General features: G+C 37.9%; 2 protein-coding genes and 1 pseudogene across 3 annotated transcripts; 1 reads left to right on the top strand and 2 right to left on the bottom strand.

Moving 5' to 3' along the window:
* Positions 1-17,786: 17,786 nt before the first annotated feature.
* On the bottom strand, positions 17,787-117,290 carry EIF3H (eukaryotic translation initiation factor 3 subunit H). 2 transcript variants are annotated; one of them, XM_007075570.3, is made up of 8 exons: positions 117,125-117,290; positions 94,114-94,270; positions 32,452-32,619; positions 30,797-30,896; positions 29,431-29,580; positions 21,839-21,959; positions 19,663-19,795; positions 17,787-18,006 (listed from the first exon to the last, which is right to left on the bottom strand). In XM_007075570.3, the coding sequence occupies exons 1-8, from the start codon at positions 117,254-117,256 to the stop codon at positions 17,909-17,911; spliced, it is 1,059 nt and encodes a 352-aa protein (XP_007075632.1). In that variant the 5' UTR covers positions 117,257-117,290; the 3' UTR covers positions 17,787-17,908. The 2 variants fall into 2 exon arrangements, with proteins under 2 accessions (XP_007075632.1, XP_042828576.1); XM_042972642.1 differs by lacking the exon at positions 117,125-117,290 and adding an exon at positions 110,001-110,190.
* Positions 117,291-128,478: 11,188 nt separating this feature from the next.
* On the top strand, positions 128,479-134,056 carry UTP23 (UTP23 small subunit processome component). The gene is made up of 3 exons (XM_007075571.3): positions 128,479-128,739; positions 132,496-132,670; positions 133,584-134,056. The coding sequence occupies exons 1-3, from the start codon at positions 128,552-128,554 to the stop codon at positions 133,962-133,964; spliced, it is 744 nt and encodes a 247-aa protein (XP_007075633.1). The 5' UTR covers positions 128,479-128,551; the 3' UTR covers positions 133,965-134,056.
* Positions 134,057-139,819: 5,763 nt separating this feature from the next.
* LOC102968030 lies at positions 139,820-141,023 on the bottom strand (annotated as a pseudogene).
* Between the last annotated feature and the right edge of the window lie 3,156 nt (positions 141,024-144,179).

The following is a 144,179-nucleotide window of genomic DNA, read 5'->3' on the forward strand; positions in this document are numbered from 1 at the left end:
CCCCCATCACTGTTAACGGGCGACCCTCACTAATAAATACCCTCACACAAAGAACAGGCCTGTGACCACGTCATCGATGACGAGGGAAGCCATGTCATTACCTCGGCTCAGTACTCTCAAACCCATGAGGACAGTCAGTCTTTGTACCCCATCATGTATCTTTCTTTGCCCAGTCCACAATCCAGATGACAGTGGGTACATAAATACCCAAGAAACCACTCTACAGGCCATCATGTGGTCCCATGGGTTTGTACACACAGATAGAATTTCCTGAAGAGTCTTCAACTTCTAAAATAAAGCATTTTTTTTTAAGTATTCACTTTGTGCCAGCACTGGGGACAAAGCAATGAAAAACTCTAGGTCCCTGTTTTCAAGGGGTTTATAGTCAGAGGGGGAGAAACACAAAGCAACCAGCAATTTTAATAGTGAGGTAAGGCCTGGGTGTTGGGAGAGTGGAGAGGCAAAAAGTGCTGATCATAAGATAGAATCAACATACCAGGAACCTCCTACCAGAGGACACTTGTACCTGCTGCCCCTCTGTCTGGAACATTCTTCCCATACCTGTGTATGGGCTTCCCACTGTTGCTTTACCAACTCCTAGAAGGGCCACCTATATGCCCATCCTCACATCACTGCAACGTCTTACTTTGGTCATAATATCTCCTACTACTGACTCTGACCTTTTTATCTCCCTCTTATAAGCATCCTTGTGATGCCTTGGGCCCACTAAGAGAATCCAAAGTAATTTGCCCATTGCAAATCTTTAATATAATCACACCTGCAAAGTCCCTTTATCATGTAAGGAAATAGTCACAGATTGCAGAAATTAGGATGTAGACATATCTGGGGGGCGGGGCATTATTAGGTATATAGCAACCCTCAGGACTCCTGTCCTTAAATTCTTTGCTTAGACACTACTTATTTCTCAGGACTTCTTGGCCAATGTAGCATAAAATACAGGTACACCACCGATTCGTCTGGCATTCCCAGTCTTCCCCACCTTGATTTATTTTTCTCCACTCTTATATCCCCATCTGAAGTACTATTATTTGCTCATTTCTTTATTTTCGCCCCTCACTTCCCCCCAACCAGATTGTAAGTTCCATGAAGGTGGACACTGGACTGGCTTTATGTTACCAGAGCCTAGAACAGTGCCTGGCATTTAAGAACATAACCTACAGATGTAATGGCATTGGTGAGAAGTCAGCTGGGCAAAGTGGTTGTAAAGCAAAAAAGGGGATGGGGAGGGTTCCAGGCAGAGAAAACATGAACATGCAAGAAACACAGTTCCAGAAACTGAGATTCAGTATCACTCTGAGGTTGGACACTTTTGGTTGCCCAACCACCATCCATTTCTCCACTCCCCTTCTACTCGAAGCCCAATTTTGAGCACATGAACACCACTCACGTACACACACACCCAATGCAACTCAACCCAACACTGACCTTGTGCTTTGTCTTTATCACACAGGCCCTGACCCCTGGAGGCTGCATTTCCCAGGTTCCCACATCAACCACCGCTTTGACCAATGGGAGGTCCTGGTAGGGGATAGGAAGTGTTATGGACTGAAGTGTTTCCCATCAAAATTCAGATATTGAAGCCCTAACCCCCAGTGTGATTGTATCCGGAGACAGAGCCTTTAAAAGGTAATTAAGGTTAACTGAGATCAAAAGGGCAGGACCTTAATTTGAAAGAACTGGTGATCTCATAGGAGGAAGAGACACCAAGAGCGCGTGCTTGCTCTCTCTCTCTCTCTCTCTCTCTCTCTCCATGCATAGGGGAAAGGCCAGGTGATCTTGGACATCCAGCCTCCGGGACTGTGAGAAATAAATGTCTGTTGTTTAAGCTACCCAGTCTGTGGTATTGTTATGGCAGCCTGAGCTAACCAAAACAGGAAAGAAGGAGAAAGAAAAATCCAGAATATTTCTCTCTCTCATTCTCTGACTTAGGCAGCTCTGTCTCATCAATGACTTCTGCAGGGAAGGCCTACATGATCCCTGCCTCTGCCAGGTGACCAAGGCCCCATTTGTGGCCTTTGTCTCTACACCTATGCCTTTCTGTTTGCTAATCTGACAGCCACATCAACACCTGTTGTCTTCTCAGCCCCCCTTTACCTGGCTAATTCCCTGCATTCAATCCCTTCTGTTGTGAGCACTCACAGAGTTACTATTTTCCTGATTGGACCCTGCTTGCTACCTCATATGGTGCAGAAGGTGTGCCTGAGGGAAGCGGCACAAGATGTTGAAGGGTATCTCAGGGGCCAGTTCTCAAAGTTCCTTGCCTACCAAATTGCAGGGGGGCAAAGTCAGAGCTCAAAGTGGGGCATATCCAGAGGGCAGTAGGGAGTTGACAGAACATCTTCAGCAGTGGGAGGGTTATTTTGAGGGCTCCATTTCAGAAAGATCATGTCATAAAAGGCATCTACCTGCACCACCTAGAGAATTATTCTGTGGGGCTTACATTTTCCATATGGTTTCTCTATTGGTTCAGAGACACTACCTAAGACTTGTCTTCCAGAAGGAATGGTAGTAGGAAGGGGAAAAGAGACAACAAAGTGAACGGAGGTAAGAGCTGGCCCACCTATCCTCTCTGGATCGAGACTCTATCTAAACCACCATTTACATGGTGGGGTGAGCCACAGAAACCACGATGGCCCCACACTCACCCTCCTTCCCCTTACAAACCCCGGACTTTTGTTCTTCTAAGCCAAGTAGGCGCTGAGAAAATGCAAGCCAGAAACACCCCAGTCAGCACTTTAAATACAGAATTTATCTGTTCCAAATAAGGGTGTCATATGGGTGATGCAGCGAGTGCCAGCTGGTAGCTGTAACTCAAAAGGCCAGCATCTTGGTCTGCACAATCAATCATATACAGCAAGAGGAGGCCTATTTGTTCTTTGTCATTCTTCAGCAAACTTCTCTCTTTCTCTCCCTCTCTCTCTTACTTGGTTTGCTTTTCTTCCTTTCTTCCCTCTTCCCTTTCATTCCTTTTTCTTTTTAAAATATTCTTGGAAACCCTTTTCTGCCAATCACTGTCAGCGGCTACTCAGGCCTGGGTAAAGCAAGAGCAGATGCACAGTGAAATGCACAGACTTGGAAACAAGCTATGGAGGGAGTGTGGGAGGGAGTATTCCTCTCATGAGAGAGAGCAGATAAAACACTAGACGTTAATACAGCCTAAGACAGATTGTAATCTAATAAGAATCATTCTTCAGGTGCACAGACTGGCAGAAAACCGAATTGAACGCTTCATCACACAGAGCCGATTTAAGTAATATTAAAAATGTTATTCTCCCATGAGAAGGGTGCTGAGAGTTATACATGGTGGTAATATATTTAAGGCAGAGGTGGAAAAGACAAAGTCTCCAACAGGGGCACGGAAGCTAAATGGAAACAATGTCAGCACTCAAGATACGTCTCCTGTCCTGAAAAGCCTGGAATCATCAGAGACACTCTTATGACAGGTGTCCTTGATTATCCAGGTCAGAGGGTCCAGCTGGGGCAGTCAGGTGAAGGGAAACAGGTTTTAAGGACACTAGCCTATTTTAGAAGTCAGTTAAGGTTTCTAGTGTTTAAGAAAAGTGATGGATTTCAGGGAGAGGCTCATAGAAAAGTCAGGAGATCTAGATCTCTCCTGGCCCCTCTCACTCAACATCGACCTGCATGAATCTGTGTTGGTGCACACAAGCCATCCTCTGTCATCTCCATGACCTGCACAGAGCCACCCACACACAGAAATTTCAGTAGAGCCTATGGCTAGGAGGCAGTGTGGGGTGTCCCATCAACCTCATGTTTAGACTCTTGCTGTCCATCTCCAAACATTCAAGTGACATATTGTGCACTTGAGATGCACTCACAGGACTAATTTTATAACCTGTTTTAGCATTTCACCATTTTCCAATACAGTGGAGATGACTGGGACCTCTCCTCAACATTGAGATGTCCTTGGTATCAGTGGCCTGATAAATTCTTTATCAATAAAGCCAGTATTCCCAATCCTCCAAGAAGTAGATAAACCCTGACTTCTTTGAAACTTGATGTAAAAAGTCTCAGTTGGGTCTTCTTAAGAACGTATGCATGGTGGGGAAGGGGCCAGTTCTTCGTCCCAGAAAAAAATACAACCATTGAATCCCAAAGGAAAGAACATCAGGAAAGACTATAAATGATCCTTTTTTAAGGCCCCAGATTTTTTTAATGTTTATTTTAGATAGAAAAAGAGAGAGAGAGAGAGAGAGAGAGAGAGAGAGCGAGCAGGGGAAGAATAGAGAGGAAGACAGAGAATCCCAAGCAGGCTCTGTACTGTAAGCACAGAGGCCAAAGTGGGGCTTGATCTCACGAACCGTGTGATCATGACCCGAGCCAAGATCAAGAGTTGGATGCTTAACCAACTGAGCCACCCAGGTGTCCCAATCCCCCAGAATTTCTATGACAATTTGCTAGACATCAACTCTACGATCTCTCTGTTTCTCCCTGGAATGCTCCTGCCTCTCATTCTGTCTGGAATATGCCTCCAGCCTCTCTGCACCTGGCCCAACCCTGCTTGTCTTTCTAACATCAGCCCCAAGAAATCCCTTCCTCCAGGATGGCTTCCCAACCTTTCATAATGGCAGGCTCTATGTGATACCATCCTGTGGCCTCCTGTAGTTCCCTTCCATGGCTCTAATCACAACTGCAAGTCATTCATTGTTTACGTGATTATTTAATACCTATCTCCCGCTCCAAACTGTAAACTCCGTGAAGGCAGTGTGGTGGCCCTAAAAATTTGCCACTCAGGTCTCCTGCTGCCCAGGGCGGGGCCTGGGTGTAAGTGACAACTGGTGCCAGCTCCTGTGCCCTTAACCCACCAAAGTGATGTGCTAAGTCCTTGCTTCCCATAGGCTATTCCCAGCCACTAACCTAGGATAAGCACTGAATGCAGATCATTCCTGCCAGATGTGGGGCTCCTCCCACATCTAAGAAAGGCCAAAACTTTCTTAGAACAGGGCTGCTGTCTGAGACTCTCGCTACCTATGTTCCTCCCTACTCTCTCTCCTTCGCGGGGCCATCTGAAGGTTCTCTCCGCCTCCCTCTGCCCCAGGTCCCTCCGCTTTTTCTCCCAAAGGGCATCTGCTTCCCTGAGGACCCAGAGGACTCAGGCTGATGTGGGCAGTAATTCCCACTTATTCCCCACTGCTTCTCCTGGGCCTGTCACAAGGCCTGGTGTGTAAGAGGTACTCAATTAATATGCATAAAATGAATATATGCTTGCAGACATGCAAGAGAGTGTGGATGAAGCAGAGCAAATCTAACTCAACTTCTGGAAAATCAACTCTGAGAACATACCCTACAGAATCAGTATCAATGTCCCATTCCTCAGAGCCTTTGTATTTTAAGTAACCATGCCAATGGCTGAAGGAAAAACTGTTCTCAACACTGCAACATCAGTATCAACATGGCTACTTTTTATGGAGTACCTTGTACATGTAAGGCATTGGCTATATAATTTATAAGCATTAATTTATTGAATTCTCACAATAGCTGTATGAGGTTAATCTTACTCCACTCTAAGATGAGGATATTGAAGCTTAGTAAGTCAGGACAGTTTAAGTTTTGCTCTGGTGACAAAAAACCCTAAGTCTTGGTGGCTTAAAACTATTGTATGTAAATAGGAGTTTTGCACCTCCTTCTAACCTTTCAAAGAAAGTCAAAACAACCTTTGAACAGCGCCAGATGCTAAGTGTGACCTTGACATGTAGAGCTGGTGAGGCCCTGCCTCTTGGACCTCACACCACCCAGGAACATCTATGACTTATTTACTTGCTGGAGTTAAGCTTCAGGGACCTTAGGTCCCAGCAGCAGGTCTGCTCTGACATTTCCAGCTCTCACCAGGTCTGGCCAACCCAAGTCAGTTGGCTTTCCAAGCACAATGCAAAGCCTACTCACTAACCAGTCTTGTCACTGATGAAAGCTGGGACGGTCCCCTTTCAAAGACACAGCACTTTATTATTTTCAGTCTTCACATTATTGCTGTGACTATGTCCAGAATCCCCAGCTCTGGGCTGGTCGTCTCAGCCAGGCAACTAGAAAAGAGTCTATTTTTGTCTCCTTCTTTTTCCTTAATAAACATTAAAATCTCCCAGTCTTCCCAACAATTTTTAGAATGACTGCTTACCCCAAGTGGCCAAGAAAATGTGAATGAGCTTCCCTTTTGGTAGTTCACTTAGACAAATGCCAAGATGGGCAAACTACAAAACCAACAGATTCTCTTTTTATCACATCCAAGGTATAAAAGTAAACTCTAGTATTAAATAAGCTCATTCAAACGATGCCTAACACTCCCAACCTCCCAACCCCCAGGGCCACTTTGGGAGGTTCTAGTTCGCCCTCAGGCTTGACCACCACCACGACTGGGTGAAAGAGTGAGACATCTTGCTCCACCTCTGCACGTGCTCAGTAAAACTGAAAGTGGCAGATGACATCACAACCATCTAGGCAGGAATCCACTTTGCTTCCAGGATAGGTCTCCACCGAGAGGCAACCTCGATATGGGCCACTCAGGGGACATTAGAAAGCAGCTAGCGAAAGGAAGAAGAGAGCCCCTGTTTGCACATGTCCTGCACGTACGTCCCTGACAGACTGCAGCCTAGGACTCACAGCTTGGATGCTGCCAGAGCTCTCTGGCCCTGAAGCCACATCTGGTTTCCTGATTCAAGCCTCTCCTTTGTCAAAACAGGTTCTCTCCCGGCAGGGTCTCCACTTGAGCCCCTCTAATATTTCGTAAGCCTAATTGGAGATGGGGGTCTGAGAAGCCTCAGCCATTCTTGAAAGTCAGGGAGTCCCAGGGAGGGAGACCTTGGTCTCATTCCTAGGACCTGCCAGTTGTGTTGGCCAGAGTCCTACATCCAGCTAGTTGTGATCTGAGCCAACCCCATAACCAATTTCAGTACCTCAGTTTCCCCACCCATAAAACTTAGCTCTGGGACTTGGGAGCCTTAATGAGCATTGGCCTTTCCTGGATAAATTAACCAGGTGCCGGAAACATCTGTGGCTAGAGGCAGAGTCTGCTGTATAAACAGAATATAGTATTCGTATACACAAGACTGTAGCTAAAGCTCAAATACCAACTAAGCCTGACTTCATCCTAAGTCCTATTCAGTTAGTATCTTGGGAAAAGTCAATCTCTTCTCTGGACTAACATTATATTTGAAGAACTCACCTTCTCATTTACCTTGCTCTATTCTTCTCAGGGCAAAGGGTTTTCCGTAAAAGGTGAATAATCAACAATTCTTATAGCACTTAAATCCTAACAATGTTCCAAAAATAAATACCCGAGAAGAATATATGCTTCACATGGACACGGGCAATATCTGTCTTATTCACAAACATGTAAGTACTGATCCACAGAGGATACTAAAAAAGAGCTTATTGAACAGATGAATAAATGAACAGATAATAGCCTTAGAAAAATGCTATATGGTTGCATAAGTTTCAAACTGCCTTTATGGCATCTCCTTCCATGCTATTCTTAGTTTATAACTCTATCAGAGCACAAAATACAAAGCCACTTGATAAACCAGGTAAGACTCAAAAAAGTCAACTTCACAGGCAGTAGCAGATCTGGAAACAAAACCTAGGTCTCCAAATACCCAAGTCAGTCTTATCTTTACAACTCACTGTTTTCCTTCGTCTAAAGTAAGTCAGAAAACTACAGCCCATGGGCCAAATACAGACCTTCGCCAGAGTCTTATAAATAAAGTTTTAGTGGAACACAAGCCACACCCATTTACTTACATACTGTCTGTGGCTGTTTTTCCACTGGAACAGCAGAGCGGAATAGTTGCTAGAGACCTTATGGTCCACAAAGCCGTAAGTATTTACTATGTGGCTCTTTGTAGAAAAAAGCTTGCTGACCCCAGCTCTTTAGCCACACTCCCTGGAATCCCATAACCGTCCAGGAGCTACTGCTAGAGACAAGGGCTTGTTGGTCATTGTTTGGGTCACATAGTCTACACAACCACCAGCTTGCTACTTGGAGTGCAGAAAGTTTTACACACGTCACCTTATTAAATTCTCCCCACAATCATATAAGGTGGACATTACTATACACACATGGTGTGCTAATGGAATTAGGCTGAACCATATAAAATTGCCATTTATTGTAGGTCAAATCCTAGAAATTTCTATTTTAAAGATATGAAAACATCAACACAGTTAAGTGAAGGTACACAGATGCTACCCAGCTGTAGCTGTAGGGCAGCCACTGCTGCTTAAAACTTTATACTTCGCTTTAGGTATTAAAGGTTGTGCAAATCTTGAGGAACCCAATCTAATGCTGTTAAAGCAAACTTTTCCCGAGGTTATGTGGTCAGGAAAGTTTTTGGGGTTCTTCCCCACCCCAAGTAGCACCTATAAATATCCCACAAAACTAGTCTTCCTTGGGACCCATTTGGGAAACACTTCAGTCCCTCCATCCCCACCTGAGAGGTTGCAACACTTCACAGGCACTGCAGTCCCCCGTTTCCCTGACTGCCACCATCTCCTGCCCCCTCCAAACGGCCACACAACTGCCCTGGGCATGCCCAATTTGAGACTCACTGTACCTTGCTCCACGGGCAAATGAAACTCCATTTTCGCTAAAATAACCTGAATAGTCCATGCTGCTGCTGCAGGCTAATTCCATTTACAGGAATAATGAAACTCCATCCTTACATGGCACTGGATGTTCATTTAATACACGTTAACCATCCCATACCTCCCATTTGTAATGCAAATAAACTGCGTCTCCCATCAGAACTGCTCACTCTCCCTCTAAGTCAAAGTTCTTAGGATTTATGTGCCGAATCAGTCGCAGGCTCTTTTCCAATAGTAGTATCCAAAATATGAGGCTGACTTTTTTTTTTTTTTTTTTTAAGTCCAGGTCAATTAAGCAATGTGCTTGGCTGTTTTCCCTCCCTGCACCGCCCCCCTCCCCCCCCTTTAAAGAGAATAATTGCTAGTATATGTAAAGTTTACAGTCAGGGCCTCATTTATTACAAATTTTCTCCAGGAATAATATTTAAGTCCACAACTTGTCATAAGCATCCTCCCCTAGCCCCTCCTAAAATATTAACTTGGTAGGGAGGTTAGAAATCTATCATAACCAATGACAGACATCCATGCACAAAAATAGCAAGTCTCAAGTTTAATATTTTATTGCCATATTTTGAAACAACTGGTTAGGCAGCTGCTACTGTTATCTTCCAATTATTTCTCATTTTTCCAGAGTTTTAAATGCAAGCTGTAACAAATTAAATCTAAATTTCTATATGCTTCTTAAAAAAAAAAAAAAAAAGCATTTCAGAAAACACTACCAAAAAAAAAATTGAAGTAGAGAGGAAGAAAGGGAATATTGGCAGTAAGAAAGAGAACTCTATTTTTAATGTCTCCAATGATTTGTTTCGATTGCCTCCAGGTATGCGGATATGGCTTCCCCCAGGCGGTCCATGCAGCCTCTACTCTGAATCTCAGGCTGAGATCCTGCAGTTTGCTAAAAATGCACTTCTCCCTGCCAATTTTGTAAAGGTGCTCAAGAAACCCCTTCTCTGAATGCCGAACATTTTGCATGCTCTGGTCTAACACTACCAATGGTGCTCAATGCACAAGAAACTTCTCCAAAGATTAAATGGGTCCTACTTTGGAGATATCAGTTCAAACAGAATTGCATGTGATTTCGATTGAATACAAAGGCAGAGAACAGTGTGGTGATTTTATTCCAACATCAATATACTTTTCGCCATAAATTACAGGTCTTGTGTTTAACAATTACATTTTTGCTAAAGAAGAAATAATAACAATACATATTTGAACCTTTTCTTTTTTTCCTTTTTAAAAAATCCGGCTCCTTGACCCTAGTTAGGGGAAGCTGAGGGTGAAGGTAGGAGGCAGATTGTCACAATTCCTCTCCATCCTGCTGCCGAGATTCAACACAGATTTCATGTCACTAAGGCTTTGTTTGGTGCAACGCTGTGAAGTGGCTCACTCTTGCTGTCCTTTCTGTTGTAGTACATGACACCGCGGCTTGCAGGTGGCTGCTGCAATCACAGTTGGGTAAACAAAGCCCCGCTATTGAATCAGGCTCCCTGCACACCTGGTCTGCCCTGCTGGGAGCCAGAGACTCCCTCTCACCCCCCACCGCCCCGACATGGCACACAAGTCCCTGGACCTGTGGCTCCATCCAGTCTTTGCTTCCTCCTCGGCAAGCCTGGGTTCTCTTGGCTCTGTTGGAATGCCTTTCCTTCTCCACGACCTATTACTCCTAATTTCTAATAAAAGTGGTCACTTGATTACGCCGCCTTCCCAAAATCATCTCTGGCAACTTAAAAAACAAACAAAAACAGAAAAACAAAAGATTCCCGGGCCTTATTTCACGATCTAACTTTTCAAAAACTCTCCAGGCATTAATGACACAGAGCCAGATCCAGGAACCACTATTCCAGAACAAACCAGCAAGCACAGGAATCACCCAGGGTGGCTGTTAAAGCGCAGGTTGTGAGGCACCAACCAAGAAGCTCCTAATTTGGTGTGTCTGGGTCGAGGCCTGAGAATCTGCATTTCCAACAAGCTCAGGGTGATTCTACCCCAGGGGCCACACTTAGAGAACCACTGCCCTTGGGTAAGCCCCTTGAGGGCCAGGGCTTAGTGCACTTTCATTCCCAGTATTGAACACGGTATTTGGCACATTTATCTGCTGAATGAACACCCTTTCGAAAGTGTTAAGTTTATGTTCTACTTTCATCCCACAATGATTCTCCATTTGCAGAGCTAAAACCCAGTTGCCGACTTCGACACAGAGACTCAAAAGTGCTAAACCAACAGGGTAAGTAGCACTCAGTTCTCTTTAAGGAAAAATGCCACTCTTACTGGTTGGCTGGTAGGTTGATTGACTTTTCTTCTGAAAGGTAATGAGAGGCAAGCATCTAGTACTAGAGAACCTCAGGAGAAAATCATCTTTTTGTCCAAGTGCACTTTCAATCGGGAGCAATGATTTACTGCTAACACTGAATTTATTCAGAATCCGTGGAGGATTTGCATGGCCAAGCTCTAATCACTTTCAGAAGAGCGCCCCACGGTTGCCACAGTCCGTTGAAACAAGATGAGAGATTGTCATCTGAGATTTGCCACATCAGGGCTTCGTCAAAAAACAAAATCAACACCTTCCCTTTCTTCCTCTCCTACCAGAGATGATTTCTGAATTTCTGTACATTTGTGAATTCACAGAAGCATGAACAGGATGACGTGAACATCACAGATGCAAATGTCTTTGTTCTTAACAAATTGCTCTTGCTTCCCTCCTTCTCTAAGTTTGGGAGTGGGAGGGAATGGACTCTACACAGCATTCTATCTCAAGTTTAGAAGGCAGAGGCAAAGGTGAGTTATACTTTTCCAAAGTGTTCTGTTAAGAGTAGCTGTTAAAAACACATACACACACACACCCTCAACTATTTTTTTTTTTTGCAATGCTGCTTTATACTTTAATAAAACTGACATCTGCATCTCTAAAGAAGTAACTTTACTGTCAAAAGAATCTAGCTTAGTTTCACTTGCCTGAAATGTTTTCATCTCGGACCAAATTTAGAATACCCCACCACCTGCTGACACCACCAATGTCCAGCAAAGAAGCAAAAACTCACCTCTTCCATCCACTTCCCAGATGGAACAGTCAAGATGACCCAGGTATCCAAGAGGTTTTTAATTAGCCTTTAACTCCTTGTTCCTTCTTGAGAACGTGCAACCTTTGTGCTCCAAATGTTGTAGAAAACACACCTCAACTCCATGGTGTCATCAGAGAGCATCTCCCTACCAGAAAGATTCAGTGTATACTGGGCGGCATTTGAGCTCTTTAAGAAATGCTGACGGGGGTTGCAGGGTGAGCAAAAATGGGTATAAGAAATCCTAAAGTTATAAACTTCCAGTTATTAGTCATGGGGATGTAATGTGCAGCGGGGTAGCTATCGTTCAGACTATATTGCATATTCCAAAGATGCTGAAGAGTGGATCTTCAAAGTCTTCATCACAAGAAAAAGATTCTGTTAACTAGACTTACTGTGGTGATCATTTTGCAACACATACAAATATCAAATCAAGAAAGAAAAAATACTGACACATAGAATAACACTAAAAAGGAGTCAACAATCTAGGCTATTTTGGAAACAATAGTGAAAGCTCTTGGAGCCTGTTCCCACATCTCTGGATGGGAGGTTTATGGTAGCCGTGACATCAGGCTAGGTGCCCTCCTGCTCTAAAATTCTATTAATGTATTTGCCAAGTTACTTTTATTCTCCTGTTACCTCTTAAGTTTGTGTCTTCTCAAATCGGTTAGGCCTAATAGCAAACAAGCCTTGGCATATACATGACTTGGGTTAGGTATTTTTGAGGTTGAAAGCAACAGAAACCAACTCTAAGGTGCTGAAGAAACAAAAAGGCAGTGTTAGTAAGATTCAAATATGCTTTTCGAGACCCAAGGGCAGGAATGCAAACAGGGACAGAAAGGGACTGCAAACAGAAAACCCAAGTGTTAAGGACATGGAAGCATGCTTTCATTTTTGCTCCTCTCGGCTTCTTCCCCTACACTCTGCTCTGCTACTCAGCCTTATAACACAAATGGTTACAAGAGGTTAGATATGCTCTACTCGAGAAATGAGCCTGAATGGACACTGGAACCCCTGATTCTCATTGTCTTGTACATAATCAGAAAGGGTTCAATTACAAACATGGACACTGGGAGCCTATAAATTTAGGGGGTGTGGTGAATTACCGCAGTAGAGGGTGAAACAGTTCCCTGAAAGTGGTGAGGGGAGGGAGGGGAGTGGTTCACCACAGAGGGGAACCCATGTTGAAATGAGAACTACTTTCCTTGAGCTGTGTTGAGAAGGCAAGTTATACCAAGCACTTGCCACCTAGGAGCTGGTCTGCTTTAGTCAGTCACCTTTTCGGTTTGGTTTTATCATCTTTAAGCAGGAATTATATTATGTTTCTCAGTCCCTCAGTATTTTCAGATTCTCAGTACCAAGTACATTGGCTTCATAATGCGTCCTCCTTTCCCATGCTAAATGAGAAAATATACAAGTACTTTGTGGACTGTAAAATAATATATTAATGTAAGAGATCATCCTTAAAAGCTATTTCAAATGCAGTGTAATTAGTCTATTCACTTTCTTCAAGTATCTGAGTCTTTTGCCTCCATAATAAAGGTCCCCCTCGGCAAATATGGACTAAACACCAAAACAATACCACCCGTCCATTAAGACCAGACTAGATATTCTACGTAGGCAGCACATGCATTTTGTATTTCTTTGGCCCATTGCCTCCTGAGAGTGCATTTCTGTTATAGTACAGTGGGCTAGAAGTGGAAATCATCAGCTGCAATTCCTCTCTGTATCTCATTAGAGGTCTAGTTTCCCCTTAATGCACATGAAGACCTTTCATTACCAATAATGGGAGCTGCACGCATCAAAGAGAAAAATAGACCCTCACCACTGTGATGTAGGAGATGAGGTTACAGGGACACTTGCCTGCCTGATTGGAGGATTATAACATTCAGAGATACATGATCAGATCAAGGAAAAATTAAAATCTTTGTGACTATTTTAAAAAATAAAATGCAATTTAAAAACCTCAAACTGGAGAAGGGCAAGAATCAAAACTAACAAATCATAGGCAGATTGAATCTAGGAATGAGTTAAGCAAGTGAAAGCCAAATGACAAGATAAACAAAGGTGGGGAAAGATTACTCGGGGGATCTGACAAAATAAGAGCTGTTTCCAATACATACAAAGTAAAACATTGGCAACAGAGACTACAGTCCAAGAAGAAAAGGCAAGGACCATTTACCGTCAGAAGCGGTAAACACTGCTGAAAAGTTAAACAAATCCTTTGCCTCCATGTTCACAAAGGAAGATGGAAGGTGCCAGAAATGGCTGTGCCCTGGAAAGGGGTCAATGAAAAAAAAATATTACTGAAGGAAATAGAAGTGACACCTGAGTTTATGTCTTGCGGTTGACACAGATGCCAGAAGCAGTATTTTCCTACTGCAATCAACTAAACTTTAAATAGGGAGAAACAGGCCACCCTGTATTGTTACGAGTCTGATGAACAAGTGCTAGAGTCCTTCACTTTTGTCCAAATGTAGAAACAGTAATTTGGGGATTAAAAGAGAACATCATTTTTTACCTTTTTTATAGTAGAACACCAGTGGATGAGAATTTTCTTATAGTTTTTTTTTTTTTTTTCTCCCTGAAGGGGAAGATACACTTAGAAAGAAAACTAAGTATGTATCTGCAACCTACTGAAAAGGGCTTCCAGCAAACCCTACTGTAAGGATGGATTCAGTACCCCATCTACTATCCCCTCAATTCACGAATGTTCCAGGAGATATTTAAGTTAGTAAGACTCTGAGGCTACATCCTATCTTTAGTAGACTGCTTGCCATCAATTCAATCAAAGAATTGAAAATGGGTTGCCTAACCCACAGTTGTAAGAAAATCCAAATATTAACATCAGTCGTACTGAATCAAATTGTGACGCTAATAAACTGATCATGTGACAGCAGATGTGAGGGCTTAACAGCCTCTGAGAATAAGAATACAGGTAATCAAAGAATTGTCTAGGACAGCTCAAACCCCTATGGATTGGCCCAAACTCCCCAAACTGGTAGCGGTGGCTCTTGGAAACCATTTCTGCTTGCAGGATTTTTATCCCTAAAATCACTACTGAACTTTTGGTATAGCCATTATGTATGTATTCTACTGTAAGGCCAACCAGGCTTTTTTTTTTTTTTTTTTCCTATGTAAAAAGAAAGCTCAAGTCAACGGGTATCAGGCCACAGCTGTCTGCTCCAGCAAACTGTAATTTCCCGGTAGCTCTGGCTCCCCAGTCTCTCCCTCCCTGTCTCAAGAATCTGGAATATCCCTGTTCCAATCCATGCAAAGAGGTTCAGATTCTAATTTGGAAGTCACCACACAGTAAGCCACTTCTAACTTTCCCACTGCGCAGTCTTAGACTACGGGATGCAGAAACCACCCACTGCTTTTCTCTCATCTTTGTAAACATTAATTTAAGAGGCTCAGGATCTTCATTCTTCCCCTACTTATCTACTAACCACTATCACAACAGAAGGAATCCTCTGTTGAGAAGGACCAAAGCACTGTCCAAGGCACTGACGACTTGATCATGCTTTCTACAGATGGGCACTTGAGTCATTTGCTAAAATAAGCCCTACAACTATCTGGCTTGACCCCAGTTTAGTATTTTCTCTTTAAACACCCTTGCCCCATTTCTATGATAGATCATAGAAAAAGAGGCCCAATGAGATTAAGGGAAAAAATTAATAAATGGTATACATCTAATATGAATGAGAAAATGTTTACTATAAAATGGAGTTTAAAATTCAAATAATTCTCTCACAACACTCCAATATCCACTCCAGCATTCAGTGCCAGTATGGTTTGAAATGAAGGTTTCAATTAGGTTTTCCAAAGACTGTGTTACAAAAACACAGTGTGAACAACGTAGAAACATTTTAGAAAACATTAAAATTTGAAATTAAAACAAAAATAATTAAGTTAACATTAGATAACCACATCCGAATTTCCAAGTTTCCAAAAATGGAGGAAAGGTTATTTTCGTTTACCTCGGTATTTTAAAAAACAAGGTATCTGGGGTAGGCTAAAGACTCATTCTCTCAGGTATTTTCAATTAAAAATAGTCCTACATCTACTTGAACCTTACAAAGCATTATCAATGATTATGGGGTCAAATTCAGGTATATTTTACTTTTTTGATTTGTCACATTTAATTTTCCATTAGATTAACATGCTAGCTTTTTCTGTCTTTTTGTTCTTGGGTAAGTGAGTGATTTATTAGACCCGGTACTCAGTTTATGAGCTTTTCTCATTTCAACGTGAAGAAACTGCAAATATTTATAGAAGATGAACCATACGTATTTGTTCCTGAAAAATGTCAGAATATAGCACTCAAATCAAACACCGAACAGAAGCTCTTCCTTAACACTACATACTGTGCAGATTTAATTTCCATTGACATGTTTCCCTAAACAGTTTTTCCCAATACAGTAATTCCTAACCCGAAAACCACTGAAATCTTCCATTAAGTGTGTTACTCTGAGTTATGTGTTACTCTCAGTTATGTGTATCGAAATAATCATATGGAATGTAAGAAATAACCACACCTTTAAAGAATATAATTGAATCATGTTACATTAATCTTACACCATGAAGAAAACAGTAATTAAGTTTACGTTTGAAAGGACTTTCCTTTTAGTTTGCTCTTTGATACTTCAAGGGTGCTTTGTTTAACTCACAATAGAATTCCAAATCTAGGCAACTCGAATGCAAGGAAATAAACCAACAGAGTATACAATCCACAAGGACGGAGACCAGGACCAGTTTTGTTTATCAATACCTCTCCTCTACCTAATATGACCACACTCAAATACGGGTTGACTCCAATCATCAGGCAGCAGCATGGGCAGGAGTGCAAACTGCTTGAAGGTAATTTGGCAATACAGTTAAAAAGCCTTAGAATTTTTATATAATCTTTGACCAGCAGGTCCACTTCTAGGAATTTATCCTAGAAAAATTAATTCATGTGAGCAAGTACCTGAATTCGAGAATGTTCAAGGGCCACAGCTTTTTAAAAGCAAGAGCTTGCTAACAACCCAACATCCCAGAGAACTTGAGAGTACGTCCGTCATCACAGTCCATACTGAGCCTCCACTACGTACCAACCACTGAACATTCTGTGCACTTCACCCGAATCTTCGATAAATTTCTTCAATATTCACACCCGCCCACAGGGCAATATGCCTGTCCCCTTTTCACATCTTGTTTGGATGAGGAAAGTGAAGCACATGGAGGTTAAGCAACTTGTTTAAGTACACCCCAGAGGGAAAAAGGTCAGGTTTCCATCCAGCTGCCTGCTCCCAGAGCCTCAGCAGTACCTCCAGAACAATGCTGCCAGGGGAAAAAAAAAAGACTTCTCAACTCTCCTTATCCCTAACCCATTCTCTCTGATCATCTTCCGATGGGCCATGTCTTCAAGATGAAAATCACTAAATAGAGTCTCACAGGCACACTTATGCCAGTTGTACCCCTCATGGATTTTGGTGTTACACACAGCAGGATTTCTGATTATCTTTCAAATCTGAGATTAAAAGCCCCCCTCCCCCATGGAGTACTGTTCTTCCAATTCTTCTTTCCCCACTTATAAAACACCATGTCAGCAGAATTATACTTCATGGTATGGAAAGATAAACATGAAGTCCTAAATAAAAAATAAATACACAGAATGAATTTCTTTTTCATACCAAATACGGTTCCTTTGGTGATTTTTTTTTCCCTTAATTCTAGTGGCCAATTAATGACCTGGCATTAATGGTACTGGCAGACCATCACCTGTGGAAACGAAACAACAGACCAATAAGAAGCACGCCCAGCAGTTTGAGGCTTGGGGATGCGGGCTGCCTGGGCAAGCACACAAGGCCTGGCCTTCCAGGGGCACCAATTTGGTAGAACGAAGCACAAGAATTCACAGTGTGCCAGGGCCTCTGGGTCAGGAGTTGGGACAAGCAGCACTGGACTCTATGTTGAAATGTGGCACCTCAGAGGTAGTAGAAAAGGTGACGGAGGCTGCAGGTCTGAGCCTGATGAAGCTTCTGATCAAATCTGTTTTATCTTTTGGAGACAAACAGCATAAACAAAACAAAAATAAAAGGCTAGATGTGTCTAAAATCAAATGAGCAGGCAGTCAAGGTTGTTTTATTATTTTATTATTAGCTGGAAAGACTTCAATATGCAAGTGTATTTCTTCCAAGAAGTGGCCCAATGTGATCTCAAGAGTCCAGGTTAACTCCTTTTCTGGAAACTTCCTTTTCTCAGTTGTTGTATTCCTGAAGAGCCTGGGCCATGAAGAGTTTGCCTAAATTTTGGGCAGTGAACTCCTTGATGTTCTGGCAGTAAGTGTTAATCTGGCCTGTGCATTTGGGAAAGTGAGAAAGAGAGTCACAATGTTCCATAAATTATAATGACCTAAAACACTAGTCAAGCAAGAAAATCAGAATGCAGGATCATCAGAGTTTTGTTTTGTTTTGTTCTGAATCAAGAGTTTATAAGAATCAATTCCATTTGTCCATATCCTTATAATGAAGAATGTAAGTTCTTTTGAATATAGGCTATCTTCCACTCCTGGTTGCACGGAGAATGAAGAAAAACAGCAGTTAAGTACATATTAGCTATCAATCAAAAGGTATTGACTATGTTGATCAGACGCACGTTGTACTAAGACAAGTGAGAAAACAGCACTGGCTCTTCTTAGCCAGGCACAAAAGAGATCCAGATACCAAATCACAGAACTGCAAACTAAATGGACCTACCTGACCCAGATATGAACAAGTACAGTAGTTTTCAGTCTGTGCTCTAGAAATACTAAGGGTTTCTTCCTCTTCTAACCCAAGATAGAGCAGAAGCAGAGAGTCCATGTGAAGAAAGAAATACATCACTGCTCTTTAAGTCTTAGAATTAATGATCTAATCTAATGCAACATTTGTGCAATGTGCTTTGAAAATATAATAAATACAACTCTGCTTGAATTGGACCTTAAGTAAGGAAAACGTGTCCCAGTTTCCCAAATTTAACTTATATGTATTCTAGAAAATCTTAAGGAATTTGGAATTCTCCCCCCACACTGAAAATGTACCAACAGAATTAATAAATTGTGGAAGATCATCTTTTGAGTAGGATTTTTACTCAAATATATCTCACAGGCAACTAGCTGATCGAATCAAACAGTATTTAACAGCATTTACACAGAAATCAGGTTATCATGGCTAAATAAGAGCACAATCAAGTCCTAGCAAAGGACACAAGACTCCACCAACCACTGAAAGGCAGTGTTAAATGGTAAGTACATCCACACAAAGTACATCCAGAATTGCATTCATGTTGCTACAACAGAAGTCAAAGTTAAGGGAAATCCTTTTCTTTTTTTTTTTTTAATTTTTTTTTTCAACGTTTTTTATTTATTTTTGGGACAGAGAGAGACAGAGCATGAACGGGGGAGGGGCAGAGAGAGAGGGAGACACAGAATCAGAAACAGGCTCCAGGCTCCGAGCCATCAGCCCAGAGCCTGACGCGGGGCTCGAACTCACGGACCGCGAGATCGTGACCTGGCTGAAGTCGGACGCTTAACCGACTGCGCCACCCAGGCGCCCCAAGGGAAATCCTTTTCAATTCAAACACCCACAGACAGACATGGGCTCAGTGCTGGACTGGAACATGAAAAGTAAGCAGCTCGAGTTAAATGATCTTCTGCATTATGAGAAGGTAAACATTTTTTTCTTGGTTTCTATGAAAGATGACTCAAATAAAACCTTTCCACTTTAGAAAGTTTATAATGCCATCTCAAAAAATGCTTAAACAAGGAGTGAAGTGCAGAAAGAAACTTAGAAATAACAAAGACTGACATGTTCATAAGTTTCAGAGAGTATATGTGCTAGATTCAAATTCATCATTCAACCATTTTAAATACACTAGCTTTTATGATGTATTTTTCTGTTGATAGATCTTTCCTTGTCTCCTGCTTCCTAAGGAAGAGAGAAGAGTAGCCATGTTTTGCACCAGCTGACAGTACCTGCAATGAGCAGAGAATCCATCCTGGCTGGCGGCTGGGGTGGCTTAAAGAGCTTGGACAGATCCTCCTCAGGCAGTGGGGGCTCCCCTCGACTCTGGCGCTGCATGTTCTCCTGCTGGCGACGCTGCTGATACTAAAATTCAGAGGAGAAATTATTTGGTTATTTGTCCCTACCTGAGGAGAAAAACAGACCCATTGTCAATTACGCGATCAGCAAAACTCCATTGCTCTGAATTCAAACTTCAGTTTTAAAAATGGTAACCCATGGTAACTCCTGCTTCTAAGAAGCTAATGAATATGGCAATAAAGAAAATGCCTTTGTTGGAAACTCAAGTGTCGCTCTGAGAGTCTATAATGATATGCAAAAAGCAAACTGGTTATGTAGGAAACCGGGGGCTTAAAAGATAAAGAAGTTCATAATTGGTGAGTGAAGGGGAGTGATTTTACCATTTATGACAATAGGGTAAATGACGGCGTTACAAGTAACATTTATCTTAACTGTAGTAAGTAAAGGAATCAACGATCACATTGGGGAATTTTTTCAACTTTACCCCTACTGACCAAAACAACAATAATGCTGATGATGTTAATACTGTAACATCATCACTGCTATTATTACAGTAGTAAGCACTTCTCCTGATCAGCTGTGCTTTTAGCCCTATAGCTAAGAATGAATATTAGCTTAGATAACGCTTCAGAAACTTTCCAAACGAAGATTCCCGTGATTCTCTGAAGAGAAGGTGAAGATACATCTAAAGGTATGGCTTGACTACAAACTCACAGAGCAAATTATAATCAAGAGGTAACACTTGTGGGTTGCTTACAACAGCAGAGCGAAAATATCCCACACGTAGCCCTTAAAATGTCAGGTAATGAGAAACCAAGGTGGGCCAGTAAAAAGTTTAGGTCGTCGGATTCTTAAAAAGGGGGAGTACCTTCCTTTGCAAAGATTTCTATACTCATTAGGGGATTTGAGAGAAGTCAGACAAATCTAAAAAGGGTTACGAATGGTGGTGGTGGTACAAATAAGCATCATGTGCAAAGTTTTAAGACATATTAGAATTGTAAAAAATATCTGTAAGACTGGTTTCCAGAATCAACGGTCTCACAATTTGATACTCCAGGCTGCAACCTTCACCTACAGGAAGCAGCAGCAGGAGGACAGAATCATGCTTGGTCTTTTCTGCTGTCGTCGTTCCCTGCTACCCTTTATAAGTGTTTTCACCATCGCCACTTTTACTACCCATCATCTTTTCTTTTAAAAGGTATATACTTTATAGATTTATATGTGTTTTTAAAATTCTAAGTACAATAGAAACACAAAGTACTTAAATTTCACTATATACGAACAACTGACATTAAAAAAAAGTTTTGAGTGTAATATTCTCAGAACCCCTTAGTTATACTTGTGCTGAGAATTATACAGTTAACAACACCTAGTTTCAAGTGCATTTTAATGAAAACACAGTAGTCACATACAAACACTTTCACAGATGAACATTCTGGAATCAACTTATCCATGAATCTATAATTCTATAATCTTATAATTATCTATAAGAACTCCTCAGAACAATACAGTCCTAAAAACAATATTCCAGGAACTGTGAGAATCATGTGGCCTTCAAGCAACACTAATAAAGAAAAGGTTAAATGGCCATAGCAGTGTGTATGTGCATGTGAGAATATTCAGGTAGTTCTAGGGTTTTTATCTGTATTATACTATCTATTTCACAGCGGTTGGTCTATTATTTCCTATCAAAATTGCTTGCTCTTAATCACAATTGCTCAGTTTTTCAAATGAACTGAAGATTGCTAACTATGCTGCAATGAGCCACTACCAAACCAATTACAGTTAGTAAAGAAATGAGCTGTGACACTCCAGAATCTCTTCTGCCTCTGATTTTCTCAATAAATGTATCTCTTATTTGCATAACGCTGTCATCACAATCTGAGCTTAATACACCAGCATTCTTTAAGACAGGTATTTTAAAGTACAACTTAGAAATAATATGTGAGGAACATACTATATAAAGAATAACCTTTTTAAATATGATATAGTTACCAGCTAATAGTCAATGCGTTATCAAATATAATTTCGATAGTTTTGAATATAACTCTTAAAGCACCATACTTAGGAATGAATTCCATGTCTGTTGAATTTTTCCATAACACCAACCTGATGTTTCTGCTGCTGCTGTTTACTCGTGTTCCTCATGTATGTGTTATATTTAACTATATCTTGGCTCATTTCATCCACTCTGTCCATCAGCAACTGTAGATTCTTCCCCAAATGATTGCTGAAATGTAAAGTAAATATACTGGCATGTCATACTTTAAAGTTATAGCTCTGCCACTACTCTAAACACTTCTGAGATATTAAACTGAGCTGCTATTTGCTAAAAGAATGAGAGCACACATACACATACAAAGGGTCCAGGAAAGAATGTGAATCAGATTGTTATTAAACTTTTCATATTGAACTCACACTGTAACCACCAGAGCACCTGAAATAGCTCAGTTTCTTACTGTCAGAGCATACATACATCAGAGTAGAAGCTGTTAAACATATCTAGCAGGATATCTATAATGTTTATTTCCTGAACAACCAAGTTTAACCTAAGCTCAGCACTCCTGCACCTTTTCCCTTAGCACCACCCCCTTCCCAACTGTGTTCCAGAGCATTTAAATCAGGACGCATGGAAAGGAAGAACCATGCAAACACACTAAGACTTCTGGTACACGATTTCTCTATCCAGCAGGTTCTAAAAGAACAACAGCATTTATTCTGTAAAGCTACATGAGGAAAGGAAGAGGGCTCCTTTCCCCTTGCCCTCCCTAGAATGTGTAGTACAGTCATTCACACTTCTTTTCCTCTCCAGAAATTTCTACTGCAGCTAATTTACCAAAATCATCTTAGAAAATGATGCTCATGATTTGTAAAATGACCACCATATTCATTGATTTCTGCCTGCAACTAACTCCTACCATGGTAAAGCCTACTACTGCATACACGTACTCTAAAAATAACTAGTTAACAAATAGTATTCACTCATTCATTTCAAACAAGTATTTACTAAACATCTATTATGTTCCGACTTCAGTGTTAGCAAATAGAGACAATGATGAATGAGACATTCACGGTCTCTATCTTCACTGAGCCTACAAATGATTAGGTGTGGAGAAGCGGGGAAGGGAAGGTAGAGACACTTTGGACAGTATGGTTGCACTATCCCTCTGAGGAGATGACAGGCTGAAAGCAAACGATCAGAAGGAATCAGCCAAACAAAAGTCTTCCTGGAGAAGACAGCATCAGTGCTGAATGCCTGTGATGCACAAGAACGAGGCCAACAAAAAGAGGAAGTCTCGGCCATGGCTGGAACACAGAGGTCAGACAAGCCCACATGGGAAGTCATCGGCTGCACCACAAAACACTAATGACAGTTAAAGTGAATGAGACCCCTCAACACCAATTAAATGATGCCCTTGAGTTGTTCATGTTTGTGGTATATTTTGCCTTAAATCTTAAAATGACCACTCTGGCTGCTATGCAGAGAACAGACTGGAGGGTACAAACCAGGAGATTAGTTAAAGAGTCTATTTTGGTGTGTTGACAAAGATGTAGAGAAACTAGAACACCCATAGACTGTGGTGGGAAGGTAAAGTGGTACAGCTGCTATGGGAAACAGTTTGGTGGTTCCTCAAAGAGTTAAAAGTTACCATATGACCCAGCAATTCCACTCATATTTATTCAAGAGAACTAAAAACATAGGCTCACACGAAGACTGTGCACGTATGTTAATAGTTGTATTATTCATAAAAGCCAAAAGGTGGGAAAAAACCCAAATGTCTATCAAAACATGAATGGATAAGTTGTGGTATGTCCATACAATGGAATAGTATTGAGCCATAAAATGAATGAAGTCCAGATACATGCATAAACCTTAAAAACAATATACCATGTAAAAGAACCTAGATACAAAAGGCCTCTCGCTATATGGTTCCATTTATATGAAATGTACAGAATAAAGAAATCCATAGAGACAGAAAATAATGAGTGGCTGCCAGAGCATGGGAAAAGGAGGGATGACATGACTGCTTAATGGATACTATTTGGGGTGATGAAAATGATTTGGAATTAGTAGTAAATGTTTGCACAACATGGCGAATATAGCAAAAGCCATGATATATTGAATTCTTTTTACCAAGTTTTGGCTCTTTCCTAAATGAAAGAACACAGAACTGGTGTGTGTGTGTGTGTGTGTGTGTGTGTGTGTGTGTGTAAATAAATTTACCTTCTAATCTCAGGTCTGGAACTACCTACATAACCTCAGCCCAGTTGACCTAATGACGCTTTTTCAAAACATTCAAATGTTTCGCTTTTTTGCAAAAGTGTTTTTATCAAATTAAATTTTATTTCATATTTATCTTAGCCCATTTTAATTTCGTGAATCATTTTTAACTTTAAAATATTTCTTATTCTTTGGAAACAAGATAAGTATTTGTTTCTGTTTTCTTCTAATTACTTAACAGCTTGATTCTAAGTCACCTCTAATTAAATGTCTAGGCCAATGGTCAAGGTGAGTAATTAATTCATTTTTTCCTCTGAGTACTTAGTCCACATCCACTGATTATACAGTCACACTGTGTTCCAAATACAGTCAAGATTAAAATTTAACAATACTCTGTCATCTAAATGTACTCTTTCAATACACACTATTGAGTACATACATATTTTGCCAGTCACCCTGTCAGATGCTGTGTATTGAACTGTAAAAGACATTGTTGCTCTCCACCCATCCTAGTGAGAAGACAGGAATGTAAACAGATAAACACAACACAGGGATGTAACAGAAGCATACAAGATAGTCTGGTAGGAGGAGATGAGACTTTCCAGATAATGTGACAATTGAATTTTGAATTTTGAATTTTTGAAGAGGAGTTGGAGACAAGGAAGGCAGGAAGGGACATTGAAGATACTGGGCACAGGCAACATGTTCAGACACTCTGGCATGAAAAGCATGATGCCTTTGAAGAACTGCACTGAGGGCAAGATTGGGAAAAGAGAGCAGTGAAACTAAGAGGCAGACAAGGGTCACAGCACAGTCTTGGAAGCAAGGACTGTATGTTTGGATTCTATTCTAAGGCCAGTGGGGAACCAGCCAGAAAGTTAAGCAAAGGAGTAATACGAAAGTACAATTTGCATTTAGCAAGATTACTACAATGAAAGAGGAATAGGAAGTTTTGCAGGAAGTTAAGAGACTGCGAAAGTAATCAGGAATAGAAATAATGAGGCCCTGGCCTAAGGTAGCAAAAGACGCAGAAATAAAATGAAATCACCCCAGGAGTGCACAAAGGGGACCCTGAAGAACACTGAAATTAAGGGACGAGCAAAGAGGGCTCACTGTGGAGAATGAGAAGTAACCAAAACAGTTGTAGTTTTAGAGGCTCCAAAGAAAGTATTTCAGGAAGAAGGGGGGACATCAACATACAAAAGACTTAAGTGTCCACAACCTCCAGTAATACAGTGATGAAGTCCTCTGTGACTTCAGTGAGAGCTCTGACAACAAAGAACAGATGGAACACTAAGTATGACTACAGAAACAAGTCAGTATGAAGCAACAGGTGAAAGGAAATGGATAATAGTGGTATGACGTCAAAAAGCATTCTTTTTGTAATTTTGTTTCTTAAGATAATGGAGACTTAGGGGCACCTGGGTGGCTCAGTCGGTTAAGCGTCCAACTTCGGCTCAGGTCATGATCTCACAGTTTGTGGGTTCCAGCCTGGAGTTGGGCTCTGTGCTGACAGCTCAGAGACTGGAGCCTGCTTCAGATTCTGCGTCTCCCTCTCTGTCTGTCCCTGCCCCGCTCATACTCTCTGTCTTTCAAAAATGAATAAATGTTAAAAAAAAAATTTTTTTTTTAATTAAAAAAAAAAAAGATGATGGAGACTTAAACAAGTTTAAACGTCCTTTTTAGGAGATGTATGTTCAAATATTTAGGGGTTAAAAGTCATGCCAGCAATTCTTTATTTAAAAAAATTTTTTAATGTTTATTTATTTTTTTTGAGAGAGACAGACAGAGTGTGAGCAGGGGAGGGGCAGAGAGAGAGAGGGAGACACAGAATCTGAAGCAGACTCCAGGCTCTGAGCTGTGAGCACAGAGCCCGATGTGGGGCTCAAACCCACAAGCTGTGAGATCATGGCCTGAGCCAAAGTCCGATGCTCAGCTGACTGAGCCACCCAGGTGCCCTGCCAGCAATTCTTTCAAATGGTTCAGGAAAACAAAAAAACAAACAACAAACAACAAGCCATGCATTTATGTACATAGATAAAAAGAGAGCAGGTGCAAATGTGGGAGGATATACCACTGGTAAATCCAGGTGAAAAGTTTATGTGTGTTCATCAGATTTAACTCTTTCCATTTTTCTGAGGACTTGAACATCGTCAATTTTTTTTTTTTAATGGGAAAAACAAGTCAATAAATAAATAAATAACAGAAAACAACACACAGAGCAACTGAAGAATGGAGTCAGATCCCCCAGAAGGCAGGAGGGACAGGGATGGGACAGCCCTCAGGAAGGGGGCACTGACACTTCCATTTTCACCAATGAAAGAACTGAGGCCCAAAGAGCTAGAACAAATACAAGAAATGCTACAATCAACTATGCAAATAGTTGTTTAAAAAAAAAAAAAAGTCATTTATACGCTAAGTGCAAAAGGAATTCAGAGAAGAGAAAGATCACCACAAACCCTATTAACTGGGTGATGGTGGGAAGGGTAATGACACTGGAGAAAACCATAAGGGAGAGTTATTGCCATATGAAGAGAGATCTATTATTTGTTCCCACACCTTGAATCTTGAAGAATGACTACACTGATTTGAGCAATTCTACTGGAATAGACTCGCCCTCTCTACCCCAAAAGGTCTTTAATATAAAGCACTAATGTTACGTATTGTTAAGTATATGTAATTCGTGAAAGAACACAAGCACAGATCTGTGGCCTCTAAACATTTGATATCATTTATATTACTACAATGTTCTTCAGAAATATATCCAATAAGAAATACTCAAAAATCTGCACAACAGGTCTTGAAGGGCAAAAGGAATTAAAATAATATCTAACTATTTCACAGATAACATTCACAGGAAATCAGGTCCATTACCAAGAGCAACTGTACAGGGATTTCTTCAGTACCAGTTCAACTAGAATACTGAACCAGGGAGGTATTATTAGGAAATTCAATAATATAGCCTTTTCTTTTATTGTCAAGGTAAACAAAGAACTGAAAACAGCTCACTTAAACAGATGTGAACCAACACATGCAGAGATATGCTGTAGTCTGCTCTGGCTGTAGTATCAATTTATCTTTATCCTTAATGTATAATGCCCACCTTAGTTTACTTTTTTAAAGAGGAAATAACATAATTACCTTTTCAAGAGTGAAAAGCTGAAGGCTTGTGTAACACATTTTTAAAAATTAATGAAGGCTGTTATGAAGCAGCTACTACCAGAACTTCCATCCAATAAAATTAAAATTAAAAATCAGAATTGTTTTAAATGAAAGGAAATGCAGTATGTTTTATTCACAGCCTAGAACCAATTTATCAGGTAACCCAAAGAAGTGGTCTCCACATATGGGTTGTGAAAAGCAAGACCACGCAAAATGTTTGAGGAGCTGCTACAGCAAAATTTCATGGCGACTGACCTGATTATCATCAGCATGCTATTAATGTTAGAAATTAAAATCTGAGGGGCGCCTGGGTGGCTCAGTCGGTTAAGCGTCCGACTTCAGCTCAGGTCATGATCCCGTGGTTCATGATTCCGAGCCCCGCATCAGGCTCTGTGCTAATAGCTAGGAGCCTGGAGCCTGCTTTGGATTCTGAGTCTCCTTCTCTGTCTGCCCCTCCCCTGCTCATGCTCTGTCTCTCTCTGTCTCAAAAATAAATAAAAACATTAAAAAAAAAAAAAAAAAAAAAAAAAGAAAAGAAATTAAAATTTGAGATGTACAAAGGTTATAGTTCAGTCTGTTAAAATAGTATTATCAGTTTGGGTGAATATAACAGTCCATTAGTACAGGTACTGCTCAGGGTTGCTTCATTTTTTTCCCTTCCAACAGGAACACAAATTTACCTTTTAAATAATTTCACATTTAAAGAAAAGGACCTCTCTTTCTATTTCACATAAAATACAGAAGATAAAACTATAATAAAATATTTGTCTGGAACTTACTTGCTATGGCAAACTGGGAGCATTTTCTTGGCTATTATAAATGCTGTTCTGGATAAATAAGCATTACAGACCAACTCACTGGTAATGCTAAAGCACAAAAGGGCTATATTTGTTTTGTATGCTCAATAAGCTTGAGAAAGGGTGAAGGCATAAATTATATGAGCAAACGCTTTCACATAATAAATTTAAAATTACTGTGTAACTACATATATACTTAATGTATCAAATTGTAACCTTGCATGCTAAAGAATGTTCTTGGCGCAATGCTTTAAATACAGGTGTGCTGAATGTGTTTGTAAAAGTAATAAAGAAAAGTATGACCTTCTAAAAGAGACAAATTAAAGGACTATTATGAATATATGTTTGCAGTCCACAGTAACTCTTTAGTGCCAAATTAGCCTTGTAAGCTGGCTATACACTCCGTTTACCATGCAGTTTCCATCTCCTTCCTCTGTACAGGCTTTCTAGTGGCCTCTATGATGGATTCATCCAATAGAAGTGGCCGTTCAACCACAGTCCTATCCATTCCAGAGCATGGAGAATACTGGGCTCTCTGGTCCTCCCGGGTTTATCCCACTCGTCTTATAACAAAGAAGTACAAGGTCTGTATGTTCTTTTGTGCAAGCTTCTACTGGAGGTTATAGAAATATGACAAATAACTGAGCTTCGATTCCAAACTGTGTGCTTAAGAAAACACACTTCGTGGTCATTCAACAAATACATACTGATTGAGTACCTACTCGGCCTATTTAATTTCTACAGGTCTGCTGCTAGCACCCTCCCACCACAAAACAATCACCAACATCAAGCTTAAAGGGCATTTAAGAGGAGCTACATAGACGATTCCGCTTATATTTCTGTTAAGAGCAATAAATGACAGGAAAAGAAACATTAATTCCATAAAGGAAATAATGTGTTTGGAACACCTCAGTGAGTACTTTACCAACACAATAAATACCTAGCAACTAGATAGCTAAAGGAGTCACAATGGAGGAGATGATGTCACCACTGTCTAAGACAGCAAAAGCCAGGGTCATGTTTGGAAAATTCTAATTTTAGTTGAAAATCCACACTGGAAATTCACTAATACAGTCTGTATCTGAACAAGGGCAAGTGCCACCAGTAAAACAAATACGCATTTTTGTTTTTCTCCTGAGTATTATTAAATATCCAGACATAATACCATAAGCCTCTAAGGACAGTGTACAATAAATAAAGCTAAGCCCCAAAAGAAACAAACAGACAAACAAACTCCTCTCTCATGGGCATTTACCATATCAAAGCAAAAATGATACAGCAAAGGCATCAGAGCATTCTTATAATAGGAATTATTAGTATTCAAACATTTTCATTTGATCAGTTTGGCCTTTTTCCTGGGATCTTAGCAGGGCTGGATAAATACTACATGTTGTTATGTCTTAAGAACCTCAAAGTGTGCTTGGGTAATTTTTTTCTTGATTCATGGATTTAATTCAGAGTGAAAGAATCTTTTGCAGAAAGTGATAAAAAGGGACTTTTCATGAGACAGGGCCACTTACCTGCTAGCAAGACTGAGCAATTCATGTTTATCTGCTACAGCTGACTTCTTCTCAAGCTCCCACATTAGGACGTTGATCAGATGTGAATTTTTAATTACAATCGGCACTTCTTCAAACATGTGCTCAAAGGTGATATTTCCCTTTTTCAATCTGTGAAGCATGTTAAAAATACTTTAATCTGGTGGTCAGAAGTAAGTGTTAAATTGACTATTTCATACATTTTCCCTAATTACAGGCCCTCTCCAGGATCTCTGTTTCATTAGCACTCTTTTAAAAAAGGAGAGAAACGAGTTTCACAGAGTCCAGCATAAGTCGAATGATTTGAATAACACTGAAAACGATCCAAGTTTGAGTTATAAAGCTCAGAAAACAAGATTCATGGCAAAATAAACTATTCTTTCTCCGTAATCAAGTATCTTCAAAATTTCATTGATACTAAAATGTAAATGCCATAGGAAGTAAAGCTATATAATCTATATCTAAAACAATTCCCTAGAAAAGGGAAATACTCTAGTTGCTGGAAAGTTCATTTTAAAAGCCGACTGAACAACTAAATTCACCACCAGCAGAACACTCACAGGATATCCTATATACAATGGTTCAGAACACAGCAAAAATGCCATTTCTCATAATTTAGTTATAACCACCACTCCCAGGAATTGTTCATGAGTTAGCTTTGAACATTTTTTGCCTTAATTTCTTTAGAAGCTATTAGGAAACCAGCAAAAAAAAACCTACCTGTGCTAAATGAAGTTAAAGCTACTAACTTTAATAAGAAATCAAAATTCCCATAATTAATAGGAAATGAAAGAATTCTGAATTTTTTTAATTTTAATGTAAATATTCCAATGCCATTATGTAAGATCATAAAACAGCTGTACTAATTAATTCTGTTCATACCATCAACCATAAAATTTCCAAAAACCCACATTCCTTATGGATACCTTAAACTGTTTGTATCTTCCCCACCCCCAAACCCCAGCCCCACAAAACAGGAGTTCAGAAAGTAAGACCTACATCTCACAGTCCGCCTGACACAGAGCTCATACTCTGACAGCCGCTGGTCACTCATCTAACCTCCCTTTATTAATCATTTATTTCCTCAAATCCAGTAGCTAATTAATTCCCACTCCAAATGAATTCACCCATAGTGAGAACAGACGAGACATTCCATACAGAACAGTTTAAACATGGAAAGGGAGAGATCAAGTGGCACTCGGCCATGCAAAAGACGTCTACCGTCCACACGGCAGAAGCATTACCACGCCACCACCACCATGGATTCAATAAATGTGGCAAACTAAAACCTTAAAAGAAAAAACAGCCAATGCTTTACCATATGCCTCACAGGCCCCCAAACACTTACGCTTCAGGAGAAAAATCCTTCTCTTTACAAACTTCCATCAGTTTAGGAGTCAGTCGGTATGCTTTCAGCGAGAGAGACCCTTGGGCAGTTTTTATGGGATCTCAAATAAGGAAAAGAGAAAGAAATTTACTAGAAATTTTGTTACTACCAGTGCTGGAATGACACTGGTTCTAGGCACACTGTCACTTATCATACAATCTTTGCAAAATGAAGATCAAAATAAATGATCAGAACGCAACATGAAGCAGATTGGAACCAGCAAATAGTTAAGTGAAAATGTAGGAACCCTATCGTCCTACTTGTAATTGGTAGAGGAACTTCCTCCCTGAAGTAAAAATAAAGGATTCAAAATGAAGCGATTCTCATATCTATTCCTCAGCTTGAACAAATATTCTTGATGAAAAGTTGAACTTTTCAAGAAGAATACTTGAACAAGTATTCTTGATGAAAACATCTCATATGTTCTAAACCTTACATTCATCCCGTATGACAAGAAAAATACTAATGAATATTAAATATGAAAATACACTGCATGCACTTGTGCAGTTCAGTCGACTAATTTAAATGAATAACCCTGCAAACGAAATGTATCCATCCTAAGAATCATTGCCCAAGTTTAGTAAAACAGATTCTAAAAACAAAACAACAAGAAAGTGCTATCACAAAAGTGTCTTTTTAGTTTCAGAGAAACTAATTTTGTCAAAAACTAGCTGCTTAAATACCCCCTGAGTAAGGGAGCTTAGCACTTGCTGCATGATAACGGCTCCGGCACGCCAATATTCGCCTAAAACCTGTGTTAACATTCATGTTGTCTGAAACTTAACACAGTGAAACTTTTAGCAATAGGTGATAAAATGAAAACCAAAATAGATTGAAACAAGTGGAAAATTCATCAAGGTCTGATGATGCAATGTTTCCAGCCAATATAAGTACACTTTAACAACTTGTTCTTTACTGTAATCCAATTGTTAACATACTGAAACAATTTTGGGGCAGCTCATAAGATTGATCGTATTCATTAGTATTTTTTCTGACAGATACTCAGGACGTTACATTTACTTCTCAGCTGGAAACTATATGCAAGTCTGCCAGATATGGCAAACTGTGAGTGTTTGGGGAGGGGGAAGGCTATAAAGCTGTTAAATTGCCTACAGTTCTGATACAGCACAGAACATCTGGTCTGGAGAGCTTGAGGAAACACCATTAAATAGGCCGAAAAGAAAAAAATCTTTGTGCTAAGAAACAGTCCAGGTTTTGTATGCTGCTGTCAGAGGTATAAAAAAAAACTTGGCACACTGTGTTAGGATTGGTCAGTCACGTACAGAGCCAGACACTCTAGCAATTGGGGTTTGTTAGACATCTGGTCGAGTTCCACCAGCCCCTTCAAATGAGGGAGGGGAGATGGAGGAATAAAAATGAAGCAGCTACTCCAGCATTCCAAAATGTACACATCAGGGCTCTGATAGCAAGAAAAATAAACAGAGAGAAGGAAACCCTGTCTAGACTTAGCTGCTGCTGAGGCTGCTGCAGAAACAGGGTTGGTATTTACTTGAGAAGGCCTGCCAGGCTGCTCTTAGAGGCAAAAAGACAGAAAGCAAAAATAGTAGTAATAACATTAAGGGAAGAAAAGAATAATAAAGGAAACTCCTACTAACCGTAAATGAGAACGACAGATTCCTCAATGGCATGCTGGTAACTGAACTGAGAATCCAGGAGTGCTCGGGTGACGAACGAGCCATAGTATGTGGACTGATACCAGCCCACGTGGAGATGATCGATGTTGACATGGCGAAGGCTGCGCATCATTTCCATCTGATATTGGACTAGACGATACAGAGAGGAGGGGGTAAAAGAAAATCTATTTAATGACGCCACAAATATTAAAAACAAGCCTTTTTGGAAATGAGTTGTTACACAACAACTTATTAGCTACAGGGAACAGGTTTCCAGATTTAAAATTCATTCAGTTCACATATAAAGAAAATGAATTTAAGCTTTCAAATCATTTCAAATCCCCGAAGCTTTCTTTTTTTTCATTGATGAAATAACATGTTGTAGAAAAGTTACTAAAAACACAATAATAATGCCTTGTTATAAAAACGAAATTATTTATTAAATGTGGTTTCCACTCCCTTCTCAAAACTCTTAAAAATAGTCAATGTTTAAGAAAACAATTTGTGTATTTGCTATACTGGTTGGTTTTAAGAAATTTCATTTGAATTAGTAAGTGAGAATAGTTATCAATGTCTTCTTCAACACAGATTTTAGAACTGAGAAGTTAAGATCATCAGGAAAATGAATGGGGAAACAATTAACTACCACATTATTTAAATACGAACAGAATACAAGCTGTAGCTGATTTAAAATATAAGAATTCATTTTTGCCTTCATTTGGTGCCCCCTGCTGCATATGCTAAATTTTAAAAAGAACTCTTTTCTTGTGTGTTCTTTTGTGTTAACTAATAGATATTAATTTTTCATTAGAGTTATAAGTTAATCACCATGTGTAGAATGAAAAGGTTGAAAGACTTTTACTCCCTTCAAATTAATAACTATAATGTGCATTATTAACTTAAAGCAGTATTATTAGAAAAATAGGTGCAAACTGAGAATATAATAAATAAAAGATTAAAACCTTTAAAAGCAATATAGCCCAAAAATGAGTAGCAAATAGGTAATACAGGAGAAAATTTTATAGTCAACCTACTATCCAGTCTATTTCTATTATAATGAATGCACAACTATGTGGAATAAATATATTTGCTTAACTCAGAATCTAGTCATTTCATTTTTAAAACTCTTAATCAGGTTTTAGCAAATGTAAAGTTATATGTTTGTCATTTCCTTGGTTATAGCACTATGGTTTTATAAAGCAAACAGGATTCAGGATCATAAAATACAAAAGAACCTTCCTCAGATGGGCACAATCTTACTTTTCAACATTTGTTACTAGGCAAAGAAATTACAAATCTGCTTAATTTCAAAGAAAGTCCTATTTCTCATGATAAAATATGGCTGTCAACTTGTAATTATTCAAGAATTATATGTTTTTTAGTTTTTCTTTTTACATACAATATGATGGCCTCAAGAAGAAGTATGAGATAAATATGACAATCTTATATCAATTTATCTTTTATCTTAAATTTTTGTATCTCTGGCACATAACAGACTTCCTTCCCAGCTAGTTTAACAGATTCGTATCAAACACATAAATATGGCATAGAATCACTGCGATGGTCTCTCTCTGCTTTAAAATTCCCTCTTTTAAATTAAAATAAAATCACTAACTTGGCAAATGAGATTTAATCACAGTTAAAAGTTCTAATATCACAAACAAAATAGGAGTCAGACTAAATTTACCATTCATTTTAAAGGGACAAGCAGAAGATGGGGAGAGTAACAAGCAATTGACAATTGTCAACACATGACTGGATAGGATGATTTCTTTAAGTCAGTACTTCCAAAATATCGGTCAATGTACAATTTAGCTATAATATAAGGAGAAATTAGATTCAATTGGCAACAATAGAAAAAAAGAAAAGACTTGGAATCTTGAGATCTACGTTCTCATACCAGTGCTTCGCTTTTTCCCATGGGGAGTCCTGCCATCCAGGTAATGACTTTTTTCTGATGCTTAACTTTCCCATCTCCAGAAAGATCTAAGAGCTCATCACAGTGAAAATGTTGTGACTCCACATTGTTCACTGAATATGCTAATTATAAGTAATAATTTTTCTATAGACTAAAGCATAGCCTCCAGCATGCATTAATACTTAAAAATGAATTTCTCTGAAAAGCAGTCTGTAATCTTACTAAGTCTCTCCCCAAATAGCCTGAATACAATAGCTTTTATAATAGTATTTTCAGGATGCAGGAGGTTAAAAAAAAAAAAAAAAAAAAAAAAAAAACCTCTATGAACAGTAGCGAGCCTGCAAATTCCTTCTTCATCCGGAATCTTACCCACTTTAAGCCCCTTGGACAAAAATGAAAATAAGTGTTCCTTTTAGCTAGGAAGAGACTGAGGAATAGGCGGCTTGTAGCCCTATAGAGTTAACACTGCTCCAATGTATTTAATTCTGAGAACTGAGAAGTGGAGAGACAGCTTCTGTGCTGGTAGAACTTGGGGCAGGGGGAGAGCTGGTGGGTGAGGAGACCACTTCCACTTTGCCATTCTATAGCTTAGAAAATCATGACACACAAGATTTTGCAAAGCTCTAATAAAAACTTATTTCTTTACAAGTATTTATTTATTTTGAGACTGAGAAAGAGTGCACGCATTGAAGGGGCAGATAGAAACGGAGAGAGAATCACAAGCTGACTTCGCACCATCAGCGTGGATCCCAATGAGGGGCTCAAACTCACGAACCCTGAGATCGTGACCTGGACCAAAATCAAGAGTTGTATACTTAATCAACTGAGCCACCCAGGCGCCCCTAATAAAAACGTATTTTTAAAGTCATAAGTGTTTTCACATGACCTAAATATGGCAAATAAATATTAAAATGTAAGGGGTATGAACAAGACAGGTAAGTTGATAAAATTGCTGTTCAAAATCTACAAGGCACCGGAATTTCACTATTATACAAAAAATATATCCTGGGCCTATTCTGTGTGAAATTTCTGGATAGTCTCTATTTTGGTTTGGACTTACTACCCCAACTTTAAAAATTAAAAACCACAACTTAAAGAATGTCCTCCCGGAGGCGTCACACCCAGAAAGAAAGATCTAAAACGACTGCAAGGGATCCGTGAAAAGAGGAGCACAGGGGTGGTGCTGGGGCTTCCAAGTAAAGCTGGGTACACTGAGGCCTAGTCCTCACCAGGACTACTCACATGAGCCTGCAGTACACAAAGAGGTACATTGGATTCAATAGAAAGAATGTTTAAGTGACATTTTTTCTATTATATACAAGCTGAGGAACAAGAAAAAACTCACAGCCAAGTGAATTGCTTTCTCTGCAGACTTTTAGATCTGTGTCCTCCCTCTAATGTTGACACAGACGCGTGACTCTTATCTCCCTTCACCCACGCAGTGTTTCCTTTCCTCTTCCTCCCACCCACATTTTTAAAAAGCACAAAACCAAACCCTGCAGAAGTACCCTGGTAAACTTAAGTAGGGATAAGAAATGCAAGCAGACCGTCCTTTAAATGGTCTCAAAACCATGCTCCTGGCAGCTACCACCACTCAACTGATCTGAGCTGCCACACCAGCTCACACCTTTCACCCCTCTGGACTACAAAAGACACGAGGGAAAAAATCGTGAAAAGGTGACGTGCGAGGGAATTCTACACAGGAAATAAAGAATGGTCCCGGCAGATGCTCACCTTCCAGGTGAATGCCATCATTGCTTTTGTGGCTATGCTAGTTTCTCTAGGGAGTCATAACAAGGTGGGTGCTTAAGGCACACGCAAGAGACCCAATGTAGCTACAACACAAAGGTAACAGGGAAGGGGAGGAAGCTCATGCTTTCGGGAAGTGGCTGTGATGATGCCTTGTTCCAGCCCACAGACTCTGGGTGAGTGGGAGGTAGAACTATGTTTGCCTTCTTATGCCCAGCTGGACTCACTTTACTGGGCTGGAGTTTTAACAGGAGAGCATACAAGATATGCCCAGGCAGAGATAAAGTTCACTCCTATTTAAGGAGTGCCTCACACCTCAGAACAAAGAGAATCACAACAAAAGAAACAAAAGGAAAAAAAGAGAAGGAAAAGAAAAAAAATAAGGCTCCTTGATACCACAAACTCCTTACTGCAGAGTTAATGCAGTTCAATGAAATAAGAAACAAGCATTTAAAGGCATCTTTGTAGAATTGGTCCAGGGTTAGGCACGCTCTCACTTTTGTTCTAAAATTCTCTTATTTAACAGAAAGAAGCCCAAGTAGCAATTTGATCCAATGATACTCACTTCTGAGTTAATATAACCAAATATTCCTCGTGTAGTTCCCAAAGATGAATAGAAAGAGGAAAACTGTTTTGGAGGCGGGGACTATTTTTAAATCATGGTAATATCCAACAGAAAGCTCAGAATTGTATAGTGAAAAGTTTAAGAAAGAACTTTTTAAAGCATTCTTAGCTTAAAAAGCAAACACTTTACAGAATGAGGAGATACAGAGCACAGCAAATGAATTTCAAAAACAAACTGATAGCTACCATTAAGCCAACTCCCATTACTAATACAAAAGCTATACGTAAAATGCAGTTGAGGTAGTGCTACAAAATTTGGAAGGATTATCAAAATGAGCTGAAGTTTTATAGTCTCTTCAATCTTTACAATTGTCTTAATTGGTTAAGCCTCTCCCAAGCAAAGGAGAGCCTGGTTTACAATACTGAATAACTGTTCAAAGTCTGGCACCAGGATATTCATATTCACTTTTTCCAGATATCCTCTTTGCAAAACAGTCGATTTTAAATTGCCTAGAGCTAAAACTATCTTAACTGAGGCAGGCTGCCCAATAACTATTCCTTTCAAAAATCCACCACATTTGCTAGGCTTTCTCTTGTTTTTATCTCCAAGTATGAAAACACTGAAAATAATATGTTGTTTTATATTTAAACGCTATATCTGGAGTTATGCCGGCAAACAACAAACAAGCTTGAGATATGAGTTCTCCTGAAGATCACTGAGAAGGACAATGAATGGATTAGAAGCTTTTTAGTTCAGTAGAATAAGTAGCCAGCATTCTTTCCCCTTCAATTCCTCACCCCTGTCTTTAAAATCACCTTTTTTATTTTATTATTTGAAGTGAACCCTATTAAAAGATAACTTCTCGGTGAAAAACAAGAACAAAGAACTACCACAGTTGGCTAGTTGGGATGACTAAAAGCAGAAAGTTAAATCTGTAGCATAGTTTAATGTCTGTCAGATTAAGGGGAAAAAAAGTGTTTTATAGATGTCTTATTAACTTTGAAAAGACAAAACAACCTAATTTAAACTTTAGAAATTAAAGACAACTTAATGGACGTACTGTCTCGTTTAGTGACTTAATACTATATCGAATGAATCCAAATTATTTTAAAATATATTGTCATAGAATTATATTAAAAATATCCACATATATAGGCTGGAGGGAAAGGGCAGAGCTAAACCCCAGGAGAGAAACTAGCACTTAGTGAGCACTTATTATGTCAGACTTCCCACTAAGTGGTCCACATATGTTCTCTGACCATATTCCTCACAGGAACTCTAATGAGCTAATCACCATTACTGAAATCCTCTTAGAAAAACTATAAAGTGGCAGGACTCAATCTGACTTCAGACTCTGCGACTCCAAAGCCCAGGCAACCACCCACTTACAGAATTTCATCTCCTCTTATTCATAAAGTGTAAATTATTTCTGAGCCAATAAAGCACAACACACAAAACACAACAGAAATACTCAATTTCTAGGTTTTGAGAAAACACAGTTCATACATGTCTGACCACTAAATCAACCAATAATTTAGCAATACCAGTAAGATGTTAAGTGATAAAACTACCTTCAAAGGTTTTTAAATGTCAAAGTCTGTAGTTACCACAAATACATAATCAAACTCCTAAAAACACTGCATTCTATGTCACTATTTGAAACTTATGCCAATGCTACTTTGTAACTAAGAGGTGGCTTGGATCAAAGATGACTCACACAGCACAAGTAGGGGGACACAGACCAGATGCAGCACATGCTCTTGGCAGCAAAGAAAACTACTAAGCTCAATCAAGAGATACAAATGGCTTTAAAGCAAGCAAGCAAACAAAAGCCCACAGCTCTGTACAGCAGAGCTCAATGATTTCAACAAACATGACAGGGAAGTGGAATACATCAAAACTTCCTGTTTTAGCATGAGGGCTAACCTAAGTAGGACTTTTAAGAAAATAATTATAAGTCTCTTTCCCAGCAGCACCATGGGACACCAGTAAGCACCGACAAGCTATGAACTCTGAAGGTATTTACCTCAGTATTTAATAAGACCAACTACTCTGTGCTTTCCTCTGCATATCAGACTTTCTGCCAAGCTGCACATACGTTGCAGGAAGTGTTCGAAGCCAGTAGCAGATGCAGATTTAAGCAAACAGAATGTGCATTTGAAAAAAGACTTAAATAAGAGTCGACTTTGGGTGGAGAGAACTATGGGGTACATGTGTCTTAAAACTTCCATATTCTCTTCACCCAAGTCTGTATCATATATTAATTCTTTTTTTTTTTTTTTTTTTTCAGTTAAAACATCTGTTATTAAGGCCACCCCTGTGAATGCTTAAGGATTTTGGTAACAGTTCGTTTTTCACATTAAGTGCCTGATATATATTCTACTCTACTTAAAAACTAATCTGTTTTATTTTTAAAAGAAATAAGAAAAATACTGCCTTTCTTTATAATCTTACAGAAATGTTTTTTAAATAGTTCATTTGCCTTGGGTGGTTTAATTTCTTCTTTAGAGTATTTATGAATTCTGACCAAGAATTCCTTCTAAATGCCAACCTGAAGATAAGGGAAGTGGTGGGCAGGGGGTGACTCTTTTAAAACTAGTAAGAGCTTTGAAAATTAGGGGAAATCAGGTTTTTTGAGGTTTTAATATGTCTCAAAAAGTCTTTTATGAAATAAACTGGACTCTTTACAGAAAATAACGTGTACATCCTGTAACAATTTCATATAGTTACCCTCCTAACCAAATCATGAAACACAGCCAAGAGATCCTATTTCTTTGAGGTTATGAGAATTTATATATATACATACATATATATATATACACACATATACATATACATGCATAGATACACATACATGTATGCATGGAAATATATATATATACACACATACACACACACGTATGCATGGAAATATATATATGCATGCCCTTGGTCATGAAAACACATGCAGGTAAGCAGGTAATAGAGAGCACAAGTTCACTGTATGTCATCTAAGATCTATTTATACCAAGTGAATTCACCTCGACAGGACCAAAGGCTATAGACCTTCTCATCTAACACCATGAAGAATTCTCTCTTGAAGAACAGCCTATTGGCCAATGCTACCTCTTCTACAATTAAGAGCATGATATGTTAGAAGATCAAAGGAGATTTAGAAAATCATGTATTTCATTCTAGGTTACAGGCTTTTTCATAAGGACAGGGAACACCTTTGTCATATTTACAGCAATACATCAGGCACTACTTTAATGCCAGCCCAAAGTTAAGTCCTCACTCAACGTATTCAGGGGGAAAAAATGGAATATTTCAAAAACATGATTGCTGTTAATGTACTAGAAAGGTCACAATTATTAGGAAATTATAGATATATATCTTACTATGGATCACAAAGGACAGGAAGTAGCCTGCTTTAAAACACAAAAAATCATCAGTAAATCGGGACTAGGCAAAGTATAAATTGGAATATAGAAAGAAGAAATTGCAGGTGAGGCAGAGACCTGAACAAAATAAAGCAAGCCATAGATATTTTTATTAAAATACACAAATTTGGCTCTGAGAATCCTGACAATCAAAGCAACAAGGCAAACATGGTTATTTATATTATCCAAAGGGAGAAAAACATCAGATCTCATAGTAGGTTAAGACTTTCTCTAGTACTTAACCCTAATATAAAGTTTTCATGTAAGGTTTCAAAGCAAAATTCCTATGTAATTTTTTGAGAAACAGGAGACATTTCCATAATAGAATAATCACACTTGATTTACCTTTCCTATAAATCTACATTTTTAAGGTAAAACAAAGAAAGAATGGCCTCATGAGTGTTTTTTATAACACACAAAATAGTCTGTACAAGTTATCAAAAAAAAGAAGGGCTGCCAAAATGAATTAAAAATTTCATCCCCTATCAATTCAAACTCCAGTTGTTCAAAAATTAGAATGAGATGCATTAGCAGTAGGCAGTAAATATTCAAAATAGAGAACAAATTTGGGGAGGTACTATTTGCAGTGTACAAACAAAACTGTTCGTTCTGAAACCATTTGCTGAGAACCACCTGTGCTGGGAGCCGCAACAAGTTATAGTGACACCATCTTCTAAAAAGTGGCCTCTTCAATATGGCTGCCCAACAAGCTGGTGGTAGTTAATACATTCATCTCTCTGAGCTTTAATTTCCCCAGCTGGAAAATGGTGATTTCCACTTCCAACCATATGATGATGGCAATTTAAAAAATTTACCTTCCATCCACATGGCTCTGTGCTTACTGAGCATTTTCAGGGGAAAGGCCCATAGATACTACACACTATAAAGGTATACACTGGCTTTATCCATCCCGCCCTCAAACCCTACTACTTGTATGTTTCCTCCCTATATGGGGCACTTTGAGTCATCTTCCACACTCAACTCACAGTCATCTATCTACGTTCTGAACTGGTCTCAAATTTATTTTCCCCAAGGCATTTAGAATGCTTCTAAAAAATCTCTAAATGGCATGGGAAAATGCTCATGAGATGCTACTAAAAAAAGCAGATATATAAAACTATAAACCATATAAACGCCAATATGTAAACAACCTGGGTTGCTTCCTCTTTGTAAGGAGAAAGACTAGAAAGAAATATGCTAAAATGGTAATGGCAACAGTTCTCCAGGGAGTGATACTGTGTATGACTTGTTTTCTTACCTATGCTTGCCCTTGTTTTCCATGATTTTTGGCAAAAGAAGTGTGCAATAAATATAATCTTAAAGAAGTGTGTACATACATATCAATAGAATGTTCTACTGATACTAACTTGCCGGCATTTGCCATGGTCACCAAATAACGTAGATACCAGCACTCCTGGGAGCAGGGAACAGAACACGGTACCAGGCTATCAGAATCTGAACTAGCCAATCTGGTCTGAATACCATTTGCTATAGACTGATTATGACCCACCCCAGTTCTTATGTTAAAGCCCTAACTCCAAATGTTACGGTATTTAGAGATGAGGCCTTTGGAAAGTAATTAGATTCAGTTGAGGCCATGAGAGTAGGGTCTTCACGATGACATTAGTGCCCTTTAGACACCACATAAGAAGAGATATCGCAGAGCCTGCTTCTATGTGCTCACGCGCACTCTCACTCTTTCTCTCTCTCCATCCACAGGCAGTACTGAGTACTTTGGGCCATGTAAAGACACAGTGAAAAGTGCCAACCCTGCTGGTACCTTAATCTTGGACTTCTAGTCTCCAAAACTGTGAGAAATAAATTCCTGTTGTTTAAACCACCCAGTCTACTGTGTTTTGTTACGGCAGCCCAAGCCAAGATACCATCTTTTATCACATTATTAGTTGTGTAATCTACAGCAAAATTATTTTGGCCTAGGTCTCCTCTGTTATAAAATGAGAAGAAAAACACTACCTACTTCAGAAAGTAGTTAAAAGAGGATTAAATGAACTCATTTACAGCAAGAGCTCTGTGTACTAAATAATCTCAAGAAAAACTCAATAGGTCTTTACCATCACCTGTTCTTCAGAAATGCAATTTAGAATCCAGAAGTCATGTATGGCATTTATCTCGATCAATGTCCAAGTTTTTGGAAAACTGCATTTGATTAACTTGGTCACCAAGTGTTGTATAAACTCTCCGTGCCCATCTCCATATGGGAGTAGGGGGGAATCAGAACAGAGAAGGGGATTAGAGGTTGTAGGACTACAAAAAAGAAAGTCTATGAATCTGTAACATCCATTTCATGAAACCGAATTCTTATGTCCAAATATGAATATGATCAAAAACCAATCTAGCATGAAAAAGGATGACAAAATAAAAAAAAAAATACTTCTTACATACTATAACTATAAGCTAATTATATTCAGTACAATAAAGAACAGATTCAATAAAGAAAGAGACAAGCTACAGAAATTAGATTTCAAGAAAAGGTAATCTTGGGTGTCCTATTATTACTATGCATGTAACACTATAATTGCATTGTACTACAGAAGTTTCTTTCTCCTGATTCCATTTATAACTCTTCCAAAGAAAGGAAATCAGCTCCCTGTCCCCTCCCAACGGGTGACTTTAAAAACAACACTGAGGATGAGGGTCAGGATGGGGAGGAGTGAGCAGTAATGCCAGCTTATATGGAGACTAGATAAAGGTTACTGGGAAAACTGCCACCCCAAAGGAAAATAGCTGAATTCAATCAGATACAGCGAACAGCTTTACAACATGCCCCTACTGGATCCACTCTAGCAGCCTCATCTGTCCAAAGACAGTTTCCTTTACCTTCAAACATCAGGACAATTTAGATGAGAAAATAGTATTAAAGGTGCTGTAAGAAGAAAGTCAAAGAGACACGATCTTTTAAGAATAACTATAAACTAAAGACGGGACAGCTGGCAAGAATGGCAAATGACCAGACTTAAAGGAAAGGTTAGGAAGGGAAAATAATTTCCTATATATTACTTAGAGAAACAGAAGTACTTATAACCATACTGTCCATTCACCCCCTTTTTTGTCCCCCGCCTCTTACCCTACTTGCTCTGCTTTGTCCAAACTTATTTTTATAGGATAAGGAATACAGAGTTCTATGCTGAGAAAGTCATCAAGCAGAAATCCTTATAGCAGCCACAATAAATCTGGGGTTTAGAAAACCTGTGGCTTGTTTTTAACAAGGCCATGCATGTTACCTTTCCCCTTAAAATCTCCTTATCCCAAAACCACATGCATCTGCACTTTTGGGCAGAGACGGTCTAAAGCCTTCACCAAATTCTCAAAGGGGATCAAGAGCGAAAAGAGAGTAACAAGTACTGAGACGCAGTAGAGAACAAGCCAATGTGGTCCCATTTAGGGATTCATTCCTCTGTATGTATATGGGGAGAGGGGAGAGGGGAGAGGGGAGAGGGGAGGGGGAGAGGAGGAGAGACAAGGTGTGAAGCAATAATCAATTCACTTCAGGGATAGCCAAAGAGTAGCAGGACAGCACTGAGATCACTAAAGGTAACAACACTATCAGGAAGAGTAAGAATGACAGGCCCAAGGACCAGCGAGGAAAGCCCAGCTTTCACTAAGATACACAACAGAATGTCACTCTTACCCTATCCTACCAAGACCAGGAAGTCCGTCATGAGGAAAGCTGGATGGAGGCTTCACCTAAACTACTCTGTGTCCAAGACTAGTAATCCCCAAAGCGGGTAGGAGAAAACATATGCCCTTATCCACAAGGTGATAATGAATGGGGATTGTAAGCTAAGACTGTTGTAAAGGCAAGGAGGGAGTTGTGATTCTAATAGAGAGAGATCCCTTCTCTATTTGAGAAGAATACACATTTTGGGGAAAGGCTGGTCTTTACCAAAACTATAAAAATACACTTAGCACAAGTCGTATTCTGCTATGTTACAAATGCACCTTGGAGGTACACAGCTCTAAAGACACAGAGTAACACCATCCTCAAGCAACTCAGTAACCCTGTTATCTTTTACAGTTTTTACAGAGATCTCTAGAAGCCATTACTGAGACATGTCTAATCAGCTGTCACTATGTAATCTGAAGCTCCTAAAGATGTGTTCCTATGGACAGCCTCTTGGATTAGAAAGAAAGATGAAATACCATGTGTAGGGGGGAGTAAAAAGTCATTGAAAGGCAAGAAAATTACTACAGAAAGATACTGGAAGGCTACAAAGCAGACCAAATAATTCTCTTCTGCCATTGGCAGGAAGGATCCTGCCAGATGTCTGAAATAGAATTAACCTCTGTGGGCTACACTGATAGAAATAAACTGCCTAACTATATATAAATAAATATCTAGGGAAGCATAAATAACTATCTAGGGAAGGGCTATCTTTGTTTTACTTTCCCTGAACTTATTTCAGATTATTTCTCCCACCCCATAAAAAAAAAAAAAAAAAAAAAAAAGGTTGTCCCTCACAGCAATGTCCATAGATACTGAGCCAGCAGCTGATGCCAAGGCTTTTGAAATTGTGCCAAAAGCAAACCAAACAGTATCTGCTTTAAAAGCTGAGTTTAATCAGAGTATTTGCAATGTTTGAAAGCATTTTCAAAACAGGTAGCATCACCTTAACAACAACAACAACAAACTCTCCTTTATCCCCAAAGGATGTATGTATTTCCCCCCACCTCACAGAGAAGATTACAATACTCCGTTAGATAAAGGCATTACAAATGGCTTACAGATGCTTCCTCCTCATATTTTGGGGGAGAAAAATCTTAAACCGTGAATTCATGCATTCATTCTTTCACAGAGTCACACAATTTATTCCAATCTATAATATGCCAGACTTTTAGGTGCTGTCCAGCACTGGGAGAGGAAGACAGAAAGAGGTTCTTGCAGCTGACATTCTAGTGGAGAAGAGCGGGTAAGACACACAGGATGACAGTCGGCGTTCCTGAGCATACACAAATGCTGAAATGATCCCTAAAGGAAGAATCTGGGCAATCCTATACAGTTCTCTGCATTTTTTAAATGAACAAACTATCTCTGTTAATAACAACCAGGAAATCAAGTTTGGGAGTCAAAGACCTGGCTTCCTACCTTGCCAAAGAATGCAGTGCAAAAGAATAGTCACTGGCTGAGAAAACAGGAGACCTGAATTGCTATTTTGGCTCTGCCATTAAATATAATAATATAAAGCAGAGGAAAGCATCCAAACAACCAAACTGCCCTTAAAAATAGTTTTAAAATCATCTAGACTTTATCTCAAATGAAAAAATGATTTGGTTTAATGCTTATAACATGGTAATTATAATAAAGAGTTTTAGTGAGGACCAGATAAAAATCTTCCACGAATAAAATTTTACATGTTTCTTTGCTAAGTTTTGAAATTGGAATCATTAATCTCTATTGTGCTTGTAGGTACGAATATTCTACAGAGATAAATGAAAAACGTCAGTTTCACTAAAAATTATGGACTAGAAACCTAACAACAAGTGTGGTCAGAGAGTAAGGGCAGTAACAAGGATCACAGCTCAAGAAGGGACAAGAGTTCTAGACTAATGAGTCTATGTGGGTTCCCCACACAGAAAAAAGGCCTCAGACTAACCCCGAAGAAGGAGGAGGTTTGAAAAGTCATGAGATTTTCTCCCCCAAACCTTATTTTACTTCAGACAATGAAGTGTGTCTCTCAAATTTGTATCATCTGCAGATCATTTAACAGACATCTGGCACTCACGGACACCACCCATTTCAAGTTTTAAAAAAGCTGTCATCCTACTTTTAATTATACAAATAAAAGTTTAATAAAATTAAAATTAAAACCATAATAAAACTGCTATGTATCTATGACACAGATGATGTACATGATCTCCAGGGCTTTAACACACAATGTACAGATGGAGGGTGACGTGGGTCATAGGCTGTGTTCTAAGGGGCTGCTTTTCTTGTTCTAGTTCTACTAAATTAGAAGCTCCCTATGCAGACCCTATGCAGGGTCATAAGGTAAAGCAACAAGCATTTTGTTACTGTCAGATGATCCTGCATCTAGGCCTGCATTTATTCATACATATATAAACCTCTGTCCGAGGAACACATTACACCTAAAAATTACTACTTCAACTAGGGAAATTCTGGGAACTAGATTCTAACCCTTGATGTTACTAAAAGCTCTGCAGCTATTTATAACCTACTGCCATATTTAGACTCAGTTTTTAAAATATGCACAGCAATCTCATCAACTTCTTCCTCAAACAAATTACAATTATCAAGGCTTAGTAAAGTGGGAACACTTTACTCATCCCACTATCACAATCTCAATGTTAAAAATTGTGATTTTACTCACAACTACCACTGTAAAGCTACTTGGAATACTATATGTTTAGCTAAAACATGCCACTTTAGCAAATTATTTGAAGGAATGGCAATAGCTTTCATTGGCATTGACTGTGTCATAAAGAAGGCATAAAAATGTAATCTCTTCTCTAATGTCAAAGATTCATGCAGACATCTTTCTCCTCATAGGCAGTACTAGAAAAGCATGGTGAGATTTTTTCATTCAGCATATTCTGAAGGCAAACACTCAGATTGAAATTTTAATTTTATTATTTTCACTATTTTCCTCTGTACCAAATTAAAATTAGAAAGGAAGTAACATTATTTCATGAAGTCTAAAATTCTGAGTATAAAAAAAGAAGGAAAGAGGGCTGGCAATTTTAATAATAAGACACCATGGAGTCAAAAACTGCAACCCACTTTCATAGATGTTCAGGTACCAAAAAAGGAGGGCATGGAAGAAAAACTCTAAAACCAATGAAGCATCTTCCTGTAAACAAAGAAGTGTGTGGGTGGGCACTGTGGTAGCAACACCCTTTTCCTGCTGAAAACACAACTATACTCTACTAGTACTGATCCTAACACACTTTTTCCTGTCTATATTACAGTTCACAAAATAACTGTTAAATAAAAACTCTCTCCTGTTCAACCATGGGTTTTCCATAATGAAGAAGAAAATTACCTACCACTTCCCTTTTATATAAGAACAGTATACAAGCTAAGAAGGAATGCTTCTTTGCACATCAATTGCAATCAATTGTGAAGCTGAATATATAGTTGCATGCACATTTAACAGTAAATGCCTAATCGATATTAGGCAGTATTATTTAACAGTCATTTTGTAAAAGAAACAACATAGGTACCCTGCATTCTCCCCAAACACAGTGTTTACCATTACCTTTGCAGCTGTTTTACAAGGTTCCCTTAATAGTGTGACATCTGCTTGGTTGTGCTTTAAAAAGAGTAAGAAAGTGGGGTGCCTGGGTGGCTTAGCCAGTTAAACATCTGACTCTAGATTTCAGCTCAGGTCATGATCTCATGGTTTGTGAGTTTGAGCTCCATGTCGCTGACCTCATAAGCCCACTTTGGAGTCTCTGTCTCCCTCTCTCTGTGTCCCTCCTCCACTTGCTCTCAAAAAAGTAAAAAAATAAACATTAAAAAACAAAAAGCAGTACTATCAATGATGCTCTGGCAGTTGGGAATTGCCCATTTTTAGTTACAAAATACATTATTTTTGGAAATAATTCTTTGGAAGGTATTATTTCAAATCTGTCCTGGAAAAACTATCGATTTACCAAAAAAAAAAAAAAAAAAAAGTCACCATATATTTTTATACACACTAATGTTTTGATGACATGATGCCACCACTTGAAAAAGTTTTATGAATGACCAAAAACTTCGAGGAAAAGGGGAAAATGACACAAGAAGTCAGTAAGGGGCACCTGGGTGGCTCACGTGGTTGAGCATCGGACTCTTGATTTCAGACTCTTGATTTCAGCTCAGGTCATGATTCCAGGGTTGTGGGATCAAGCCCCATCTTGGCCTCTGCACTGAGTGGGGAGCCTGCTTAGGATTCTCTCTATCCCTCCCTCTGCCCTCTCTCCCACTTGCACGCTCCCTTTCTCTAATTAAAAAAAAAAGAAGTCAATAAAACCTACTTTCAGGCAGTCACAGTAATAATAGTTGTCTCATGGTAATTCCTAATTACTTACTGAGCACCTGTTAACTTTCAATGATTAAATCAGATACTCCCCATATTTGATATTAAGGTAGGTATTAGTGTTTCCATTTGTCCCATGAGTAACTTGTTCATAAAAAAGGTAACCACCAGGACTCAAAGGTGCCTTTCCCAGGTAACAAACTCACATTCTTTTCAATTTGCCATAAAAATATTTACGCCCTGTAACTGATTCCTCTGCTAGAAATCAGTGGTAAGATAATTCAAATTTTGAAAAACAAAAAAAGTTACGCTATTAAGTGGCCATCAAAAATTAGAAACTACTTAATATTTCTGGTGACAGAAGATTTAACTGTGATACCTTCATGCCTTTAAGAGTTTTCACAGTACAGCTTTAACAACAATGAAGATCATTCAAGATCACTATATGTGCTATAATATAAAACAGACACAAAAGGTAAAAATGCTAAAATTAAAATTTTTAAGCTTTAAATTTTAAAAAACATTCTAAGTTGAAGGAAATATACCATATCATTAACAATCACTATTAGAGACACAAGAAGAATACCTTTTCCTGTTTTCCAAATTCTCTAAAAAATTATTCCATAAATTTTATAATTCAAAAAAACATTTAAAAAAGAAAAACATTAGCAAGAGCTAAAAGTTCAAACAGAGTACATTCTGTTCTTCAATTCATAACAAAATTCACATGCTCACAAAAGTGATAGTTAAGTTTAAAGATACAGATAAGATAGGGAGAGAAAAAGCAAAAGAGATACAAGAATTTGAGGAGTTCAGTAACAGAAGCATTTCAAGAGGTAAACCAGATGTTCCTATGGAACTGCAGCAGAGAATCCAGAAGACAGAAATTCATAATGTCAAAGGCTATATTCAGATCAAAGAGCATTAAGTAGGGTCCATTTACTACAGAATTGTCCATTACACTGAAGGGATCAAGCTACACCAAGCTCTCAGCAAAATGCAAAATTAAAATCAGTCAAAGGTTGTTGAGTAAGAAAGTACTGGAAAGATGAGAAGAGTGCTTCTCAAGCGTTTCACTGGGAAAAGGAAGTTTAGCAATCAGGTTGAAACACAGAGGTCAAAAGCATAATTTAAGTGAACAGTGTCTCATTTGAAGCTGTAAAAAGTTAGTAACGATAATTAGCAAATAGCCACTTTATTTGATTTCAATACCACCATGTCTTTCTTTCCAAGCATCTCTCTCCTGCTTTACTTTTATAGATTAGGCAATGTTTGAGACACTTTCTCCAAGGACTTCTCAAAACCAGACAACAAAAACTCCTTAAAAAGATGAATTCCTGTTGGGACACCTGGGTGGTTCAGTCAGTTGAGCATCTGACTTCAGCTCAGGTCATGATCTCACAGTTTGTGGGTTCAAGCCCCACATCAAGCTCCGTGCTAACAGCTCAGAGCCTGGAGCCTGCTTGAGATTCTGTGTCTCCCTCTCTCTCTGTTCCTCCCCTACTCATGCTCTGTCTCTGTCTCTGTCTCTCTCTCTCAAAAATAAACATTAAAAAAAATTAAAAAATATATATTCTTGTCTCCAGAGGCAGCACACGTCAAATGCCCTCACAAAACATTTCGCTGGTCACATTTCAAGAAAGTAGAAGGTACATACTCTGGTTAAATTACTCACAATATGTAAAAGGTAAAAAATATTCTAAGTGTTTGTACCTAATAAATTTACCTTCCCTACAAAATTAAAATGGAATCTACTAATGATTTGCAGAGTGGTATGAAGCCACTTGAGCAGGAGATATTTGATTTCTTGGGAAGAAAATCTTAACCTTCCAATCGCCTATTACTTCTATTCAACAACCTGATCAAGGATCTACAAAAATGAAATGATAGGATATGTTGTTTGCTATAGGTGTGATGCATGAACTTTTCCAAAGAGACCTGTTCAGATGATAATCATGTGACACTGAATTATGACTAGTACATTAAATGCTTGTCCAGAGAAATTAAACTTGCATGAATATTTAAGGTCAAAAGATCTCACAGTACCTATCATCTACTAAACAATAACTTTTACAGATGGCATCATAAAACAAAAACATCAGTAGACATCTGCTCTATCAGAAATAAAAGCAGATAGAGCTATACCCCAAACAGTAAACAGAATGCCCTTTCATTGTCCCAATGCCCTTTCTATCCCTTAGGATGAGAGATTACCCTACTTCATACCTGTTTACTCCAATTTTGAGCTTCACTTCTTTATATATTATTTTGCTTGGGCACCCATAACAACATACCACACACCAGACGGCTTAAACAATAGAAATTTATTTTCTCACAGATCTGGAGGCTGAGAAGTCCAAGGATCAAAGTGTCAGCTCTTTCAGTTCCCGGTAAGAGCCTTCTTCCTGGCTTGCCCTACTCCTCCCTGTGTCCTCACATGGTGGAGAGAATGAGTGCACAAGTTCTCCAATATCTCTTCTTGTAAGGACTTGAATCATATCAGACTGTGATCCTAGCCTCAGGATTTCATTTGACTCTAGTTACCTCCCAAAGCTCGTATCTCCAAATACCATCAGGTTGGGGGTTAGGGCTTCAACAAATAAAATTTAGAGGACACAAACAACATATAAAATTTGTTAGCCCGTAACAATTTCTACTTAACTTTCTCAATTTGGCAATGGTGTGGACAGGAATGGAAGACATAATCTAAAAATGTTTATTTAAATCATACAATTTTTTAATTAGAAAATGACTGACATCAATATTCACAGAAAAGGATAAAAGAAAAACAATACCAAAAATTGGACAAAAGCAGAAACATAATCTCTGGCTATAGTGAAGTTGCTGTTTTATAAATGCTAAGATCATACCTGCACTGAGTGATTTATATAACCATGCAGGTTACATATGCTGGACTGTTTCTAATTTTAGCTATCTGTATTTATTTTTTTTAAGCCACAAGATGACTAGTAATAGCCCGTATTTTTTGGTAGCTTACATACTTCACATATATTTGTAATAATCCTCCCAACAGTTCTATGACGTGGATACTGTTATTATTCCCATTTTATAGACAAGGAAAGTATAAGCAATTGTCCACTAGTGTAAGTACAACTGTAAAATAGAGTTTAAACATGTAAAGTATGACTAGTCTCTAATAACTTCCTATCTGGACAAAGAACTAATCACAAATCTATAAACTTTCATTTGATTATTAACAAAAAGCCTACCTTTGTTCTGTTTTAATCTCAAAGAGAAGCTCTTATGCTACAACCACTGGAGAGAGCCAAGATAAAACTGGGAGGAAAGGATCAAGTTCTCACCAGATGGAAGTCTTGCAGCCATGAGGGCTTTTTCCAAAATATTTGATTCCAAGTGAAAGAACAGAGTGTGTATCTTCTGAAATAATACATCTACTTTAAAACTATTCTTGCTGAATTTCCCCCTAAAGTGAAGATGTACAATGAACACAAATAAAGCAAAATTTCCAAAAGAAAAGACAGTGTGGTTCTTCCCTTTTCTCAATTAATACACATTTTAAAATTACTCTGCGGCTATTTTATTCCTATCTTTCCAAACAAGATGATACGTTTCTCCTTAGATGCTACTGCTATTTTTATAAAACAGCACTCCTTAATGTTACATAAAACTGCTAGACCATTATTGATGGGAAGGAAAAACACAGAAATGTGGAATATCACAAAATCTTTTCTAGACTCAAAATTATGACTAGTGCTAAAATTCAAAGATTGAAGGAAATAGATAAGAAAATAATTCTTTTGAACTGTAAGCATACACTACAGGAAGTATGCATAGCATGAAAACAACACAGCATTTTACAGTGTTTATAAATCAACATCCTGCAGATGTTATGATTAAGAATATCCACAATTTGTTCAATTATAAATTGTTTAAATTGTCAAATTAGCAAGAACTCCTATCTGCTTCAAATGTTCTTTTGAAGGAATATGCAAATCATAAATACATGCAGCACAATCAACAAAGAATACTAATTTACTATTTGTTTCACAAGAGGTACTTCCTGAAATATACATATTTCCCAAACTTTTCCATGAAGAAAGCAGACGCAATATCAACTAGAAAAATAGTTACAAAATGTAGCTCCAGCACAACTTACTTGATGTTATGCAAATCACCCAGTCTTTCAGGTTATAAAAGACTGTGCCTTTTGTTTCTCTTATTTATAAACAACCAGAGTATGTCTAAAATAAACTTTAAATTCTGATTCCTTACAGTGTTTTTGATACAAGAAACTAACCAGAAGTTTGCCCTAAAGAGAAATGGAACATCTGGTAAAATGTATAACGTGCTTCAGGATCACATCTGTTGCTAAGGTTAGTATTCCGATGTGATAGCTCTAATCTCCATGTTAAGTAGTAAAGGCATAAATGAGAATAAAAAGGTACTAAATAAAGAAGCACCTTCTTCAGCCACAGTGCTTTCTTTTTCTCAGCAATGTGCTAACAACCAGGCCTCGCAGAGTACGTGGAGAAATATTTCTGTAATAAGTACACACTTCAGTTCAAAACACATACCTATTCAATACACTCCTTCTACTGTGCGAATGCTGATTACATCCTCCCCCAGTACATTAACCTAGGCATTAATCAAGACAGGATGTGTGCTAATTCTTGTCTGTGATTCATCAATCTATCCTGCGTTTATTTTCAATTCACCAATAAGAGAATCTGGAGTAGAAGAAACAGGAAAGGAAAACTAAAAAGTCCAGATAATCAGAAGAGATGACATTATTAACTCAAAAAAGGCTGCTTTCACAAGCACACCATGCTCAGCAGCTTTCTCCTCCATTTACTTTTAACTTTCAATTTTCTGCCATAAAAAGCAACAACAAAATTCTATGCTTACTACAGTATAAATTGTCTTACATTTGTGACGCTTTTAAAAGCCCCTACTGTGCCATCAAAGGTTCCCAAACAAGGAAAGATCTGCACAGCAGGAGAGGAACCCACTTACATTTTCTAACAGCTGTGAAGGATCAGTCCCCTAGAGTAATAGAAATCAACTGCAAACTGAAAAGTGTTTAGAAATAAAATGTTTCCATCACCTCACACTATCAGCTACTTCCATTAGTACCCATGAAAGAGACACTGCATTTTACCCAGCATTTTAATATAATAAACTTTACCGACAGTAGAAAAGAGAATACAATTACAGACTAATCCTACTATTAAACACAGGAAGTCATCAATGAAGGGAATGAATACTTATCCATTTCTGACGCTTAACTACTGGACTAAAGAACTAATCACAAAAGCCTTAGGGGATAGTTTACAAGTGTGACTTATGAAACTTATTTTGGGTTCCATATTCTGGATTAATACCACATTACTTAAAATATAAAACATTTACCATGACATCAGGAAGTGATTTTACACCAAGTTCAAAGTCAATGATAAGCCCTGTGGAATGAATTTTGTTTATGGTGTGGTGGTTCTGTGCACATCTTGACTACCTACTAATCAGAAAGAATAATCTACATATCCTAGAAAATAAAAGATGAGTGACCAAATGGGCTCAAATCACCCGTGCTACATTAAAAACAGGAGAATGTGAAAAAGATAATCAAAATCATTACAGTGAGTTCCAACTCCAATTCCAGATGATTTCCACCAGTATTTTCTGAGCACCCATCTCTATTTCTAGGCATTATGGTAAAAGCTGACAGCCAGCCTTGAGCTGAGACACAGGCCTTGCCTTCAAGCAGTTCACAGTAGGTAAGAAAGCCACATCAATGACACCCCGTGACAAATTCAATAGAAACACAGGATGCAGAATTAATGCACAAGAGACTATGGGAAGATGGGCATTAGAAAAGGCTTTACAGAGGTTCAAAACCTGTGCTGGTTTCTGAAGGATGGGCAAGAGCTTCACAGGCAGAAAAAGTGAAAGCAATATTCTGGCCTGAAAAAACCACTACACAAAGGGAGAGAAGTGTGAAAAATACAGAATTTGGGGGGAACTCTATAAACAATCTCATAGCATCTAATGTGCAGAGAAGAAAGTACAGAAAATAAGGCAGAAACATAGGCCTGAGACGAATCTCAAAGGGCCACAGGCCAGGGAGAGACTTGGACTTTATTGCCGTGCAGGCAAGAAGGTGCCAGAGAAGGGTTTTAAGGGGGGGGGGGGGGGGCAGGGGATAGTGACACTCTCGGACTTCTGTTTTAAAACATCATTTTGGAGTGGAAGATGGACTAAAAAGGAAAAGAAAAAGCCTTGGACAAAGAAATCTATTATGAGGCTACTGCAATAATTCAGGCCAGACATGATAAGGAAGGCCTGAAGTTAGGTATGTGGACAGACTGAGCAGTTAACATGAAAAATGGAATATATTCAACAACTTCACATGTTACCTTTAAGGGGGGCTCATGCAAAAAGTAAGTGTGCCACTGACAAAATATCAATTCCAAAAAGCATTTTAGGTTGTATACTGTATTAAAGAATTATCCCAAAATAATTTTAATTAGTAAGAATCAGCGTTTACATACAATAAAAGAACTACAAATCAACATCCTGCCTGCCCTAACCTTGGAGCTCTAGCAAGAGACACAAATCACTAACTGGTATCATAAAATCCACAAATCAACAGTGCAATCAGCAAGTTTTCAAATACACAACTGCTACAATTTACAATTACATTATTTTGTTATTATATCATCTAAAGACAAATAGAGGAATTCAAGAAAAATTAATACAGCCATTTAACAGGCTTTATGAAGTGTTTTCTACTTGGCTCTTATTTATTTATTTTTTTTCACATTAGGAGGGCCAGGAGACATTTGTTTAATCTGGAGTACTTTTATAGGGTTTTAAAACTACATCATTTCCAAACTGTTTTTCCCATGGCTGCTTTCATTTCTGGAATAACTTTCAAATCTATTGAAAACCACCTAAATTTTTAAAAACTTCTAACAATGAGGGTCACTAAGTTATTTATGTAGTTCATGATTCCATTTAAAGTTATAATAGAAATTTGGTCACAAAAGCAATCATTCATTCAAATAAGAAACCTACACTGCCCAAGACACTAATCTACAGTGAATCAGGTCTAACTACTACCCACATACTCTTACAAGTTAAGGATAGTTAAAAATAAAGTACTTCAAAAGGCCAAGAGACACATCCTGACCACAGCTTAAATGCAACACAACAAAATGTTACTGTCCGTGCAGAGCAATAAAAAATAAAGATAAATACCATATTTAGCCAGTCCAATGTAACTCCCTATTTCCCTCACTTTTATCTCTATGATATTCATATCATTGGGAAAAACTAAAGAAACATTTGAATAATGGGGGGAAGTTCCAAAAACTTTATAACAAGCAACTACTGTCAAACTCACCACAAACATATTAGACATAGTAGTGAGATACTTCTGAATATGCTCAAGTACTAGCTCTGACAACATACGATAAAAGACAGCAGTGGAAAATGAATAAACTGCAGAGGATGAACCTCACAAACATAATGCTGAGTAAAAGAGGACAAAGAAAATGCACACTGTCATTACATTTATAAAGTTCAAAATCAAACAAAACTGAATGCATAATGCATATAAACATAGTTGGCAAAACTATTAGTCAGAATACTAGTTACTTAGGGGAAAACACAAGGAAGATGTAATCAGGCCATAACACTAAGGGAGATCTGGTGTGCAATCCATGTTCTATTTCTTGTCCAAGGTCGTGGTTATGTGAATGATGGCTCTATAATCATTCATCAAACCACATTTGTTTTATGTCCTTCTGTAAATATATTATCCAATAAACATGCTGTTAAATAGGATATGGGAAGTAATATTATTTTAATGATGCAAATAGCTCAAAATTAACAAATACCTTGATTTAAAAATAATAATGTGTAAATGGTCCAGTCACTTTAGAAAAGTCTGATACTTCCTCAATTGATTACATATGGTTACCATACAACCCAGCAATTCCCTCCTAAGTATATACCCAACAGAAATTACTACATAATGTCCACACAGAAACTTGTATACAAATTTTTATAGCAGCATAACAGCCCAATGTGCATCCACTAATAATTAAACAAATGTGGAATATTACTCAGCCATAACAAAGAATGAAGTTCTGATATAGGCTACAATATGAACATGAAAAAATGCTGAAGATGCTGAAAGCCAGACACAAATGGACAAATACTGTATGATTCTACTTATATAGAAGGTGGCCAGAAAAGTCAAATTCATATAGACAGAAAGTAGATTAAAGGTTATCAGGGGCTGCAGGGAAAAGGAATGAGAAGTTATTGCTTAGTAGGTAGAGTTTCTGTCTGGAGTGATGACAAAGTTTTATAAATAGTGGTAATGGCCATACAATATAATGACTATAATTAATGTCACTTAATTGTACATTTAAAAATTGTTTAAATGTACAGGCCACCCAGGGGCACCTGGGTGGTTCAGTGGGTTAAGCATCAGACTCCAGCTCAGGTCACTATCTCACAGCTCCTGGGTTTGAGCCCAGCATCAGGCTCTGTGCTGACAGCTGAGAGCCTGGAGGCTGCTTCAGATTCTGTGTCTCCCTCTCTCTCTGCTCCTCCCTCACTCGCGCTGTGTGTCTCTCTCTCTCAAAAATAAACATTAAAAAATTTAAAAATGGTTTAAATGACAAGTTCTGTCATAGGTACATTTTACAATTTAAAAATATGTATACCAAAAAAAAACACAAAAGACTGAAGTACTAATACATGATACAATGGGGATGAACCCTGAAAACATGCTAAGTGAAAGAAGTCAATCACAAAAGACCACACAAAATATGATTCCATTCATATGAAATGTACAAAACAGGGACATATGTAGAAACAGAAAGTAGATGAATGTTTGCTTAAGGCTAGAGATGAAAGGTTGGGGATAGGGAGGTGACAGCTAATGGTACAAGGTTTCTTTGTGAGGTGATGAAAATGTTCTAAAATTGACTGTCGTGATGGCTGCACGCATCTGTGGATATACTAAAAAACCAATGAACTGTACACTTCAAATAGGTGAATGGTATGGTACAGGAATCATACTCCAAAAAGTTTTTAAAAATGAGTAAAATCCGGGGCGCCTGGGTGGCGCAGTCGGTTAAGCGTCCGACTTCAGCCAGGTCACGGTCTCACGGTCCGTGAGTTCGAGCCCCGTGTCAGGCTCTGGGCTGATGGCTCAGAGCCTGGAGCCTGTTTCCGATTCTGTGTCTCCCTCTCTCTCTGTCCCTCCCCCGTTCATGCTCTGTCTCTCTCTGTCCCAAAAATAAATAAACGTTGAAAAAAAAAAAAATGAGTAAAATCCATTAATATAGACGAAAACAATTTTTCTAGCCTCATCTGTTTAGAGGTAATAATGCAGATGATGGAATAACCCTAATTATATTTTTAAATTACTATAAATTTCTGAATTAAACAATCAAAAAGAAAAACAGCTCCTCTCTTCCTTCATCCCTCAACCTCACCAATAATAGCACTTGTTGGAAATATGTGGGGGGGTGGGGGGGGGTGCACACAAGAATTTTGAAAAGAAGTTCTAAGCTGAAGTAACTTATTGAAGGTTGTGTAGCAGACATTTAATAAGCCCAGGAAAGGAAGTACTAGATTTATTAACTCTTCCAGACTGCTGAAACATTACTCTCATCCTAACTACCATTATCTAGACTGATTTACATTGGGATTTAATCATTACCTACTTTTCTTCAAATTTTCAATGTATAGAAGAAAACTGTCTAATATAATTAGATAAGCAAATACTCAAAGATTAGTTCTGCTCTCTGCATTCATCTTAAAGAATGTGAAAACACAGGTAGAAAATGTTTTAAGTATATTTGTTACATGAAGCAAGTGAATGCAAAATCCATTATTCTCAACACATTAAAGGCTCTGAGAAGCAAATAAATGTGAGAACAATATGAATATGTATCACGGCTAAGTCCATAGCAGGTTTCATCAAAATTAATGATAGTGTTGTGTCTCTGAGAATATATTCAACCCCAATGCATATTATTCAGGTAAACTTTTTGTTTCCCAGCATTCTTTTTTTTTTTTTTTAAGTTTATTTATTTAGAGAGAGAGAAAGAAGGAAAGCCTGTGAGCAAGAGCACAAGTGGGGAAGGGTCAGAGAGGGAGGAAGAAAGAGAGAATCCCAAGCAGGCTCCGTGCTGTCAAGTACAGACCCTGATGCAGGGCTCAATCTCACGAACCAAGAGATCATGACCTGAGCCGAAATCAAGAATCAATGCTTAACTGACTGAGCCATCCAGGCAGCCCATTTCCCAGCATTGTTAGATCAAAGAAAAACAGCCCTGATGCAAACAAAGTTAACTACATTAAGAAGTTTGATGGGACACTCCTAATGAGTTCAAACGTTTGGTTAAACTAATTCAGGATAAGAACTTTCATTTTCCATTTATAAATAACAACCCATCTGCACATTTTATCCATGATATACATACATACTATACATTTAATGAAATGCCACTAATATGGACTCCGGTTCAAGACCAAATGTCACCTTTCAGTTCTGACTCACTCCCCATTCTCTGCCAACCTGGTTTTCAGTAGGGGGAAGGTGTGTTTAAAACACCTGAGGATACTCCAAGTGTATGTACTCTCTTACATTACTTTCTTTTGGTTGCTCTACATGTACTAAACTTTCATTTCCTGACTACCACATTATATTCTTCAACTGTTTAAATTTTCCCTCAAAACACTACTACTAGGAGGCCCTACCTACTAAAACTTTTTTTTTTTAATTTTTTAATGTTGATTTTTTTTTTTTTTTTTTTTTTTTTTTTTAGAGAGAGAGTGCAAGCAGGGAAGAGGCAGAGACAGAGGGGGCAGAGGGGGACAGAGAATCTGAAGCAGGCTCTGGGCTGACAGCAGCAAGCCTGATATGGGGCTCAACTCACAAACCTCACAAAACGTGAGATCACAACCTGTGGCAAAGTCAGATGCTCAACCAACTGAGCCACCCAGGCTCCCCGAAACATAAAACGTAATAAATCAAAAGATTACAAAAGAAATACCCATCTTAAAAGTGGGAAGGTGTATACAGTTTCTATTTTGAAATTTATGGTTCAATAGATTAGGCCCAGTACATTTTTTTCTTTTATTTTAAATCCGGTACAGTTAACATACAGTGTTATATTAGCTTCAGGTGCACAATACAGTGATTCAATAATTTTATACATTACTCTGCTCATTAAGTAAGTATACTCTTAATCTCCACCTATTTCACCCATCCCCCATCCACCTCCCCTCTCTCTGGTAACCAGCAGTCTGTTCTCTATAATTAAGAGTCTGTTTTTTGGTTTGTATCTTTTTTTTTTTTTTAATCTTTTTTCTTCAGTTGTTCTTCTTAAATTCCAGGAGTAAAAGCTTGTGGTATTTGTCTTACTCTGACTGCCTTATTTTATTTAACATTATACAATCTAGATCCATCCATGTTGTTGCAAATGGCAAGAGTTCATTCATCTATATGGCTCAGTAACGTATACATATACATACACACACACACACACACACACACACACACACATATGTATATAAAACACCCCTTCTTTATTTATTCATCTATTATTGATGGACACTGGGCTGCTTCAGAATTTGTCTATTGTAAATAATGCTGCAATAAATATAGGGGTGTATGTATCTCTTTGAATTAATTTTTGTATTTTGTTGGTACATACCCAGTAGTGCAATTACTGGATTACAGGGTAGTACTATTTTTAACTTTTTGAGGAATCTCCATACTGTTTTCCACAGTGGCTGTACCAGCTTGCATTCCCACCAACAGTGCTCAAGGAAGGGTTCCTTTTCCTCCATGTCCTCATCAACCCTTGTTTCTTTTGTTTTTTAATTTTAGCCATTCTGAAAGGTGTTAGGTAATAGCTCAATGTGGTTTTGATTTGCATTTCTCTGATGATTACTGATGCTGAGCATCTTTCCATGTGTCTGTTGAGCATCTGGATGTTTTCTTTGGAGAAATGTCTGCTCATGTCTTCTGCCCATTTTTCAACTGAATTATTTGCTTTTTTTGGGTGTCAAGTTGTTTAAGTTCTTTATATATTTGGGATGCTAACCCTTTATCAGATATGTCATTTGCAAATATCTTCTCCATTCTGTAGGCTTTTAGTTTTACTGAAAGTTTCCTTCACTGTATAAAAGTTATTTATTTTGATGTAGTCCATAGTTGATTTTTGCTTGTTTCCCTTGCCTTAAGAGACATATCTAGAAAAAATGCCGCTATGGCCAATGTCAGAGAAATTACTGCCTGTGCTCTCTTCCAGGATTTTGATGATTCCAAGTCTCATATTTAGGTCCCTAATCCATTTTGAGTGTATTTTTGTGTATGGTGTAATAAAGTGGTCCAGTTTCATTCTTTTGCATGTAGTCCAGTTTTCCCAACACCTTTTGTTGAAGAAACTGTCTTTTCCAGATTGCATATTGTTTTCTGCTTTGTTGAAGATTAATTGGCCATATATCTGTGGGTTTATTTCTGGGCTCTCTATTCCGTTCCATAGATCTATGTGTCTATTTTTGTACCAGTATCATACTGTTTTGACTTCTGCAGTTTTGTAGTATAACTTCAAACCTGTGATTATGACACATCCACTTTTGTTCTTTTTTTACAAGACTGCTTTGGCTATTTGGGGTCTTTCGTGGGTCGACACAAAGTGTAATTAAGATTGTTCTAGTTCTGTGAAAAACGCTACTGGTATTTTGATAGGGATTGCATTAAATCTGTAGACTGCTTTGATAGGGGCAGTATAGACATTTTAACAACATTAATTCTTCCAATCCATGTGTGTCTTTCCATTTATTTGTATCTTCAATTTCCTTCATCAATGTTTTATACTTTTCAGAGTACAGGTCTTTTCACCTCCTTGGTGCAGTTTATTCCTCCGTATTTTATTATTTTGGGTGCAATTGTTAATGGGATGGTTTTCCTAATTTCTTTCTGATGTTTCATTATTAGTGTATAGAAAGTCAATGGATTTCTGTGTATTGATTTTGTAGCCTGCAAACTTACTGAAGAAGAGTGATCTTTGTCTTGTTCTTGAGCTTTTCCCCATCGAGTATGATGTCAGCTATGCGTTTTTCCTATGTTAGCCTTTTTATGTTGAAGGATGTTCCCTCTAAACCTACTTTGTTGAGGGTTTTTATCACGAGTGGATGTTGTACTTCTGTCAAATGCTTTTTCTGCATCTCTTGAAATGATCATATGGTTTTTTTTATCCTTTCTCCTGTTGATGTGATGTGTAACATTCACTGATTTGCAAATATTGAACCACCTTGCATCCCAGGAAGAAATCCCACTTGATCAAGGTGAATAATGTTTTTAATGTATTGCTGGATTCAGATTGCTAATATTTTATTGAGGATTTTTGCATATATGTTCATCAGAGAGATGGACCTGTAGTTCTCCTTTTTGTGTAGTGTCAGATTCTGTCAGATTTATCATTTGTGTAGTATCATTTGTGTATTATTATTTGTGTAGTGTCAGATTATCAGATTCTGGTATCAAGGTAATATTGGCCTCACAGAATAAATTTGGAAGGTTTCTTTCCTCTTCCATTTTCTGGAATTGTTTGAGAATAATAGGTATTAACTCTTCTTCAAATCTTTAGAATTTATCTAAGAAGTTGTCTGGTCCTGGACTTCTGTTGGGGTTTTTTGATTATTGATTCAAGTTCATTGCTGGTAACTGAACCATTCAAATTTTCTATTTCTTCCTCCTTCAGTTTTGGGAGGTTATAGGTTTCTAGGAATTTATCCATTTCTTCTTGGTTGTCCAATTTGCTGCCATGTAAATTTTTCATAATATTTTCTATAAACCTTTGTATTTCTTTGGTGTTGTTATTTCTCTTCTTTCATTTCTAGTTTGGTTTGAGTCTCTTTTTTTTTCTTTTTTTTTTATGTTTATTATTAAAAAACAGAGAGACAAAGCATGAGCATGGGAGGGGCAGAGAGAGGAAGAGACACAGAATTCAAAGCAGGCTCCAGGCTCTAAGCTGTCAGCACAGAGCCCAACACAGGGCTCGAACTCACAAAACGCGAGATCATGACATGAGCCAAAGTAGGATGCTTAACTGACTGAGCCACCCAGGCACCCTGATTTTTTTTTTTTTTTTTTTGAGTCTGGCTAAAAGTTTATCAATTTTGTTGATCTTTCCCCAGTAACATCTCCTGGTTTCATTGATCTATATTTTTAAAGTTTCTATTTCATTTATTTCTGCTTGAATCTTTATTATTTCCTTCCTTCTCCTGGTTTGGGATTTTGTTTGTTCTTCTCTTTCTAGCTCCTTTAGGTGTAAGGTTAGATTCTTTATTTGAGATTTTTCTTGCTTTTCGAGGTAGGCCTGTATTGTATGAACTTCCCTCTTAGAACCACTTTTGCTGCATCCCACAGATTTTGGACCATTGTTTTTCATTTTCACTTGTCTGCATATATTTGATAGCCACTCTGATTTCTTGGTTGGCCCATTCACTGTTTAATAGCATGTTATTTAACTCCACACATTTGTGATCTTCCAGATTTTTTCTTGTGGTTGATTTCTAGTTTCATAGTGTTCCAGTCAAATGTTGAGACTAATTCTGTGGCCTAATAAGTGGTCTATTCTGGAGAATGTTCCATGTGCACTTGAAAAGAGGGAGTATTCTACTATTTTAGGAGGGAATGTTCTGCTAGATCATCTGCTCCATGTGTCATTCAAAGCCACTGTTTCCTGATTTTCTGATTGGATGTTCTACCCACGGATGTAAGTGAGGTCTTAAAGTCCCCTACCAGCATTGTATTACTGTCAATTATTTCATGTTTGTTACTAACTGCCTTTTTGTACCTGTGTGCTCCCATGTTGGGAGCATAATTATTTATAACTATTATATTCTTTTTGTTATTATTATTTATTGTTTAATTTACATCCAAGTTAGCATATGGTGCAACAATGATTTCAGGAGTAGATTCCTTAATGCCCCTTACCCATTTAGACCATCCCCCCTCCCAAACCTCTCCAATAACCCTCAGTTTGTTCTCTATATTTAAGAGTCTTTTATGTTTTGTCCTCCTCCCTGTTTTATATTATTTTTTGCTTCCTTTCCCTTTTGTTCATCTGTTTTGCATCTTAAACTCCTCATATGAGTGAAGTCATATGATATTTGTCTTTCTCTGACTAATTTCGTTTAGCATAGTTCCATCCACGTAGTTGCAAATGGCAAGATTTCATTCTTTTTGATTGCCAAATAATACTCCATTGTGTATATATATATGTGTGTGTGTGTATATATATATGTCACATCTTCTTTATCCATTCATCCATCAACAGACAACTGGGCTCTTTCCAAACTTTGGGTATTGTTGACAGTGTTGCTATAAACATTGGGGTGCATGTGCCCCTTCGAAACAGCACACCTATATCCCTTGGATAAATACCTAGTAGTGCAATTGCTGGGTCATAGGATAGTTCTATTTTTAATTTTTTGAGGAACCTCCATACTGTTTTCCAGAGTGGCTGCACCAGCTTGCATTCCCACCAACAATGCAAAAGAGATCCTCTTTCTCTGCATCCTCACCCACATCTGTTGTTGCCTGAGTTATTAATGTCAGCCATTCTGACAGGTGTGAAGTGGTATCTCATTGTGGTTTTGATTTGTATTTCCCTGATTATGAGTGATGTTAAGCATTTTTTTGTGTGTCTGTTCACCATCTGGATGTCTTCTTTGGAGAAGTGTCTATTCATGTCTTTTGCCCATTTCCTCACTGGATTATTTGTTTTTTGGGTGTTGAGTTTGATAAGTTCTTTATAGATTTTGGATACTAACCCTTTATCCTGTATGTCATTTGCGAATATCTTCTCCCATTTCGTTGGCTGCCTTTTAGTTTTGCTGATTGTTTCCTTCACTGCGCAGAAGCTTTTATTTTGATGAAGACCCAATAGTTCATTTTTGCTTTTGTTTCCCTTGCCTCTGGAGACATGTTGAGTTAGAAGTTGCTGCAGCCAAGATCAAAGAGATTTTTGCCTGCTTTCTCCTCGAGGATTTTGATAGCGTCCTGTCTTATGTTTAAGTCTTTCATCCATTTTGAGTTTATTTTTGTGCTTGATGTAAGAAAGTGGTCCCGGTTAATTTTTCCGTATGTCACTGTCCAGTTTCCCCAGCACCATTTGCTGAAGGACTCTATTCCATTGGATATTCTTTCCTGCTTTGTCAAAGATTAGTTGACCATACTTTTGTGGGTCCATTTCTGGGTTCTCTATTCTGTTCCATTGATCTGAGTATCTGTTTTTGTGCCCGTACCATAACTGTCTTGATGATTACAACTTTGTAATATGTCTTCAAGTCCGGGAGTGTGATGCCTCCAGCTTCAGTTTTCTTTTTCAAGATTGCTTTGGCTGTTCGGGGTCTTTTCTGGTTCCATGCAAATTTTGGGATTGTTTGTTCTAGCTCTGTGAAGAATGCTGGTTTTATTTTTTTTTTTTTAATTTTTTTTTCAACATTTATTTTTGGGACAGAGAGAGAGAGACAGAGCATGAACGGGGGAGGGGCAGAGAGAGAGGGAGACACAGAATCGGAAACAGGCTCCAGGCTCTGAGCCATCAGCCCAGAGCCTGACGCGGGGCTCAAACTCACAGACCGCGAGATCGTGACCTGGCTGAAGTCGGACGCCCAACCGACTGTGCCATCCAGGCGCCCCTGGTTTTATTTTGATAGATGTTGCAATGAATATGTAGATTGCTTTGGGTAATATTGACATTTTAACAGTGTTTGTTCTTCCAATCCAGGAGCACGGAATATTTTTCCATTTCTTTGTGTCTTCTTCAATTTCTTTCATAAGCTTTCTATAGTTTTCAGTGTATACATTTTTCACCTCTTTAGTTATGTTTATTCCTAAGTATTTTATGGGTTTTGGTGTAATTGTAAATGAGATCGATTCCTTGATTTCTCTTTCTGTTGCTTCATTACTAGTGAATAGGAACGCAACCGATTTCTTTGCATTGATTTTACACCCTTTGACTTTGCTGAATTCATGGATCAGTTCTAGAAGTTTTTTGGTGGAATCTTTTGGGTTTTCCATATAGAGTATCATGCCATCTGCAAAGAGTTAAAGTTTGACTTCCTCCTGGCTGATCTGGATTTATTCCTTTGTTACAACTGTTATCTTCTGGTTGGAATGTTCCCTTTGTGATTATTTAGTGTCCTTCTTTTATTACAGTATTAAAGTCTATTTCGTCTGATATAAGAACAAACAATAATTTCTATATTATTCCTCTTGGATGAGAAGTTTATTCATAACTAGTGAAATCACAAATATGAATTTCCTCTTCCCAGTGCTCACTGTTTTACACTGGTGGATAAGATCTTGCTTTCTAGACTAACAACCTCCTATGAATCCTCCCTGGGATCCCACTCTAGCACCACGTATTTTACCTACTGGAGTAAACTATATCTAACAGACTACAATGATAAGAATAGAAACATTTACACACAATTTTGCAAGCACTCTGAAAGTCTCCTTAAATCTAATAAAAGTTAAAAAAAATCTAATTAAAGTTCAACTGATTTCAATAACATGAAATAAACTAAGAAACTGAGGGAAACGAATCATTCACTTCATAAAGACCTACCCGAGATTCCTTATCAGCAAATTCTCAGTACATTTTAAAATACCATGAAATTTACAAAAGTACAAATATATATTTTAAGACCACACACACACACACACACACACACATATATATATATTTTTTAAACCATCAGTAAAGACCAATTTAATGATTCATACAAAAGACCACCTAGCTTATTACCTTTGACCAAAAAATATATTGTTTTAAAATTTAGCCTAACTCCAACTTAGGCAAAATATTTATAGAATGTTTCAGTACAACAGTAAGAATTAAACACAATTAAGGAGCACTCAGGAAAAAATACAATCTGTTCTTCAGAAAAGAAACCTTTTTCCTGACACTCTCACTGCATTTTCATTTTATATTGTGATGGACATTTATTTAGAAATACTGTTTATAATAATGTATTTAATAAATTTATTCTGAGGTAAAGTATTAAAATAAAGTAGTTCAATATCAAATTTAAGAGACACTGAGAGAGTAGCAAGTCTTCAACTGGTTTCTACCATCTCTTTTTAATAAATACCAAATTCTTCTATCTGGTATAAAGCTTAAATTAATTTTATCCTTACGTCAACACCTTAATTCCTTCTTACCTCTTTCTACTTGGGAATAAAGTGAAATTAATGTATATGCCAACGTAACCAACTTTGTAAAGAAGATTCCTTAAGGCCCAAATCTTTAAATATTCAAAGTTCATGCCCAGAAAAGCATGCAATTAAACCAAAATGTTATGTATCCTGAAAGCTAGGTAAGTTTTTGGCATCAGTAACAATGATCCAAGAATTTATTGGGAAGTCAAAATAACAAATTTGGTTATGGTACATAACCAAATAGAGGTAAAGTATATCTAAAAATATAGTGAATGTTTAGTTTGTGGAAAACTAAATGTAAATACATTAACATCATTTATATCAGCAAACTTCAGTAACTGTTCATAATTATAAGTGATGGCTTAATAGAACAGGCTCCCTAAAGCGTAAGGGGTGACTATTTTAGAGCCATTTTTCTAGAAAGAAACAAAGTTGTAATGCTTTTCAAATGGTATCACCCACAACATGATAATGAGCAGAGAATCACATTGCAGCATTGGTAAGTGGATGCTGAATACTAAACTGGGCAGCCTGCTATGAGAATTCACTAAATCACCTTGAACCCATGATGGAAGAATTATTTATTTTTTACATAAATTTGTTTTATCTATTAAAACTCCTCCCAAGACACAGATTCAAAAAAATAAAGAGGTTCAACCAACAAATGCAAAGTCATCTACACTTAAGATAGACACTAGGCAATAACTTACCAAGGAAACAGCATGCAAGCATCAACATCAGAGTAAGTCAACGTAAAATTATTTGCCCACTATATTAATTCTGTAGTTTTCCCCTAAATAACACATGCCTATCTTTCAAAATTCAGTACGTACAAAGTGAAAAATTAGGTCCTCCTCATGCTCCTATGCCCCTCATTTGAACTTCACCTTCTTTCCAGTGTATATATCCTTAAAGGGGCAGTCTATGTTTATACAAGCCTATTACTCATAAGGATACTAAATTCATATATTTTCAATACAAATGGTGGCATACCACCAAAAAGTGCCTTCCAAACTGTTCCTTTAAAAATATGTCTCAGGGTGGCTCAGTTTATGGTTAAGTGTCCAACTCTTGGTTTCAGCTCAGGTCACATTCTGACAGTCATGAGATCAAGCCCTCTCCCTCTACCCCCTTTCTCCCACACTCCTGCATGCACACACGCTTTCTGTCTCTCTTAAAAAAAAAAAAGTCTCAGAGATTTTCTACACCTGTTCATAAAGCTTTTCCTACTTCTGTACATCCCACTGAATGGATGTCAAATATTTTAACTAATATTTTTAAATATTCTCCTACTGGTGGACACAAAGTATTTTTCAGTCTTTTGATATTACACATTTCTATGATGAAATATTCTTTTATGTAATCATTTCACATATGTGTAAGGGAATAGGTAAACCAAATTCCTTTCAGGGAAATTTCAAGGTAAAGAACTGTGAGCAAATATTTCCATTTTTGACACTGGTATTCCCCACTTTTCAAAAGTTCATGTTATACCACTTCACTTTTACAAAAGACCTACTAAAAGAAATTTGAAGAAGACTGTCACTTCTACAGAAAAAAGGCAAAAAGTAAAAACCGCTCAGAATTTGTTTTGCAGCAAGCACTCCAAGCAGCAGGAGTGGGACCTCCAAGCTCCTTCCTCAGGACCTATATGGAGCATCTCAGCATCAAGCTGCCCTAGCTCTAAACTGTGTGAGCATCTAGGCTGTATCATGATTTTATGCATCCAATGGCAAGATGTGTCCTAAGGTATCAAAACAGCCTAAGAGATTACTTTTCGGTATGGGAACACTCAGAGGTTTTTCCATATAAATTAATGGTAATTACTTTTTCCCTTCATATCATTTAGGCTTACAAAAGGTTTCATATAACACTCTACTTTGAGACGAGGGAAAAACTTGTACCGCCAAATTTCTCTTCATACAGTCAATTTACACCCACATCGGCAATGTAAGTGTGCCTGTTTTCCTACACAGTCTTGTCAAACTCAGTGTGCTACAAAACTTTTTAATCTTTGCAAATCTGAAGGGTAAACAATGGTATTTCGCTGTAATTTTAAATTGCATCTCTTACATTACAAATAAGGTTAAGCTATTTGCAATCTTTTCTTGTGAACTGTCTGAACCATCCTTGGCCCATTGTTTCCAGGGATCTACATGTTTTCTTTCTCCCCACCCATCTGATTTGTAAAAGTGATTTATACTTAATTTAGAAATTAGCTTTTTGTCAGTGCTGAACTATAAATATTTTTACTTTGCCACACAGATGTTTTAATTTTTACTTTTTTGAATTATCAATTTTATGCCTTCTGGGTTCTGTGCCATACACAGGAAGACCTTATCTAATCTTAGAATGCATATTAAATAATTCACTCATGTTTTCCTTAGTTCTTTCATGATTTTATTTTTTGTTTTATTATACTGAAATCTTTGGCCTATATGTAAATTATTCTTGAGAAGTAGTTCTATTACCTCTCCCTAAAAGTTTTCTTTAAACTATGTTCAGATGAAATATACTATGTGATGCAGACAGCTTAGTCATTCAAATAAAGAAGTATGAGCTAAAACTAACTCATGGAGGTGTATTCCAACACAGTAACAGGGAATGAGAAAATAAAAGTTTCTCTCCATACTTCCTCTATTCATCCCGCGATCATGGCCACACTATCTTTAAACACTAAGAAAATCCCATCTAATGCAAAGGCCTTAAAAGGTAGGATCAACCTCATAAATTTTTGTGCTTACCTGTGCATAGTACATTTTTTCTAAATAAAAAGTCCACACCTTGGGGGCAGAGGGGTGTGCAATAGCCCTAGGCAGAGTGTTACAGCCCAAGCAGGTGAAGAGGGTGTCCAAGCCTAAACAGGGTAAAAAAAGCAGCCCCACAAGAGGATGGCTGACATGGAGTGTGAGGGACTCAGTAAAATGAGGAGGGTAGAAAATGGTAGAAAACACAGCATAAAAAGTCAACTTTTGAGCAGGGAAAGGAAGGGCAAGGCAACTCATAGATGGTACAGAGGCCACTTTTAGGCAACCAACTTGAACAATGGAAACCTGAGTAAGGTAGAGGGTCCACGGTGACACCCCCCCAACACCCCTGCTGAATACAAACAGGCAATAAGTGACCCACCTCAAAATATCCACAAGCCCTAGCCGAGGAATGGGTTACCCCCACCCAGACACAGGTACCAAAAAAGAAAAATTCTATACGTCCCCATACCTCCTCACCTTCCCCCTTTAGCTAGAGCCCCCCACCACCGCTTTGTGGCAGACAGTTTTTGCTTTGCTATCCTGCCCATGGTCTCCTGACAGTGTGTTCAATAAATTTCTATCTTCTTTGCTCTGCTTTGAGTGAATTCTTTCACAGCCCGCACTGCCGGCCTCTACCCAACTGGGTCACCCCACGTTTGGTGGCCCCATCCGATCAGGAAACCCCACAGATGGGTGATCTAGCATACAGTATCAGAGCCCAATGGAGGTGAGGAAGGTGTCATGAGTGTGGGGGATGGAGATGGTGTGTGCAGTGAGAGTCTGAGCAAGGTGAGGACATCTGCACAGGAAAAGGTATGACAACAGAGATAGATTAGTTACATAAAGAAGAAATTAACCAGGTAAGTAAATGTATTAAGAATAACATAGGCCAATTTTTTACTATCAGAGAAGGGATTACAAATATGGAAAGGGAGAAAACGAGTATAAATTAGTACACTAGAGTTGGGCCATTTCAGTGTGAACTCATAGTTTTCAATATAGATAAATAACAGAAGTATAGATCTAAATGTGTTGATCTGTACATTACTTGTGTACGTAAATACATACATTCCCTAACTCCATCAGCATAAAAGTAGTGATACTCCAGCAGCAACGAGCACACTCAGGGCCCCGTTCTCACCTAAATACCATTCTTCTCAAGGAGAATAAAGACTGACTGAATTCAAAGTTGTGACAGGGAAAGTACAAAATGAGTCTGGAATACCATGTTATATCATAGAGCAAGGGAATGATGCTCAAATAATTGATGGAGACATTGCAAAAGGCCACAGCTACCTTGAGCGGGATCCTGCTGATCAAACTGGTGATAAAATGAACATCAAAATAAATAATGATAGTAACATCTAATAACCCACTGAATAAAAAAGGAAGCCATGAGTACACATGATTAAATTGAAAAGTTTTTAAATAGGATGCTGACAAAGTGTCCAAATATCCCTCCTTACCTTCAGCCAAATACTAGTAAATGGTTCTTGCCTGACACTATTCAAAGTTTGCTAGTTCTACTATAATTGATAATTAGGAATACTGATTAAGATTTAACAGAAAATAAGCACAGTTCATGACATCACGGATTAGATTCCAAAGCACTACAGAAATTATTTCTGAAATAATTTGTTACTGCTGTCTCAAATACAGGGTTCCAAAACTAGGGCTTCAGAATATTTACAATTCAGTGTATTGTTGTTGTTTGAATGATATTGAATTACTATTATATACTCAAATATTTAATCCCTGTATCATGTTTAGTCTTCTTGAGAAACAAAAATCAAAGTAATTTGTGAGGTATGTAAATCTTACTAAAATACATATAGAAAGAACAGCCTCTCTTTAAAAACAGAATGAAAAGCACAGAGACCAAAAAAATTTTTTAAAGAATCAAACAAAACAAAATAGTTAAGACTGTACACGCAGTCCAACAAAAAAGGCTAGGACACCAACCCTCCCTATATTATTACACATTCAAATAGTAAGGGCACAGAAGTAGTAGTCTCACTATGGCTTTTCCAACAGGTTGTAGATCACCCCAAGGGAAATACTGGGCCTAGATTAAACTTTTTTAAAAGAAAGGAGAGATTTTTAGAAAAGTTTATTTTTTTAAAATGCAGGCCTCTTTGCATATATACAGAATACCGAAGACTTGTTGCCTTCACCAGCCATCCCCAATGCTGACAGATTTGCTCCCCGTTCTCTTTTGTTCTACTACCAATAAATATCTTCCCACACACTGGGAACAAAGTGGAGCTCACTCCACCAGTGAGCCTGTGAATTAAACTGGCACAACCTTCCCCATCTGTACTCAAGCCAATGTCCCTATTAAAAAGCCACTACAAAAGGTGTAAAGCCACTACAAAGGTACACATTGCATTATGTTACAAACTTTTTTACCCCCCTTTACCAGAAACCTCTAGGGAAGCCTGTCCTCCTCGCACTGAATTAGTAATAGTTATGTTTCTTCCCTTAGGGCCTAAGCCTTTATTTGTTCCTATTAAATATCATACTGTTTAAAAATCTAAATTTCAACTTGCCCTGGTTACTTTGTATTATATATTATACAATACAAATTAGTCTACTCAATAAGGTTTGATCTTAAAATTCGATAAGCAGAATCTCAACTGATTAAATTAAATTATGGTGGAAGACAAATACTACGTATTTCATACAGTGAACCCAAAATCATGCCCCAAATGTACCCACAATTGTGAAAAGTAACAGCAATATCTACGGCTCATTGACTGTTTACCAGGAACCAAGTACCGCACCTTAACGTTTTACATGCATCCTTTTTCTTTAAATTTTGTTATTTAAGTAATCTCCACATCCCATGTCGGGCTCCAACTCACGAACCCTGAGATCAAGAGTCACATGTTCTTCTGACTGAGCCAGCCAGGTGCCCCTCACACATTCTCACTTAATCCCCAGAACAACCATGAATGGCACACGGTATCACACTCGATCCGATCAGATTCAAATGCAGTCTAACAGGAGAGCCTATTTCTCGACCTCTCCACCAGAGGGCCACTATATCATGTCTACCTAGGCAGCTATGATTTCACACACCAAATAACTGTAACAGCAACTATTTTTACCACAGCTTTAATACACTGATCACTCTGATATAAAATAAACTTGACAAGGCTGATTATTCAAAGAACTATACACATTTCATTCAAAATAAGTTTAAGCCACAATATACCAGATCCTCATAAGCCTAGCCTGTAAATCAAGTTAGCTATTACTCACTAATACAAACTACCCCTTTTTACTCAGAAGACATCCAATTTCTCATATCTATCCCTTCTCTTCATTCTCATTACCAATACTCTGACTGATCTTCCTGTACTCTAATATTTTTTCTTAAAACAGATACGAACATTGTCATAATACTCAAAAGCCTTCATAGTTGCCCACTCTTAATGTTATAAAGGCCAAAGTGTTGAACAAAATGATCACAACTAATAGGTATCGACTGTCTTCCTTTTACGAATGAAGAAACTGAAGCACTAACTTGTACATATCCTGCATCACTTAGTGCCTTTGTTCATCCAACAGCCTCTATTTCCAAAAGGCTTCCCACCACCTACCTCTTCCCCCTCCCCAATTTTGAGAAATCCTAATCTCTCATGTTAATTCCTACCTCTTTAATGCTGTTTTCCCCTAAATGTCATTGTTTTAAGATTTTTTGCACTGAGTGATACAAGACATTTTTGTTATCAGTAACAGAGATATGGCTATTAAGAATTTAGATATAAATTTTACATACACACATTTATATGTTATATAAATGAGTTATAGGTCCCCCATTCTTAAGTCATCCAACTGTATCATTTTATGGATTACAAAAATCATAATGATTTGATGACACCGATTTACATTTCCACCCACTTCACAGTTCTATTTCCCAACTTTTGTCATCGGTCACATTGATATTTGATGCCTCTAAATTCCACTAACTTTTCCTTATTTTTCACAAAAATTGCTAATTTAAATGAACACACAGGTGCTGATTATTCATTCTCTTTTAAAGGTAAGGACCTTGAGTCAATTGCAAATGACATGTAGATTTTTTTTCTAATGGCAATAATGAAGTAGAAGAATTTTTTTTTTAATTTTAGAAAAAGAGAGTGCACACACGTGCCAAGCAGGGAAGAGGATCTTAAACAGGCTCCATATGCTCAGCGTGGAGTCCGAGGTGGGGCTCCATCCCAGAACCCTGGAATCTTGACCTGAGCCCAAATCAAGAGTCCTCACTTAATGCTCATCCAACTGAGCCACCAAGGCTCAGATTTTAACAATCTTAAACAGCCATTGATAATCTGGCCCTGGAGCAAGAACTGCTTAACTTCCTAGAGAAAAGAGAACACTCATCCCGGTGGGATAGTGGCTACAGCAGCTGAAACAAAAGATTAAAGCCAACTGTCAATCTCCTAACGCTTTCAAGTTACTCTTAAAGAATCCTCTTCATTCTTTAGCTACCATTTAGCAAAAACGCCAATGGTCAAATGCAAGCATGGCTTACTGTTCTGGTTTCTAGTGGATGGACCAACATTCTTTTTAAAACCAGAAGGAAAAAAAACACACAAAGATTTAGACAGTTTGAAAGGAACCTAGAAAGGCATCCATAAGTAAAACTGCCATCCAATATGGAAGTTAAATTTAGCATGTTTAGGGTTCAGAGTCCATTTTGAATGCAAAAGCTAGGTTAAACATAACATTGGTACTTCTAAACACCTTTTTTGAGAAATGGGAAGGGATTTTTCTATCACTGCTAATTTACTTAGAATTATATGCTTTCCCAAGTTAAGTCCACCCTTCTAAACATAGGGTATGGTGAAAACATTCAACTGGTACCTTTAATCATAAAATAAGACTTCTGGTCTAAATTTATTTTGTTAAATTGCTTTACTCTAATCAGTATTCCTTCAAAGCTAAGAAGAAAAAATACCTTTTTCTAAATACGTTAAAATTAGGGAAGAATACATTCCCTAATCACAAACAAAATTAAAATAAAGGAAATGAGAACGAATTTTTTTATCACATCATTCAAACACTGTTAAACTGCTCCGCTCACTACTTACATGATCAAGCTTAACTACTTCAGCTTTGTAAGCAATTCACAAACTCCCTGTTTCAGTTCTAGCCATCCAACAAAGATTTTACTATTTACCACATGCCACTGTTCTACCTTCAAGGGAAACAATACATCAATGAGCAGCCAGATCGGTAAAAATAATAGTAACTGAAAAGATAATTAAGATATAGTGTGACAGTCCTCATAATATTTGTTAATTACTGGGGTACTTTTCACATACTCCAGAAATTCTCTGATACTCCTCCGATTGAGGGGTGGAACTCCCCTCCTCTTGAGTATGGACTGGACTTAGGATTCATTCTAGGGGAAACACTCACTATTGTCAGTGGAGAAACCTGACAGTCACCACCTAAACCAAATAACCAAGGTTAATATCATCAGTACTGAGACATGTGGAGTTAATGTACCCCCTATTATAAGATGAAAAAGGAACTTCACATGTATTCTTCCTCAAAATTCAAAATCTTAATCTGATCGTGAGAAAACATCAGACAAACTCAAAATGACAGACAACAGACGTAACAGCTAAGAGTACTTTTCAAAAATGTCAGAGTCAGGAGAAACAAGGAAAAGATACAGATTGGAGGAGACTAAAGAGACAGGACAACTATAGCACATGGTATCCTGGGTCGAATCCTAGAACAGAAAACACGAGGAGGAAAACTGAAGAAATCTAAATAAAATCTGTATCAATCTTTAGTTGTGATAAATACACCATGGTTATATAAGATGTTAATATTAAGGGAAACTGATGAAGGGTATACAAGAACCCTTTGCAATTGAAATCATTTCAAAGTAAGAGGCTTAAATACACCAAAGTCTAATAAGTTTTACAGGGAATAAGCATATGACCTATGAGAATATGCAGCCAGGTTCTGTCTCAGGGATATGTATGGGATCTGAGGAAAATGTCTAAACTGAGTCCTGAAATACAAGAAGTTAATCAGCTAAGGTGGTAAAGACAATGGACAAAACAGGATAATGGATTATCTGGCAACAAGATAGATATTTGGTTTGGGTGGGAAACGAGTGGTTTAATACAGCTGGCTTAACGGGGGGGGGGGGGGGGGGGGGGGGGGGGAGGGCAAAAGGTAGTGCCAGGAAATAAGGTCAGAGAGAGAAGCAGAAGTCACCTATCTTCAAGAACGAGCTTCAATCCCACTGTTCAAACTAGTGCTGAGGACTCTTCCTCTCCTGAAATCTTTCCCTATACCAGCCACCATGTATTGCCTGGGAACAACTGCACAGTACTTACTTCATAAAGCAGCCACAGGGATTAAATGAAGGAATGCCAAGTGCCCGACACAATGCTTAGCACATGACAAGTGCTCAATAAATGTGAGGAATTACAATGTGGCTGACATGTACAATAATGGTAATGATGACGACGATGACAACATTCAAAGATTACTGTCTCCCCACCGCCACCTTTCAAGCCTGTTACTTTCCCAGTTAAAAAGAGGGAAAAGAAAGTTCCTTACTGTTATGTTCTTACTGATAGCTAGTAAAAAATTTCTGCTTTACTAACAAATAAAATTTGGATGTACAGTTGCTGTCTTATTCCATACATTGAAGAGTAAGGTTAGTCAACAAATATGAAGAGAGACCAAATAAAAGTTTTAAGAACTGCATAAAAGGAAACCAAAGGATGTCCCTAAAATTTCAATATATCCTTTCCTATTTTTTTAACTTTAAGAATTTAAAAAGTTGAAATGTTTCAAACATCCAAGAAAGAAACATGAAGCTATTTAAGGCTATTTTTAAGCAAACTATTTCAAGCATTTTTTTCTTCATCTCTTACTTTCTCATATTGTATGCCAGTGCGTACCTCTCACATTGGTAGTATACTCTAGGACAGCGTCTAGGTATATTTACCCCAAATGCAAACCTCCGGAGAGTCCGTTTGTATAAAAGGCAGCGTACAGTGGAAACAAACTATGCCAATAACACTCTGTAGCATGAGAAATGGGAACTGTTAATTGCTGCTATCAACTATTCCTGATATGGAAGTGCTGACAAGATACAAGGAATGTTCTCCAACATCTAATTCAGATTCAGTCAGAGAAAGATCCTAACCCACCTGTACGAAGTTAGATACCCAACAGTATGTCCAAGATGGTATAGTATACAAGCAAAATTTTCATCTGATCCATGTGAAAAATTACATAGTAAGGCACATAATACACAACATTCACCCATGTTGTTTAAATATTAAACTATTAGCAATACACTATAAGGAGGAAAATTATTCAAGCTATTTCTTCCAAGAGAGAAACTCTGATTTTTCAACCAAAACATTTGTGTTTTAATTATTCCTTAAGTTATACAGATTTCCAAGACAGTATAATTCAAAAAAGATGTCAAATACCACCTTACCACGAGATCAAAGTTAGCATCACCAGTGGTGTCGGGTGGGTATCCTTCTACCCTCTAACAGAATGTAATGAGAAGGGCACGTGATCGCTGTGGGGTTTTCCCTCAAAACCTGTAACTCTAGTCTAACCATAAAAACATATGCAACAAACTCAAACTGAGGGACGTTCTACAGAACACTTACAGGGTATGCCTCAAAGCTACCCAGATCATGAAAAACAAAGAAAGATTGAGAAATGGTCACAGACCAGAGGGTACTAACGGGACGTGACTAAAGGGAAAAAACTGGTGAAATCTGGATAAAATCTGGATAAAATCTGGAGTTTAGTTAACAGTAATGTATCTTACGTATCTTGGTTTCTTAATTAGATTAATGTGCCACAGTAATGTAAGATGATAACCTTAGGGAAGCCTGGTTGAGGGCTACAGAGGAGCTCTTTGCACTATCTTTGAAACTTTCTAGTATATTGAAAACTATTCCAAAATGCAAATTTTAATAAAACATATAGACTGCAGACTAACTTTGTATTTTATGTTTGTGAAGGTTATCTAGTAGCCATGGATAAACTTTCTTGAAATAAACACTATCACTAATGAATCCAATCACAAAGCTATGTTTCCACAAATATTTCAAACGCAATACTGAAAGTCTTGATTAGGTCACAGAATTACAAAGAATATGATAATCATCAATTCAACTAGATTGCTGCATATACTTAAGAATCTTCAATTCAATAGCCTCTTGCTGCTTAATTAATAAAACCCAAACTCCTAAAAGGCTCTCAATGACATAGCCCCTTGCTTCTCATTTAGCAGGATTTATTCAGGCACACTAGCTTTTGGAGAGTTGCTGGACAATGCTAAGCTCATTCCCACCTCAGGTGTGGCCTTTGCACTTGGCTTTCCTCTACTCCAGGCTCTTCACCCGGCTAGCTCCTTCTTATCCTTCACCTCAACTGAATATACTTTATCCTTCAGTTGAATTTACCTCCATATCAGAGACTCTTTGCAGAGGCCTGTTTAAGGTGGGACACCACCCATTAAAGCATCTGTTTATTCCTTCCATGGTACTTAGCACAACTTGTAATTATTTGTAATTAGACTGTCTAATGTCTTTCTCCTCCACTTGTTCATTTTTCTATTCCTCAATATCTGGCAAAGCTCCTGAGATAGCTAGCACCCAGTAAATATCTGTTAAATGAATGAATCCAACAAGTTACAAAGCTATCATTAAGTCAGAGCACAACTGTCTAAGGAATCCCATACCATGAATGAACTGTTCTGTTTAAAGAGTGAAGTAGATTTACTTTATTTCTATTTTTAGTTGATCTTAGTAGATCTTAGTTGTCCAATGGATCTTTATAATAAAAAAGATTAATCCTCTCAATGTCACCAGCTAGACTCCTAGACCTGACCTTTACTGCCCACCTGCTTTAATGAAGTGACCTTTGTCCCACATTTTTCCTTAAGCTTTTCTTTCCAGCTAATTTCTTAATTCAGACAAATGGAAACCAAACCCACACCTCAAGTGATAGCAACTGCCCTAAAACGACCTCCCACCAGTTGGCCCAGACCACCCAGACCAGTCTGAGGGTAAAACCCTAATTTACACCTGCAGAGATGGACTATGAAGTGACTTCTAGAATGACAGACAACTACCTTTACCTCATCTAATACTCAAATCTCTGCCTAAGGAGGAGCACAAGCCTTTCCTACATAACACACAATATATGCATAGGCACGTTTCCTTATGGCGCAGGCGCAGCCTTATGCCCATCTCTACATATGATGACAAGACTTCTCTATCTAAATATTCATCCTAATCCTAAATAAAACGAACCCATTCACCCTTGCTCAGGGAGTCATGACTTTGAAAGTTATTCCCCGTGATCTCCTTATTTGACGCAAATAACGTTTCCTTTGTGCGACAACTCCACCTGGTGTAGTTTTTACCTGTGTGTGACTCACTAAAGAGCAAACTCATATTGGTTAAGGTTACATTAAGACAGAACTAAAAATATCATTTCACATTTATCTCACACTGACTACTCCAAACAATGTATGTACTTTCAAAATGGACCAAACAACTCTCTCAATTGAAAAATCTTATTTAATATTTTAGTAATGTTAAATATAGTAATAATAATTATAATAAGAGCAGAAATCCCCCTGCTGGCTAACAACGGCTTACATTTACTATACCGATCTGCTCTGTCAAACGTACCATTATCACAGAACTAGTGCTTTTTACAAACTATGCAAGAAGGAAAGGGATGACAATAAGAAATTTAGTTCTAGAATATGTCAGATATTAAAGTTATTTGGTACCTGAAGTCAAATCCTCAAAATGTGTGTATACCCTTGACCTCAATTGTTTGCCATTTCTTCCATCTCTTTAGTATTCACTTTTCCATTCTTACTGCTACTGCCCATATTTCATTCAAACCCTCATTATCCATCTGTTTTTCCTGCCTCTAGCCATAAAATATTGATTTTATACTATCATACCTCTGCTGGGGAACCTAGAATGAGTAACAGCTGCTTCATGTCTATGCTTCTTTTTCAAGCATTCAGTCTTTCATAATCTGACCCTATCTATTATTTCATACTATTGCCCTGAAATAAGTTTTTGCTCTAATTGACAGACCTTCTCATTTTTCTAAGCCTGTTATCACATGCCTGTTCCTGCCTCTCTGCTTCTTATATGAGTTCACCTTTCCCAAATCAATGAGTCACATATCCTTAAAACTTACAAGTACCTCCCTTATTTTCCAAAAATAAGAATGTTATAAACTCCTGGTAAGCAACTCTTCCTACGTTCACATCTTTTTCCTATTTTTAATACTTTACTCCTTTGTCTTATCAAGGAAAAGAAAAAGGCTGTTAATTGCCACTTCCATATACTCCTTTCACTGCCAAAGGCAAATCAGATATATTAAAAGAAGACCACTATATTCTTAAGTGCCCTTAGCCAGGCTTAAAAGTTACACTGGGACATGGAAACTTCAAGCCAAATTACAACAGTTTTAAGAGTATTCAAAAAGCAAACAGTGAAAATTAATGAATACACGTATAAAGCATTTTAAATGTAAATTTCCAAAATGGTACTTAATAATGATTATTCTATATGAAGCTAAGAACAACAGTATCTTAAATTACTGTATCATCCCTGTCCTCTCCCTTTACTAGTCAAAATAAGTATTTATTTTCCCAAGCCAAAATATTTGCTTAAATACAAAAGAAAAATACCACTAAATACCTATGAAAGACTATTTCTATGGTAAAGAAAATTAGTAGATGGAAAGTCTGTTGATTGTGATGATGAAAAATTTCTTTCATCTGTATCAGACTATAAAGTTTAAAATTTCAAGTTCAAAGACAAAACAAGATAATTTATCAAACAAATTAAATTCTGTGATTATTATATAATTCATTCATTTGGGTGAAGTAGTTAAAATCTTTCCATAAATTCTCAAAGATGTTCATCAAAACCACTTACTATCATCTAAGGAAAACCGATAGCAGTACCACAATCTCAAAGCATGAAACATGTATTTTAAATGCACATATTTATATCAAACAATTAATTGAATTATGCCAAATGTCCTTATAATACTCCACTACCATATATGATAAACAAAAGTGTAATTATGATCCAAGCAAAAAGCTAAAGAAAAGCAAGGTCAGATGAATCTGATATTCAACTGCTATACTTTTAAGCTTTTAATCTTATGTTTAACAGGTTTTCGCATTCTATAGCTTGCTTAGCTGTTGAACTTGCACTTCCCTACAATTTTGGCTTGAGTAGTCTTTCTTTAAAAAAAAAAAAAAAATCTCTTCACAGTGAAAGAAATTATGGTCTAAATCACAAAGATGACAAGAAACCTTAGCAATTTAAATAGACAAGCCTTGAAATAATATTGTGATCAAAGTATCAAGCAGCCTAATAAAACCCAGGTGGCTCAGGCTTATCATATATGGTACTCATTACCACAACTGCACTATTTAATCTACTTCCTGGTGTCAACAAAAACTTTGTTATTAATCACCCCCAGTTATGGATCTGCTTAAGTTACTGCAGTTTTCTGATAAGACAACTCTTTGTCCAAAAAAATTTAAAAAGAGACAGCAGTCTCATTTTAAATGTTTTAGAACTGGAACCATGGTTGGTTCCACAGAACCACAGAAACCACGGTGGCTTTGTATTATTAGTCATCTATATAAGTATATGTTAATTCCTAAGTAGGTACCAGATGACTCATAACTAACTATAAGAGCTCACATGTTTACATCAAAAAGGTAACCATACAGACATAAAAAGAACTGTTTACAAGTTATAAACCTCAGATTCAAATGAGAGATTTATCCACTTACATAGGCACACAGGTTAGATTCTACCAGTCAGTTCCTCTCACCCATACAAAACCTCTCCATCATTCACATGGTTCTCTGTTGCTTATAACTTGTAAGATTTTGAAGCTGTTTTCTTATCTATAGGTCTTACTTTTTTCAAAAGTACTTAAATGTTTCTCAGGAAACATGTCTTATAGCATAATTTGTTTCTAAAAAAATTCCATTTAGGTACAGTAAACATTCTAGGATTATTACCTCTACCTCAACAGTGGTACCAAACACCAAAGCAGCAAAAAGATTACATCCAAAGATAAAGAATAAGAAACGGGTAGCATGAGCACAGTTACAGTCCCTGGATTTCCTAGTTGCTCTCAACCACAGGTGCACACCAGGACATCCAAAAGATGAACTGTGAGAGCTGCACGTGGTGCACAACTCCAGTTTACAGACAGCTAGTTGCACTGGTTACAAAGGAAAACCACTAACTGCTCAGTGTTTCATGAGTGGCACCCAGCGTTCACACAGATTCCTTACAACTAACTGATCCATTTCCTTTCCATGTTCTCTTGTCTTTCATTCCGCTTGTGCAGATGGCAGTTACAGCAGATTGGAAACATCGCACAATATACCACTTAACAATGCTGTGTACTCAGTAAAGAAGGAAATTCACATGACAGTCTTTATCACTCCTGTCTGTTTAAGTCATCTGCAAAGAAGCAATGTATTCTAGAAAGTTTTCCTGTGTCAGTCAACACTGATTTCCTAAGTCAAATTAAACTATCTATTCAACCTATTGTTTGTAACTGCATTCAGTGGCATTTCATAAGAACACATTTGCGTCTCTTAATCTACCCAGATTAATCTATACTTACTTTCTTCATTCCATGTAACAAAATATTAGAAGTTGTACTTTCAGTATTTAAATGGGTTTCCAGTATCCGAGCTGAATGGATATATCAAACCACCATTAACTTTCTGTTGACCTGAAGATTAGAATTGCCCTTTATTTTTATTTAATACCGAGTATACGAACACAAACTTGGGAAACTCTGATGTTTAGTGTTAAATTCAACAATCATTTGATTCCAGTAGTGTTAACATTAACTGATAACACCAAGAAGTAAACTTTTAAGTAAATACATCATGCTTACAAGTCACAATTGCAGTCACCCATATCATTCATTCATAGTGATTTCGACAAAATACTCAGATTACTGACAACACTCCCAAATTGCAGTGGATTACACATTTCATTTTGGGGTTTCTAGTTCTGAATTTGCCCCTAATTTTAAAGTTGGGTCTGAGTCTCGGTTTCTCATCTGTTAAAAGAATTACAAAAGTTCCTGTTGTGATCCACTCTGCAAATGGGAAAACTGAGGCTAGAGAGACCCATGACTTCAATTAGTAGTAAGCCAGAACTTTACCAAAACTTCAGCCAGAACTCAGTCTAAATGTCCTTCCTTTTATCCCCTTCAGAAAAGTTTGCAAGATCTGTCTATAAATGATTTTAGGAATTCTCTCAACTAAGACTTATAATGGTATTTATGTGTGCACACATCATTTCCGTATATGTGAAATTGGCTACATAATTTTTTACCAGGCTCCCCACAGGACAAACAGACAATTCGAAAGAAATTCAAGCCTGGATTCTGACAAAACAACATAGTCTCACTGTTAGTTATGTCAAATATCTCCTAAAGGAGCACAGAAACAACCCAGATACGGCTTACAGCGATCTTAATATTTCACATTATGTCCACACCATCCCATTCCTCCTGTGATCATCACAGAAAATGGTTAATTCTCTTCATAAAGCCTTTCACTCTCTTCTAGTACTAAATTTTTTTAGTGTTTTGTCTTGACTTACTATATTTTCAGGACAGGGGTGGTGATGGGAGTGGTAGGAGAAGAAGAAATTTTAAAACTAAGGAGAAGTAACTCACATTACCAAAAGAGTCTCGGTAACAGACTTTTAAAACCACGTACATTTATTTATAGATTAAAATTATTGACAGAAAAACTTTCATCTAAAATCCTGGCAGTCACTGAGATTTAAAATGTATATATATATATATATATATATATATATATATATATATATATACACATGTATATGTATGTATGTATATATATATATATTTCCACTATGAAAGTAAAAAATACATGATGACTTATACATTTTTAGGAACAAAATTACTGTAACAAAGCAACAGAATCTCTGAGTTGCAAACTTGGAGATGTACAGATTTGTAGATACATACTTGTAAACCCAAGTCATTCTCCAACTACACAAAAATATCTTCTGGATACTTTCACCTGAATAGTAACATAATCTAGACTTTATACTAATAATCCCATTCCCTAAAATAACGTGCTAACAAATCTTCCCATGCTTCAAGTCAAACATACTGCTTAGAATAGTTAAATTCTTTAAACAATGATCACTTCAGAAAACATCCTTAGCAGAAGTACACAACAGCCAGCGGACATGCCTGGCACATAGTTCCCAACGCAATACTGATTTGATGAATGAATAACAAAGGGATAAAGACATATAAAGGAGAAGGTAAAGTGAGAGCAGAGGAGCCTGGAAGCCCCAGGGGCTTGCGGACACGGCTGCTGCTGCCTGCTGGGTTCTCCTCGGCAGGCTGCTGCAAGCCCAAAGAGCTCCACCTACGCCTCTGTGCTGCCGGACTCCCACAGCCACTGCTGCTAGTGGAGGGGTCCTGCCATCAAAAACTTCCTCTTTGAGGTCAGCACTGTCCAATTCTACAAAACAGGCATTTGACAGATATATTTCTGCAAAGACCACTGGAATAATTTTGTGATCTTCTCACCAATCAAGCAGGGAAGAACGGTTGTCTATACGGTATAATAAAATGTCTGTAGGTTCGACATTAGAGAAAACAAAGGGCGAATGTGTCTGGGAGTGAGGGTAGTGGGGAAATGTAGGGTTGCATTATAAACTTATACTATTATGGTTACTTACGCCAAAATAAAGATTACCTTTGTTTTCAAATATATCAGAAAGCATCTAAAATGCACTCAGTGAAAATTACTACTTTAAAAAAAAAAAGCAGCAGCAAATAACCCTCAAGGTGGGAATAGATAAAGGTAGGAAAACACCACTCTGAAAGTGGTAATAACGTAAGTCATGAAGAGTAAAAGTTTCAAGGTGTATGAAAATTTCACCTACACAGATAAACGTAAAACAGAGCACGGCATGATGACGATACCACTCTTCTAATATAAAGGGCAGTTTGGAAAACTCAGCATTAGCACCAAAACATCAAATCTAATTATAATTAATCTATCATTCTATAAAACTTGCAAATCAGGGGCGCCTGGGTGGCGCAGTCGGTTAAGCGTCCGACTTCAGCCAGGTCACGATCTCGCGGTCTGTGAGTTCGAGCCCCGCGTCAGGCTCTGGGCTGATGGCTCAGAGCCTGGAGCCTGTTTCCAATTCTGTGTCTCCCTCTCTCTCTGCCCCTCCCCCGTTCATGCTCTGTCTCTCTCTGTCTCAAAAATAAATAAACGTTAAAAAAAATTTAAAAAAAAAAAAAAAAAAAAACTTGCAAATCAGGCATAATATAGTTAATTGGGGCCGGAAGCTAGTTAGCACTTCTGGGCAAGATAGGAAGCAAACCTGAACTGTGTTGCTTAGGATAATTTTTGGAAAAATAGGAAGAGCAAGGATCTTTGGTTACACACTGTAACTGTAGATTTTTGACATTTTAATTAGTGCCCAAACAGTTCATTTTTAATGGTTATTACCTTAAAGTTCAGTAATAAATTCAAATATCTATACCTAAAGTTGCTGGGTTCAAAAGTAAGACAATTCTTATTTAATTAAAATGTAAACCACTGGGAATAGTAATTTAAGGATTACACTTTTAGACTTGGGAAACTTAGGAATTTTAAATACTATTTAAGTACTGTATCCACCTGTAATTTTCAAATCTTAAAGTATTACTTTAAGTCTGCACAAAATTTGAACACGTTTTACTTGGCTCCTTTCCAAACCATAGCACTTACACTTTAGGGACCAAGGGAGGGTATAGTGTAAAGCACTTTAATTTCTTTAAGCAGAAAAATCTTTTACCTTGACCACATTTTCAATAGTATATATCCTTCCATACGTAAGAGTTCCTCAACTCATTTAAAAGGGAAAAAAACCTAAATTTTGAAACATTAAACAAATGAACAAAATTTCGTCAAACTTTTAAAATGAAGCTAGACTTTATCCTCTTATATTTAATATCTTGAAATATCCAAATGAAAAGAACAAAAAGGGCATAAAAACACTGGGATTGAGGCTTCATATCTGGATTGTATGGCTCATATTCTAATCACTTTAGTAAACCAAAGACTAAACCTATAAAGTAAGATTCTCAAGTTAGTTTCAAATCACAAACCATAGGCTTTCTGAGCAATCAAAATAATTTAAGTAAGCAATAACCTAAAGTTCATTGCCCTGAAGATTCAGTGATAAGCCGTTAAATGTGAATGGTTTAACATTTTCAAAATACTACCATGAATAACAACAAAGAGATGAGTACCCAGGAGAATTATATCATAATTCATTGTATAGATTCTCTCTAGTTACCTACCTATACCTAGTTTCATTTAAAATGAAACATACATGAAATGTTTTTATTAAATATTTAAAATTCATTAAATAGCACATTTAAACATTTATTATTTTAAATAGAGCTAAGTGCAGCATGGGTCCCAGATTTCTATAAACATGGCACTAAATTATCATCAGGCATCCTTTATGTATCAGAAGAGTCTAGATGTCAAAAACAGCTTCTATACCTGGATATAGAATCAGCAACAAAATTTGAAAAATACTGTCAAGCAACATAACTGTCACTGAACAATAAAGATGCCAAGCTGAATACCTACTAAATAATTTGTTCTTTATTTCTAGAGATGCTTGTGTTATTTATGAGGGCCCAGAAATGTCAATAATTAGAACAAATTCACAAGACATTAACTTCCTTAAAAATTACTTAAAATACAAGCAACACCCGTCTACAAAATCAAACTTCACCTCTCCTGTTAAGTCATCCCCCAAAAGGAATTAGTAGCTCATATCTGAGTGTTCCCATCACTTTTTGTCGTTCCTCACTCTAGACTCATCAATTCTGTTTCACAATTCTTTACATATTTCTCTCCCACTTAAAATCTTTCAAAGCAGTAACCAGGATTTCCTATCTTTGGATCTTTTCCACCAACCATTCAATGTAATTTGCTCAATAAATGCTGAAATGAATTATTAAGAACTAATTTTTTTCCTGAGATATTTGAAACATTTTATGATACCTCTTAATGATTTGAGGTCACGAAGTAAACATGCTCCTACTTCTCCAATAAGTTTCAAAACACCCTCCAAAACTGTCTGTATATATTTCCCAGATCTGCACCAAGGAAAGCTCCTTAGGAAAAATGCAGTAAAAGAAATAGGGTTTCTTAAAAAATGAATCTGTCGAACAGATCACAATGATCACTGATTATTCACACAGACAGAAGATAATACAAAATAATAAATATCAGTCTTGTCACACAATGTCCCCAGCTTATTTAAAAAAAAAAAAAAGATGAAAGTTTTTTTCTACCCTGACTCAACTCTTCCCTGAACTCAAAAGCAATACAAAGCCAAAACAGTAATTATGGAGGACGTTTCAAGCAGTTTTACCCTGGGTGTGGGCTGCAGGCAAACTAAGAAGAAAGAGAAGGAAGGTGAGAGTTCAGGAAGCAAGTGATTAAACAGAGATTTTCTCCAATGCAAACTATGGTTTAGTTATGTGGAAAGTGTTGCAAATAATGTAGTTAGACAAAACCTACTCTCTCTGAACCCAGTGGTACAAAAATATTACCTATGCAGTGAAAAATTATTCCCAATGCATTTTACTGTAATTACATTTTTGCCAATTCCTATTTAGCCTTTGAAAAGTCTGTTTAATACTCTACACCACTGCTTTTCTTTTGGAGGCTAATGATAACAAAATAATTATGTGTAACAGTCTAAAGCAATATTTCTTGCTTTAACACCAAACATGAGTAATAAAAAATAATTTTCAAGTACCTGAAAATGAACAAAAAAGCCATAAGCTATCTGTGTGTATATAATATCACGTCAATGTGTGGAATTACCTCAGAAATTATGCAGGCTGCACATGTTTATACTATCTGAGTAAATTAGGCATCATTTCATTCCCCTAACTGCATTTTAGTAGTACAACACAGTCTTCATGCTTCGTTTTTGAAAGAAACTTATTTGAAGTCCAAGGATCATCCTTTGGACTTAAAGAGAGCAAAATAAAAAATTTGTCCACTCCAAATATGAAAATTATGGATTTGGCTCTGAAGCAGAAAAAAAGTAAGCTTCTTATATCACCTGCAATATTAAACTGATTTAGTCGGCTGAAAAACAAGACAGTGAGTTATTGGATCTGTGTTTAATTCAGTGCACTTTATAACATATTTAAGGAATTCGGTTGTATAAAACAGTATCTGAATCTTATCAGATGAAAATATTTTTCCCTTTTAGCAAGCCTCGGGTTGCATGTCTAAGAAAACAAATTAGTCTCCAGTTCTCCTAAGCTTGATAATAGTGCCCCCTAATGGGAATTTTAATATGAGCCTTTCCACTCAATTTTTAAAAAGCTTATGTTCTCTGGTGAGAGTGAGTTACCTCACTTTTAACTAGAAAGTTAATCCTGCAATACAAAAGTATATCAAGATTTAAGCCACTTAAAGGAAAAGTTATCACATGTGGAAAAAAAAGGTGAATTCATGGAAAGAAACAAAAAAGAAAAACTTCATGCCACAAGTTTTCTTGGTTTTGAATCATGCTACTGTAACATAATCCAAGGTGGCATTAATCTCAATCTCATAAAGAAATTATCCTTCAGCTATGTTTCTAGTACTCAATAAGTGAGCAATTAATATGTGCTAAAAGATAGTACACAGTCAGGAAAAAACTAGTTCCGAACTAAAGTCACTCAGCGTCACACAGATCTCTACAGAGCTGAGGTTCCCACCCAAGTTTTCTGGCCTCATACCATTCATTACCTTTCCGTAATACCGGCATACCCTGCTTTTGGAAGTTCACAGTTCCAGACGGTACACCACTTCACTTTTACAAAAGACTGAATGAAAGAAATCCAAAGAGAATTCCCACTTTTACAAAAAATGGCGAAAAGTGAAAACAACTTTCAGTATTCGTTTCGCAGTGAACTGTTAGAGGCAGCATACAAGGCAAGCAGTGAGAGTGGCCCCGCCAATCCTCCCCAAGCACCAAGTCGCCATGGCTTAGAACTGTGTGAGCATCTGTGCTTCATCTTCATTTATTCTGTGTATCCATTAGCAAGATGTGTACTAAGGTATCAGAAAAGCCTAAGAGAGGTTATTTTTGGGGTCTGGGAATGCTCAAAATTTTTTCCATATAAATTAATAGTAACTGCTTCTTCGTTTTGTGACAAAGGTTTCACAGAAACACTCCACTTTCGCGGAAACCTGTACCTGATTCACAAGTCTACAACCGTGAACTGAATGTCTTTCTTCCCAGTATCTATACACAGTTCCCCTAAACACCAAGAGCTCGGTATGGCGGGGGGAGTACTCTGCGTTAAAATAAAGGAAACACTACATTTTCTGATACTTTCCAGATGCACAAACAAATACCTAATAATATCAACGTTTGTTTGTTTAATTTTTTTAACGTTTATTTATTTTTTGAGAGACAGAGCATGAGCTGGGAAGGGGACAGAGAGAGGTGGGGAGTCACAGATTCCAAAGCAGGCTCCAGGCTCCGAGCTGTCAGCACAGAGCCCAACACGGGGCTTGAACCCATAAACCATGAGATCATGACCTGAGCTGAAGTCAGCCACCTAACCAACTGAGCCACCCAGGCACCCCATCAACGTTTTTATTACAGTGCTCATAATACATTCTAGACTTAAGAGTCAATGTTAAGAGCAGTATCTAGAAGGAATAAGCAACAAAAAAAAGTCATCTATTTATGATGGAAAGAGAGTACTATTTACTACCTTATTCTTTAACCTTATGACAGAAAAAAATAACAAAAAAAAGTATGTGTGTATATATGTATACATATACATATGTATGAATATATGCGACTATATATTCATATATGATGCACATGTGTGTGTATATGTACATATATACACACGTATATGAATGAATATATATTTGTGTGTGTGTGTGTGTGTGTGTGTGTGTGTGTGTGTGTGTATGAAGGAAGTGGTCAGACTTTCTTAAGGGGCCAAACAGTTTAAAAAAAAAATTCAGGTTTGGTGCCCATATGGTCTCTGTCACAACTACCCAACTATGCCACTGTAGCAGGAACACAGCCACAGAAGAAAATACATAAATGAATGGGCATGGCAGTGTTCCAATAAAACTTTACATGCAAAAGCAGGCCCACAGATTGTAGCTTGCCAGCCCCTAATTTAAAACATTTCACATTAGACCACAGATTAAAACTCTCCACTTTACATAAGGCACCAAATAAAAACACAGAAACAAACACCTAAGCAACTCAAAATATGTAACCATTAAAATTATGAAATATTTTGTGAGTACTTTACTTCCAAAGAGTGAAGGGCAGAAGAAAAGATCTTTCCCTAGATATTAGTTTTAGTAGGCAAAAAATAACAACAACAGAAGCAAAACAATGGATGTTTAGAAAGATTTAAAGATTTAAAATAATCAATACTCAGAACAATTCTATTCCAAGACACATCCATATAATGAAAAAACTTAGCTCCTATCTAGGTATGATAAAAATCTAATGGTGACTACATACTAATGCCTATTCAGATAATTAAATGAATTATGTGAGAGAACCTAAAATTCAAGACTGGCTATACAAGGCTAGGCAGAAATATAAAGTATTATCTTAGACTTTTCATACATATAAGAAAAATGGCAAATCCTACCAGCTTCTAAAGATAAATCAAGAAAAACAAATTTAATTGTTTTATCCAAAAAGCAGATTTCAGACATAAAGTAATGATGCTCCCCACTCTACACCCTTTTAATCACTGGCTTCCACTTCACTGAGTGTCCAAAAGCAACAACATATAGCAGGAAAATCATGAGACTTGGAAACAGACAGCCAAAGATTTCAATCCCTATTCTATAAATTCCCAGTTAAATGACTTTGGACAAGTTCTTTGTCTTATTGAGCATCAGTTGCCTAATTTAGAAAATGAGACTGATAAAACCTTCAAATGTGCAGAGTAACAACTAATTACAGGCAATGTACATACAATACACAGCACACAATTCCCAACAAATTTTTTATTATTTGACGCTAAATTGAAATTTCTTATCTCCGGGTTGTTAACATAACTTTTAATGAGCTTCTTAAAGTACATGTTAATGAAATAGCATATTGGTCAATTACCTGAAAGCCCATAAGAGAAGTCAGCATCCAATGATCAAGATCTAAAATTAATTATATATTTTGCTTTGTTCATCTACCATAATTGCACTGATTATTTCTTGCACATAAAACTGAGAATTTTATAAGACAGAATAAATTACCTGAGAAAACTATGTGACAATATAAACTCTGCAGGAATGGATTCTATTCCCAATTGTGCCACTAACACAGTAACTTGAGTATGTCACTTCAAGTGCACCTCTCAGACTCCTCACTTGCAAACCAAAAAAAACTATGTTAACAATCCTTTTGTCTTCTCCCCTGGTCTTCCAGCTCTAAAAGAGTTATTGCTGTAGGAGAGCCTGGGTGACTCAGTTGGTTAAACATCCAACTCTTGATCTTAATTCAGGCCATGATCTCATGGTTCATGGGTTCAAGCCCCAAATCGGGCTCCATAATGACAACTCAGAGTCTGCTTGGGATTCTCTCCCTCCTCTCTCTCTGCCCCTCCCTGGAGCTTGCATGCACGTGCACTCTCTCTCTAAATAAATAAATAAACATATGGGGCGCCTGGGTGGCGCAGTCGGTTAAGCGTCCGACTTCAGCCAGGTCACGATCTCGCGGTCTGTGAGTTCGAGCCCCGCGTCAGGCTCTGGGCTGATGGCTCGGAGCCTGGAGCCTGTTTCCGATTCTGTGTCTCCCTCTCTCTCTGCCCCTCCCCCGTTCATGCTCTGTCTCTCTCTGTCCCAAAAATAAATAAAAAACGTTGAAAAAAAAATTAAAAAAATAAATAAATAAATAAATAAACATAATTAAAAATTAAAAAAAAGTTATGACTGCAATGTAATTAAGCACCCTCCAGATATGCTGGTAAAGAGAGGAACTGAGATATCTACTACTACAGAGAATCTCCAACCATAATCCAGTATTTTATAGTAGTTCAGATGAAACAAGGAAAGCTCAGTCAGCTTTAAAAAAAAAAAAAAAAGACACATACTGCACAAATACTCAAGTGCCTAGAATAAAATAGCCTTGGTTGGTTTCTAAAGGTATTACTTTAATGAAAAAAAGGATTTTTGTCGACCAAATTGCAATATCAAGGTACTAACCTTAGCAAGGTTATATTTGGTGTCTATTAATATCTTCAAGGTACCATGAGTATGTGAAATCTTACATTTTATCCAAGTGAAAAGTCATCAGTTTAAAGTTACATAGAAAAAAATGACAAAAAAGGAAATTTTTTAAAAATTTCACAACAGCATCAAAATGAATAAAAACAACTGGGAATAACTTGTACACTGATAACTATAAAACAGTTGGAAGAAAGTTAAGACAGTACAAATAAATGGAAAGGCATTTATTCATAGCTAGGAAGATTTAATATTGTTAAAATGTACTACTCAAACTGACCTACAGATTCAATGTAATCCCTACCAAAATCCCAATGGTATTTTTATGCAAATAGGAAAAAAAAATACTAAAATTCATATGAAATTTCAAAGGACCTTAAATAGCCAAAATCTTGAGAAAGAAAAACAAAGCTGGATGCCTCACACATCTTGATTTCAAAACATATTACAAAGCAACAGTAATCAAAGCAGAATGGTACTAGCATAAAATTCCTAGAAGACAATATAAGGAAGGAGCTTCCTAACATTGGTCTTGACAATAATCTCTTGGATGTTATACCAAAAGTACCAGCAACAAAAGCAAAAACAGACAATATGGATTACATCAAACTAAAAAGCTTCAGCAAAGGAAACAAATCAATAGAGTGAAAAAGTAAAAAGTAACCTATGGAATGGAAGAAAATATCTGCAAATCATACATATGATAAGGGGTTAATATCCAGAATATACAAAGAACTTCTTCAACTGAACAACAATCCTTAAAAATGGACAACATACCTTAATAGACATTTCTTCAAAGAATACATACAGACAATAAGCATATAAAAGATACTCAACATCGCTATAAGGGAAATGAAAATCAAAACCACAATATCACCTCACATCTGTTAGTACAGTTGCTATCACTATCAAAAAAATAAATAACCAGAAAATAACAAACGTTGGTGAGAATGTGAGGACGTTGCAACCCCTGCAAACTATTGGCGGAGAATGTAAACTGGTGTCACTACTTAAAAGGCAGTATGGAAGTTCCTCAAAAAATTAAATATAGAATTAATACATGATCCACCAAATCCCACTTCTGGGAATATATCCAAGAGAACTGAAAACAAGACCCTGAAGAGATAGCTGAGCATTATTCAAAAAAGTCAAGAGGCAGAAACAATCTATTTATCAACAGTTGAATGGATAAGGAAAAAGTGGTATTAAATTTTTTTTTTTAACGTTTTTTATTTATTTTTGAGACAGAGAGAGACAGAGCATGGACGGGGGAGGGGCAGAGAGAGAGGGAGACACAGAATCGGAAGCAGGCTCCAGGCTCTGAGCCATCAGCCCAGAGCCTGACGCAGGGCTCGAACTCACGGACCGCGAGATCGTGACCTGAGCTGAAGTCGGACGCTTAACCGACTGAGCCACCCAGGAGCCCCGGAAAAAGTGGTATTGCATACAATAGAATATTACTCAGCCTTAAAAAATGATACCCTGTCATATGCTATAACATGCACGAACCTAGAGAACATTAAGTTATGTGAGATAAATCAGTCTCAAAAAAGCCAAAAGCCAAATACTGCTAATTTCACTTATATGAGATATAAAGAAGTCAAACTCTCAGAAACAGAAAGCAGAAGGATGGTTGCCAGAGGCTAGCAAAGGGGGAAAGAGAAGCAGTTAGTCAACAAATATAGAGTTTTAGTTTTTCCAAGATGAAAAAGTTCTACAGATCTGTTCCATGACACCTGCGTATAGTTAACACTATATATACTTAAAATGGTAAATTTTACTACTTGTTCTTACCATAATAAAAAAAAGTTATGTAGAAAATGATCCCTGAGTGTTGAGACAAGTGAGAAATTACTTTCAACTAGATTTTTTTTTTAAATCTTTCAGGTTATTGACCTTGGCCTTTGGTGTAAGTTTTATCTACTACTGGCTTTTGCTAACAAAGCTATTATACCTGTAGCACCAAAAAAACCCCAAAAACCTCCTGAAATGCTTAAGGAGTATCTTCTTTCTGAAATAGATAGCTAAGTTCATCTTCTCAAACATTAAAACAAAACACTACAGAAGAAAATGGATACTGGACACGTAATGATGATCCTTGCCCTTCACGATGTAAGTTATTTGCAAGCTGATTTCATAATGGGAAAGTTTAACAACAACACAGTTTCTATCCAAATTACTAAAATCGGAATCTCAAATTCCAAATAAGGCCAAACTAATGAATCTTTTGATATAAATCCTCATTTCAAAGAATTTGCATAATCTGTTAATGTTTATTTATTTTTGAGCGAGAAAAAGCATGAGTGGGGGACGGGCAGAGGGAGAGGGAGACACAGAATCCGAAGCAGGCTCCAGGCTCCGAACTGTCAGCACAGAGACCAATTCGGGGCTCGAACCATGAGATCATGACCTGAGCAGAAGTTGAATGCTTAACCGACTGAGCCACCCAGGTGCCCCAAATTTGCCTAATTTTTTCAAGAAACTCTGAAATCAAGTGAACTAGACTGGCCTGATAGACTCCCAGTAAGAGATAATGAAAGGTTATGGTGAGAAATGTGTTAAAAATCATTTGTGTGCACTGCAAAGATTTTTGAAATGAGTACCCTTACCTTCATCAAAGTCAGCATCATCTTCTGTGTGTTGAGGGAAAGGAAAGCAGTTGGTAATTTCAAGACGATCTTCTACAACCAAGCCCAAAAGCACTCCCTGAACCACTTCAGTTCCTTGTCCTTCTTCTTGATAATGTTTGATTATTTTTAATACCACCTAAAAGAAAATACAGAAGTGAACTGAAAAATCATCCTTACAGGGGCTCCTGGGTGGCTTAGTCGGTTAAGCATCCGACTTCGGCTCAGGTCATGATCTCACGGTCCGCGAGTTCTAACCCCGCATCGGGCTCGATGCTGCTAGCTCAGAGCCTGGAGCCTGCTTCAGACTCTGTGTCTCCCTCTCTCTGCCCCTCCCCTGTTCATGCTCTGTCTCTCTCTGTCTCAAAAATTAAAAAACATTAAAAATTTTTTTTCAAAAATCATCCTTACAGTTTTTATTTCCTTTATTTCAAGGGAAAAAAAATGAACCATACAAGTAGGTTTGCAAAAAACACAGAATTATATAATAGAACCAATTTTCTTACAAATCAATTCTTACTCTGACACAAATAATAAGCTCACATAATCCAAACGTACACCTGAAACTCCTGGAGTCTGAAGACATGTCCAAAATGTCCATTTTTGACTTCAGGTCATGGCTCTGAAAGGTCTGGAATCCAGGAGCAGCTTCAAACAGTTTTGCCTCAATTCAAGGTCATTATAGAGGAAATGATCCTATTAACTTTTGTTAACAGGAGGATAATTTCCTGACACAGATGATAAAACCATCAATAACATAGAGATAAAGTCCTCAATTACCTGAAAACCTGAAAGCAGGCCACTCCCTTGACAATTTCTTAAATTCTCAAGATGGTTCCTGAACAAAACATCTCATTAAGTCAAGGGAAGCAACAATGGGAACATGTATCCAAGAAGGATCTGTTTGGTAACAGAAAAATCAAAGAGAACCCAGACTCCAGCACTACCTAATTTTCCTCAACCAGAAGGATATACCAAATAACCTCTAATAGAATAGAGAGGAGAAAGGTCGCACATCCAGGAAGTGGAAGAGCCAAGATTTAAACCAAGTCAAACTCCAAAGCTGTGTATTTTAACTTTAATCACAAGGAGACTTATGTTCATAGCAGTAATTCAGTAATTAAAACAATGGATTAGTCATAGACTTTGTGATGAACAGACCCCATAAAGGTACTATATCAACAAGATCCAGACCTCTTAAAGATCGCAAGCAGGAGGGAGAAGAGGGTTTTTTTTTATTATTATTTTTTTTTTTTACATTTATTCATTTTTGAGAGATAGAGACAGAGCACAAGTGGAGGAGGGGCACAGAGAGAGGGAGACACAGAATCCGAAGCAGGCTCCAGGCTCTGAGCTGTCAGCACAGAGCCCAACGTGGGGCTCGAACTCACAAACCGTGAGATCATGACCTGAGCCGAAGTCAGATGCTCAACCGAATGAGCCACCCAGGCGCCCTAGGAGGGAAAAGAATTTAATGTGGAAGAACCTCAACTGATTAAGACCTTCAAGAGTATGAAATGAAGAAAGTGCACAATTTTACACATTCCTTTAGAAAAGACCTCTCTATTTAAAAGGCACAGAATGAGCTTTGAGAGTCGTGCAGGCATGGGTAGGAGTTCCAGCTCCAACACTTACTGGCTGTCACCTTGCAAAAGCTATTTATTCTTCCTAAGTCTTTGATTTCTAATTTGCAACATGGAGCTGTCCAAAGCAATACTGACACCATTAAAAATGAGATAATGTATAGTAAATACTTCACACAGGGTCTGACATGTAATAAATGATATTATTGATTTTTGTCAAAAAAAAAAAAAAAAAAAAAGCAGAACTATGGGGCTCCTGGGTGGCTCAGCTGGTTAAGCATCTGACTTCGGCTCAGGTCATGATCTCATGGTTCCTAGGTTCGAGCCCCAGCTGTACTGACAGCTCAGAGCCTGAAGCTGATTCTATGTGTGTGTGTCTCTCTCTGCCCCTCCCCTGCTCATGTGCGCGCTCTCTCTCTCTCTCAAAAATAAACATTAAAAATCAAAAAAAAAAAAGGAGAACTATTTAACTCCTATTCAACTTACCTCTTGGCTACAATTATTGTCACACTTAAAAAAGAAACACAGATGACCAAGAAGGGATAAAGAGAACTAATAAAAAGTTATTATAAACACACCTACCAACTTGTCTAGGTTGCCTAGGTTGTAGATACTTAATCCTATTAATGAGATCGCTGAATCACTGTTGAAATCAAAGTAAATGAGAGATGCTAGAAGACTGCAAAGCTTAATGTAGATGTTTGGACAAACTCCAGAGCTGATTCCTAAACAGCTGGTGCTCGTGTGTGCAAAAAGGAGTGTTGCTGACAAGTACCCAGCAGTTTCACAAAGAAGCCAAGCCAAAACAACCTTATTTCCTTTTACAAATAAAACTGGGATGTGAGGAAATTATTATTATAATTGACAATGAGTTATCACAGTTCAAAAATAACTTACACTGTAACACTGACTTAACGCTAATAATAATGAACTATAAAGGGATGGGGGGTAGGAGGGCAATGTAACCAAACAGCACAGCAGCTTGACATGCCTGGCCAAAGAGTCAATGCAACTTCATACAGCATCAACAGAAGTACAGTGCTCCAACTAACAGAAACTATCATCTCTTTTCAGCATCACTGACCTATTCTAGTCACTTCTCTATATGATCAGAGAGAAAATTTACAGTAATAGTATCCAACTGAGAGAAAGGAGAAGCACATGGTTTAACTACCTGCTAAAGATGATCAACATAAGTAAGTGTACACAGGAAGGGGTAATTGTAAGAGAGAAAGCTTAAAACCCTATGATGAGAACTACTTCAATAAATTCAAATCTCTCTCCACAGCAGGGACAATCACAAAGAGCACTTTCTAAACAGTGAGGCACTAGAGGATGTGTCTTACTTTGAAAGGCAAAATAAGGGCCACAGATGACAGTATCAGGAAACAAGACTTAAATTTTAAGGGTGAATTCTCTCTAACATTTAAGGTTATCCAAAATAAAAAGACTTAAGGAAAGGCTTGGTGATCACTAAAGTAATTTCAACTCTAGTATCTGTCATCTTGCCATTGTAATATAATCTCATAAAAGAGAGCATTCAAAAATTAAAAAAAAATTTTTTTATCAAAACTAAGCTAACTCATTTTTCACTTTGACATTTTATGCTCTTATTTCCTATATACATGCTAAAATCTCAATTCTTTAGTTCAAAAAATAATGCAATGGGCTTGCAATTCAAACTTGAGAGGAGATGTCAAAAGGAAATTCCTGATCAGAAGTAACAAATTTACATACAAGCTTTTGATATTCTACAGAAATAACAAGAATTTACTGTTTAAATAAAAATGTTGCATAATTTTTGGTATTTACAACACAAAAATCCATGTTCTGCTCATGGTCTCCCCTCTTAAATATTCTCATAAAAATGAAGAGACGTTTTATTCGCCCATCTTCAACATCCAAACAGGTACTGGCACATAAAAGATAACTCAAAAAGATCTGCTGAAGGACTGAATGCTGAACATTTATCAATCACTTCTATCAAACACTCCAGTCAGTGTCTTACATGCAATGACTCACTTAATCCCTAAAAGTACTCTATGAAGTCAGTAATATTTCTTCATTTATTTGACAGATGAGGAAACAGATATTCTGACACAAAATTATTAAATCAGGGAGGGGAGATAGGATTTTGAATTTCAAGGTACCTTTAATTACTTCATAATAAGTGAGTAACTTTGTAGTAACGAGGCTGAAACAGACAGAATGCAGGGGCAACAGCTCTTGAGGAAGCCCCTGTAACTAGGTTGCAGAAGCAGAGTTTTGTGCAAGAAGTAGGAAAGTTCAGTGTAAGGTTACAGGGTCAGGCAGCAAAAAGACTCTAAGAGAATGGTGTTAGAGGTCAAATGTTTTGTGCCCTGATCACTAGAAGTAGCATCAACAGGAAACCGCCATTAGTTGCTAGAATGCAATACAGCTTCTAATCTTTAAACAGCACTATTCTCACAAGCCACAAGATGGGAATGTTCTACCACAAAAGTCCTGTTTCAGTCAAGCTCATCCCCCTTTCACTTCCTTGCACTCCAACCAAACCATATGCCTCTGTCCCTAAAACAGTGCTGGTATATTTTTAATTAACCCTGTTTGTCATGCTTCCTCTTACTTTTAAAAACAGATACATGAAAGCTTAATATTCTCCAAAACAAAACATACTCCTATATTTTGTTTATTAAGTGTTCACAAATGACCCCACATACTCAAGAGCTCTATTATCACTTGTTCGCTTACCAAAATGGCCCGTGAGGTTTGTTTTTTTTTTTTTTAAATAAATGAAGAGACGTCTTCACCCTGGCTACATATTAGAGCCGTCAGTATTAAACACAAAACAAAACAAAAAAACAAAACCAAAAACCACCACAGACACAAAAAGCTGATGCCTGAATCCAACCTCTGAGTTAATTGATCTGGGCTGAGATTCATATATTGGTTTGTGGGGATTTTGTTTCTTTATGGTTTTGTTTTAGATTCTCCAGGTGATTCTAACATCCTCCTTCATTCTAACTTTTAATGTGGAAGTGTGGGCCAGGCTTCCTCTTTTTAGTTCCTCAGATGACTGAAATGCACACAACTGGTTAAAACAAAGTTTCCTTTCCTGTTTTAAGACTCCCTGTGTTGATAAACAGTGAGAATACTGAGAAACACAGACCCAAGAGTGAACATTTTATTTATAAAGCAGAAATATAAATGTAAAAATATTTTATAAATATATATTTACACATATAAATCATATAAATTATAAATACAAATATAAAAAGGAGAAATATCCTCCCAATAAGAGGAACTCAAGCCCTACTTGGAAGAATCTCTACAGCACAGAGATGAGAAGGAAGGAAGGTAATGCCAACAATCCATGCGAGAAGTATCAAGTGTTCTCTAAGACCTATGCCCCCATACTTAAAACTGCGTATGAACTGGGACGCCTGGGTGGCTCAGTTGGTTAAGAGTCTGACTCTAGGTTTCAGCTCAGGTCATGATCTGGAGGTTTGTGGGTTCGGGCCCCACACAGGGCTCTGTCGCCTGCAGCGGAACCTGCTTGGGATTCTCTCTCCCTCTCTCTCTGCCCCTCCCTCACTCATACCGGCTCCATCTCTCTCAAAATAAATAAACAAACTTAAAAAAAAAACAAACGAAAAACAAAAACCCTGCTTATGGGCTATTGTTGACCAGGTTTGTTTATCCTATAAATTCATGGGTAAATAAAAATTTTCCTACAAATTAAGCCTAAAGGATGGAAACATATTGGCCAGTAGAATTACCAAATTCTTCTACACCCCCAAACTTTGCCATACTCTGGGTCTAAGTGTTTAATAACCTACTTGATTTGCCCTGCGAAGTAAGTACTGGTCTCTGAATATGACAACTCTCCCTAGAATGGGTCTCCTAGCTTTCTGAGGTTTGCACATTCTCAAGCTGGGTGGATCTTAGAAAGGAATCTCAACTTGCAAGATAGTAAACAGATGTCTCCTCTGCTGAAATTACCCTAGAGGAAACATTTTTTCCACTATTGTTTATTATTCAGTGAAGATAATTTGAAAGAGCAAAGTAAACTACTTCATCATCTCTAATGAACACAATACTAATTTTTAAAGTGTCTAGCTTTCTAAAAAAAATGAAAACCTAACTTTGCCCAAAATGTTATACACAACAAAGTATTCTCAATATTATAGGATAAAATATGAACAATCTAAAATATGCAAATAAATTAATTATACCAGAAGTCCACAAACCTAAAATCTGAGTAATAAGTATGATGGATAAAATCTTCCATCCTCCCTGAAAAGAAACATTTAGCACAATCTCTAAGACCCATCAAAATCTTACCAAACTCAATTCCATACCAGGGAACAATTTAAATCTGACCAAAATAAAGATTATGCTGTCTGATGAATTAGAGTAATTTTCTATCAAATATGATATCTGCAAAGACCAGTTACTACAGACAGATTTGGAAGCTGTGCACAGAATCACCAGAATTGTTATTTTGGGCTTCTTTCATTCACTCATTTATCCATTCACCTAGGTATGTGCTGAATGACTTCTACAGGCCAGTTACCTCTGACAGGCCAACTGGGAAAATGAAACTAAAATCAAACACATAAAAAGTATTTACTTTGATAGGGTTTATATTTTGGAATAGCAAATATCAAAAGTTTTTAATCCTAAAGTTCCTTTTAACACTCTTAGAAATTACTGAGGACCCAAAAGAATTTTTACGTTGATATTTACATATTAGAAATTCAAAATGAAAAATGTTCAAAATAATTTATTCACTTAAAAACAATAACAGGGTTGGGGCGCCTGGGTGGCTCAGTCGGTTAGGCGGCCGACTTCGGCTCAGGTCACGATCTCGCGGTCCGTGAGTTCGAGCCCCGCGTCAGGCTCTGTGCTGACAGCTCAGAGCCTGGAGCCTGTTTCAGATTCTGTGTCTCCCTCTCTCTCTGCCCCTCCCCTGTTCATGCTCTGTCTCTCTCTGTCTCAAAAATAAATAAGCGTTAAAAAAAAAAAAAAATTAAAAAAAAAAAAAAACAATAACAGGGGCGCCTGGGTGGCTCAGTCAGTTGAGCGACCGACTTCGGCTCAAGTCATGATCTCACAGCTCATGAGTTCCGAGCCCCACATCAGGCTGTGCTGACAGCTCAGAGCCTGGAGCCTGCTCCAGATTCTGTGTCTCCCTCTCTCTCTGCCCCTTCCCCACTCATGCTCTGTCTCTGTCTCAGAAATAAATAAACATTAAAAAATTTTTAGAAAATAATAATAAATAAAAACAACAATAACAAATGTATTACATGCTATCACAAAATACATTTGTTAGAAAAATAACTTTTCCAAAATAAAAGCAATCGGGATATAAAAAATGACAGTTTCACATTTCTGTGTAACATTCACATTTTCAAAAAGAAATTTTAATCAGGATAGAACAACATTGTTTCACATTTCTTGTGAATCCTATTAATGTCTAGTTTAATAAAAGACAACAAGATTCTCATATCTGCTTCTGCATTCAATCTTTTAATATCACACATCATGTAGCATCCAGAAACTTCCATTAAACACTCATTCAAGAGTGAGAGTAAAAATGACAAATAATGTTTAAATATTACTATGAAAATAGTTTAGACTTCAGAGGCCCTCTATATAAAAGTGTAGGGGCTTCCCCCACTTTAAGAACCAGAACAACAATTAAGGTGAATGTGATTACAGATTGTGAATTGCACTCTGAAGAAAATAAAAAGGAGAGTAAAAGGTAGATAACCTTAAAGAGCATGGTCCAGGACAGGCCTCTCTGAGATGACACCTGAGCAGAGAAAATTGAAGAACAAGCAAGTGAGCTTGGGTGAAGCCAATATTTGCGAGCTATGGATTTTAAATAATAGTTTAAACAGAAATGCTAATATTTACTTTTCATGAAGCACACAAGTCACACTTCAGCAGAACAAAAAGGCCTAGAGATGGATGAACACTAGCACTGTAGCAGCACACTTGCGTGTTTTTACCAAAAGCACTGGCATATAAATAATAAACCCAAACAGCTATGTCTTAAGATACCATTACATAATTCAAGATGAGCAATTTCAATTAATTTTTGTTAATTATAAAACAATATATTAACAAAATCCTTTCAAGAAATATTACCAAGACTTTAATCAGCAATATTTCTAATACCAGTGTCAAAGGTAATCTTTACCTGGTAAAATTATGTCTATGAAGCTACCACACAAAATTGCTCTGTCAAAGGTAGCAACTCTAAGAAAGTTCAGGGTCAAAAAGTAAACTACTTAAGAACTATATCTGGAACTGTTAGGCCTTGCAATATGCCAATTTGAAGAACCTGAATATGCCAATTTGAGTACATGAAAGATATGTAGAAATGTTAAATATGCTATATTTCTAAAAAAGTTTAAATAACCAACCAAGTGAGACAAAGAAATCAACAACCAGAGCATTAACCTGTGAGTTAACACAGGAGTGCCCAAAGGTGCATCAGACCTGGTCTAATACCCAAGAGCTAGGAGCTGAATTGCAATCCAATCTCTGTCCTGGATCATAAGATGGTGTCCTGAACTTCTAAGTCAGGAAAGTGGAAACCAAGACCTTTACAAACAGTTACAGCTCCATGAAAAAGTACTGGTGGAAAGGTAGAAAACAGTAATTGCAGTTATCTTATAGTTAAATACAAACTTACTACTTGCTACATGACCCAAATTCCTATTCCTAGGAATTCAAAAGAAATGAAAACACATCCACACAAAGATATGTCCACAACTGTTCACAACAGCATTACTCATAACAGCCAAAAACTGAAAGCAACCCAAAAGCCCACCAAACTTAGACAAATTCCAATATATCCATTCTATGTACTACTACTCAGCAAAACAAAAGAGCAAAAGATCAGTACAATAGAGAGGAATCTCAAAAACATTATATGAAATGAAAGAAGTCAAGCAAAATGCTACGTACTGTAAGATTTATTTTTATGGAATTCTGGAAAAGGCTAAACAAAACCCCTAGGTAGTTAATCACCTGAGGCAGGTGAAGGCCTACTGACTGCAGAAGGGCACACTCTTTAGGGTGAAGCAACTATTTCACACCTTGATGTGGTGGGGACTATGTAGATGTTTACAGCTACAAAAGTTCATCACACTATACACCTAAAATAAGTGGATTTTATTCTGCATAAATAATACCGTAACTTTAGAAACCTGTACACATTTGTAAAAGTCTGATGAAGAAACAATTCATTTGACCCACTACTAATTTTTTCTCAATTTAGAGTTCAAAGATCCCCTGAAATGCTTATAAGGAGCTAGGTTAAAAACCACTGCTATATCCCTGCATTATGTATAAGATAAGTTTTATATAACTATATATAAACTCAAGTTTATAATAACTCATGTTTACAATAAGCCCAGGCAATCAAGAATTAAACTGTACTGTTTTAGAAGCCAAAAAAGTGTAATATTTAAAAATTTCCTACTATTTTAATATTTTGAAATTTAATGAGATTAATTAGGTATTTAAGAGATATTTTCTACATATTTAAGGCATTTTCCTGGAAGAAAAGTCTGTGGCATTCATCATACTCCCAAAGATGCCCATGACACACAAAGAGTTAGAGTTTTCAAAATTAATTACAAAGGTATTATATACATGCAGTTATGCTTTTATGTTTGCATCAACAAGAATGGTGTGGAAGGACGTATCTTTTCTTATGAATTTCTGTTACTGCTTACTTACTTATAATAAGTATGCATTTGTTTTCAATTCAAAAAACATCAAATAAAGAAAAAGTTAACAGAAAAGACTTTAAAATCCAGCAGTCACTGCAATTTACTACATGAAGTCTCACCAAAGAAACCTAATTTCTTTTTGACAGTGCTACTGAGTTGACACAATATGGACACATCTTGATTTAAGTATATTTTTTTAGGTATGTTAAAAAGGGAGGGGGTTGGGCTGAATAAGTGGCTTTGAAAGGAGAAGATGAAAAAATACACACTATAAAGCCTGAGCACCTGCTGACTTTAAATTCTAATCTCTTGCTGATATGGTTACACTTCAACTCTATTCACAGATGCCATTGCACTCACATACACAAATGACTGGACAATATGCATATACACACACCATCAAGGTGAAAGAAGTAACTTCTGGATATACAGACTGGTTTTCAACAAACAGATCTGTTTAAGAGAAGCCTAATGTAAACCAATTACAAATCAGCAAACTATCAATTCAAACTTTGAGCAAATAGCAATAAAGCTTCACCAAGAAAAGCAGCATGTTTCCCACACTCCCTGGAGTAGACATCAAAAGGATCTGTTTAAAGTTCAGTTAGAATTAGGGACATAAGGAGTTTTAAATTGTTAGAACTATACCATCATGTTTAACCTTCCTTTATAAAGTTAAGTTCATAAGGAATGTTCACAGGTTGCAAACTCTATTATGTGTACCTAGAATAAGAAAACACTAAATCCACTAGTTCATCTTTTTAAACAGCTAGTGGTATTTAATAATCACAGTAATATTTTAGCTACAGTACTATTAAATAAATTAGACTCTGGTTATAGGAAGATGCTGTTAGCTAAATAAAATAGGTATCCAAATCGTTTGTAACAGGGCTTCTCAGGCAATCAGTGGTGAAGAACTCATTTTCCTCCAGTCCCTCACAGACCAATACCGTAGTAAAAAAATAAAACTTGTAAGAAAAGTGACATTTTAAAGAAAGACACAGAAAATACAAGCCCAAGGATCATACTCTGGCTATCACAGCAACATCATGCTGCGATACAAGTTTCGAAACAATCCCAATCCTGTGCTTATCTCACACAAACCACAAACAGTTCACAAACCACACCCTTACTTTAGGTAGCACTGGGTTTACAGAGGAGGTAACATTAGGCAGATAGACCATTTCCTCCTAACTCCAGAAGCTGGTAATTCAGACTTTATAACCAAACACTTCTTAATTTATGTCACTGATATGAAGTCTCTCAAAACATGACAGTATTCCAACAGATGGGAACTCCAAACTGTGGGGCTATCAAACCCATAGCTTCTCTACCACTCCATGCTGCTTCTATAGGAGAGAACAGGCATACCCCTTAGATGGCATCAAAACACTATTCTCTCAGTTCTGATTCCACTCCGAACAATATATTTCTAACGGGTAAAAACAAATCTATTTCAGCAGCAGGAGCCCACTTTCAATTGTAAGCTCTATAAGACAAAAGAAAGTAAATTATCCAGAGACTGTGCCCAGCTGAAGCCCCGACATTCACACTTGATTTGCTGTCTTCCATTTGTTATATATACAAAGTAACTCTAAAACTAACCTTTATTTCTTTCAAAAAAAAAATGTTCAAGTGAGAGGGAAAACTTTAGTAAAAGCTTAAAAATTAATTCTTATCAATGTATACACAAATGTGAACCTCTGGTCTGTACAAACAGAAAAATCATATAGCACAGTTGAGAGGCTGGGGCACTAGAACTCAAAGTTTGAGTGCCAGCTCTGTGGCCTTAGGCAAGTTAACTAGATAGGATCACCTACCTCCTGGGGAGATAAGTCAGTCAGTCAGTGCCCATCTCACAGCACTGCTGCAAGGATTAAAAAACAATACACCCAAAGTACCCAGCCCACAGGCCTAGCAAATTCTCGGTAAAACTTTTGTTAGCTACTGCTTCAACTACTATAATAAACATTTCACCTAACCCATTCACTCATCCATCCACCTATCCAACAAATATTTAGTGACTAGAACATGCAAGGTATCTTCATGGCACTGACACTGGTTTCCCCAGACTGTTCAGTTTATTCCTGAGATCTTCTTTCAGTCTAGTAAGATGTAAATATAGCTCATTAAAAATCAACTACCTGGGGCGCCTGGGTGGCGCAGTCGGTTAAGCGTCCGACTTCAGCCAGGTCACGATCTCGCGGTCCGTGAGTTCGAGCCCCGTATCAGGCTCTGGGCTGATGGCTCGGAGCCTGGAGCTTGTTTCCGATTCTTTGTCTCCCTCTCTCTCTGCCCCTCCCCTGTTCATGCTATGTCTCTCTCTGTCCCAAAAATAAATAAAAAATGTTGAAAAAAAAAAAATTTTTAAAAAATCAACTACCTGACAACAAAGTTCCAATTCTGTTGACTTATCAGTCATCTTGATCTAGAACTATCTGTATATACCACAAGGTTTCAAAAGAAGATTTTTTGAAATCTGCTTTAAAAAGGCAAAGGTAAGAGTAAATTGACTTCTTTGAAACAGCGGTGCATGTTGGGGCGCCTGGGTGGCTCAGCTGGTTGAGCATCCGACTTCGGCTCAGGTCTTGTTCTCGCAGTGTGTGAGTTCGAGCCCCGCTTCGGGCTCTGTGCTGACAGCTCAGAGCCTGGAGCCTGCTTCAGATTCTGTGTCTCCCTCTCTCTCTGCCCCTTCTCTGCTCAAGCTCTGCCTCTGTCTCAAAAATAAATAAAAACATTTTTAAAAAATTTAAAAAAAAAGAAACAGCGGTGCATGCATGTGTTTATGTATGTACAGAGGTTCCCTTAAAAACATCATTATCGGGGCGCCTGGGTGGCACAGTCGGTTAAGCGTCCGACTTCAGCCAGGTCACGATCTCGCGGTCCGTGAGTTCGAGCCCCGCGTCAGGCTCTGGGCTGATGGCTCGGAGCCTGGAGCCTGTTTCCGATTCTGTGTCTCCCTCTCTCTCTGCCCCTCCCCCGTTCATGCTCTGTCTCTCTCTGTCCCAAAAATAAATGAAAAACGTTGAAAAAACAAAAATTTAAAAAAAAAAAAACATCATTATCCGTGGGGCGCCTGGGTGGCTCAGTCAGTTAAGCAACAAACTTGGGCTCCAGCCACGACCTTACCACTTGTGGGTTCGAGCACCGCATGGGCTCTGTGCTGACAGCTCAGAGCCTGGAACTTGCTTTGGATTCAGTGTCTCACCCTCTCTGCCCCTCCCCCCATGCACACTTTCTCTCTCACTCTCAAAAAATAAATAATAAACATTAAAAAAAATTTTTTTAATTAAAAAAAAATCACTATCCTGCTAAAAGTAAGGACTAGATCCCCTCCATAAGAGTTTCTTAGGTCTGAAATAGAAAGGCAAGGCCCAACTGCACCAGTTGCTGGCCATTTGGAGAAGAGGTCAGGCGTTCCTAGGCTGGCTTTATTCCAGTTTTGTAGATTCTGGGAGGTAAGGTCCACAGCCTGAATTTCTCACATCAATCACTGTCAAAGAACAGCTAGTACCATAGAAGAATTTTAGTCTCAAAGAAACCGTAATGCCACAGAATCTCCCCTTAGCATATTCTGTAAAGTCAATAACTAGACTTTCATTTAATTCTGGCTTCTTTCACTGACTGACCTGTGAACTTGGCAGTTTTCTTATTTGGTTAAGCCTAGATCATTTTTTTTCTAACACTGAACAAAGAAGGTAGTTACTGCCAAAATGTAAATTCAAAAAGCAGAAAGCAGCATTAGTCTTAAATTTAACACATTTTATGGCTCAAGTGGGATAGGGGTTCCATTTCATAACTGGCTGAGTCAAATAATAAATAGGATTTAAATCACTGCTGTTCAGTTTTGATGTGAAAGAAAGTTAAGTAACTTCAATAGCAAAAAAAAAAAAATTTTTTTTTTTGCTCCTGATACATATGGGATTAGTTGCAATGCTCCAAAACACTTAATCAATATCACCTCTATAATATTTCAGTTGAAAGAGCATACTTCATTTTATTCTCTTGGATCTAATGTTCATCGATGGTCCACAGTTTTGAAGTTAAATCATCTAATAACTTGGGAAAAGGGGGAGAAGGGCAAAGCAGTCTCAAGAATTTTAGCAGAGTAACACTGCTCTCCTCACAAAAATTACTCATGAGAAAAGTACAATGATGTAATCAAACATACAAAAGTATAATCGCAATTAAATGTTAAATGATGAGGTTTTATTTTTAACATTAAGTTTATACTTTACCAACTCAATATACATAACCGATCTGCAAATTTTCCCACGTGTAGCTGGAAAGGAGTTTTTCCAAAGTAAAATGAGTGATAAAAAAGCTAAGCTGGAATAAATTTATGTCCTCTCACATACAAAACAAACCAAAAAATTTCAAAACTGTTCTCTACTTCCTAACACATTTACATTTGTTATCCTGGGGAGCAGGAACCACAGTTTAATTAGAAGGCCTTTAAGTGATCTAGGGGCACCTGGATTACTATTTATTTCTGCTTCCTTAACAGGAGGCAGTGCTGGCTAAAACAAGTTGAGAAGGAAACACTAAAAGGAGTAACTGTGACTGCCTCTGCGAAGAGGGTGGTTGAAGACAGGAATGAAAAGTGAGAGCTTCTTTTACTACATACTCTTTTTGTCTTTTAATTTGTATACCATATGCACCCAATTGGCTGTTTAATTAAATACGCTTAATATATTAAAAGGACTTCAGTTTTCCAGTATAAAAATACACCACAGTGATACCAGGAGAAGGTGATTATTCACCTTCTTTCTCAAGAGGTCTCTCAGAACTGAACTGAAGATTATGCATTTCTGCACAAAATATAAAACAGGGGTTTTCTTCTATCCAAAAAGAAAAGATTTTGGTTTTAACTGTTTTAAAGGCTACTCTTAAACCAAATTTGAAAACAGTACTACAAGCCCTCATTTGGAGGCCAACAACAAAAGGTAAAGAAGATCTTAATAGGCTATCAACTTGGATTTTATTTTGTAATGGGGATTTTCCGAAGGGTTTTTGCATTACTATCCTTTACCTACTCAGCACCACTGTGTGTGATGGCCAAGTACAAAATAGATTCTGTAAGACCTGTCACATGAGAGTTTTGCAGTAATTCAGAAAGGAAAGTGAGAAATGAATAGTGCAGACAACACAGTTACAGACTCACTATGTAAGTGAGTGATCTTAAGAGAATCCGAGGGAAAGCCTACAGAGCAATCAAAGATGATACCAGAAGCCTGGGTGACTTGGGCAGATGGTGATGGCACTAACAGACAACAGGAAGTATTTTATTGACTTGAATCATTGTAACAAGTATGTTAGCATACTAACATGCACACTTAATTTGCACACTTAATTTTAAAAATAAAGACTAAGATCTGTAAAACTCTTAACTTTCCATTAGTAACAGTGCCAAGAAGCAGCACTCCAATAGTCTGTACATGGGAAAGAAACTGTACTATGCAACTATTCTGGAATAATTTGGCAACATGCTTTAAAATCATGCATAACCTTCAAGCCATTAACTTCAGCTCTAGGTATTTATTAAAGCACAGGAAAAACACTAGAAAAGTAAACCCCAAAATCCTAACAGTGCTACCTATACTCCTATTATGAGCTTATAAACTGAGTAATTTTCTTTCTGGGTTTTCTTTATGTGTAATTTCTCCAAACTTCCCTTACAACGAATATATACAGTTTTTGGTTAAAATAATCATAGTTTAGCACATTACTATTGTCCCATAGATAAACAAACATTTTCTACTTACATCAAATGAAGCTAGTTGGGGACAAGGATAGAAGTATAGAAGGTACTGAGAAAAAAAAAATTCTTATTTATCATCAGGACACAATGAATACCTGTGATGTTTAGGTACTATTTGGGGTAAAAAATAAAATTTTATGCCAAAATACAGTGGCTATTCAGACTCAAACAGTAAAAGTTTTATATTTTGACTAAGTTAATACTGAATTACCACTATTTTACTGAATCAATTTTTTTCTCTTCTATTTTTGGGCTTGGTACCAACATTAACAAAAATACAGGGTACTACTCTGACATAAGCCAGTCTCCATTTCAGCCCTTTCAGTTTTATTGAAACAAATACAGTTTGTCACCATATAGATGGAGATGTACATTACACTGTACTTTTCCTATTAAATCTAATCTTTACGGGATATAACCATTTTACAGTATAACAGTCCTTTATGGGAACAACCAGGGCTATTTTCTCTTTAAGTATATTTTCTTATATCTTGCCCAAGGAAATAATATCCAAGTACCATAATTTAAATGATATTTTACAAAAAACATTTATGAACTAACGTCCAAGAGAAAAGCAAATACCACCAAGTTTTCATGTTAAGTGCTGAAGTCAGAAGCTTTCATCGTAAGAAACTAAGGTAGACTTGGTAAAGTACAGGTGAGAATATCTGACCACAAAATAAGAGTGGCAAAGACCCTCACCAAAGCCTAATGCTTTGTAGAGGCTTGTCTCCCCAGTATGAAGACTAGGACTGAGCTAAAAGCCCAGAAAAATGTTGCCGAGACTTAAAATACCTGGTGTTGCTCAGCAAAGCTCTTGAAATCTCGGATATTAAGCTGAAGATCAGAATTTATAATTATATAGGGGCTAGCTGAAGCCAAAGGTGACAAGAAAACAAAAGATGAAAAACCAGTAAATATCGTGCACCCACAGCCTTTTAATGTCAAAACAGGCATTTGAAGAGTTAACATATGCCATCTCATCTGGGCCAGATATGCTACAACTGAAGTTAAAATCTTTTGTTATCTTCCATTACTTGGTAACACATGGAGTTTGGAATCCCACTGTAACTAATACCAACTATTTAAATCAATACCAACTACAAAAACTGTCACTAGCAATAATTAAACATCAATAGGAAATTATATATATTAAGCTGCTATTTATTACAGTAAGAAGGCCATGTGTTATCCTCATATTAAAGAAGAAATGAAGGCCCAGAGATGCTCATTTATTATCAGTTATTAAATCAGGCGATCTCATGGATCACCTCCATGAGAAATACCATGTAAGCTGGGCTCCTTAAACTATCCCAAGGCAGCTACAAGAAACAACATTACTACAGCTTGTTATCACTAATGTATACGCCATAAGCTAAGAAATCATGGTCAGAAAGTTTTTTCAAAAAGAAAATGGATTTCAATAAGCCCTGGGACCTGAAGGGAAAGGAACAAAAGTCCAGGATGTCTGCAAGATTATCTAAATCTTAAAAGCATCCTGAGAAGTCAGGCTTAGATCTGCCTACCCTAAGGAAAGTAAACTACCTTACTTAGGAATACCTACCAACACTCCTCTCAATTCTCTTTAACATTCCTCCTGTTTTCTTCAGTGTTGATTCCTCAATGTCTTAAGTCTGTGTGACTGGTTGGCTAAAGACTGCCTTTTTCCAAACAAGAATATTTACTAAGTTGACTTCTTTTAGCTACAAATAATCTCCTCAAACATGACAGATTATTGGGGCGCCTGGGTGGCTCAGCCGGTTAAGCGTTTTGACTTCGGCTCAGGTCATGATCTCACGGTTTGTCGGTTCGAGCCCCATGTCGGGCTCTGTGCTGACAGCTCAGAGCCTGGAGCCTGCTTTAGATTCTGTGTCTCCCTCTCTCTCTCTCTGCCCTTCCCCTGCTCATGCTCTGTCTCTCTTTCTCTCAAAAGTAAACGTTAACAATGTATATATATATAAGACAGATTATTAAATCTAAAGATCCAATATATTAGCTTTCTTGTGCATTTTAAAGTTTTAACTCTGTAAGAGACCCAAGTTTTAGAAAATACACTTCCTGATGCTTGAGCAGGAACACTAGATTCATTATATTGTGAACACTGTATTTCTATTTCCCCTTATCCTAACATTCATCAAGTCACATAATCTATATGTATATGAGCTTCCTCATTTATAAAACAGGGATAATAATGGTTCCCAAATCAGAGTTGTTACAGGGCTTCAATGCTGTAATATAAAGTACTTTAAATAGTACCTGGCACATAAGAGCAAACATCTACTGAGTCCTTACAACGTATGAAGTAGTTGTAATAATGGAAAGCAAAATGCATCAAAGATGCCAATTTGTGATATGGGTCCAAGCTCTAGAATAAATTCACTGTATGCTCTTGAAAAGCCACTCAGTTTCTATGAGTGACTAAATCATATGTATAATCCAGCTAATCCTGGTTCTATCAGCTCCCGGAGTTCCTAAAATATAATAATGTATGTCAAATTTTTTATCTACTATAAAAAGCTATTGCTTTCGATTAGGAACACCTTACTTGCCAAAGTAAAAATACAACTAAGTGGTCAAAATGTCAGACTGCACACTTAATTTAATCTCATTCAGAGTGTGTGTTTGGTCTCACTTTAAAAATAATGCTGGGGCACCTGGGTGGCTCAGTCGGTTGAGCGTCTAACTTCAGCTCAAGTCAGGATCTCACAGTTCGTGAGTTTGAGCCCCACATCGGGCTCTGTGCTGACAGCTCAGAGCCTGGAGCCTGTTTCAGATTCTGTGTCTCCCTTTCTCTGCCTCTTTCGCGCTCATGCTCTGTCTCTGTCTCTCAAAAATGAATAAACGTTAAAAAAAAATTTTTTTTTTTTAAATAATGCTAACAAGACTGCTTATCTGGTTTTCCGTTGTAGCAAATGAGAAGCTGGAAATAAAAAGGGTAAAAGCCATACAAGTTTAACAACAAAAACAAAACCAAAAAAAAAAAAAAAATGCAGCCAATTAGAAAGATAAATTACTCAAGGCACCTAAATTCAAAAACAGGGGGGGCACCTGGGTGGCTCAGTCCGTTAAGCGTCCGACTTCGGCTCAGGTCATGATCTCACGGTCCGTGAGTTCGAGCCCCGCGTCGGGCTCTGTGCTGACGGCTCAGAGCCTGGAGCCTGTTTCGGATTCTGTGTCTCCCTCTCTCTCTGACCCTCCCCCGTTCATGCTCTGTCTCTCTCTGTCTCAAAAATAAATAAATGTTTAAAAAAAAAAAAAAAAACAGGGGACATTACAGAAATAAACACATGTGAATACCCATAGGGATTCTGGAGGACTACTGTCCAGTATGGGGCAATAAATTATGTTTTTAATGATACTACTAAGTCATCAAAACATAGCTAAGTGATACAAGCCACATTCACTATTCTGACTAAAGAGGCAGAAATTTACGTAATACACTGCAAAAAGATTTATAATTAAAATGTCTAAAATGTAAACGTTTTGGTGCTTGAAAGACTTTCAAGTTACCTGGCTGAAATATACATAAAAAGCAACTTATTTATTCTTTACTGAAGTCAGAAAACTGAAAGAAGAAGCCAAGAGCCACACAATTTTTGGGGGGCCAAACTGTGTTTTACTTGAGCCATGGACTTTAGACAAGAGCTTCCATTTCATAGTTTAACAAACTGTTATCTAGTCTTTATAACTTCATGTAGTCTCCCACACACACACAACGTACAGACATACATGTCATAGCACAGTACAAGCCCTTTACAAATTTGAATTATTCATTTCAGTTCACATAGCACTTCCACCAACATTTTCTCATTAGATCTGAATCACCACCAGGTAAGTAAGGCAGATAACATCAACCCTAAAAGCTGTTGTGAGAATCAGACATAGTCTCACCAAACTTTCCTTCACAGGGTCTTGTAAATAGCAGGTGCTCAAAAAACATTAGAGATTTTTCTTATAGGTATGACACTGATGCTTAAAAAGAGGAAGAAATATGGGCAAGTTTATAAAGTTCACTGGTCTCACTCCTGTGTTTCTCACAAACACACCATTAATCTCTACAAAGCATTTACTGACCCAGTTTCCTCATGATTCATTTTCAAGAAAATTTCTTGTACCACAGAACTGTATTCACTCACAATATCTGAGTGCTTTCTATGGGTCGGTCACTGTTCTAGACACTTGTAAATATTGCAGTGAATAAGCCTGACATTGGTCCTGCTCTCCAGAAGTTGGTATTTTAGTGTATTTTTTAGTGTGAGAAGACAAACAAGCAACAAATAAATAAGAGACTTTCAACAGTAACAAGGGCCTAAAAGTCAGATAAAAGGGTCAATGAACTGATGTAGCCTCTTTAGAGTAGTCAGAAAGTACCTGTGAGGTAATATCTGAGCTGACACCTGAATGACAAAGGATACAGAACTCTTACTTTTTCATTTACTAGTAACATCCTCTACCTTACTTCCAATAAAAGAGAAATGAGGTAGCCAACAACTTTAAATAAGGTAACTTTTTGCCTAAAACAGAAAAACAAAATTTGAAAGGAAGTAAATTTCAGTGGTAATCATTTTTAAGCACCAGAACTATGAAAAGTACAAGTATTTTATAATTTTACCTTCAAATGATCATCTCAGTGAGAAAGGAAAAATAAACAATAAACTATCAATTAACAGTCTATGCTCACATGCCAGGATGAGAGATACAACTGTCATAAAAAGTTCAGATAAAGGAAGAGATCAATGTGAACCAGAACAATACTTTTCAAACATTAAGATTCTATACAGTAGATCAAGAAGGGGCCCTGAGATTCTGAAATACTGTATTTCTGCATTTCTAACAAGGTACCAGGTAAGCCCAATTCCACTGGTCTTGCTGGTCTTGCTGGCCCATGGAAAGATTCAAACTGGTCTGGGGGAACAAGGTAGCTTTTACAGGAAAAGTTCAACAGGAACAATTAGTTTGATCTTTTCTAGGAACAATGAGATCACCTGACTGCAATAAAAATCCACTCTTCCATTCCCGGAGGATTCACTTAGCACCAACTCTGTGCAGGGTACAGTAAAAGTCAAATTGACAAGTCTAATGGAACAGATGATTAAAAGATTCTTGAAAGATACCATTTCACACAAGGAAAATAAGCCATCTATAACTGTCCATTATCAGTCAGATGAGCACAATTACATCACATTCATACAATGAGATGCTCTATAGTAATGGAAATGAATTACTGTCACTTAGACTAGAATGGACTAATCTCAAAAACAATGTGAGATATACATATATATGACTCAGGACATGGGAGAACATGTACTATGATTTAATTCATATTTCATTCATTTTATTAATATACACAGGCAAAACTAAACAGATTATTTAGGAATACTCTATGGTGAAGCTATAAAGAAAACACAATCACTGAAACAAAGTTCACAATATGATTACAGGATGCAAAGAAGGAATGGGAGAAAAGGATGAAATAAGGGAATAGGCTTCAAGGATTTTCGTAATGTCCTATTTCTCACATTGAATGGCAGGTAACTGGATGTTTATTTTGTGATTATTTAAATTGTGTATTATAAGCACTATTTTTCACGTATGATATATTTTGATATTTTTTATAGTTCTTTGCTAATGCTATCAATGATTTTTCTGAAAACTGAATCAGGGAATTAGTAGTAGTAGAGATTCTAACAACAGTGAGTTGAAGCAAAAATGGAAAAATACAACTATAGACAATTCTTTAACCATTGACTTCAAGAGGGAAAAAAGTGGGGACTAAGAATGGAGCGCAGACTGTTAAATGAAAAAGAACTGAGCATTTTAATACGGGAGAGTCCTGACAACATTTACATGTTAAGGGGAAGGTAATTATTAAAGATACAGAAGATGTGATGAAACAGGAGCAAAGGAAGGAAGGGTTCAATACAAGAAAAATTGGTCTTGTCCATTAACAAAATGCCAAGAACAAATGTGATTAAACATGAGGTCAATCATAGTTCTGTGTGGCTGGAATGTACACTTAACAAGAGGCTTGGAAAATTAACCTGAACACAAGCAAGGGCAACATCACTGAAAACATTTCAGGAAGGAAGCTAACAAGATCTAAACTTTCACATTAAGTGAATGTTTTAAGGAAAGTACGAAAGATGGACTGAAGAGGACTAGGAGAACAATTCGAGATACCACTAAAATAATCTGTAAAAGGTATCAGAACATGAACTAGGAATAGTATAAGAATAAAACGAAATATTGTATTCATTCATTCATCCTGTCTATGTTGGTTAAAAGGTTCTGTATTGAGAATATACCACATAAACACAGTCCCTAGCCTGCCCTCAGTAGCTTACATTTCTGTGGGGGAGACAAGAAAGCAAACAAGACAGTTACAGGCAGTGGAAAATGCTATGAAACAGAGTGGTGTGATGGAGGATGATGCGGAGGGAACTACATTTGACAGGGTTGGTAGGCAAGACCTTTCTTAAAACGGGGCATTTAAGTCAACAACCTAAAGGAAAAAAAGAAGCCACCAAGTAGGAAGAAATACTTGAAGTATTTCAGGAAGAGAAAACAATGAACTAAAATGTCACTGTGAATGCAGCCTAGAAAAAAGGATGAGGGGAGCTTGGAGAAAGACACAAGAATAGCAGGACCTTGAAGGATGTGGTAAGAAGTCTGTATTTTATTGCAGGTGAATGTGGTTGATGGCATATAGATGAGAAGCAAATGAATTTGATATATTTTGGAGATGGAACCAACAGGACGTGCTGAGACTGAATGCTGGGGGTTGGGGGGAGAACAAATATAGGTTAATGCCGAAGTTTTCCGATTTGTTCAAATGGGTAGATGGTAATCCCATTTACTACTATGGGAGAGACTGAGGTAAGACCAAGGAGGGGGAGAGGGTAAGGAACGGGGAGATAGCAATAATCTTATTTTGGACAAGTTAAATTTGAGATGCCTATAAAATAGCCAAATAGCAATGTCAAGCAGGCAGTAAGGTATTCAAGCGTGGCATTCAAAAACCAAGTCTGGCAAAAATTATAAATCAGAATACAAGTAATATTTAAAGCCACAAGAAGGGAACTTAAGGAATGTCTACTACTGTAACTTTTTGTAACACAAGTAATAATAATTAAGCAACTACAATGAAATGGTAACTTACAATGTCCCAGAGACTGTTCTAGTTATTGACACATTTTTCGGCCAATTTTAATCCTCAAAACAACTAAAATGAGGAAAATAAGTATAAAGAGGTTAACTTAGCCAATATTATTCAGCTAATTTTGGAGGTAAGACTCAAACCCAAGCAGTCTGGCTCCAGCAGTGTGCTATTACCTACTTTGTTACACTATCTCAGGCATAGACCTGATAGAATGATGCCTAAACCCAAATCCTGAGGAACTCCAACATTCACAGATGAAGAAAGGAGACGCCAACACAAAAGATGTTCATTCCCACTGCATGGTTTCAGTAAACGCTGAGCCACAAACTCAGAAGTGTCTACAGAGTAAATCTCCACTTAGCAAGTTACAGATGTCAGGTCCCAGCAGGGAAGCAATGGAGTTTACTTTATCTTCCAAAAGCCCTAGATTCCTAGATCCTTCTGGACACCTCCTTCACCTATTTGTCTCCCCGAAGAGTCCTTCTCCAAATCCAAGCATCTCAAAACAAGACCTCAAAGATCTGTCACACTCACCCCTAGTTTCTATTCCCTATCTCAGACCTCAACTCCCCCGATGGATGGCAGAGAAAGCTGTCGCGCCTCCCAACAAAAAGTAAAGACGAAAGAGAAAGGTCCAAGGGGAAAAACTTGTCCCAGTCTCACCAGGCCCAGTGGCGAGGCTGCCAAGCAGCACGTCGGGCAGGACTCGACTAAGAACTGAGCTGCCCACGTGGGCCTGGGGAAACGGAACCCCACTCACCAAGCCATCTATCTGCACTTGTTTCACGGCCGAATCTCCGGACCCGCCTTTGCTTTTGCCTTTCCCCGCCGGGCCGGTGGTGGAGCTGGAAGAAGCGGCGGCGGAGCCGGTGCCTTCCTTGCGGGACGCCATCTTTCCAGACAGACAGGAAAAAAGAGAAACGTGAGTGACCGGAAGCGGAAGTACGGGCTTTACGTGATGTCATGCACAGTCCGGGGCTCGAGGGGCGGAGCTGAGAGGAAAAACTGGAGTGGGGCTCCGCCTCCCTTTTCTTTTTCCAGCCTCACCTCCTTCGCCGAAGTAATCCTCTGCGCATGTGCGCTATGTGTTTGAGGCTTTTATTCTTCTCTTTGAATGCTGTAAGAGAGAAGTAGACTTCTTAGAATATTTTACACCTTATGTTTAGTCAGTGTCCATTAGTCAAGTAAGTTGATCATAACAGCATTTTATTTCACATTTTATGTAGCGTCTCGCCTAATCATTTTTCTTTTTTTTTTTTTTAATGTTTTTATTTATTTTTGAGACAGAGACAGAGCATGAGCAGGTGAGGGGCAGAGAGCGAGGGAGACACAGAATCTGAAGCAGGCTCCAGGCTCTGAGCTGTCAGCACAGAGCCCGATGTGGGGTTGGAACTCACAGACCACGAGGTCATTACCTGAGCTGAAGTCGGACGCCTAACCGACTGAGCCACCCAGGCGCCCCTCACTTTTCATTTTTATTAATCCCCACTCCTGATCTTGTAAACTATGAAGAGCTGTACTAAGTCCCATCACACGTGCTTGGAAGCTGAGACATGATTTGTCCAACGTCATTCTGTTAATTAGTGGCAAGCTGGTATTGCTATTTGTCTTACGTAATTTTATAAAAATTTTTTAACGTTTTTATTCATTTTTGAGACAGAGAGAGACAGAGCATGAATGGGGGAGGGTCAGAGAGAGGGAGACACAGAATCTGAAACAGGCTCCCGGCTCTGAGCTGTCAGCACAGGGGCCCAATGTGGGGCTCGAACTCACGGACCCCGAGATCGTGACCTGAGCCGAAGTCGGCGCTCAACCGACTGAGCCACCCAGGCGCCCCATGTCTTATGTAATTTTAGATAGCAGTCTCTAACCACTTAGATTATGCAGAAATTAATTAAAACATGGGAACTTTGATCAGAATTATCAGAACTGATAGCCCTTTGCTGCTATGTAAATCATACAGGATTTACATGAGTAATGTACAAATAAGTTATTTTTATGTACAGTGTTCCAGGATGATGTAGAACATACTCCTTAAAAATCATGTTGACCTAGGGGCGCCTGGGTGGCTTAGTCGGTTAAGTGGCTGACTTCAGCTCAGCTCAGGTCATGATCTCGCGGTCCGTGAGTTCGAGCCCCGTGTTGGGCTCTGTGCTGACAGCTCAGAGCCTGGAGGCTGTTTCAGATTCTGTGTCTCCCTCTCTCTGACCCTCCCCTGTTCATGCTCTGTCTCTCCCTGTCTCAAAAATAAATAAAAGCATTAAAAAATTTAAAAAAAAAAATCATGTTGACCTATAACATAGTTCTCTGAAATATAGAACTCCAGTCTTTAAAACAATACTTGACAGCTGTCAAAAATCATTTTATATAAGGAATTTAAGACATTCTTTCTATGCTTCAAACTTTGCCTATTGCTTATTTTTCAAATGTTTACTCATTCCATAGATGTCTATGCAGAACCGATGATTCCCAAATTTTTTTTCCCTAGATCTCTCGACTGAAGTCCACACCAGCATGCATATCTGCCTATGCAACACCTCCACTATATGTTCAACATGCACCTGCAACTTAACCTTCCCACAGCTCCAAACACTGCCTCCCCTCCTTGGTCTTCCCCATCTGATTTGACGACAGCTCGATTCTTCCAGTTGATTAGACCGAAAGCCTTGGAGTCATCTCTGACTTCTCTGTTTCCCTCACACCCCTGCAGCCAACCCTAGCTCAAAACTATACAGAAAAGGGAATTCTAAAAAGTATGATTCCAGCTTAGCTAAGTTGATATAGTACAAACCCACCACAGTCCACCCAACTATAGACTGTCTAAAAGAAACTCATTTCAAATATAATGATATAGGCATATTGAAAGTAAAATGATAGAAAAAATATATCACTCAAACATTAAGCAAAAGAAAACAGGAGTGACTATATTAAAATCAAATAAAGGAGAATTTGGAGCAAAGAAAATAACCAGAGACAGAAGGAGACATATAATGATAAAATGGCCAATCACAATAACACATAGCAATTCTAATTGTGTATTCCCTAGCAACAAAGCTGAGGTCACATAAAGAAAAAAATTCCTAGAACTCAAAGGACAAATAGACAAATACACACTCATAGTTAGAGACATCAAGTCCCCTCTCTCAACAATTGGCAGAAAAACTAGAGAGAAAACTAGCTAGAATATAAAGGAACTCAGCAATACCATCAACAGGATCTAATCAACATTTATAAAACATTCCACCCAACAACAGAATACACATTCATTTTGTTCTTTCCAAATGCCCATGGAACATATAAACCATATCCTGAACCATGAACAAAACTTGAAAAATTTAAAAGAATTGAAATCACACAGAGTATGTTTTCCAACCACAATGGATTCAAACTAGAAGTCAAAACAAAAAGGTAACAGAAAATTTTCCAAATACAGTACTTGGAAACTAAACAACACGCTTCTAATAACCCATGGATCAAAGAGGAAGTCTTGAGGGAACTTTAAAAACACACACATTGAACTGAATGAATATGAAAATGTAAAATGTCAAAATCTGTGAGACACAGCTACCTCAGTGCTCAGAGAAAAGTTTATAGCTAAATGCATACATTCTGAAAGAGGAAATATCTCAAATCAATAACAAAAGCTCCCTCCTCAAGATACTAGAAAAATAAGAGCAAAATAAACCTAAAGCCTGCAGGAAATATTAAATAACAGATTGCAGCAGAACACAGGATATTCTGTACTGATCACCGAAAGAAGGTTGGTTGCAATCATTAAGTTGTGTTTCTGCCCACACCCTGCCAAAAGCAGTTTGATATTGTGAGTATTAAGTCATTGTGGCTATTCATTTACCAGAGAAAATAAATTTACCCTGTATCCCTAGCAATACGTTCTTCATTCTTTCTGTCAAAGGAACTAAAGTTTTTAGCATACTTCTATATTTGCTGGAAATATTTCAAATTTAGTCAGAAGCAAAAAGAGAGAGGATGGTGAGGGCCTTCCAAAGCAAGCTGTGGACTGTGCCCATGGGTGACTACCACCTAGGGACAGGAAGCAAAGAATAGCCTGTCATACCTGAATGAAAAAATGAAAAAATAAACAGTCTGACTGGTTCTGCCTTTGTGGCATAGTAACTCTACCCACTAGGAAAACACAGCCCAGTGAATGTCAGACTGTGACCAGTCCGTGCCTCAGAACCAGCCAGTGTTGGAGCTGCTTTCCCTCACTTGGCAAAGGCTTTCTTAAATCCCTTTCAATGTGTGAAATGACAGTCAAGACACCAAAGATGAGTCAAAGGATTTTTTTAAATGACACTTTATTCCTATTTGGTATACAGAGGAGCCAAAACATTTTTTAAAATGTAAATATATTCCTATTCAGTTGGTGCCTGCTTCCAGACCTCTATGGAAAGAAGCTTCCTTTGATCATCTGACAAGTCTTGGGTTCTGAGCTGAGCAGGTCCCTTGGTCCCGGAGTAGATAGGCAGAGAGCGGGCTCTGTGTCTGTGCCTGCTCGGGGCTCACAGATAACCTCTATAGGACCAACCTAGCTTTTGTTCTAGCTTTGGTGTGAAGGAAGAGGGTAGAAAGTAATCTGATCTTTCTATTTACTGCCCCTCTCAGAGGTAACTGTATATTCATGATGCACAGCTCAGGGGTTGTCCTCTTCTAGTGTCCATTAGAAACAAAGAAGCAAGGAAAATTTCAGGCAAAGCTTTCAGCCAAGGATTCTGTAAAGAATGTATGTTCTTACCTCTTCTGTATACATTATTTTCTAGGAAAGAAGCACAGAGATCTTTTTTTCCCTTGGGAAGAAGATGTGGTTATGTGATGGTTATGAGATCTCCAAAAATATCACATTAGCCCTTCCTTCTTTCAGGAGTCACAAGTAACAGAATGGAGAGAAACAGGAGCCTACCCTCCAACGACACTCATGAGGAAGGGATCAGAAACTCCCTATTCTACAGAAATGGGAGGACAGGGAAGTTTCTACCCCTCCACAAGACACTATATGGTGCCATTATAATTAACAAGCCAGGTCTACAATACAAAAATTAGATGTAAGCAAAGCCAGAAAAAACAACATATAAATATTACAATATTTATATTATAATATATTTGTATGATATATTATATAAAGTATATAATATAATATAAAAATATATTTATATTAAATATTATATAAAAACAACATGTAAATATTATAAATAAATAGGGAAAAACTAAAGTTCTGGATGAAGCTAGTATACTGTTTAGAAGTCCACAAATATTCATTAGGCCAGAGAAAATCATCGGGCTTAAAACACAAAACACTTTGCTTAATATTTAACTAGAGTGGAAAAGATGCCTTTGGGAGATGTTGAAAGCAGCTAATAGCAACAGTTACTTCCACATCCCAGCCTCTTCATGGTGTTGTCCAGGATAAAATAAGAACATATGCAGAACATCTTAAATTTCTTTAAAGCAAGGTATTATACAGGTAATGCTATCATTTTTCCTTTTATTTATTTATTTTTTAAAGTAAGCTCTACACCCAACATGGGGCTCAAATTCACAACTCTGAGACCAAGAGTCACATGCTCCACCAACTGAGCCAGTCAGGTGCCCGTGTCATTTTTCTTTTAAAATATATTTTTGGGGGCCTGGATTTAACAAATAAACATCAATTAGGTCACTTGGGGCTGCAAGTAACAAAAAACAAGTACACACCAAAAAACAATTTAATTATTTTAAACAAGAAGGAAGGAAATGTACTCTATCACGTAACTAAATGTCTAGGTTGGGAGTACATATTCCAAATAAAGTAGCATAGAGTCTCCAGTTCCATGTCATTATGATTCTCTTGACTCTGGCTTCTGACATGTTTTAGTTCTGTCCACAGACTGGCTACCTATAAACTCAAAACTGCTGCCAGTAGCAATGGACACAATGCACTTCATTTTTTTTAATGTTTATTGCAAGAAAAAGAAAACCTCTCCCCAACCAAGGGGGTAGAAAGTTCTCTCTCTCTCTCTCTTTTTAATGTTTATATTTTTGGGAGAGAGAGACAGAGCACGAGCAGGGGAGGAGCAGAGAGAGAGGGAGACACAGAATCCAAAACAGGCTCTACGCTCTGAGCTATTAGCACAGAGCCTGACGCGGGGCTCAAACTCACCAACCCTGAGATCATGACCTGAGCGAAGTTGGACACTCAACTGACTGAGGCAACCAGGCGCCCCCTAAAAAAGGTCTTTCTCTTTAGTCTTATTGGAATCAATTTAAATCATATGCTTCCTTCTGTGTACATGTGGAATGAAACTGTGAGCCTATTGTTTGAAGAGCTAAGTGATTTGTTCAGTACTATGAAAGGAACAATAGAAAGGGTAAAGAGAGAGCCAATAAAAAGAAAATAATATTCATTTATACATAAGACCCAGCATGTGGGCATTTTCTGTATGTTTGCTAGAATAATAATTTTAGAAACAACATTTGACTTTCTCATCTCAGTATTTTGATTTATGAATTACCAACTAATATTAAAACAAAGTGATCTAGTATTGAAAACATTTGCACGGATTCTAAGAGTGACTTTTGCTTTGTATAATATCATGTAACTAATACCTTGTATTGATGTGATTTAATTATAAATATGAGACTTTGAAATAATATTCTACTGCATTATTGAAAGTTTGTTTAATTTCTTGCCACCAGTAGTTCAGTTTCTGCTGTGAAGTCCTCCTGCTGCTTAAAAATATATACCAAAGCATGAGCAAAATGGTTGTCTTCAGCATTTTGTTTAATGTAAATAAATCGTGTTTTTAGAAAATCCTTTTAATGCCATAATCTGACGTAATTTTTGATCTTTAAACTCCTTTAAGTAACAGTAATAATATTTGTTTACCTAGAGTAATTTTACAAGGATTCATTAATCTAAAATGCTTTGATAAGTTAAAATGAAAGACCCTGTACAATACAAACTTCTCTACCACTTTCAGTTATGATTTAATTAAATTTCAAATGGCAGTTTGTTATGCATCAAAGTAAAACAGTTTGCACATTGCTGCCACTTTTTAACTTTTCCTCCTCTCTACCAGTTTTTGGTTTTACCACTTTCATTAAAATCATTAAACATTTTATAGTAACATCCCAATGTAGAGCACTATTCAGATCTGTTAACGGTAAAAAGTTGAAAATTCCTTTCAATTTAGTTCACATGGCAATATGTGTTCTCTGTATGATTTCATTCAAAGAGACTATTTATTATAGCAAGCAAATTTGCTAGTCTAATTTTATGGCCATCTGATAACCAATGGTGGATACTTCCTGATTACTGTCTGGTTTAAAAATATCCTTGACAAACAGAAATCCCTTGAAACTTTTTTCTAAGAGACAGTTTCTTTATTGTCATTTACCCTGGAGGGAGAGCTCACTGGTACTAGCTGGGCCAACAGACAGAAATCCTGCTTGCTTGCTTTCATTGACAAGTACGTTGACATTAACATTTCCTTGATATTTCTTGCCCAAGCAGTTGGGGTTCCTCATATTTAACTAACTTTATTCAACAGGAGATTCATCCCACTGACATATCCAGTTCAAATCAAATTGTTTATACTTTCAAAAGAAACAAATGTCAAGATAGCTTTTATAGCAAGTAAAAAGGATTTAATTTATTTTACTTTGGAAAAAGAGTCTACCTTTTACAGAAAATATGAAACTGAGATTTTGAATCTGTTCAAAGAAAGGGTAATTGTATTGGCAAACACTAAGCAACATCAAAGTTTTATCAAAGACATCTGTCAAAAGAAAATTCTGGCAAGTAGTTTTAACTTTATCAGTTAGGAGTGGGTTTGGCTGCATATAAAAGAAACTGAATGTGCCATTGTAGGTTCACCCTCAGGTAAAAAAAAACAACCAATCAACCAAACAACAACAACAACAAAAACATTCTGGTGAGTGGTGTTGGTAATGAGGGAGGCTGTGTATGTGTAAAGGCTGGAGGTATATGGGGAATCTCTGTATCTTCTTTTTAATTTTGTTGTAATCCTACTGCTGCTTTAAAATAAATAAAGTCTCAAAAGTGGGGAAAAAACTTAAAATAATATTTTTTAAACCAAGGTAAAAGTTTGTTTTTCTTCTCATGTAAAACAAGTCCAGACATAGAAAGTCTAGATTTGGAAATGACATAGATTCCTTCCTTTATCTGCTTTCCAGCTTAGCACATAGCCTCCATCCTCCAGGTTACCTCATGGACTAAAATAGGCGTCTAGTGTTCCATTCATCACATCCAAATTCCAGAGAGTAGAAAGGAAGAAAGTGGAAAAAAACAAAAGTGCCAATTGCTGAGCCAAGTTGGTGTCTTTTAAACAGCCTTCCCAGAAGGTCTTTGTAACATTTACTCTTATGTAGCCTTGGCTAGAACTTAACCATATGACTATACTTAGCTACACAGAAGGCTGGGAAATAGATTCTTTTCCATGGGCACATTAATGTCCAGAATAAAATCAAATTTCTATTACTAAAAAAGAGAGAGAGAGAGAGAGAGAGAGAGAGAGAAGAGATATTGAGTGACGATTCACAGTCTGTGCCACATCATGCTATAAGTGATGATTTTGTGGGGAATGTCAGTCAGCCATTAAAAATAATGAATGAGAACTATGCCAATTGACTTGGGGTGTAGAGGCAGGAAGAATTTCCACAAGGATTGTTGGGTGAGAAAAGCAAAATGTATAGAAGTGACAAAATATGATGCCATGTTTGAATAACATAAGTAGTAAAAATCTCTCCATGTATGTATGCAAATGATGTATAAAGTATATGAATATGGGAAATGGCTGAAAGACAGCAGGTTGTTAGTGCGTTATCTGAGCAAGGAGAGAAGGGATGAATATCTTTGTGTTGTTCCATTGTTGCACTTGTTATAAAAGGCATTTTTGTACTTTGAAAAACATAAAAAATGTTTTAAAAGGAGGAGAGGCCTCTGGATCCAACCTTCAAAACACTGCCTGCCTGCCATGTATGAAAATTCACAGTAAGCAAATCCAGGATGCAGTCTATCATAGGGGATCCTACTGAAGGATTTAGTAGGCCCTCAATACAAACCAGTTTACCTAAGTTGTTTTAAATGATTTATTTAGGGAAATTACCTATTTAGAGCATATGTTAGCTACATAATGTTAGAACATTGTATTCTTTTTGAACTAGTGGGTGTTAACAAATGTTTATAAATATTTAAATATGATTGTAAGGCAGAATAATTTCACAATAGAAATTTCTGTGAATTATCTGGAATACTAACATTTATGAAATTAAACAAAATAACCTTTTTGAATTGTATTTAATGTTTACCTATTTAATTCCATTTAGGCCATGAATCTTTCATGAAAAAGTCTTGTTTGGGAATTAGTCACACCTTGCAAAAATAAATCATTCTGTCAACTTGGCTTCATCAAAATTTCATGAAGAAAAATCTTCAAAATCATGCACAACAAATCGCACTATAAATTATATTTGATCCAGACATAATAAAGAATATGAAGAGCATGAAATAAATAAAGAAAAATAAATTAATTCCCTACCTGAGCTGAATGTCTATTTGGCATGGAAAATGTCCAGTAAAGTGACCTAAGAAAAGAGCTAGTAGCCAGCAGTGCTGAGACGTTTGACCATAAGGTCAAAATTATTTTCAATGGCTATTAAAATTTTTAGCAAAGATATTATAAGAATAATTTAAGATGATATAAGATAATTTAAGAATCTTTACTAGTTCAACAAATAACGGCAATATTTGTCTTGTGCCTAGGTTGTGCCCAAATATTGATGTTCTAATATTAGGTCATTGACCCTCAGACCAGAAAGTGTTCGGTGAACTACCTACTGAAAATATCCTATTGGATGAACAGTGATGCTCTACTACAAACCAATCTTCAGGAACATTAATATGCATAATAATGACTTGGGAAGATTGTAATTAAAGGCAATTCCTTTTAATTTTTTTTTTAACGTTTATTATTTTTGAGAAAGAAAGAGACAGAGCATGAACGGGGGAGGGTCAGAGAGAGGGAGACACAGAATCCAAAACAGGCTCCAGGCTTGTCAGCACAGAGCCCAACACAAGGCTCGAACTCCTGGAGTGGGTGATCATGACCTGAAGTCCGCGGCTTAACCAACTGAACCACCCAGGCGCCCCAGGGCAATTCCTTGTTGAATAGTATCCCTATCCTTCAATACTTGTTCAGAATCAGAAATCGGCATTTTAAACAAGCATCCTAAGAGCTTTTTCTGCATATCCCAGGATTATGTTTTGAGAAACACTGCTGTAGTAGAAAACTCTGTTTTAAAGTTGCTAATCACCATTGTAAACCGTCTTCATGTTTGTGAAATAAGGATCCAGTATGCAAATGGCACTGTCATATACATAGAGCTTGAAAAATAATTATGCTATAGTTTAGTAAGTTAAAAAAAATTGAAAAAATAAAAAACACAAAAAACAACTTGGACTCAAAGCCCTAGTCCTGCACCACATTTTTCTCATTAGTTAACCTTAAAAATCAAACCAGTTACTTTAAGCCCGTTATTTCACCAAGAAAAAAGCATGGTTTTATTCAGCAATAGCAAACAATTACAGTACCAGACAAGTGAGATACACAAAAACCATAGGCAAGTCTGGGGAACAAAGAAGAGGTACTGCTCTTTTATAGATGTAATCTAGAGGTTGGGAAGGCTGATATAAACAAAACGTCCACTGGAGTAAACTGAAAACCTGAAGTATAGTGGCTTCTCATTGGCTAAATTGTGACTGTATCTCATTGGCTGGGCTGTTGGTGGGATTGGATAAGAAAAGTCTTCCTTCCTACTGCTGGGGTAGTAAAGTGGTATCCATCTACAAGGTCTGTCTCTTCTTTGTGGGGTCTGTTATTGAATAAGAGTAGTGGGGTGTGAGAGCTCCCTCTACCCAGCTCCCATCTCCATTATAGTGAGGTTTCCCTTTATTAATTATCATAAGTGAAATATGATCCAATGGAATGGTGGTGGTAGATAAATCTGTCAATCTATTTTTTTAAAATATTTTAATTGTTTTTGCAAGGCTGGGGTGGTATAATTTCTGTGGTGGGAGTATAGCTGGGGTAGGGAGTTGGCATACAGAGATAAAGAGGAATCAACCTGGAAAGCAGTGAGCAATTATACTTAAGAACCATGCATCCAATCCCATAATAACATTTTATAGCTTCCAATTCCTAAATTAATTTTCAGTGAAATAAAAGCAGCCATCTAAGTGATGTGCTGGGAATCAGGACAGGGCACACATTATAGAAATTCTTAGTTCCAATTCCATAAACCTATATCTTCAAATAAAAACCCCAATGCAAATAATACATCTCCATCACTTTGTAAATCAATTTTCTGTGTTGTTTCTTTCTCTCAATAGCCAGAACTAGATTTGGGACAGATTCGAGGACCTGGGACAAAAATGCAAAATTCTCTTCTCCCCATTCTCTGATTAGCTTGTTCTGAATTGAAGTGGATGCTTGGCAATTAGCTGCTAGAGAACAAAATTTTCTGATTAACTCTTGATTAACGAAGGGTTAGGCTATCTTCTTTCATAAGTTTGGCTCTCAGTGACAGTAGTTCCTTGGGTGGGGGGGGGGGGGCGGAGATGGGTACTGGTGGGTAGCAAGATCATTTGAACTACAGGCAGCTTTTAACTTCAGTCCTGGCTTCCAGTGACAGTTCTAACACTATAGAACCACGTGCCCTTAGCAAACGTGCCTAACTTCTTTGAGGGAGGGCAACTAGTACAAACCTGCCCATAGTTGTCCAGTATACTCCAATCCCTTTCCTTTCCCCACTTGAAAATTATCAACATTAAAGGGCATAATATATGGTAAATTACTTAGAATAATGCCTGCAGCATATTGAGCTTCAACATTATCGTTGATTATCATCACACTGCCTATCTTTGAGAGGCTGACTGCACGCACGATAACGCAGTAAGCTTGCGCATTGCCGGCAGGGCGAACATCTTAAAGCGCGGACACCAGGAGCGAAGCGCGCCCTCGTCTGAGCGTGGCACAACCACTGGGCGTGCCCAAGAAGTGGGGGCGTTTACTTCCGGGGGCAAAGGGTGCATTATTTCCGGGAGGAGCGGGCGGTAGGGTAAGCGTTTAATACGGGCTTCTGGTGCCCTGGTCTCGGTCCCGGTAAGCCAGGCATGAAGATCACGAGGCAGAAACACGCCAAGAAGCATCTCGGCTTCTTCCGCAATAACTTCGGAGTCCGCGAGCCGTACCAGATCCTGCTGGACGGTACCTTCTGTCAGGCGGCGCTGCGCGGCCGGATCCAGCTGCGGGAGCAGCTGCCCCGCTACCTCATGGGGGAGACGCAGCTGTGCACCACCAGGTGGGCCCGGCGGGTCCGGGGAGGAGGCCCGGGGATCCTGCGGGTGTGGTAGAGACGAGGCCATGACGTGCAAAACGCTCCACCCACGAGGAGTTGACAGTGAAGTGGAGGCACTGAGGAGGTCAGGCGAGTGTCTACCACGTAGGTAGAAAGTACAGTGCACTGCGAATCTTCGCGTGGTTGGCCCGGCGAATGAGACCCGTGCTTTATGTAGTGCGATCTGGCTTCGAGTCTTGGTCCCAGTCCTGCCAGCTTTGTGGCTTCCGGCAAGTTAATCTCTGTGAGCCTGGGATTTCTCATCTGTAAGGAAAAGACCGTGAACTAATAAGGTTGCTTTAAGGATCAGACGTGTGGAGAGCACTTGCTGGCATCCAAAATCTACCCGCTTCAAGTGGTTGCTCTTATTCGCATAGCTGTTTCTAGTGGAAATGAAAAATTTTCAAGCGTCACAGCTGCCCTGCGAGCTAACATCTCCGAATCCCAGAAAGATAATTCACAGCTCGAGGCTAAGAGGCTTGCCCGTGGTCATTTATTTATTGAACTGTCTTTATTAAGTACCAGCCCCATGCCAGGCACGGCTGTAGCCACTGAGGATAACTTGGTGAACAGGACAAACGGCCAACCTTCCGGGCGCGTTTTGACTCGTGCGTGTTGTGACTTCCTCAGCCTGGGAACCTCCCGGGGGTGGGGCTGGGGAGATGGAATCATGGAAGGTTTCATAGAGGAGGTCACTTTTGAGCCCAGACACCTTTCAGTTCTGAGGGGAAGGACTAGTTTGGGTGACAGACAAGAGATAAAGACCTCCTAAATGAAGAAATGGAGTTGTAAAATGCCTGAAAAAGAGATGAGAGCACAGGGTGTAATTGGAAATGAGGCTGGGGAAGAAGGGAAATCGAACCTACGACAGGAACTATTAAGAAACTTAAGGGTTTTGGGGTGCCTGGGTGGCTCAGTCGGTTAAGTGTCCGACTTCAGCTCAGGTCACGATCTCGCGGTCCGTGAGTTCGAGCCCTGTGTCGGGCTCTGGGCTGATGGCTCAGAGCCTAGAGCCTGGAGCCTGCTTCCGATTCTGTGTCTCCCTCTCTCTGCCCCTCCCCTGTTCATGCTCTGTCTCTCTCTGTCTCAAAAATAAATAAAACGTTAAAAAAAAAATTAAAAAAAAAAGAAACTTAAGGGTTTTGTTGTTCCCCTTGTAGATTATTTACTTTGAAAAAGTAAAAAAAAAAGGGTGGGAGATGGGCATGGGGGAGGGCACTGGTTGGGATGAGCACTGGGTGTTGTGTGGAAACCAACTTGGCAATAAATTATATTTTAAAACAAAGTAAAAAAAGAAAATGTAAATGACCCGTAATACCACCCCGTGACCACTGTTAACGTGCTGTACCATCCATCCAGTTCTTTAGACCTGCACATGCGCACAAAGGAATGGGCTCTACTGGGAATACAATATTATTGGCTTGCTTTTCGCACATATACCGCTCCATGAACTGCTTTCCATAGTCAAGTAGTGCCTCACAATGGTTGTAGGTACCCCACAATTTGTTACCCCTAGCCTTCAGCACTGCCAGACAAGTGCTTAGTTAGCTTGTGCCCCTGAGTTCATCCCTCCTGGCTACATACCACCTGTCCCTTAATCCCTGTGCCATAGAAATACCAACATTTTTAACATGGTGCTGTAACAAAAAAGTCTGGGAAGTACTATATGGAATTATGTTCTGTAGCATTTTTTCCCTAAAGAATTCATTTTAACTTCCAGAATATTTTATTCATACACAACAGTAGACTAGTATAATTAAGTGTGTGTCACCCAGCTCTGGGAATTCTTGAAATGGCCAATCTTGTTTCCCTTATCCACCCTCCCACCTTATTTTATATGTATATATATATATATATTATATATATATATTATATATATGTATATTTTATATATATATGCTATATATATATTATGTACATATATAAAATATATATAATATATATATTCTATATATAATATATATACACATGTACTATGCTTATTTTTTTTAATTTTTTTTTTAACGTTTATTTATTTTTGAGACAGAGAGAGAGGGAGACACAGAATCCGAAATAGGCTCCAGGCTCTGAGTGGTCAGCACAGAGCCTGACGCAGGGATGGAACTCACGGACCACGAGATCATGACCTGAGCCGAAGTCGGCTGCTTAACCGACTGAGCCACCCAGGCACCCGTACTATGCTTATTTTAAAGCATAGTATTGTGTCGGTTGTTGGTGTGCATCATGAAGAGATAAATGCTATCAGACCTGATAACTGTCTTTTAGAGAAGCTGATTGTAACAGTGTGAGGGCTGAGTTGGAGAAGCAAGAGGGTAAAGACCGGCAAACTCGTTTTGTGGTTGTCCAGTCAAGAAATAATGGGAGCCTAAACTTCAGAGAAGAAAGGCTGGAGCCCAAGGGCTCTACAAAGAGGCATTCCTGAGACAGATACCAACAGCCGATGGGGTAGGGTTATGGGTGAGGAAGAAAAGGTCAGTTAGGATTTCTGACTTACACCCAGGAGCTTAGTGATCTAAATCTTCATGATTTTAGACACGAATTTGAAGAGATGGTGTACATCCATAGGAAATATCCAGTAAATACATGGGAGTTTGGGCCTGAAACTCCAAAAAGTTCAAAACTGATGAATAGAAAGCAAAATCTCTTTTCTTAAACAAAACTAAATGGATGATAAAGGGAGTGAGGCAAGGTAGAGTCTGGCAAGGGCTGACTGGAGTTTCAGAAATCTTTAAGTAGTTCTCATAATTTTTTATTTTCTTTATTTTTTTCTTTAGTGTGATAGAAGAAGTGCCTGGAGAGCTTATTAAAATGCTGACATTTGACTCCTCAAGAGGTGCAGATTAGGGGATGTGAAAAGGAGTAGAAATTAATAGAATTTGTTATCTCTGTGTCATTTTGATATGGGTAGTTTATAGCTGATTTTAAAAAACATTGGCTTATATTAATATGAAAACGCAGAGAGAAAAAGGAAGTTGTGATTGTTATTAAACCGATGACTTAAATTTTTACTTCTCTGTACTGAGAATCGTTTAAAGGTGTACCAATTTGTACTTGAAGTAGAAGCATCTAGCGCTAAGGTTGGGGCAAGGTATCTGTTGTCAACTACTTGGATTCACATTTTGACTCTACCACTTATGAGCTGTGTTTGAGCATGTTACTTGGAATCTCTCAGAGTGAGGAACTCTAAAATAAGGATAACTTTCAAATTAGGTGCCTGATAGGGCTGTTTTGAGATTGAAGCAAGAATTTATGTAAAGAGCAATTAGCATGCTGCCTGACACGTAATAAATGCTCAGTAGATTTAACTGTTTTTCCTTCAACTTGGTGTTTGTGTTTTCCAGGTTTTTATTTATTTTTTAAATGTTGATTTATTTTGAGAAAGAGTGGGGGGAGAGGTATAGAGAGAGAGAGAGAATCCCAAGCAGGCCCCGCGCGCTGTCACCTCACCCCTACGCCCACACCCCGGATATACTGTGAGATCATGACCTGAGCCAAAATCAAGAGTCAGACACTTAACCAACTGAGCCACCCAAGTGCCCCAAATATTTTCCAGGTTTTTAAAGAGTGATACGGCTACCATATATTTGGGGCCAACACATAACACATTCAGATCGTGATGGTATAGTTTAAATTTCGTAAAAACTATTTTTCTATACTTCTGTGAACACTGAAATGTATGTTGTAATTGTGAGCTGCTAATAACATTTTTTTTTTTTTCAGGTGTGTGTTAAAAGAGTTAGAAACTTTGGGAAAAGACTTATATGGGGCAAAACTGATTGCACAAAAATGCCAAGTCCGAAATTGTCCCCATTTCAAGAATCCAGTGAGTGGATCAGAATGTCTGCTCTCCATGGTTGAAGAGGGAAATCCTCATCATTATTTTGTGGCAACACAGGTGATACTGCTTTTAAAATTAGAGTCAATTTTAATCATTTCTGTTTCTATTTCATATGGAGCTGCTTATAATCAGAAAAAATTAGATGGAAGTGGTTTGATAGAATGTTTCAACTTTTTAAAATACAGGCTTTTAAGTTGATTTGCAGTCAGTAAAAGCAGTTGTCATGCCATTAGAGAATTTGAGGAGAGAACCTTAAGCATATTGATTTTTCTTCTTAATTACTGAAGTATTTTTTTAATAGTTATTGACAAAAAGATGTGATGATATGTGTCAGCATTCTTGAAGAGAAGTGGAACAAATATTTTACATTCTGTGTTCATCAGTGTTTTTGCATGTTCCTGTATTTTATACTAGTTCTCAAAAAGTCGTGTTTTATATTATTTGAAATTGTACCACCAGTATAGAACTGTTTCTGGCTTTTAAAGACCAGGAGGGGAAGGAGAGACTTTCAGGGTTGGTATTAATGAAGAAGTTCACATACATACAGATTTGGTTACATATTCTTTTAGAATTATAAAATCACTAAATTAGATGCAGAGTTGAATCTAGAATCTGAGTCCATGAATTCTTATTTTATTTCTATCCCTTCAACCTCTGAACATTCTTGACCCTTTTTGAAGCATGTCTTAGGAGTAGAAAGTGGGGCATTGCCTAACATTCTTACCTTTGTGACAGTTTGTAATTCCTGGTGGTAGAATCTTGATAGATCCAGTGTCACATTGTTGCCACTTATCTCTTTGTGCTCAAATTTCTTGTTTATCTTCCTTTTTTTTAATCATAAAATTTACTCTATTAGTGAGACATACCAATTTGAAAAGTAAAACTTGTGATCTCTTCTATTTTTTCCACTTAAGGCATCTTATTTAATTGACATATTTGAACTGAATAGTGCTATTTTTCTTTTTAATAGGATCAGAATTTGTCTATGAAAGTGAAGAAAAAGCCTGGAGTCCCTCTCATGTTTATTATTCAGAACACTATTGTCTTGGACAAACCTTCTCCCAAAACAATTGCTTTTGTTAAAGCAGTAGAGTCAGGTCAGCTTGTCTCAGTGCACGAGAAACAAAGTATCAAGCAACTCAAAGAAGAAAAGGGTTTAGTGAAAAACCCTGAACAGAGGAGAAAGAAAAAACACAAGAAAGTAAGTGGCCCCAATCCTCTTAGCTGTTTGAAGAAAAAGAAAAGAGCACAGGATACAAAATCATCTGCCTCTGAAAAGAAGAGAAAAAGAAAAAGAATCCGGAATAGATCTACCTCAAAAGTACTTTCTGAAAAGAAGAATGCAGAATGATAATCCTTTGAATACTTTTAAAGACATTTAAATGTGAAAAATAAATTTCTTTTTAAAACTGTGGAAGTACTTACAATAAAAGACTATTATTTTTGTAAATAAATATTGACTCATAGGCCTTTGCCTAAAATTATTCATAAAAACAACTCAGAGTGGATGGGTTTAGGCATTTTGGAGATTGTTCTTCAATGTAAAAATCTTGTCTTTTTTCTATCTCACCATTGGCCCGGTACCCCCAGGGTATGCAAATCATGTAAAAAAATCAAATCGTACAAAAGGCTTGTGACAAAAAAAAGTGGGCGTCCCTTTTCACATTTACAGTGGAACATTCCTCATTCATGCAATGGTTGTAGAATTTATATTCTCAAATAATAATATGGTGCTGTCTTTTGGTCCATCCATTATTTGACTTTCTACTAGAAAGTGGAAATTTTGCTTACTTGTATTACTCCTTCATTTTTCTAATATATTATTTCAATCTTTATACATCTCAACATCTCAAAGTATTTTTTATTATGACTATAAACTTTGTTCACCACTGACCCAAGTAGCATGCTATGATTGAATTTATTTCTTACGCTATGTTGTTATTCCAAAGTTAATAATGTCCTCATTTTCTTTTAGCATCTGACTGGGTCTTGCCACATTCTCTAATAACTCTGTTAAAGGAACTTAGAATTTTCTTCTTTTTTTAATGTTTATTTTTGAGAGAGAGAGAGAGTGTGTGTGCGCGCGCGCGCGCGCGCGCGCATGAGTGGGGGAGGGGCAGAGAGAGAGGGAGACACAGACTCTGAAGCAGATTCCAGGCTCTGAGCTGTCAGCACAGAGCATGACACGTTGCTCGAACCCATGAAATGTGATATCATGACCTGAGCCAAGGTTGGATGCTTAACCCAGGTGCCCCAGAACTTACAATTTTCTATATAATACCAGGTAATTCCTCACCCCTGGAGATACTTCTACAGCCCTCTGTCCTCCAATGTGGAAAAGTTTTCAAAGTATGTTTCTCAGCTGTCATCCAGACATTTCTTGCCTTTATCCAGAAATTTACTTTGTTATTTGTTTCTTAGATTCTTTGTTTTCCTCTCAGTTTTCTTTTTTGCTGTAGTGAAGCATGGAGTGTGTAGGAAGTACATTTTGTGAGGCTCCACAGGTGTTTACCCTCATATTTGTTGCATTAATCTAGCAATATAATTCTCTCTTTAAATTTTTTTAAGCCAACGTGGGGGCTCAAACTGATGACCCCAAGATTAAGAGTTGTGTGCTTTTCCAACTGAGCCAGCCAGGCACCCTAGTAAGATAATTCTTGATTGAAGATCATTTCACTTAATTCCCCTGGAGTCTCTTAATTGTTTATAAGGCCCTAGGGGAAGCAAACAGATTTGAGTTTCATTTGTCCAACAGGGAGGGTGATTTTCTTTTAAAGCAAATATTAAATTCAAGAGTAAAAAATCCAAAATAACACTCTCTTTAAGATAGACTATGAATATCTGATTTAAAACGTGTCTAGGGGTGCCTGGGTGGCTCAGTCAGTTAAGCGTCTGACTTCGGCTCAGGTCATGATCTCGCAGTCCGTGGGTTCGAGCCCCGCATCCGGCTCCGTGCTGACAGCTCAGAGCCTGGAGCCTGTTTCAGATTCTGTGTCTCCCTCTCTCTCTGACCCTCCCCCATTCATGCTCTGTCTCTCTCTGTCTCAAAAATAAATAAATGTTAAAAAAAAATTTTTAAAAATGAATAAACTTTAAAAATAAATAAATAAATAAAACGTGTCTAAAGGGGGGGGCGCCTGGGTGGCTCAGTTGCTAAGCATCCGACTTCAGCTCAGGTCATGATCTTACATTTTGTGAGTTCGAGCCCCGCATCGGGCTCTGTGCTGACAGCTCAGAGCCTGGAGTCTGCTTCAGATTCTGTGTCTCCCTCTCCCTCTGTTCCTCCCCCACTCACACTCTGTCTCTCTCTCAAAAGTAAACATTAAAAATTTTTTTTTAAAAAGGTGTCTAAAGGGTCACCAGAATTTAAAATAACAGATTATGTAGTAAATACATTTTATATTTTGTTTATAAAATGTTTTAAGGGCCGATTCTATTAGGAATTGAATAACCAAGTCATCTTTTTCAGCCCTTTTCTCAAGTGTTTTAATCATCCATCAGACCAAAATTACAGTGTTTCTGTGCTGAGGTCTTGAAGTATAATATGGAAAAGGTGGGATCTGCCCATTAGCCCCTGACTTTGTGCTGCCTGTGACACCTCTGAGTAGCTGTTCTTAATCTGTATCGTTAGAGTGTCATGATCAGGTATGAAGTACATCATGAATAAATTCTTGGTAATGACTAAAATAACTGCTCTTAAATTTGAGACCATTTAAATTTTTCTACAGAAATATTATTCTCAGTTGAATTCAGAGATGTTTTTCTGGATCGACAGTGAAGTTCTAGCTTTAACGACAGTAGGAACAACACACGGGGGTAGGCAAGCCAGCTTAGTGCTTGGGTTGTCCTTTCATGTTTCTGTTTTTTCTTAACAGGAACGTTTTTTAAAAAGAAGGCAAAGATACTGGGAAAAAGTGAATATAGCTGTATAGTTCCTGTGAAGAAGAAAAAAATTCGTCAACAATGATAAGAGGATTACTGGGTCAAATGTAGACAAAGTGATAAAGTAGGTGAAATGATGATATTTTCAATATGCTAAAATGCATAACTATTAGGTATTTCTCTTTTTAACAAAGCTTAATGTGATATTGTTATTAATAAGTACATATATATTTGTTTTTTTTATTCATGGTTCCGGACTCACAGCTCCCAAAAAACCGTTGGAACTTCCTAAGTAATGAGAGCTTAAAGGTGTCTTTTATGTTAATGAGATGGTTTTGGAAAACATCTAAGGATGGCATCTGGTTACCTTTGGAGCCAATCCTGTGATGGGCGGGTTGGAACTTTAAGTCTCCACCCCACCCCCAACCTTTGGGGAGGGGAGAGAGAGGAGAATGGGCACTGATTCAATCAATCGTGCTCATGTAATAAAGCCTCTGTAAAACCCCACAAGGACAGGGTTTGGAGAGCTTCCGGGTTAATAAACAGGTGGAGACTGGAGAGAGTGACCCACCTGGAGAGGGCTTGCAAGGTCCTGCCCTTTCCCCGTACTTTTCCCTGTACATCTCTTCCATCTGGCTGCTTCTGAGTTAATAGCCTTTTATAATAAACTTGCAGTAAGTAAAATGTTTCTCTGGGTTCTCTGAGTCACTCTAGCAAATTAATTGAATGGAGAAGAGTGTCATGGGAATTTTAAGATTTATAGCCAGACGTCAGAAGAGCAGGTAACAGCCTGTATGGGTCTGAAGTGTGTTGTGAGGGGAGAGGAGGTAACAGTCTTGAAGGACTGACCCCGTAACCCGTGGGATCTGATGCTATCTATCTCCAGGTAAATAATGTCAGAGTTGAGTTGAATTGTTGGTGTCAGAGCACTGCTTATTCTATGTGTAAAAACTACCTCTGCCAATACACATTGAAATTGGGTCCAGGAACCCAAAATACTTACTTACCAGTGCTATCTAGTCACCTAATAAGAGTGTCTGAACTGGAGAGCTAGAAAAGTCAACTTATTTTTATAAAATAGTAATTTTTTCAATTAACATATTAAAAATACAATGTACTACAAAATATAGTATTCAATATTTTAAAACTTTGATATTAGTCATATTACCTTAAGAAATATCTTAACGAAAGGATCTCCTATCTTTGTACTACAATTCTTTTGTGAACAGTGCCCTCATAACACCACCCCAGATATCCTTAACACTACTTGCTTTATTTTTTCTATAATAACTTAGGGAAGAGGGCATGGCACCATGTATACACATGCGATTGTAATCCGTTTTGCAGTTTGGGGAAAAGAAAATGTTGACAACCCCTGCTTTAGAGGGTAGCTGCTAGCTTTGTTGGGGATAAAGGTAGAGTACATGTGCTTTTGAACTCTGAAGTTTGCCAGACTCAACAACAGTGTTTCAGAAAATTGCTGTTTTTTATGAACACTTCAAAAAGAAGTATTTGTAGTTGAGTTTGGGGAGGATTCTGTATTACCTACATTTTCAAAGCCCCACAGCCATTTCTCATCCCCCACAAGTATGTAAATTGAAGCTAGAAGTCATTAAAGAACAGCCAAGTTTCAAAAGTAAAAAGAATTCCTGTTTTCTATTTATGCATAGAGTTAAGATATTATATTTTATCTCTTTGCCTTTAGTAAGGCAAGTTGGCTGTGATTTGACAGGTTTAATTAATAGATTTTCATGAATGGAGAGAATGAATAGTTTGTATTGTTTAAAATGTTATAAAAATATGTCATTGTGCTGTAACTTTTCTTAAGAATTCTTAGTTTAGATGTAAATGAGAAAATACAGTAATTTGGTGTAACTCTATATAATTTCAGATCCAGAACTAAGTAGGAATAAAGGCAAAGGATTGGGTGTCTGGACTGAGCTTAGGAACTGATTTCTCATATGGACCTAGATTGGTGGCCTCTGAACATTTAATCATATATCCTTGTCAGTAAAAGAATTTTGTGTCTACCTATAAATGTATGTTTATAAACCATGTAGATTTATTACTGTACATTATAAAATATACACAGGAAAAAAACCCAAAATGTAAAGGATGAAGATAAAATATTGTAAAATCTTTGCCATTAAAGGGCTTCATTAGCTAATATTTCAAGACATAAGGTTTATCAATAATATTGAATATGAATCCATTTGAAGTACTTTTTTTAAATTTTATTTTTTTTAAATTTACATCCAAATCAGCATATAGTGCAACAATGATTTCAAGAGTACATTCCTTAGTGCCCCTTACCCATTTAGCCCATCCCCCCTCCCACAACCCCTCCAGTAACCCTCAGTTTGTTCTCCACATTTGTGAGTCTCTTCTGTTTTGTCATCCTCCCTGTTTTTATATTATTTTTGTTTCCCTTCCCTTGTGTTCATATTTTTTGTCTCTTAAAGTCCTCATATGAGGGAAGTCATATGATTTTTGTCTTTCTCTGACTAATTTCACTTAGCATAATACCCTCCAGTTCCATCCACATAGTTGCAAATGGCAAGATTTCATTCTTTTTGATTGCTGAGTAATACTCCATTGTATATATATACCACATCTTTTTTATCCATTCATCCATTGATGGACATTTGGGCTCTTTCCATACTTTGGCTATTGTTGATAGTGCTGCTATAAACATTGGGGTGCATGTGTCCCTTCGAAACAACACACCTGTATCCTGTGGATAAATGCCTAGTAGTGCAATTGCTGGGTTGTAGGGTAGTTCTATTTTTAATTTTTTGAGGAACCTCCATACTGTTTTCCAGAGTGGCTGCACCAGCTTGCATTCCCACCAACAATGCAAAAGAGATCCTCTTTCTCTGCATCCTTGCCAACATCTGTTGTTGCCTGAGTTGTTAATGTTAGCCATTCTGACAGGTATGAGGTGGTATCTCATTGTGGTTTTGATCTGTATTTCCCTGATGATGAGTGATGTTGGGTATTTTATCATGTGTCAGTTGGCCACCTGGATGTCTTCTTTGGAGAAGTGTCTATTCATGTCTTTTGCCCATTTCTTCACTGGATTGTTTGTTTTTTGGGTGTTGAGTTTGATAAGTTCTTTATAGATTTTGGATACTAACCCTTTATCTGATATGTCATTTGTAAATATCTTCTCCCATTCGTCAGTTGCCTTTTAGTTTTCCTGATTGTTTCCTTCGCCGTACAGAAGATTTTTATTTTGATGAGGTCCCAGTAGTTCATTTTGCTTTTGTTTCCCTTGCCTCCAGAGACGTGTTGAATAAGAAGTTGTGAAGTACTTTTTTTTTTTTGGATACAGTATACTTTATTGATGGTACATGATAAGGTAGGGCTCCCCAAGCCCCTCCCCTTCTTCAGGGGGTCTGGGATGGAAACTGGAGGTCAGGAGATTCTCAAGTGTGTTGGGTACTGAACTGGGGCAAGGAATCCCCAGCAGCTGAGGGCCTCTCTCTTCTTCTTCCTCTTGCTGGGGCTGGTGATCCAGGGGGCTTTTACTCCTTGGAGGCCATGTGGACCATAAGATCCACCACCTGGTTGCTGTAGCCAAATTCATTGTCATACCAGGAAATGAGCTTGACAAAGTGGTCACTGAGCGCAATGCCAGCCCCAGCGTCGAAGGTCGAAGAGTGGGTGTCACTGTTAAAGTCGCAGGAGATAACCTGGTCCTCAGCATAGCCCAGGATGCCCTTCAGGGGGCCCTCTGATGCCTGCTTCACCACCTTCTTGATGTCTTTGTATTTGGCAGCTTTCTCCAGGAGGCAGGTCAGATCCACGATGGACACATTGGGGGTGGGGACACAGAAGGCCATGCCAGTGAGCTTCCCATTCAGCTCAGGGATGACCTTGCCCACAGCCTTGGCAGCACCAGTAGAAACAGGAATGATGTTTTGGGCAGCCCCTCGGCCATCACGCCACAGCTTCCCAGAGGGGCCATCCATGTCTTCTGGGTGGCAGTGATGACCTGGACTGTGGTCATGAGTCTTTCCGCGATGCCAAAGTGTTCATGGGTGACCTTGGCCAGAGGGGTCAGGCAGGTGGTGGCGCAGGAGGCATTGCTGACAATCTTGAGGGAGTTGTCATACTGCTCATGGTTCACGCCCATCACAAACATGGGGGCATCAGCAGAAGGGGCAGAGATGATGACCCTCTTGGCCCCACCCTTCAAGTGAGCCCCAGCCTTCTCCATGGAGGCGAAGACCCCAGTGGACTCCACAACATACTCAGCACCAGCATCACCCCATTTGATGTTGGCGGGATCTCGCTCCTGGAAGATGGTGATGGGCTTTCCATGGATGGCGCGTTTCCCATTCTCAGCTTGACTGTGCCGTGGAATTTGCTGTGGGTGGAATCATACTGGAACATGTAGACCATGTAGTTGAGGTCAATGAAGGGGTCATTGATGGTGACAATGCCCACTCTGCCAGAGTTAAAAGCAGCCCTGGTGACCAGGCACCCCAATACGGCCAAATCCGTTGACTCCAACCTTCACCATCGTGTCTTAGGGACGCGGCTGGCACTGCACCAGAAGATGCGGCTGTCTGTCGAACGGGGAGGAGCAGAGAGCCGTGAAGTACTTTTTACGATTGCATTTTTTGTGAGAACTTACTAGATCATTGGTTTTCCTTTATAATATTTATGACAATGTATAGGGGAAAAAAAGAGTATCCTAAGAGTAGGCTGTGTTAATACATATTTGTCAAATATGTGAAAATGAAGTCAAGTCTATCAGAAAGGATAGCCATAGCCTCTCATCCAGTTTCCAGACCTAAACCAGTTCAGAGGCCCAGAGCCCTTCAATTTAAGGGGAGGCTGGGTTCTCTTGGGGAAGGTCCCTGAAGCATTGCTGTAAGTTTCCCTGTGGCCATTTTCTAGAGTGAATGTGCATTGGGAAATAGAAACACCCAGACTTTTGGGGGATTATTAGATACTGGTTCTCAACTGATGCTAACTGCTAGGGACCTGTATGTTGCTGGTCTGACATTCAAAGTGGAGATTTATGGTGGTCAGGTGATAAGTTGAGTTATAGGCTCAGTTTGAATCACATTGGGCTCAGTGGGCCCATGAGCCCTCCCCATGTTTTTCCCCCAGTTCCAGAATGTATTATTGTTAAAAACATATTAGGCAACCATATTAGCTCCCTACTTATGGACTAAGGGTCATTAGGTTATGAAGAGTCAAGGGGAAGCTATTGGAATTCCTCCTCTCCACCAAGATGGTAAACCAAAAGAATAGGATGTGTTGGATTACAGAGACTACAATCATCATTAAACATTTGATTGATGCAGAAGTGTTGGTTCCTATTACATCTCAATTTAACTCATCTATTTGGTCTGTGCAGAAGGCAGATGGACTTTAAAGCATAACTACATTATTTTAATCTTGATCAGAAGGTGACTCATTTGAAGCAGCCCTTCCAGATGTATTTCCTTTGCTGGAACAAATCCACACAGCTCCTTAAACGTAATATGGAAAATGCACCCCCCCCCCACCATTTTTAGTGATTTGCTAGGACCACCAAAAGCAGTTTGTTTTTCCCTGACAGAGTCCACAGCACGACTTCACCATCTTGCTTCATGCTACGTCAGCTTACCTGCTCTTAGCCAAAATATAGTCTGCAGAGATCTTGATCATCTTGACACTGCATAAAATATCACACTGACCCATGACATTGATGGAATTATGCAAATTGAATTTGATGAACAGGATGTAGCAAGTACTACAAATATCTTTGTGAAGCTTTATGAACCAGGGGATGGGAAGATAGACCCTATGAAAATTCAGGGGTCTGCCACCTCAGTAAAGTTTCTGAGAGTCCAGTGATCTTTAGCATGTCAAAATACCCTCTTAGTGGCACATTGCCACACCACAACCATGTATCACTCAACAAACAAACAAACAAACAAACAAACAAACAAAACAGTACATGGTGGGGGTGGTGCAGGGGACAAAAGCTTGGTAGGCTATTGTGAGTATTGGAGGCAAAGCATGCCACACTGTAATATGTTACTTTGACCCAATTACTAAGTAACCCATAGCACTGAGAGTTTGAATGGAAACTAGAGCAAAATAAAGCTCTGTAGCAAATCTAGGCTGCACTGCAAGCTGTTTTTCTGCTTGGGCCACCAGATCCAATGATACTTGTGTCTGTAGCCGTGTGGAATCTCTGGCAAGTATCATAGAAGAATCATGGCACATACTTCTAAGGTTTTGAAGAAAATGCATATCCTCTTTTGCAGCTAACGATTATCCTTTGACAGAGAGCCATAAGCCTATTTCTGGGTCCTGATAAAGAACTAGCCATAGGACATCAAATGACCAGGCAGCCTGAACTTCCTGTAATTAACTGGATGTCATCTGCCCATTAAACCATGAGGTTGGGCATGTCCGTGAAGTAGAAATGATGCATAAGAGATCAGACTTAAGCAGGTCCATCATGTACAAGTAAGGTGCATGACTGAGTCTCTCACACTCCTCTGAAACCAAACTGTGCTGTATTGTCTCCTTTCCCCCAACTCATGACCTCAAGGAATTTTGTTATGATCAGTTGACTGAAAAGGAAAAAAACCCGAGCCTTGTTTATAGGTGTTTTCACACAATATGCTGCCCCAAACCGAAAGTGCGTAACTGCAACATTAAAGCCCCATTCACTGATGGCCCAGAAAGATGGCAATGAAGGGAAATTCCCTTATTGGCAGAACTTTGAACCATACATCTAGTTGTCCACTTTGGATTCCGAAATGGTCAGAATCATAGAACTGCACTGATTTATAAGCAGGTACTAATGGCTTAGCTAGATAGTTAAGGGTTTGGCAAGAATCAGATTGGAAGATTTGTGGGAAAGATGTCTGGTGAAGAGGTCTGTGAATAGATTTTTCACAATGATCACAGAGTATAAAGATATATGTGTGTCAATTGAATGCCCATCAATAGGTATTTACTGTATAGGACTCTCTCAGTAATCAGGTGGACAAAGGTGCGCTTTCTATAAATGTCAGCCTCTTCCCCTGCCAATTGAGTGCTTATTCGTTGGACTCATGAACAAAGTAGTTATGGTGGCAGCAATGAACACTATACATGGGCTTCAACAACGTAGCTGACCTAGCTACCATTACTGTGAGTACCTAACATGCCAGAGACCAATACTGAGTCCTTAGTATGGCCCCATCCCTGGGGGAGTAGAGGGAAGGAACCAATGAGCTACTTGGTGGTAGGTTGATTACACTGTGTCCTTTCCATCATGACAGGAATAGAAATGCATCCTTAGTGAAGCCAAGCCTATTCTGTATACGGATTTCCTTCTCTTTCCCATAATGCTTCTGCCAGCATCGCCTAACAAAATGCTTTAGTTGCCATCTTGGTATTCCACTGACATTGCTTCTGGTCAAGGAATTTGTGGTATTAAATTATCTTGCTATATAAACATAATTATTTAGGGGCACTTGGGTGGCTCAGTCAGTTAAGCATCCAACTTCAGCTCAGGTCATGGTCTCATAGTTGGTGAGTTTGAGCCTTGCGTCGGGCTTTGTGCTGACAGCTCAAAGCCTGGAGCCTGCTTTGGATTCTGTGTCTCCCTCTCTCTCTGCCCTTTCTTTGCTCACAATCTGTCTCTCTGTCTCTCAAAAATAAAAATGTTAAAAAAATTAAACAT

Source organism: Panthera tigris, chromosome F2 (genome assembly GCF_018350195.1).
Source record: "Panthera tigris isolate Pti1 chromosome F2, P.tigris_Pti1_mat1.1, whole genome shotgun sequence".
Taxonomy (NCBI): Eukaryota; Metazoa; Chordata; class Mammalia; order Carnivora; family Felidae; genus Panthera; species Panthera tigris.

Coding starts and splice junctions, on each gene's coding strand:
- EIF3H (XM_042972642.1), bottom strand. CDS start 110,189: ATGAGATGGCATATGTTAACTCTTCAAATGCCTGTTTTGACATTAAAA. Junction 94,271..110,000: donor GCTTTGCTGAGCAACACCAG/GTATTTTAAGTC, acceptor ATTTTCTTTTAG/GTGGTATTAAAAATAATCAA. Junction 21,960..29,430: donor TTGCTCAGTCTTGCTAGCAG/GTAAGTGGCCCT, acceptor TTTACATTTCAG/CAATCATTTGGGGAAGAATC.
- UTP23 (XM_007075571.3), top strand. CDS start 128,552: ATGAAGATCACGAGGCAGAAACACGCCAAGAAGCATCTCGGCTTCTTC. Junction 128,740..132,495: donor ACGCAGCTGTGCACCACCAG/GTGGGCCCGGCG, acceptor TTTTTTTTTCAG/GTGTGTGTTAAAAGAGTTAG. Junction 132,671..133,583: donor ATTATTTTGTGGCAACACAG/GTGATACTGCTT, acceptor TCTTTTTAATAG/GATCAGAATTTGTCTATGAA.